The sequence below is a fragment of the Girardinichthys multiradiatus genome, chromosome 9, assembly GCF_021462225.1.
Source record: "Girardinichthys multiradiatus isolate DD_20200921_A chromosome 9, DD_fGirMul_XY1, whole genome shotgun sequence".
NCBI classification, from domain to species: domain Eukaryota; kingdom Metazoa; phylum Chordata; class Actinopteri; order Cyprinodontiformes; family Goodeidae; genus Girardinichthys; species Girardinichthys multiradiatus.
Window position 1 is genome coordinate 34,419,932 of NC_061802.1, and position 144,179 is coordinate 34,564,110.

Genomic DNA, 144,179 nt, shown 5'->3' on the forward strand with positions numbered 1-144,179 from the left:
CGTCGGCATAACAGTGATAAGAAATGCCCTCAAAAGTGCTCAGGATATGCTGTAAAGGAAGCAAATACAATAAAAATAACAAGGGCCATAGGACAGAACCTTGGGGGACACCACAAGAAAGGGAGGTTGGAGAGGACCTGTACCTAGAGGCAGCCACACAGAAGCATTGTTCAGATAGATATGAAGTGAACCACTCTAAAGCAGAACCAGATACACACACCCAATGTTTCAGCCTATCGAGCAAGATATGATGGTCAACAGTATTGAAGGCAGAAGTAAGGTCCAACATCAGCACAACAGAACGCTCTCCTGCATCACTACGCAACAAGATATTGCTAGAAACTCTAACAAGAGCTGTTTCTGTGGAATGAAACCTACAAAAACCAGACTGATATTTGTCAAGGATATTGTGTTTGTCCATGAAGGCTATCAGCTGCATAGATACAACCTTTTCCAGAATCTTAGATAAAAAGGGTAATTTTGAAATTGGTCAACAACTGTTGAAAATAGAAGGGTCAAGCTTGGGTTTCTTTAAAAGTGGGTAAATGACAGCGTTCTTAAAGTAAGTGGGTACTTGACCAGAGGCCAGTGAAGTGTTAATTATCAAAAGCACACAGGGACTGATATGGCGGAAAACATTTTTGAACAGAGAGGCAGGTAGAATATCAAGAGAGCAAGAAGATGCTTTCGTTGAGTCCACTAATTTTTCCAGCTCAATTAAAGAAATAGGAGAAAAACTTTCTATAACAACAGGCCGAGCTGGAGCAGGTACTGTCATTGAAGAACCAGATGGGGAGATGTTAGATCTTATATTACTGATTTTATCTACCAGAAAAGAAAGAAAATTATTACAATCCTCATTTGAAGAAATTGGAACAACAGGTAGAGCAGGAGTAAGGATATCAGTAATTGTGTCAAATAACACCTTTGGATTCCCTCTACTCTTTATGACCAGGTTTGAGAAGTAAGCCGCCCTTGCATCTCTGACTGAATTATTAAAAGAAACTAAAAGATCCTTTAAGTGAAGCAAATGAACGTGTAAACGAGTTTTCTTCCACAGACGCTCAACTTTACGACAGTCACGCTTTAAACAGGGAATGCTGTCATTTACCCAGGGTGAAGGTTTTGAAGCAGGAGCTAATCTGGTTTTAACAGGACAAACTTCATCTAGAATGGAAAAACAATGATCATTAAAATGATTTGTTAAGTGATCAACATCATTACAGGGATATAAGAATAATTTAAACTTGTCTGAGAATTTCTCGGCAGTAGAGGAGTTTAACATGCGAGAAATAACCACCCGGCGGGCAGGGGACCGAGTGACACGATAAGACAAGTTAAACAGAATACAATGGTGATCAGAAGTAAAAATGTCTTTCGAATAAATAGAATCAATATTTAAACCCAAAGTAAAAACAAGGTGTGTTAGGTGCTCTGCGGATTCCCTGAGATAAGAACTGAAATATTTGCTGATGTTTTTCTGCTGTTTATTCATGATTGCAGGGTATACAATTGAACACATTACCTTTTTTAATGATGGCTGGAGATTTTCATATGCAGCTGTAATACCTTCCAGCTTAGATCTCAGCAGGGAAAGCACAGTGCTCCACTGCTCAATAACAAAGGCAGGTTCCTGAATCAGCTTTTGGTAGGAGAGCTCCTCAAGTAGTAGTTCAATGTTATCAGTTGTTGATACTCTTCAACAGTTATGGAGATCCACGATTTCCAGCAGCTCTTTGCTGTCCATACTCTCAAAATCTGAACAAGATTCAAACACCATTTGATCTTATTCTTTAACATATACACCAGGAAGCTGTCAACAAGAGGACTCTTTATACAGCCAATAACCTCTTGTTCCAGTATTACTGGGGCAAGTTTTATAGGCAGGTACTTCTGTTTTTGCCAGCCAAAGGCAATGATTCGGCCAATGCTTTCCCATTGTTGCCGTCCAAATTTGTGATGCAAGTAGGGCACCTTAAAGATATTGCCAAATGGGCACTGTTCATAAAAGTCTTGCCAAAACTCAGAGAGGACAATCTTCAAAACTCCTCTGTCATCAACAGCTTTTTCTTGCCTTCCATCACGAAATAACACCTGAATAGAGATGTCCTCCTGAGTGACACTTCCATCACAAAAATGTGAAATTAGTTCTTTAAGTACCTAATTTGGCCACAGTGAAGTACAAGGATTTAAAAAAAAATATGTTTTTCTCTTTGAACAATGGGAACCTGCAAAGAATCAAGGTGTGAAGAGGAAAGCACTGGACTAGATGTCTGTGGAGAAAGTGGAGAGTGTCATCAAGACTTAGACTATCCATATTAGAAATGTCTCACGTGAAAAAGGTAAAGGTGCCACCATCTTCTAAAATGTCCACATTGCTGCATCTAGCTCTTGGACACTGGACAAATCACTCATGTCAACAGCACAGTAAACTAGGTGAACTTTAGCACTGCTGCTGTTTGTCAGGACACTGCTGATCCCAACATGTATGACATCAACACTGTCTGGGTCTTTGGATTCGATCAGTGGTGTGCTAACCTGAGAGTGAGTGGGGAAATTTAAGGCTTGTTGGGCATTTCCACTGGGGTTGTCTGGTTCTGAGTCACAGCCACTGTCTTTCTTTTTGGTTGTAAGGTAAAAACGCAAAACAAGTAGTTTTGTCTGCTCATTAAGTTCTCCAACAGTAATATGTTCATCAAGTGAATGTTCCTGAAAATCAGTTATGTCAACCTTTAAAATCTGTGATTCTTCCCTGTGCGTTTCTTTGTGCAGGAAAAAACAACCCCACTGCCTTTTCAATTAACTCATTTTTTCTGCAGTCCTTTGACACACCAATTCTTCTAGTTCCACCACCTTTCTTCATCCTATCTTGAAAAAGTTTCCATCTTGAAAATTCTGTAGCCCTCCAGAAACATCAGCTTAAGTGTACAACCTAAGAATACAGGCTGAAGATGTCAAGATGTGGTTCCTTGAGTGGACCCAATTTGTAGACGGATGGGCAGACAGAGCCAGTGCTTGTAAGTTAAAAAAGACATGGCGAAAGCAGGCATGGACGTAACAGACATGGCAAGAGCAAACAGAATTAACCAGAGAGGAACAAATTGAACATAAAAGTATATATAGTGCAGAACAAAGGTGAGACAAGGAGACTAATAGGAATGGATGAGGCTGTAGACGGAATGAGGCTGATTGCAAAGTGGCTGTAGCAGAAAGCGGAAGACAACTAAACATGAATGAGATAAAGTAAAATAAGAGAGACACTAAACCAAAATACATGAATAAGTAAAAGATAAACCCTAACTAAATGAACTGATAAATTAACTCATAATAAAGAGCACAGGAAAATAACAGGATAAAGCAAAGCCTACAGATGGCAAAGGAACATTAAATACACACTGAAAATAACAAAAAACAAACACAGATTGTGACAGAAGACTGAGGCAAATGGCTTAATCATTTTACTCTTGTGTATATAATATATATCAATGATACAGAGGCGCACTAGTTCAGTCCTGCGAAAAAAGTGCATTTAAACTGGAGAAGAAAGAACACTGTGGAAACTATGGCTCCCACAGGCAACAGCACTTTACCACAGTAAATGCAGCCCATGAAAAATGCACATGATGTGAAAAACAGCACATTAATATGATGCCTGTCCAGCACGGTGTGCCGATTCTCAAGCGTGGGAAGAGAGGACACTATGCGGTCATGTGCCGTTCACTGCGAGTCAGCGATGTGTTCACGGACAGTAAGAAATCAGAAAGATTCTTCCAAGGAACTGTAACTGTGCAGGATTCCAACACACACTGGCCAATAACTCTCAGCCTACAAGGCAGTGATGTGGAGTTTATGTTAGATAGTGGCGAACATTTGAGTTGTTAAAAACAAAGCCCGAACTGCAATTCTCACAGGCTATTTTGGATTGTCCTGGAGGCCGGCTTAAAAAGAAAGGCAAGTTTACAATGTCGACATATTACAAAGGTGGCAAAGGGTCTCATTCAAAGAGTGGAGGATGTCTCTAACACACAGAGTGTGGAGCTTTTGAGAATCACCCCAGTAAAGATAAAACTGAAAAGGGGAGCAGTGCCATATTCAGTGAATACAGCCCGCCGTGTCTCTGTTCTTTACTCCCAAAAGCGAAAAAGGAGCTGGAACGAATGGTTAACTGTGGCATTATTGAGGAAATAACTCAACCGACTGGTGTGCCGCAATGGTCCCTGTGCTAAGGAAAAATGGCCAGGTGAGGATATGTGTCAGCCCTGTCTCAATGAAGCTATAGAGCGATAAAAATACATCCTATCCACTCTGGATGTCATTCTCCCCAACTTGGCTGGCTCAAGCATGTTCTCACTGCTCAATGCTGCTACAGGGTTTTAGCAAATTCCATTGGACAAAGACAGTGTCAAGTTCACCACCTTGATAACAGGTATTTGAAACTTTCAAAGAGAGATGAACAACCTCCTCAAACAACATGATGGCACAGCAGAATTTGGGGATGACATATTGTCTATGGGGACACTTCAGAGGTCATGACCAACGCTTGATAAGGTTCTACAAACACAAAAAAAAATGCTGGCCTGAAGCTAAATGAGGAAATGCGCAAACTCAAGACAGACTCAAATTTGGTTTTTAGACCACATTGTCGACAAGCATGGCATCAGACCTGATACCGAAAAGGTGAAGGCCATAAGGAACATGGAACCACCACACAACACGACTGAGCTTAAATGCATCATGGGCATGGTTCATTATTTGGGCCGATTCCTCCCTAACCTGGCAGATACTACACACCCACTTAATGATCTACTCTGTACAGTTAGTGCATGGGTGTGGGGCCCAGCACAAGAAGAGGCCTTCAAAAATGTCAAACTGCTATTAACAGAGGCCCCTGTAGTAGCCTTTTATGATGTCGGCAAGCAAACAACAGTAAGTGCTGATGCCAGCAGCTGTGGATTGGGAGGCGTCCTACTACAAAACCACAATGGAGAGTTAACACCTGTTGCATACTGCTCTCATACCAACAGATGCTGAAACCAGATATGCACAGATTGAAAAGGAGTGTCTGGCTGTAGTCTGGGCGAGTGAAAAGTTCTCAAAATACCTGTACGGCCTGGACAGCTTCATCATTCAGACTGACCATAAGCCATTGGTCCCACTTTTCAATGTAAAGGACATTGATACTGTACCACTCCATTGTCAGCTACTGCTCCTTAGGATGATAAAATTCAATGCGAAAGCAGAATATGTTCTAGGTGAACAGCTTGTGGTGGCGGACACACTTTCAAGACACCCTTTTGCAACTTTGCACCTCAACATGGTGGCTCTTTCAGCAGACATTAAGGTGCTGGAAGAGGACACAGAATCAGCATGGCCAATATCAAGCTCGCATCTGGATCAGGTGAAAGAGTACAAAAAAATTACCCTGAGCTGCAACTGGTGATGTAGTTTGTGACAAAAGGATGACCAAAATATGCATCTAAAGTGCCTGAAAATACCAAGTCATATTACACGGTGAAGGATTTACTCTTTACCCATTCCAATTTGCTCCTCTATGGTAACAAGACCGTCATTACCAACTGCCTGAGGTCAGGGATGGTGAAACAGCTCCATGATGGGCATTGTTAAATGCTGTGAGCATGCCAGGCAGAGCACCTGGTGGCCTGGTCTTGGAAAGGCTCTGCAAAAAGGGATTGAGCATTTTAAATATTGTCAAGCTTCAAAACCTTCCAAACATAGAGAACCGCTCATGACAACACCAATTCCAGTGAGGCCATGGGACAGAAATGCTGCTGATGTATGTGAAGTAGATAAAAGAAGATACCTAGTGGTAGTGGATTACTTTTCTAGATATATTGAGCTAGCATACCTCCTAGACACAACAAGTGCTACGGTACAGTCCCCCCTCAGCAGCTTTTTTGCCAGATGGGGTTGCCTTAGTAACCGATAACGGGCCACAATTCGGTGGGCAACAGTTCCATCAGTTCGCAGAGGCCTACGACTTTACGCATGTCACTACAAACCCACATTTCCCACAGGCCAATGGAACTGCAGAAAGGGCTTTGAGAATAGACAAACACATTTTGAAGCAAACAGAGCTACACCCATGCAAGCAACAGGATGTAGTCCTGCCCAACTGATGTTAAGTCGTCATTTACAAACTCCCATCCCGACACATGAAGAGAAACTCCTTCCATAGTGGCCGGATATTGCTTTAGTGAAAGCGGCTGACTCCAAAGCAAAGACAGCTCATAAGCGGCACTGTGACAAACGCCACTCCAGTCGTCCACTTGCGCCAAGCGACTCTATTTCAAACTTCACAACGAAAAGAGGTGGACTTCAGCAGCCACCGTTCTTCTTGAGCACAGAGCCCCCAGATCCTACTTTATACAGACCAAGGACAGCATCCTGCGTAGAAATAGATGTCACCTTTGTCTGTTGCCCCCACCTATTCCCCAGTTTGATCTTGAGTGGAAGGAGGACATAAATAATGAGTAACAATGTAATCCAGAAGAACATACACCCACCCAGGGACCAGTAACCCGTTCCACAACAACCACCTATGTCACAACATCAAGAGGTTGCGAAGTGAAGAAAGCGCCTCATCTAAAAGACTTTGTCACTTAAAATGAGTTATGCATAAGCTTTTGTAATTATAACTTGTTCTGTACATTATAAGAGAAGTAAAAACTCTGGTTTTCAGTTATGGTATGAAAAGGGAGTCTTATTAGTCTTGATGTCCTAATGTTCACACTTTTCCTAAAACACAAGCAATCTAAGAAGGCAAACTGAGGAAATGGTTGTACTGTTGGGTATGACCCTTAAAGTAATAATACGATAACATCAGGCGTTACTTCTAATTATACTAATTATAAGTAAGTTATATACAGGGGTTGGACAATGAAACTGAAACACCTGGTTTTAGACCATAATAATTTATTAGTATGGTGTAGGGCCTCCTTTTGCGGCTAATGCAGCATCAATTCGTCTTGGGAATGACATATACAAGTCCTGGACAGTGGTCAGAGGGATTTTAAGCCATTCTTCTTGCAGGATAGTGGCCAGGTCACTACGTGATACTGGTGGAGGAAAACGTTTCCTGACTCGCTCCTCCAAAACACCCCAAAGTGGCTCAATAATATTTAGATCTGGTGACTGTGCAGGTCTTGGGAGATGTTCAATTTCACTTTCATGTTCATCAAACCAATCTTTCACCAGTCTTGCTGTGTGTATTGGTGCATTGTCATCCTGATAAACGGCACCGCCTTCAGGATACAATGTTTGAACCATTGGATGCACATGGTCCTCAAGAATGGTTCGGTAGTCATTGGCAGTGATGCGCCCATCTAGCACAAGTATTGGGCCAAGGGAATGCCATGATATGGCAGCCCAAACCATTACTGATTCACCCCCATGCTTCACTCTGGGCATGCAACAGTCTGGGTGGTACGCTTCTTTGGGGCTTCTCCTCAACGTAACTCTCCCGGATGTGGGGAAAACAGTGAAGGTGGACTCATCAGAGAACAATACATGTTTCACATTGTCCACAGCCCAAGATTTTTTGTATTCTGTAATACAAAAACAAAACCATAGAGCAAAGTGTACCGGAGTCAAATTCCTTGTTTGTATGTACGAACTTGGCAATAAAGCTGATTCTGATTTGCGCTCCTTGCACCATTGAAACCAACGTTTGGCATTGGCATGAGTGACCAAAGGTTTGGCTATAGCAGCCCGGCCGTGTATATTGACCCTGTGGACTTCCCGACAGACAGTTCTGCTGGAAACAGGAGAGTTGAGGTGCACATTTAATTCTGCCATGATTTGGGCAGCCGTGGTTTTATGTTTTTTGGATACAATCCGGGTTAGCACCCAAACATCACTTTCAGACAATTTCCTCTTGCGTCCACAGTTAATCCTGGTGGATGTGGTTCGTCCTTCTTGGTGGTATGCTGACATTACCCTGGATACCGTGGCTCTTGATACATCACAAAGACTTGCTGTCTTAGTCACAGATGCGCCAGCAAGACGTGCACCAACAATTTGTCCTCTTTTGAACTCTGGTATGTCACCCATAATGTTGTGTGCATTTCAATATTTTGAGCAAAACTGTGCTCTTACCCTGCTAATTGAACCTTCACACTCTGCTCTTACTGGTGCAATGTGCAATCAATGAAGACTGGCTACCAGGCTGGTCCAATTTAGCCATGAAACCTCCCACACTAAAATGACAGGTGTTTCAGTTTCATTGTCCAACCCTTGTAGTTATACTAATAATGCTTACCAAGGATTCTGAAGCCTCTATTACTGTAAAAGAGTTTGATCACACACACTTTTCCTCTGAGACATGTCTCCAATTCCTCCGGTCTCTCATAATTCTGACTCTGAAAGTTGGAACTATGACTTTTTATCTCATAATTATGACTTTGAATCTCAAAATTATGACATTGCATCTCATTATTATGATTTTGTATCTCATAATTATAACTTAGATTCTCATAATGATAACATACCATGTGGCATTTCTTTACTTTTAGGAGGCAGAAATTGGCTTCCATACACTACCAAACTGGTGATAAACATTTATTCAGTGAGGGCAAGTATCCCAATGATACACGATTACAAGCTAAGTTCAGAGCATTTCTCTAGGATTTCCAGCAACATGAATTGAAGGAGGGGTTTTAATCATGGTAATCCTAAGTGCTTAAACAGAGGGCAACTGGGCCTCTCTTGTTACTCGAAGGTGTTTCACCTCTCATTCAAGACTTTTCTGGTTCTGAACATGGATTGGGAATATTAGGCTTATAAATTGTAGTCAGAACAATCACGCTAATAGAGCTATTAAGTCACATGAATCACTGGGAATACTCTCCAATCAGTTAAATGGTTGGGTTGTTGTCAAGAAATGACGCAAATATATCACCTAACAATGCCAGCATGGGATTTGTTTTGGTCATATGCACAATGATGCAACTTTCCTGTCATTTTTGGATGGTTGGCAAAATTGTGTTTCTTTTGTCCTATTGAGGAATGATACTGCCTTACTTTCTTTCCTGAAGCTGCTCTTTTTCTGCTGTGTGGCCGTTCCTAATGGCTAATTCAGTGGTTGTTATAAGCCCAATAACAGGTATGTCTTGTTGAGAGATAGCAAAATCAAGTCCCTAGGATAGAACTGCTTCTTCAGGTTGTGTCACATTTTCTGAAACAGAAAATGTGTACAATCCTTGTTGCTGTTGCTGTATTACATTGAAAGCTGCAATTATAGAAAGTAAACTAAAAAGTTTTCTGTCTGTCTTTGATTTCTGTTTTTGGATGAATGGTAAGAACAATTATCATAAACATTAGTCATAAACAAAGTTTTGGTCAAAATGCCCTAACTTTCCCAAAGATGTTTTGCACTGTCCAAGCACTTTTTTATGTGTTGATGTGAAAAACTGTACCTAATTCAGCCCAACTGATGGAATCAAGAAGTTGACTTTGAGGCAATTCCTTTTTTTGAGGAAATACAGTGTCTGTGAAAGTGAAGAGGAATGACATAAAGAAATCCCCAGCAGAACCAAGCTCAGTCTGAGCTGCAACCTACTTGGGGGTTGAGAAGAGAGAAAGCAGACACATATCTCCATTAGTGGCTTGGTCAAGGAAATACATGAGGTTAAACAAAGAATCAATGGGCCAAGTGTCTTATATGGAAAGAGAGAGAATTCTCAGGTGACGGTAGTCGGTAGTAATTACTGCAGACAATGCATAATTGGAAAGTAGTACGAGAAGGTAACAATGAGGAAAAGTGGTTATTGTGCGCTTAGCAGCCTAAGCCTATAGCTGTAAGACTTTAGAGGTAGCTCAGGAGGAACTATATCACTATGACAAAGCTTTCGTAAAAGAAAGCATTTACGTCTAGTCTTAGAAGTAGTCAGGGTGTGTGCCTCGTAGACAAAAACTGAACATGTTCCAAAGGAGAGGAGCCTCATAACCAAAAGATCTCCTTCCCATTCCACTTTTAGAAACTTTAGAAACCACCGATATACCTGTGGTCTAAAATTGTAGTGTTCTGTTAGGAATATACAGAACTATTAGATCTCCAATACAACATGGAGCTTGATATAACAAAGGCATTATATATAATAAGATGGATTTTAAATTCTGTTCTGGGGTCAATGAAGCTTCTTACTGATTCTGATTTTGGTAATATCACACTGGTGAAAGTAGGACTTGATCCCTACAATATGTTTTTAGGTTCTTTTAAAGTATGTTGTGATCAACCAGGTTAAATGCAGCACCAAGATTTGACAGGAAAAGTATAGATGTTATAGTCCATTATCTGAGGCCATGAGAATATCTGAAATTTTCACCAGTGCTGCCATGTTGAGCTCTGATACCTAAGAGAAAGTCCTTAAACTAATTTTTACTGTGTACATGCTCAGAATGATTAACAAGAATTTTAGACTGAAAATTTAAACATTCGATATGATTAATCTATTCTAAGTAAACAGATACATACTGCATGTTTTTAAGATAGCTGTAATTAAACATTGACCTAACAAATATTATCTCGATCAAGATTACTTAATAAATTACAGACATATATCTAATCTTGTTAATCAATTTTGTGAGCTTTTACAGAGTAATGATCTGTTTGAAGAGTTTCAGTCAGCTTTCAGGGCTCATCTTCACACTATAACAGAACTGGTGAAAGTCAATAATGAGTCTACGTCTGGAGGCCATGCCCCAGTGGGCCCACCACCTGCAGGGGAAACCATGCGGGACCAATGCCTCAGGAGGGGGAAGCAGTGCATCGCCAATACTGTTTACAGTGGGGGTGGGGAGCTGCTGACCTCGACTGGGGACATTATCGGAGGGTGGAAGGAGTACTTCGAGGATCTCCTCAATCCTACTGTCATGCATTCCCTGGTGGAAGCAGAATCTGGGGACTCAGGGTTGGACTCTTTCATCACCCAGGCTGAAGTTGCTGAGGTGGTTAAAAAGCACCACGGTGGCAGGGCTTTGAGGGTGGATGAGATCCGCCCTGAATAGTCTCTGGATGCTGTCATGGTTGACACGCCTCTTCAACATTGTGTGGCGGTCGGGGACAGTGCCTCTGGACCAGCAGACCATGGTGGTGGTCCCCCTTCATAAGAAGGGTGACCGTAGGGTGTGTTCCAACTATAGGGGTATCACACTCCTCAGCCTCCCTGGTAAGGACTATGCCAGGTTATTGGAGAGGAGAGTCCGGCCGATAGTCGAACCTTGGTTTCAGGAGGAGCAGTGTGGTTTTCGTCCCGGCCATGCAACGCTGGACCAGCTCTATACCCTCTACAGGGTACTCAAAGGTTCATGGGAGTTTGCCCAACCGGTCCATATGTGTTTTGTGGACCTGGAGAAAGCATTCAACTGTGTCCCTCGTGGTGCCCTGTGGGGGGTGCTCCAGGAGTACGGAGTCGGGGGCCCTTTATTAGGAGCCATCCGGTCTTTGTACAAGCGGAGCAGGAGTTTGGTCTGCATTGCTGGCACTAAGTCAGACCTGTTCCCGGTGCATGTTGGACTCCGGCAGGGCTGCCCTTTGTCACTGGTCCTGTCCATAACTTTTATGGACAGGATTTCTAGGCACAGCCAAGGGCTGGAGGGGGTCTGGTTTGGGGACCAGTGGATTTCGTCTCTTCTTTTTGCAGATGATGTGGTCCTGTTGACCCCCTCTAGCTAAGACCTACAGCTTTCACTGGGGTGGTTTGCAGCAGAGTGTGAAGTGGCTGGGATGAAGATCAGCTCCTCCAAATCCGAAGCCATGGTTCTCGACCGGAAAAGGGTGGCTTGTCCTCTTCAGGTTGTAGGGTAGTTCCTGCCTCAAGTGGAAGAGTTCAAGTATCTTGGGGTCTTGTTCATGAGTGAGGGGAGAATAGAGCGGGAGATTGACAGACGGATTGGTGCGGCTGCCACAGTAATGGGGGCGCTATGCCGGTGAGTTGTGTGTCTATACCGCATGCCTCCTGGATGCCTCCCTCGGGAGGTGTTCCAGACACGTTCCACTGGGAGGAGGCCCACGGGACAGCCTGGGACACACTGGAGGTAATATGTCTCTCGGCTGGCCTGGGAACGCCTTGGGCTCCTCCCGGAAGAGCTGGAGGAGGTGTCTGGGGAGAGGGAAGTCTGGGTGTCTCTACTGAGTCAGCCCCCGTGACCTGTGTTGGAATAATTGAATATAGATTTATCTTATATATTTCTCCTATTCTTTAACTTGACTATTTGATTTTATAACCTTTCATGATGTTTGTGTGAGTAAAGGATGTGATGAGTTTGTCTGCAGGCAAAAATCAGAGGTGGAGCTGAGCTTGCTGAGGAGGAAGCAGTCCGCAGTTGAGGAGGTCATAAAAGATGAAGGCTGATTGTGCTGAACGGACAACACACTGATCTTAGGATTGGAGGAGACTGTGGAAGTGTGTTGTTAAAAGATAATGGTGTTTATGACCTGTTTACGATGCAGCTGTTTTTCCCATCCTTAGAGAGTAACGTTCTTTGTAATTAGGGACCCCCGAAAAGATAATAAAAAGAGAGGGTCGGACAGATGGTTTTCAGAGCGGTAGAGAGATTTGTAACTGAAAACACATCTCTGTCTGTTCTCCTCGCAGCGAGTGAAATAACTAATTCTTTGTCTTTCTCTTCTTTTTGTGATGTTATAAGTATTTTAGGTTGTTTAAACCTGACATTAATGTGGTCCTTCGGAGCCTGTTTCCAATTACGCCTGATGATTCCAGCGGGTTGGTAGATCCCAGTAAAGATCGTGCGCACGGCAGTCTTTATCAGACTTACAGACTCTTTCCGGGACTGGATCTCGGCCCGCCCGCTGGGGTCTGACGGCTGATGGAACTCTGAGTGAGAGGAGAAGACAAAGTGGTGAGTTGAATTTGGATTAAAAAGTGTGACGAATGACTGGGGGTTATTGCGTGAATTAAAACCCTGTGAATCCTAGGCCCTAACAGGTAAAAGTAGGACGGCGGAGTCCTGTTTAAGTATTAAGAAGTAAACACTAAAAATTCCGTGTTTCAAGGACGGCGGAGTCCGCGTTTAAGTATTTTAAACAAAAATACTAAGAAAATTCCGCGTTTAAAATGTGTGCATGTGAGAAATGAATGGAGGATTTAAACCACTAGGTTTTGTCTCATACCAAAGCAGTAGGATCGAAAGTGACTAACTTTTGTGGATGCAAAGGCAAGAATTCTCCACTCGAAAGAGTTGAAGTGAGAATTACCACAAAAGGAGATTTTTCTGTCACCCTACTGAGCAGAATAATCCAGCATTTAGAATACCCTAGGTATTTATATACTGGACCAAATTTAAATAATAAAAAAAATGGGAAAAGGGGCGAGTAAAAAATAAACTAAAAATGAATAACAATGCAAAGATTGGAAATTTATAGAAGCACAGGATCAAAATTAAAATATTAAAATTAAAATATTTAGATAAATGGATAACCACATATCATTATGATGATCGTTTAAACTCTAAAAAATGTGTTAATCTATAGCATGCAATAATTTAAAGTACATTAAAAGTACACGTGATTTGAGAAAAATGGACAAAGAAGGTGATGATGCAGATTATTGGTTAAAAGTAATTAAAAAGAGAGAGATGTGATGCAGGAGATAAGAATGGACGATTTTGTGGAAAGCAGAAAAGGTCAGAGGGCTACGAAGTAATTTTTGATGGAGTTGCAAAGTAGAACAGCAGGACAAAAGAAAGTGAGTAAAAGAGTAGGTGGAAAGTTTTTGTTTTGTACCAAAGATCTGATGAGGTTCGACAGGATTGGATGGACTAAAATGAGTCCCTTTGGTGAATAAATCCATCCCCACCATGGCTGTACCTCATGTATGTTTTATTTGTGTTTTTTTTATTTTTTATTATTGTTTTGAGACGCTGAAGGCTGTTGATACAACTTGTCACGGAGGTTCATGGCATGACACGGTTTTTCTGTGTAATCTTAGAAAATATTTTACTCTTTTTAACACCAGAACAAACAGAGTGAGGGGATTAATCGATAGGCTTACAGTCAGGTACAGACGCAGAGCTGACTACGCAGAAATAGCCCGAGTGAAACAAAAAGAGGAAGAACCTTATGAAGAATATAGGATTAGACTGACAAAAGTGTTTAAAATACATAGTGATCTACAAGAAGATGAAAACGAGCAAGGAGCTTATTGACAGCAGTTAAAAAATGCACTACATGTTGGTTCCAGGGATGCAATTAATACCTGGGTAATAAGACATTTTATAGGGTTCCCCACAGCAAATCTAGAAGACTATGTAAATCATGCCCTCCATGCAGAGAAAGTAATGAAGGATAAAAAACAAAAAAAAAAGATAGTCAACAACTTTTTCCAGCAAGAAGAAGAAGAACAGATTTATTATCAAAACAGCAGAGAAAGAGGAGGATTTAGAGGCAGAGGACAAAACCGCAGGGGTCAGAGAGGAGGAGTGAGCAGAGGAAATTACAGACAATACACCTCAGGGTGCTGGTGTTGTGGGACAGAAGGACATCTGGCCAGAGACTGTCCTGAAAGGAGAAATAATAATTCAGCATGACTAGGACAGAAAACAAGTGAAATTGTTCCTAGTACCTCAGACACTGATGAAAACAAAAAACAGAAACACAGGGGCAGGATGTCCTCCTAAATTTCTAGGACCTTCTCTCCCTAGGTAGCATTAAACCTGAAGTTACCTTACTGTTGAATGGAAAATCAATTACTTTTCTTTGTGATACTGGAGCATGCAGGACCACCTGTAGAGAAACAATCCCAAATTCCAGACTTAGTGATCAGCAAATAACAGTAAGGTCAGCTAGTGGGAAATTGACACAAGTCTGTGAGTCTGAACCAGTTTGGATAAGAGATCCCAATGGACAGTCATGTAAGCTATCTATTCTAATGTTCTCTGAGTGTCCGGTGAATCTATTGGAACGAGATGGATTATTACATCTGAGGTTAGCATTAATTCCAACCTCAGAAGGACATATTGTAGTAAAGAGAAAAGCAGAACTCAGCCAAGGAGATTATTTCGTGTTAATTATTACCACTATTCACTGGATGTTCCAAATAAGCCACCCCTAGACATAGGGACAGCTTTATTAACAGAAGGAAGAAATGTCATTACTCGTCTACAAGATCAGATGACACCAGATGATCTACATATTACCAAGTGGTATAAAAATACTCCTGGACCAGATAAAACTTATGAAGAAGCATTAACTAGAGTAACCCCTACCAAAGTCATGGTAACTTATGTTTATGCAGATGGGAACAGTACGTCAGTTGCTGAAGTAGTGTTAGCGGAAGACACTAGGAAGCTCTGCAAAATGTGGACACCTCCACACATATCTTTATTCAAGGATAAAGAACTCAAGTGGCATGACATGGGAAGAATAGTGCAGAGGGGAAAAGATGCCACAGACTGGTTCGCAACAACAATGAATACAGAAATCAGTGCATCCACAGGATTAACTAGGAAGCCATTATTATTCTGGACAGTTACAGTGCAGGAAGGGATACATTTGCATACAAAGCAACAATGAGAAATATTCCTTACTGAACAGGAGGAACAATTCTTGAATGAAGTCCTTGATAGGTTATGGTCAAAAGACCCTACTGACGTGGGTTTAGTAAAAGGAGCATTACCTGTCCAAATTAGAGCAAAAACAGAATACAGGCCCAGTGTAAAACAATACCCTTTGAAACATGATGCACGTGAAGGAATAAAACCAGTAATAAAGGATTTAATAACTGCAGGGGTGATAATAAAATGTGAGGACTCACCATGAAACACCCCCATTTTTCCACTTAAAAAACAAGCTCCATCAACAGGATGGCGCATGGTACAAGACTTACATGCAGTTAATAATGCAGTTTTTCAGAGAGCACTGTGTGTTCCTGATCCTTACACATTATTAAATTCCCTAAGACCAGATGCTAGAATATTTACTGTAGTTGATATTAGCAATGCATTTTTCTCTGTACCTATAGATAAAGATAGTCAGTTCTGGTTTGCATTCACCTTTGAGGGACAAAGATATACTTATACCAGACTACCTCAAGGCTACTGTGAAAGTCCAACTATATACTCTCAGGTAATGAGTGCAAGTATGGCCAAGTTTGACCCTCCAGGAGGTAGTCAGGTTTTACTATATGTTGATGATGTGCTATTAGCGTCTCCTGATGAGGAGACCTGTAAAAATGACACAATAGCATTATTAAAATATTTAGCAGAAGAGGGACACAAAGTCAGTAAAAAGAAACTTCAGTTGTGTAAAAATGAGGTTAAATACCTAGGCCACAATCTTAGCGCAGGGGGACACACAATTGTAGAAGAAAGAAAGACTGCAATATTACAAGTTCTAAAACCAGTAACAAAAAGGCAAATGATGTCCTTCCTTGGACTAACTAATTATTGCAGAAACTGGGTGCCAAATTAGGCAGAAATAGTAGCTCCATTAAACAAACTAATGTATGAGGAAGAGCTGAAAATGACATCTGAACTGAAATGGAGTGTAGAAGCTGAAGATGGAAATTAACATGATTGTCAAGAAATAGCAGAAAAAGAAGCAAAAACTAGAAGTGATTTGCAGGATCACGAAATAGTATGTGAATGATTTCTCAAAAAAAAGATGAGAGAGGGAAGATACAAACAGGATATGCATTGGTGACAAAAGATATAGTGTTAAAAGAAATGCAACAACAAAGCCCACTACAGGAGATAGAAATGTAGAAAAAACATGAAACTGCATTAAAAGATGAAAACTATATATGACCAGATAATAAACCTGTCCTACCAAAGAACCTATATAAATGGAAGCAATATTTGAGCCATCGTGTTTCATAATGTCTCAACAGGGGGGAATAGTAGGACAGATATATTAATATTATATAACATATGGATTTAATTCTTAATTCTTATTAAAACAAATTTAGTAAAACATGTTTAGCATGTGTAAAACATAATCCACAAGGGAATTTAAGACCACAAAGGGGACAATTTTCAAAACTAAGATACCCTTTACAAACAATTCATATGGATTTTATTGAGGTAAATCACAGTGAAGGGAAAAAAGTTGTGTTTAGTCGTTATAGATGCATTTTCTAAATGGATAGAACTATTTCCAACTAAACATTACAAGCACCTCAGGGTTAACACCCTATGAAACGTTATTTGGAAGACCATACAGATTACCACAGTTAAAAAATAAGTGGGAGTTAGATGAAGAAGCTAACCTAGCTGATTATATGAGGAGTATGTTAGAAAAGCAACAGAAATAAATTTAAGCTATGAGGAATGTTCTTTTTCCCAGCAGGAAAACCAACCAGTGGAACCAGGAGACTGGGTGTTAATAAGGAGTGTAGAAAAGAAACATTGGTATTTCACCTAAGTGGGACGACCCATATTAGGTATTATTAACCACTCCTACAGCAGTAAAAATAGCTGAAAGATTAACCTGGATACACCTTACACATTGTAAAAAGATCATTTCGGTTGAAAGCTCCGCCAGGGGAAGTGATTTATAGACTGATAATAGGGTGGACCCAGACATTTAGAGTCTGGAGAGATCCGAAAGTCAGTGAAGACAATTAAGACACTGGAACCATTTAGAGGAGTGAAAATTTCAGCCAAAATGACTCTTAGATGGATGAGCAATGCTTTTCGTTGCTGGGTATTTATATTTTTTTTCATATTGATTTTTTTATTTTTCTGGTACTTCTGGGAACCAGTCAAGATAACCTAACTATGTGCACTAAACAAACATCTTATACTTATGGCATTCAAGTGTGCGTGAAATCTAAAACCATAGCTGTGGTGCTGATCCCACTCATTAGCTTGACCAAACGAGGAAGGAAAGGACAGGATTATAGAAGTTATAAATGGTACTTAACTAATGATAGAAGAGACACCTCATGGTCCATGATGGTAGCTGATGAAAGAAATAATTGGACACCAGAGTGGTGCACCACTGCTTATGCTAGTCATCAAAAGAAGTTGTTTAAGTTCCATAAAGCTGATAATGTAATCCAGGTAACAAAGTGAAGAGAGTAAAAATTATGTTAGGAAAGTTAACCACAGATGACTAAGTTCCAGGTTATTACAGGAGTATCAGGAACAAATAATAACTGGTTATTGATGGTAGAGCAAGTGGCTAACATGACTAAAAGAGATTGTGTTGTGTGTTTGGGTTCAAGGCTTTTATTATAAATAATTCCAGCTGTGATACCACAACCCTATGTGATAGAAGTAATGAATCAAACTAATCCTAATGAAATGTGTTAGCACAAGGATTCTGTTTTTCCTGTAATTAGAGCAGATAAGGATAAATCAGTTTTCCATAAGTGGGTCACCACTGGAAACTATACCTGTATAAATATGACAGAGAGAGGCAATAAATTGGGGAATCTCACTGCAGTATGGTGTACTGCAATTGTAAAAGTAGATAAGTATTTTAAACCAGTTTCTAGAGGAGACATTTGGTGGTGGTGTGGTGACGACAGGTTGTTTGATCGATTACCTTCAAAAAGTAACGGGACTCTGTGCTCTAATTACTTTATTGTTACCAGTTTCAGTATATTCTATGTATATGAAGTAACAGATGGACTATCTGGTGTAAACCCACATGACTGGCGTGATAGGAAGTGCAGAGCAGCAGCTTGGCAGACTGAGGGAGACTCTACATACATAGATGCTATAGATGAAGATAAATTAACTGATCAAGTAGCCGCAGGATTTGAATCAAATATCTGTAAGTGGTGTACGATGAACAAAAACGTAGACAGGATCAACTATATTCATTACAATGTGCAAAAATTAGGAAATTGGACACAAAGCGGGTTTGAAACTGTCCATGACTAATTGGCTTCAACTTCCCTGATGACATTCCAGAATAGAATTGCTTTGGACATGTTGTTATCTGAAAAAGGAGGAGTCTGTGCCATTTTTGGAGAAAAATGTTGCACATTTATACCTAACAACACTACTGCTGATAGCAGCCAAATGAAAGCCATAGAAGGTTTGAGATCTCTAAATGGCAAAATGAAAGAGCATTATGGAGTAGACACCTCGATGTGGGACTCCTGGCTGGATGTGTTTGGGAAGTATAAAATTTTAGTATCATCAGTAATAATTTCTTTTGCAGTGTTTGCTGCAATTTTGACATTGTGTGGATGTTGTCGTATTCCCTGTCTTCGTTCTCTGCTTAACCGTTTCATCACCACAGCTATTTCTCCTATGGAAGACAGAGTTACCCAACTCTATCCGTTATTTAAACATCAGGATGATGAAGATGACGAGGATGTGACTGACCACTTTTCTGACCTATACCCAGATCCATTTCTATATGATTCTGTGATTTGAATGTCAGTAAGTGCCTCTGAGTGTAATTATATTTGTGCTCACGAAAAATTATCTTGCAGTTAAAAATTTAAAAGAAGCGGCTGTTTAAGTGATATGAGAATATGAGCAAATATGAGACAAACAGTGGGGAAATGTTGGAATAATTGAATATAGATTTATCTTATATATTTCTCCTATTCTTTAACTTGACTATTTGATTTTATAACCTTTCATGATGTTTGTGTGAGTAAAGGATGTGATGAGTTTGTCTGCAGGCAAAGATCAGAGGTGGAGCTGAGCTTGCTGAGGAGGAAGCAGTCCGCAGTTGAGGAGGTCATAAAAGATGAAGGCTGATTGTGCTGAACGGACAACACACTGATCTTAGGATTGGAGGAGACTGTGGAAGTGTGTTGTTAAAAGATAATGGTGTTTATGACCTGTTTACGATGCAGCTGTTTTTCCCATCCTTAGAGAGTAACGTTCTTTGTAATTAGGGACCCCCGAAAAGATAATAAAAAGAGAGGGTCGGACAGATGGTTTTCAGAGCGGTAGAGAGATTTGTAACTGAAAACACATCTCTGTCTGTTCTCCTCGCAGCAAGTGAAATAACTAATTCTTTGTCTTTCTCTTCTTTTTGTGATGTTATAAGTATTTTAGGTTGTTTAAACCTGACAACCTGGTCCCGGATGAAGCGGAAGACGACGAGTATGAGTACTAATGTCTCATGGCTTAAGATATTGGACTTGTGTGTGTAGGCCTCTTGTTAGAGCTCAGTGCTGCATTTTATACAGTTGATCAGAATATTAGAAAGGCTTGCACATGCTGTAGGGATCAAGGGAACAGCAGTAGACAGGCTTAACTCTTATTTGTTGGACAGATTCCAGATGGACACATGATGCATTTTCTCCACACTCCCTGGTTACTTGTGGAGTATCACAGGGTTCTGTGCTTGGTGCAATTCCCTTTACTATATATATATATATATATATATATATATATATATCTGTGTGTAAGTATATACAGTGTTTGATTACCAGACATCATGGGATAAATGTCTACTGTTATGCTGTTGACATTATGCTCATCTATATTTATCCGTAAATTCTGATGAATTCTTCAGTTAGGTATACTAAGGACATATCTTTAAGTCAGAAAGACTTGGATATCTTTGGATTTTCTGCTTTTGAATTCAAACAAAAATGAAGAAGTTTTTGGCCCAGAAAGAGAAAAAGAAAATGTTGGTCAGTCACTTAATCTGGATGGCATTAAATAGGCCTCCCTTAATAAAAGAAAGAACCTTTGTGTTCTTTTTGACCAGGACTTGTCATTTTAATTACATATTAAATAGGTTTTCAGGATTTTCTTTCTTTCTCCTTCAGAAAATTGCAAAATTTAGAAATATCCAGAAAAACTAGTCCATGCTTTTGTTACTTCAAGGCTGGACTGTTATAATTCTTTACTATTAGGAAGTCCTCTTAAAATCCTTCAGTTTTATCAGCTGCAGCAAGAGTTCTGAAAAAAATAGAAAGAATAATCATATTTTTCCTATATTAGCTTTTTTCATTGGCTCCATGTGAAACCCAGAAAAGAATTTGAAACTCTTTAGCTCACCTAAAGCCCTTAATTATAAGTCTCTGTCATACATCAGAGATCTGATTGTTTAACTTGGTTCTAGTTGAGCTCCTGGATTGCAGGTATACAGGTGGTTCCTACAGTTTCTAAATGTAGAATGGGAGGCAGATCTTCTAATTATCAGGGTCCTGTCCTGTGGATCCAGCTCCCAGTTTTAGTCCGAGGCAGACACCCTGTCTACTTTTAAGACTAGGTTTAAAATTTTATTTTCGATAAAACTTACAGTTAAAGTGACTTAGGTTATTCTGAGCTATCTATGTAATTATGCCGCTATAGGCATAGGCTGCTGAAGGACATTATGACTACTTTTCCTCACTCCGCTACATTCTCATACTACTCTCCAATTTCTCCTAAATATAAACCCTAAAGGAGCTACTACTGCCATTAACCTTTTACTTTTCTTTTACATTGAACATACTCCGGGATCAGTCCTTCTATCTTTCTTTTTTGTGTATTCTCTGTCTTCTCAAACCCACTTTTGGTCGTGACAGATGGCCACTCACACTGAGCCTGGTTTTAAACTGAACTTGACTGCATTGTTTGATAACTAGGGTCCATCCATGTATGTATTGACTCGGAATATGTCTGTATGATTGCATTCAATTGATTTCTTTTTTGACTTGTTTCTAAAGTGCCTTGAGACTATATTTCTTGGGAATTGACACTATATAAATACATTGATTTGTATTGAATTTTGTATTGAATTGAACTGAATAATATTTTAATTTGATCAATTTTGCATCCACATTGAGGTAGAATGAAAGCATGGCAGTTTACTTACAGCAATTTCAAGAAACTAATGTTTCATGAGATAGACTTTATGAATAGAAGACATCTAAACATGTAAGAGGAAGAAAAAAAGTGTGTAAATCCTAAAATTCATAATAGATGATGATTCTGTTCTGTACGGCGTCCGGGAACTGACATGGGGAAAAAAATATATAGCGTGCGCGTGAAATACTAATTCGTTCCCACAAAATATTAATTTGTGCCCCGAAATATACATAATGTGTGCACGAAATACTAATTCGTTCCCACGACATAGGTATAAAGTGTACGAAAAACTAAAACAGCGCACTTTCTCAAACATACGGAGGAACAAAACAACTGGATGGACAGGGATAGTCTGATCGAGTTTAATTTTAGGCTGGGGAAGAGCTGTAAGAGATTCTGAAAAGCCTGGCATTGCAAGGAATTTTCATTAGTGAGAGGCATTTGAATAGAATATTGAGAGCCAGGTGTTAATCCTTCCTGCTTCCGTTTCTTTACCATGGTCAGGAAACACAGGGGAGATGCTTCCTCCAGAGCCAAAATGGTTGTTCACTTCAGGGTTTATTCCCTGTACTTGCGTGTCACGGGGGGTGAGACTTCTATAATGATGAAGGGACCGGATTGCTGAAGCAGCAGAGTTTTTAATAACTGTACTGCACACTAATTGCAGGTTAAATGTACCGTGGCCAGCTGAACCTCCTCCCCGGTCGCCATTGTGCATACTGCCAAAACACACAACTGCATGCACACTCTTTTTCTCTCTCTGCACTCTTCTTTGGGGTCCCAGTCTGACAGTGCAAAGAACTACCACACGTATGCACACATACACATTTACACACCCTTCGTAGACTGAGCTCCATCACTTTTGAGTTACAAATCTTCCGCAACACAGGCCACTTGATGCCTACTTTGTGGGCACAAATTTGTATTACGTCGGAATAAATTAGTATTTCGTGCGCACGCTATATATTTTTTTCCTCCATCTTAGTTCCCGATCACCGTAGTCCTGGGACTGTGTCCTACTAAAAAAAGTCAAATCTGCCATTTAGAGATAAAACCAATTTCCTCTGATCCAAAAGGCACAATATCTCTTTATTTTAGTTCTGCTTAGTGTGTCCATAGACGTTCCATTAGAAAACAATTGTAATGCATGAAAGTATTTCTGCTCAACTGAAGCTTCGTTTTCAGGGAGGCAGTTCTTTGTGATTTCAAAAAGCAAAGGAGGTAGTTCATGCACATCTCAGCTGAGAGTTCAATTTGGAGAGGAGTTTAGTTTTCAGGATAACTCTAAGCATTCTGAAAGAAGTCACTGCAGTCAATTTTCACTGCGTCCAAAGTAAGCTTCCCTCCAAACCCCACAGGCTCCATGAGGATGCTGAGACTGGGGAAAAACTGCATCTCCGGAAACTCCTCCTCATCCTCTTGATCATAGTTGTCCAGATTCACCTGGCCGTGGGATGAGATGTAGTCAACAGTTGTGTCCAGAGATGTCTGCGTGTGGCTGGAGCTGTCTGAGTCGTGAGACAGGCTTTTGATGTAGGTGGCCAGAGGAGGATACAGGAGAGCAGACAGCTCGGTCTCTTGGCCCATGGCAGTCGCAGGAGAGAACTGTGAGGGGTTGTTCCTGGCTGTGGAAGAGTCACCGATCTGTCTGCAGAGCTCCTCCACATCTACCAAAATGGTCTCGTTTTCCAGGTCAGTAAAACTGGAGTTGTGAGATGGGAGCTGCAGATTCATCTTTCCCTAACCAGAGAGGAGAAACTTGGTCAAATAAACACTGTGCAGGGTTACCAATACTTTAGCCTTTAGTTTATCAACATATTCACATTACCTTCTCTTTTGTGCATTCTTTTGCCCACTTGCTGTTTGCAGGGTCCGGCACAACATCAGGCATCAGGCACTGGAAAATCTCCTTAAACCTGAAATATGGAAAATTGTTGACCAGCATTCCATGGAAATTTTTCATGACTTTCTACTATTAGATTTTAAGTATTCCTTTCATCTGACCACTATGTGTCTCCTGACTAGAAGTAATATTAACACTTCAGAGTGGCCTAGCCAGAGTACTGACTGAAATCTGATAAGGAAGCTTTGGAGAAAGCTAAAGATTAAGGGGATAGCAAGGAGGCCTTCCAACCTCAAAGACCTGGAGCTTATCCCCAAAGATAAATCAAGATTAGAAGAAGGGTTTGATTGCTGCAAATAAATTAGGATTTTTTCCACTAGATAACAAGAAGGATATAAGTAATTTCCAACATGCCATTTTTAAAGTATGTGAAAAAAAACATGATTCTTACAAATAGTTTAGATAGCTGTCTCATTTCTTATAGGATTATAAAAATAATAAAAACTTCCAAGCGGTATGAACAATTTTAGGCCTAACTGTACATGTTTCTGCAGTGCCTTACAAATGTATTCACAACCCTTAAGGTTTTTCACATTTCATTACATTAAAAACAAAGATCTATGTGTATTTAACTTGAATTTTTTGGGACTCACCAACATAAAGCATAATATGATAAATGTGGCATATATCTTAATTCACCCCACTCAAGTCAATACCTTCTAGAACCAATTTTCACAGCAATTACAGCTGTCAGTTTTTTGGAGTAATGTCTCCACCAGTTTAAACATCTAAAGACAAACAGTTCTTTACAAAATAGCTCAAACTCAGACAGACTTGATTGGGAGCTTCTTTGAATAGCAGTTTTCAAGTCATGCTACAGAATGCTTAATTGATTATTCATTAAGTTAATTAAGGTCTTGACTTTAATTAGGCTGTTATAACTCATGAATATGCTTTGATCTAAAGTATTTCATTGTAGCTTTGGTTATATGTTTAGTGTCATTGTCCGGCTGCAAGGTAAACCTCCCCCTCAGGCTCTTTTTCAGCTTCTAACTTGAAACTCTACAAAATCAATCCTGTTCAAACAGGTTTTGTTGCAGGATTGCCCTATATTTAACCGTATCCATCTTTCCATCAACTCTGACCAGCTTTTATGTCTCTGCTGAGGACCAGCACCACCAGGTTTCACTGTGGGGATGGTGTGTTTGAGTTGATGAGCAGTGTTAGTTTTCCTACACACATAGCATTTTGAATATAGTCCTGCTTTAAATTTCTCATCAACTCATCTCTGATCTGTCTGGTTTGATCACTAATGTTCTAACAAATCTCTGTGGCTTTCACAGAGCAACATTTTTTCATAATGAGATTAAATTACAGACAGGTGAACTCTACCTTCTAAGTGTAGTCAGTTGCATTGGATTATATTTTAGTATATAAGAAGAAGGGGGTATGAATATGAATGCTTGTCGCTTCCCAACTATTTGCTACTTTGTGTTGATCTATCCCATAAAATCCTTAAAAATACAATGAAATTTGTCATTCCAAAGTGCTAAAATGTGAGTACCTGCCAGACACTGCGAGTAGAACTGCATTATGTGTTACTGATAAGCCCTACGTTCAAGGTGTAGACATGTTTTATGGCCGATAAACCTGTACGGGATCCTATACATACCTATGCTTTACCGCTGAGCTCTTCCACAGACAGAAAGTAAACAGCACCATCACGGGTATGAATAAACCCATCAGCACAGGGGAGAGCTGGTTATCTTCTGCAACAGCAGCAGTGAAACACAGAATGAAATGTTAAACCATTCACCAGTTAAATCAGCAAGGAGAGTAAAAACTGGCAGCACAGCCATTTCAATGGTCAGGTGCAGCAAATGACAGCTGCAAGTGTTTTACAGTTAAAAATTGTTTTTAAAACCAAAATCTGTTCAGCTTTGCATTAATCAGCAACTAATTTCCATTACTTTAGATTTCTATGTTAGATCCATAGTAAAAAAAATAATGTTGTAAGTCCCTCTGACAAGTCATTCCTGATTTAGAGTGACACCTTCCACCCCACACTGAGAAGAGAAACTCCCTCGTTGCTCATCAGAGCCTCTAGTCTAGCTGTCATGCTTCACTAGCGAGCAAGATTAGGAAGGCAAAAAATATTCAAATATTAAAAGCTCACTATTTGAGAGCAAGGAGTGGCATGATGGGGTTACCCCAAGAGCGGAGTGGGGCAACTTTTTAGAGGTTTAATAGCGAAGACCTGCCCATTTTTTCCCATAAAAAAAATTAGGCAAAAAGTTTGCATGCAATATAATTTTTTTATTTGCAGCATGGTAAATGATTAATGATTAAAAAAATATTTCACTGTATGATTATGTAAACAAAGGCTCAATTGAACATTTGAAAAAGCAAAAACTATAAGAACTTACTCTTAACACCAGAACCTACAGAATCAGTAAGCGCCTAAGAAGTGCACTAGTTTCCGTAACCTTATCTGTTACTTTGTCACAGTCAATAGACATAAGAAGTTATTTCTCTGTGGACATGAGCATAAATGCCACCAAATGCTCCTGATTAAGTGTGCTTTGTAGCCTATTCTTAATGAACTTTAGAGTAGAGACGCTTCTCTCACATGCAACCTGACACAATGAAAGGGTCAACAAAGATTTGTATGCCAGCCCAATAACCGGGTAGGCATCTGTGAAAAGGTTATATTGTGTCAGTATATGGTGAACACAGATAACAATTTCTGCAAGAAGAACAAGTCCTGCCCTCAAGTTCTATCTGTGGTTCACCTGAGCCCTCCCGGCCATCCTGTGCCATCTCAGTACTTGTCCTGTAAAATCCTCCAGAGGGCACGTTTTAGCCAATCCCACTGGGGTACTAGACAGGACAGCTCTGTATGTAAAGTACTCACTGTGGCTCTCTCATCAAACCTAAGCAGACTATTGCTTATTTCTTGAAGTGCTCAGCTGGTGAGTCCATTAAGCCTTATCTTGAAACGTTTTTAGGGTCAAGGCAAGCAAAATCCAAGGCAACCTTGGGACTGGCTGGAAACCTCAAATGTCTGCTACTTGCAACAGTGTCCAGAATGACATTGTGGACATTCACCTCAAAAGCAGCCTCAGGTGAGGCTACTGGCTCATCCACTAAAAGGTCTCCTGGCACCCTTTTCTTTTGTCTCATCCATCTCTGGGAGAACAGCCTGTACCACAAGCTCACCACTTCCCACCTCCTGGAGTTTTTCAATAGCCCAATTTACAAACACGTCAGGTGCTCGTTTCACTGCATCAAAGTCTCTGACACATTGTTTAAGGCTCTGCTCTGTCCCCTCAACAAGCCTCTGAGCTGACAAAATGTCTATACCTTGGGTCTGCAAGTATTTAGAGAGGGGTGAGCTGTGTTGAAAAAACCGTAGAAAGATTTGAGCAGTTAGAGCTGTCTCAAATTTGAGAAGTGTTGCAAAGAAGCCCCTTGCTTTTGCCCTAACTGTTGGCTTCATACTACCATCTGCCATAACTGTGTTTAGGGTCAACAGCAAGTCAACATACAGTGCATCATGTTGTGGATTACCAAAATCCCCACAAACTTTACTGAGAGCCTGATCCTTAGACCACCACCTGGTTTCCCCTATTGGAATCAGTCTCCTGTGACGCCTGTCCTCAGAGGTCTCTTCCCACACTCCCACACTCTCTCAGAAAAACTGCCACATCATTAAGCAATGAAAAGAGTGATGCACTTTCAACAACACTGCCTGTTGTGTCTGCCAGCACTAGATTTAAAATATGTGCGTAACACCAAATGTTAATCTGTGCAGGAGACTGCTGGGAAAGAAAATCTGAAAACCCTTGATAGGGCCCTCGCATGTTAGCTGCGCCATCAGTGGAGTTGCCTACACATGTGTCAATGTTAAGCTTTTGTAGAGTTTGTTTTAACAGCTCGAGTAAATACTTGCGGGTGGATTTTTCACAGTTTATCACACCGACCAAATGCTCATGAATGGCATCTGTGACGTATCTCACAATGACAGCACACTGGTCTGTGGAAGTGATATCTTGGGTGGTATCAATTTGGACAGAAAACATTGCTGCCTTTCTAATCTCAACTGCATCTGAGTTCTTTATCGTCTGGCCAAGAACATCCACAACTTTACCAACAATGTCTTTTGACAAAAGAGTCACAAGTGAACCTCTTCCCTTTGCACCACTCTCATGATGCTTTTTGCTTTGCTCAATCCAAATGTTGATGTGCTGTTGAAGACACTGATCATACCGACTCACAGGTAATAACAACTCTACGAAGTTGCCATGGTTCACAGCACTTTCAAGGGTATAAGCAACTTCTTCATTATGTCCCCTGTAATTAAGTCCACATTTGCCTATGACTTTTATCACATCAATAATTCGTTCCATCACCTGATGCCTCTTTTTCACCTGCTCATGATTTAAAGACATTTGTTTGCCAGCAAGAAGGCTTTTTATATCTCCATCATAAAGTAGGCATCAACACTCTCTATGGAGCTTACTCTTCTCATTCTCTTCTAATCTCTGGTGAACATGTTTCCATGTTTTCATGCCTTGTTTTACAAATGGACCATCACTTAAAAGAAGTGAAAATGCCAAGCACAGAACAAAAAAGTGATTGTGATATGACTGAGTATGTCAGCCATTTCCGGTTCATGCCATGCTTGTTATGAAAAACTTTTGCTAGTAGGGGCTGTTTAATAGGCTGCTGAGGATGGTAATTAAGAAACGTATTTAGGACATGGGCTTGTGGGTGGACAAAAAAATCTAAATGTTCAGTCTCATTTGCACTAGCCTCTTCTTGTGCCTGTGATATATCCTGGGCTACCGTCATCTCACTGGGCGCTGTCTCTCTTTCCCTTCTCTCAGCATCTGGTTCACCTATGAAATGATATGCAGATGGACATACTAATGCCAGGGAACAAACAGCACCTTAGTTATGTTAATGCTTGTATTCAACACAATAAACTATAGGTAGCCTTGAAAAACAACTTTTCTTTACTCTCGTTTCCTTACCACTCCACTCAGCTGTGCCTGTCCTCTCCCTAATTTTGGTTTCATTAATATTTTCTGCCTGGCTTTGCTACTCAAATGCTAAAAAAAGCATGCCACAAAGGGATTATTTTACAGCACACTTATTAGATATATTTAGATTATATATTTTAAATACATACAAATGTATTTGAATAGCCATTGGAAATTATATAATGCATATTTAGCTTTTAAAGGCTATTTTTTAGTTTGGTTACCTATTATGGCAACACGGCACAACGTTTGAAGTGATATTAGCTACATTTATTATGCTAGTCTTTAGGTTCATTATCAATTAGGCCTAACATTATTTTTCCCATTACCAAAAAATGTCAGTGAGCTTTGCACATTTGGCAGCATTCTCCACTAATGACTTCCTTTCCTTTAACGTGTCTTTTTCAGCCCCACCTGGTCTTTTTCTGTCCATATTTACTTGCTAATCAGCAGCTTTGCCCTCTTCTCTGCTGTACCTAAACTTTTGGTAGAGACGCGCTATTGGGCTGGACTCAACCAACAGTGAGCTATTCAGGGGTGTTTTTTGCCAAACTGCAGGTGCTGTCTTTTAAAGGGACAGATTGATTCAGAGCGAATTGCATCAAGATTTTGGACCCCATGGAGTTACCAAATCTCCATATCAACTATCAGGCACTATCTAATAAAAAAGCCTTTTCTGTCCTACAATAAGAAATGTAACTGTGTGAGGTTTGCTGAACTCTACTAAACTTCATACTTTGGTGAGATAAGACAAAGATTGAGAGTTTCAGCAACAAACACGTAAAATAAAAATAACGTAAAATAAAGGATATATATGTGGAAGAGTACCTCACACCCAATGTTAGGTATGGTAGAGGAGCTGTGATGTTGTGGGCCTGGGTACTTTGTTAGAGTGCATGGACTCTTTAGAACAGCTTTTTAATAAAAATCTAGTGGACTCTACCAGAAAACAGGTCTTTCAGCAGGACAATAATCCATATCAACAAAAAAATGGTTCACCAGAGAAAAAAAAAATCAACATTATTCCATGGCCATCTCATTTCACAGACCTAAATATTATACAGAATCTGTAGGGTGAGCTGAAGAGCAGAGAACATTAGAGAAGACAGAGGACATCCCACCCTCTGTATGTTTCAACTTTGTGAAATGTTACAGAAGTTAATTAACTGCTGCACTATTAATAGAAGGAGGAGTACAAAATATTGACAGCAGACAATTTTGTTAAAAACAATTATTTTTTAGCAGCATTTTTTTTTCCTGGCTGAATAAATTACAGTTTGGATTTTCCAAAATTGTACAGGGTAAGACAATGTTAATGTAGTGTAGTGTGTGTTGTACATCTTTACCAAGGGTGCAAATAAATGTGACCAGCGCTGTACATTGCTTTAAAACAAATGTTGAAAAGATGCTTACGAAGAATGTAGAACTTGATCTTCTGACCTGCAGGACCTTCTCCGTTTGAAGTTGAAGCACTCATCCATAGACTGTAGAAATCAGGAGATAGATCTTCGATGGTATACGCCCTCTGTGATGCTTGTGCAGAGTCTGGTTAGGTGTTGACACACAAAGAAGAGGAGTCAGTCACAGCAATACAATTCATGCATCAATCAAAAATCAACATTTTATTTTATTTTTCTCCAGCTAAATGCTCAAATCTCATTTTAGTAGAAAAAATATTAGAGTTTTCTCAACCTAACAACAACTAGAGATTTCCATAATCATGGCTAGGAAACTGTTAATTGCAGTAAGTAAACAAGGCTGGCAGCAGTGTGCCTACAAGCTTTGGAATCAAAGGGTTTTAAACCTTCACCACATCCTCTTCACATTGCAAAACAAGCTGTACATGATTACTATGTAGCTGCCTCGCCTTTTTATGAGCATTAAAATCATCTTAGAAGTAAAGAAGAAATGTAGGATTGAAGAGCCATTATGCAACATGAAGTTAGTATGACTATAATTAAATTGTTCTTACAAAGCATCTTGTTTCCTTTGCTGTTCTGCAGATAGATGGTAAACTTTGTGATGCATCCCCTACGCTGTGGCCTGGGGGGCTCCGTCCAAACAACTGTCACCTTGTTTCCCTCCACCTTTTCTCGGACCGATGGACCCGTCTCTGGTGCTGCAAACAACAAGACAGGACCCCAAAACACTGTTAAATAGTTCAAACCTACAAATAAGTGTGTGTGTGTGTGTGTGTGTGACCATTTTTGATTCTGATTAAATTTGAAATACAGACATAAAGACAGTCATTACACTGTGGCACCCTACCTGCCTCCAAAGTGGCAATCCGTTTAAAGCTGTTTCTGTTGACTGAGCTCTTATAGAAAACATACATTGCTCCTTCATAGCACTCCCATGGTTTAACATCTGCAAGATAAAAAATAAATAAATGCTTAAATATATATGTGATATTAATATTGGCCTTTTGAACCCTTCTTTTTTAAGAGTGGAATGATGATACAACAAATTACTTCAATGATTGTAAAACCTAGACACAGGGACACAAGTTAAAACTTTTCACTGATCCAGCAGCTATAAAATGATTTATACATCTTAAATATATACATCTCAATTAATATTTTTATTGTAATTATTGCTATTATTCCCTTAGTAGGTTTCAGACAAACTACACACTTTTAGTCATCATGGGCAAGATCTTGGCATCTAGCTGGATGTTTGACTACACTGTAGCGTTTATTTTAATTGGCTGGTTTCTGGGACAGAATTGGCTTTTAAATCAACAGGTAGAAAGTTAAAACATGCACACGACTGGGTGTTCTAACAGAACAATTATTCCAAACACATATCAGAACTGGCTTTGGAATGGAGGCTAACATTAACATGTTGGAAGAGACTGACCAGTCCATGCAATCTCAACCGTCCTTGAAATACAGTACAGACCAAAAGTTTGGACACACCTTCTCATTCAAAGAGTTGTCTTTATTTTCATGACTATGAATATTATAGCTTTACACTGAAGGCATCAAAACAGTGAATTAACACATGTGGAATTATATACTGAACAAAAAAGTGTGAAACAACTGAAAATATGTCTTATATTCTAGGTTCTTCAAAGTAGCCACCTTTTGCTTTGATTACTGCTCCGCACACTCTTGGCATTCTGTTGATGAGCTTCAAGAGGTAGTCACCTGAAATGGTTTTCACTTCACAGGTGTGCCCTGTCAGGTTTAATAAGTGGGATTTCAAGCCTTATAAATGGGGTTGGGACCATCAGTTGTGTTGTGCAGGAGGTGGATACAGTACACAGCTGATAGTCCTACTGAATAGACTGTTAGAATTTGTATTATGGCAAGAAAAAAGCAGCTAAGTAAAGAAAAATGAGTGGCCATCATTACTTTAAGAAATGAAGGTCAGTCAGATGAAGGTCAGTCAGTCCGAACAATTGGGAAAACGTTGAAAGTGTCCCAAAGTGCAGTCGCAAAAACCATCAAGCGCTACAAAAAAACTGGCTCACATGAGGACCGCCCCAGGAAAGGAAGACCAAGAGTCACCTCTGCTGCGGACGATAAGTTCATCAGAGTCATCAGCCTCAGAAATCGCAGGTTAACAGCAGCTCAGATTAGAGAACAGGTCAATGCCACACAGAGTTCTAGCAGCAGACACATCTCTAGAACTGTTAAGAGGAGACTGTGTGAATCAGGCCTTCATGGTAAAATAGCTGCTAGGAAACCACTTCTGAGGACAGGCAACAAGCAGAAGAGACTTGTTTGGGCTAAAGAACACAAGGAATGGACATTAGACCAGTGGAAATCTGTGGTTTGGTCTGATGAGTCCAAGTTTGAGATCTTTGGTTCCAACCACCGTGTCTTTGTGCGGCAGAAGAGGTGAATGGATGGACTCTACATGCCTGGTTCCCACCGTGAAGCATGGAGGAGGAGGTGTGATGATGTGGGGGTGCTTTGCTGGTGACACTGTTGGGGATTTATTCAAAATTGAAGGCATACTGAACCAGCATGGCTACCACAGCATCTTGCAGCGGCATGCTATTCCATCCAGTTTGCGTTTAGTTGGACCATCATTTATTTTTCAACAGGACAATGACCCCAAACACACCTCCAGGCTGTGTAAGGGCTATTTGACCAAGAAGGAGAGTGATGGGGTGCTGCGCCAGATGACCTGGCCTCCACAGTCACCGGACCTGAACCCAATCGAGATGGTTTGGGGTGAGCTGGACCGCAGAGTGAAGGCAAAAGGGCCAACAAGTGCAAAGCATCTCTGGGAACTCCTTCAAGACTGTTGGAAAACCATTTCAGGTGACGACCTCTTGAAGCTCGTCAACAGAATGCCAAGAGGAGCAGTAATCAAAGCAAAAGGTGGCTACTTTGAAGAACCTAGAATATAAGACATATTTTCAGTTGTTTCACACTTTTTTGTTCAGTATATAATTCCACATGTGTTAATTCATAGTTTTGATGCCTTCAGTGTGAAGCTACAATATTCATAGTCATGAAAATAAAGACGACTCTTTGAATGAGAAGGTGTGTCCAAACTTTTGGTGTGTACTATATCCAGTCAGAATTATGCATGGACTTTATTGATGGCTACAAAAGCCATGTGGTGTCTCTGCAACTTGCACTAATTGTCTGACCTGCACTGTAAGTAACCAGTTGTTTTCTTTTTTGCAACTTAGCATTAACTTCTTACCTGTGATAATGATAGTGTTTTCATTCCTGTCCAGTCTGACCCATCTGACCTCATCCAACATGTGGCCCTCCGAGTACCATTCCACCACATAATAGGCAGGTGTAGTTTCAGGTTTTCTCCAGGAGATGGTGATGGTGTGGTTGTCAGCTGTTGCTTGAACTTCAAGAAGAGGCTTGGCTAAAACACACACACACACACACACACACACGTATATACTATAAATAGGTGGATTGAGACAAAAGTGGAGCTCTAGTTTCAGAACAATCAGATGATGAGTAGATAAGAAGTGTTCAATTAGACAGAGTTCTTTCGTTTTTTTTACCTTTTGTGTGACGGGTTGTTATGGTTGCAGGAGGAGATGAGCCTTTAGAGTTCACAGCTTGCACTGTCACTTCACAGTCGGTGCAGAATGGGACAGAATGGTTGTTGAAGTCAGCACTGACATTCGTGACAACACTCAGGTTGTTGCCGTTAACTGTGATCATATAGAGATTGATGCTCCGACTGCAGACGGTCATGATGGACTTCTGAAATGTTTGGAAAATCTTAACTTTAGCTCTTAGCTGCATGTGTTTTTTGCTTTTGTGAGTGATTACTGTCACCATGTATTTACAGCCACACCGCAAGATGAGTGTGTAAGACACATCATTTCTGTTCAGCTCCTCTTTTTCTTGTAAACTGAAACCGCGGTGTCTACTGTCAGGTTTCAGTTACCCCTGAGTGTGTGTGACATTAAACCACTCTAGGTGTATATGTGTATCTGCGTAAATGGTAAACGTTGTTAATCTGTGTATTTGAGCTTGAGGATGTCAAAAGAAGTGGTCAAGCATTGACCTTTACAAAGCAGGGAAACATGAACATTAGAAAGTGTTATTATGGTTACAGCACTGTGAGCCTGCAGCAGCGTGAGAAAGCCTGGTGGGAACAATGGGGATATGAAAAGTCTCAGATTCATGAAACTCCTATGAAGTCTTATTTGCATATATTATGTGCTGGAGAGCTTGGGGGATGGTGAATCATGATGGTCGTCCAGAATTTAAACATATTTCTAAACAATTTCATTTTTAGTTACCTATGAATTTTATCACAAATTTATAGTTTTTATGCAAGTTCAAGAAGTAGATATAGAAAACAAATATACCTAAACAAGACAAAAATTGTTATATATTGGTGATGGAAGCATTTATGACTTTCTATGGTTGATGTTAAATTTTAGGGGGATTCCAATGTTTTAGGGGCTTTCAATAAATTATTTTCAGGTATTTGGCAGCATAAAACGTTATAATATTTATATTGTAGTGGTAGACCTATGGCATGGGCTTTGTTTTTTTTCCTATATCTGCTTCCATCCAGACGCAGATATCTGCTGCCATGATTCAGGAATAATAGACTAAAACATTCATACAGTGACTTGATTTTAAAATTATATAGTGTGATTCTGGTGCACATGTTGTTTTGATACATTCCGTCTTTGTGTTTTAACACTGGCTTATTATTATCCCATAGGGGGTAATAAAGTTATAATAAAGATTATTGGATATTGAAGCCTGGTATGGATATTTACAATTATTAGAGAAATATTGAAAAATAATCATTGCTCTTTATTGCCACTAGCAGTCAATGTCACAGAGTAAAGCAACGTTTCTCCTTGATATCAAACACATCACATACAAATTAATTCAATCAGTCTTCCAAAAGAGAGAGATTATGGCACAACTGCAAACCAACCAAGACAGGACCAACAACCAAAACTGACACACTGGTCAGGGAAAGAAATAATCAGAGAAGCAGCCAAGAGGCTCAAAGTAAATCTGGAGGAACTATCTGGTCATCAGATTTGCAAGATAACAGCCATAGTTGAAAGTCCATTTTAAGGTTTGCCACAACACTAAAAATGTGAAAGGTGATCTAGTCTGACGTGAACACGTTTTAATATTTAGGCCGATATGCAAAATGCTACATTTCAATATCAACCTTAACACACAATTGTCTCAGTGAATTATGGTGGTGGCAGCATTATGCTGTGGGGATGACTTTCTTCCTCCAGGGTTGGGCAAGCCAGTCAGAGCTGATGGGAAGATGGATGGAGCTAAATACGAGGTAAAGACGAACTGTTTGAGGCTACAAAAGGCTTGACGGCGTCGGTGGAGATTCACCTTCCATCAGGACAACAACCCTTAACATACAGTCAGAGCTGTAATTAAATGGTTTGGATCAAATCATTTTCATGTCACAGAAGTGGCATGGCCCAGTAAAGTCCACACCTGGATTATTTAGATTTTTATTTGTAAAACATTTTGAAAACATCCTAACCCTTTCTTTATACTTCACGGGGTGGCATGTAAGAATCTTCACTCTTACATGTAAGAGTGAAGATTCTTACATGCCACCACATGAATATATGACATTTGTTTGTGTTTGTGTATCCATTTTGCAGTTGAAAACCAATCATGGTCCTTAAAAAGAATGTATCAATACATGAACTAGTGCTGGCCGATAAGACAATACATATCGTGGGGACAATAGAAAAGTGTGTATTGTGCTACTTCTCTTTTATCATTTCTAACATAATTTTATTAATTATTCAAGCAAATATTTAATAAAGTAGGCTACGACGAATGTATTAGTGTTGTCACTTTGCATACACTCAGTTTATATAAGTGATAAGAATAAAAAATAAGTTTTTCGCAAAGAAGCTCCGTCTTGTGGTTTTGCGACAAGATGCTGCTTTACGTTATGTGACTCACATGCCGGTTTGCAACATGCTTTACATTATTTAACTCATGGGTGCTGAAAGATGGAGACGCCAGAGGATGAAGTCTCATACCCTGGGTTGCAACAAACAGAGACAGCTACGCAGGCAGCCCAAGAAGAAGCTTTTTTACCAAAAAGAGGGGGTACGTCTGTGATTTGGATACATTTAGGGTTCAAAAAGCTGCTACTGCAGCTCTACCTCTGCCTCATCTGTTGTCATTTGATACACATACAGGTCCTTCTCAAAATATTAGCATATTGTGATAAAGTTCATTATTTTCCATAATGTCATGATGAAAATTTAACATTCATATATTTTAGATTCATTGCACACTAACTGAAATATTTCAGGTCTTTTATTGTCTTAATACGGATGATTGTGGCATACAGCTCATGAAAACCTAAAATTCCTATCTCACAAAATTAGCATATTTCATCCGACCAATAAAAGAAATGTGTTTTTAATACAAAAAACGTCAACCTTCAAATAATCATGTACAGTTATGCACTCAATACTTGGTCAGGAATCCTTTTGCAGAAATGACTGCTTCAATGCGGCGTGGCATGGAGGCAATCAGCCTGTGGCACTGCTGAGGTCTTATGGAGGCCCAGGATGCTTCGATAGCGGCCTTTAGCTCATCCAGAGTGTTGGGTCTTGAGTCTCTCAACTTTCTCTTCACAATATCCCACAGATTCTCTATGGGGTTCAGGTCAGGAGAGTTGGCAGGCCAATTGAGCACAGTGATACCATGGTCAGTAAACCATTTACCAGTGGTTTTGGCACTGTGAGCAGGTGCCAGGTCGTGCTGAAAAATGAAATCTTCATCTCCATAAAGCTTTTCAGCAGATGGAAGCATGAAGTGCTCCAAAATCTCCTGATAGCTAGCTGCATTGACCCTGCCCTTGATAAAACACAGTGGACCAACACCAGCAGCTGACACGGCACCCCAGACCATCACTGACTGTGGGTACTTGACACTGGACTTCTGGCATTTTGGCATTTCCTTCTCCCCAGTCTTCCTCCAGACAGGCACCTTGATTTCTGAATGACATGCAGAATTTGCTTTCATCCGAAAAAAGTACTTTGGACCACTGAGCAACAGTCCAGGGCTGCTTCTCTGTAGCCCAGGTCTGGGGAATGCGGCACCTGTAGCCCATTTCCTGCACACGCCTGTGCACGGTGGCTCTGGATGTTTCTACTCCAGACTCAGTCCACTGCTTCCGCAGGTCCCCCAAGGTCTGGAATCGGCCCTTCTCCACAATCTTCCTCAGGGTCCGGTCACCTCTTCTCGTTGTGCAGCGTTTTCTGCCACACTTTTTCCTTCCCACAGACTTCCCACTGAGGTGCCTTGATACAGCACTCTGGGAACAGCCTATTCGTTCAGAAATTTCTTTCTGTGTCTTACCCTCTTGCTTGAGGGTGTCAATAGTGGCCTTCTGGACAGCAGTCAGGTCGGCAGTCTTACCCATGATTGGGGTTTTGAGTGATGAACCAGGCTGGGAGTTTTAAAGGCCTCAGGAATCTTTTGCAGGTGTTTAAAGTTAACTCGTTGATTCAGATGATTAGGTTCATAGCTCGTTTAGAGACCCTTTTAATGATATGCTAATTTTGTGAGATAGGAATTTTGGGTTTTCATGAGCTGTATGCCAAAATCATTCGTATTAAGACAATAAAAGACCTGAAATATTTCAGTTAGTGTGCAATGAATCTAAAATATATGAATGTTAAATTTTCATCATTACATTATGGAAAATAATGAACTTTATCACAATATGCTAATATTTTGAGAAGGACCTGTATATTAGTGCACTAAAATGTATTTCTTTCATTTGTGACAGTTCAGTTAAATGTCACTTTAAAATAAAGTTGGAAAAAAGTAAGCAATTTTGTCAAATGTTTCAGAGAATAACTGAAAATGTGTGGTATATCGTGATATATATCGTTATTGTGATATAAAATAATCTATATCGTGATATATGGTTTTTTCCATATTGCCCAGCACTACCATGAACTGGGTCTGCCACGCCTTCTTTCTAAGGCAGAGTTTTTCACTTTCTTTGCTTGGAGCTGCAATCTGCCTTCACCTCAAGACTCTTATCTACAAGGTTTTAGGTTAAACTCGCAGTTCCCTCATGTTTTAGGTTATCTGTGCATACCACAATACATTTTAGGGAATTGACTACCTCATCCACAGCTTTTAAAGATACTGAGGATAAAAAAACCCCCCCACATATTTAGAAAGCTGTTTGGATTTCAACACTTACGTTCCAGTAGACTCTCATGGATCTAAAGTCAGGGCCAGGGATGAGCCACACATCCAAAGCTTCGGCAGGAGCTTCAAAACCAAACAACAATAGAAAGTTATTTTTAAAGTCATTAATTTGATAGATGCTTTATTTTATAGTTGCATTTTTCTCTTTAAACTGACAAATTTTTATGGTCATGCATTTTGTCATGCATTCCTCAACAAGTTGTACCAGTCAGAGATAAAAGCTCAGAAACCCTTAAAAAGTGAAAAACGTTCTTCCAGCAAGAATGTTATAAAAGTGGCACCTGCACTGGGAAAGCTGATGGCGCAAGAAGTGAAAAAGAATCCAACTATCAACAGCAAGGCCATCCTGAAGGATGTGAGCCATGGTAGTGGCAACATCTCAAGGTGGACAGTCCAACAGACATGGCATACTGCTGGACTCCTTAGAGGGCAGACCAAGGTCAAAGCAACTTCTCAGAGAAAGGTGGACTAAACCTGCTTGACCTTGAATCTCATCTGGGTAAAGAAGTATTCTGCTCAATGGTCCAGCATGGTGTCGGGAACATAATGGTGTAATGGTGTTTTTCAGGCAATTGGACAGGCAGCCTAAGTAAGTAAATGACATGATGAAAAAAAAAATCACTAGATCAAGATTCTCAACAACAGCATCAGGCAGTTAGGCCTTCCATCCTAAAAAACACAGAAAATGAATGGTCAAAGATATCAGTGGAGACATGCAAAACACCGCTCAGTAATTAAGAGCTTGGTTGCTGTAATAGCCAATAAAAGCTTTCCGTTGATCATTGAGAAGGGTGTAAATCATTTTTAATAAAGTATATTTTCCAAAAGATATATAAAAACAGGAGTCTTTTTTTTTTTCCAACAACAAGCTCTGTCTTGTTTCCTACCATGAAATAGTTGATGAAAATAACTGTAGTTATATCTACTAGGGGTGTGATTAGTTTTGGACCTAAATGTGAGGGATTGATGAAAAAATAAAGGCAACCCCATAGGTTAAAAGCCTGGACTTGTCCTTCCAATTCAATAAACAAGAGGCAGGCAGGATAAACTGGTGTAGTGGCTGTTTTCGATAATTGCTGACACAACCTTCAAAGAAAGGCATCTCAACACTGTTTCCTCTAGTCGTCATTGGAAACAAATTATCTGTCACCACTGCATATTCATAGTGCTCAGATTTGTAGAAAGATCTCCATATCTTCACACCATCAGAATTACAAAATACACAGCAACATTTCCAATAAGGTGTAACCATCCTCTTTACTGGCTCTCTTAATTCTGGCTTAATGCTTGACTGATGCAAGAGCAAGAAATCACCATAGGTTTCAAGAAAATCTCAGCCAGCACATGATGCATTAGTTGGTTTTGTCAGCAGAAGCGGTTAAGTTCTCAACACAAAACGCAATGACACATGTCTACCTGGCTTCATGGTGTCTTTCAGACAGCCAGTGGTAATCTGATAGCTGCCTCAAAAACCCAAAACAAAGGAAACACTGCTGTGCTATCTGATGGCCTATGTTGATAAAGTCCCACAGAGGTTAGCTTGTAGACAGTATGAACAGTGTTTTAAATCCACAGCTACTGATGGCTACAGACTCACCCTCTTCTTCAGTGCAGTTAGAGATGGTTGAGCTCCACTGACTCCACAGGCCTGTGCTGAATCTGGACCGGGCTCTGAAATTGTACCCACTGCACGGTTTCAAGGAGGAGATATGCTTGGTCTTGGATGAAGTCATCAGTCCAGCCTACAGGTAAATCGGTCCACCCAATGCATTTTATTAGTTCTTTGAAATCAGTAAAATTGCCTTGCAAAAGTTTTCATCATTTACACATTTTTCTTATATTACAAGCAGAGAGATCATTTCATATTAGTAGTTATTAGTGAACAATGAAATACACCAGACAGGCAGGAGAGGAAGTTGTGGAGATTTTTAATGCAGGGTTAGTTTATAAAACGACTTTCCAAGCTTTCAATATGTCTTAGAGCACTGTTAAAGCCATTATGCAAATATACGTATTCCTTGAAAACACCATCCCTATGCTAACACATGGAAGTGGCAGCATCATGCAGTTGGGAAGCTTTTTGACAGCAGGGACATTGAAGCTTGTAAAAGTTGATAAACAGATGGATGGCACTAAATACAGGTCAATGCAGAACAAAATCCAATTAAAAGCTGGAAAATGCTGAGTATTCTGGGGTGGAGGTTCATACTGCAGGAGGACAATAATCCAGAACAAACATCTAGAGCTACAGTGTAATTGTTTCTTTAAAACACATTCATGTTTTAGAATCACCTAGTTAAAGTCTATACCTAGATGAAGTAGAGAATCTGTGAATAACATCTGAAAATTGCGGTTCAACAATGCTCTCCATCCAATTTATTGAGCTATTTTGCTCAGAAGATTTGGGCAAAAAACTTCATTCTCTGGATGAGAAAAGCTAGAACAAATAGGAACCTACCCAGATTTGCAGCTCTAACTTTCATTAAATATTGATCTAAAGCGTAATTACCCAGCAGGGCTGCTGAAATTGCACAATTTTAGATTTTTATTTGTAAAGAAATTTTGCAACCATGTAATTTTCCTTCCACTTAACAATTGCACTATTCGCACTACTTTGTGATGACCTATCACATATTTTTTATTTCTAATTTTAGTTTTTTTTTACTAAATGTTAAAAAAACTTTAGTTTGAATTCTTTTGACAGGTTTGCATATTATAATGGGCTTGTATTGATGAACAGACAGTACAAGCACACAAAGTAGCCTGAAAGGTCATAATTTCTATTTATTCCTGAGACTGGTGTTTCATTATGAAATCATTTCTTCACACATCGACCATGCGAATTATATCTGCCTCCAGCTATGAATCAACAGAAGCTTAGAGCTAAATGATCATCCAGCGGACATACATCTTCAAAGATCCTAAACAGCCTTTTGCAATTTCTGCATCTCACTCAAAGCCCCCCAAAGGTTTTAGAGTCAAGGGAATTAAAACTTCTTACAGAGCCTGGATACGTTGTCCACTCTTGCTGCTGCTCATCTCGGTACTGGATCTGCAGATGCTGAGTCCTTACAGGCTGCTCCACTTTGATGGTGCAGTTCCTGGAAGAGCACTCGACTTGATCAACAACAGGCGTCGATGGCATCACTGCTCGGATTAGAACAAAGTAATGGGATGCATTACAATCAAAAAGCAAGAACAAGATTTACTTGATTATGTTGCAAAGGTCATTTAACAGGACTGGAATAATGACTGACTGGAAATGAGTAAAGGGGAAAATGAGTATGGAATGAGTAAGGAAGGTTGGTGTTTTGCTCTAAAAAGTCAAATATTTATGGAAATAAAGTGACTTTGGATTCTGTTAAAGACATCATTATTGCAAATGATTATACGTGCAGTGATTCATATGTGTGGAGCAGTAACTTAAAATAAGATTCTGAAGTCTTACCGATATCACTGAGTGTGTAGTTGACAGCTGAGGATTCAGCAGAACCCAGTGAGTTCTGAGCTTGAACCCACACTGACATGAGCTGGACTGATCTGGGCAAAGTGAAATTGGCAGACGGCGACTCAGTTCCTTTATTGGACACATTGCAGATTGGCACCGGTCCTCCTGTGTGGTTTCCACTTGTAGTCCTAACCCTTAAACCCACAGAGCAAAGTTTCAGTTTGAAATATGTACACAGTTCTAACATTTAGGGGCATAACATCATGGGAGAGCATGCTCACCACACCACAAAGGAGTTCATAAGATTAGTCTCCCGTCCTCTGTCCCAGGAGCAATTTATACTTCCGGTATCATTTTTGTGGATCCTATAGATGCACGAAATGTTTTTGGGCTGATCTGGTGGGTCTGGAGAAGAAAGTAGACAAATATTGCTTGTGAAAGTGTATAAGGTCATTTGTCCTTTCACAACCACATTCAGCTGAAAAATAAATCTGTGAATAATAGCATCATTTTTTTCAACATTATAGATTCTGTTTCAATATTCTGTTGAGAAAACTGTCAAGTTGCATGTGTGAAAATAAACAGCAACATGTCTTCAGCCAGAAGAAAATAACTCATAACAGTGAGCTGAGAACAGAGTCACTAAGCAACGGGGAGAAAGCAGAACAAGTAAGGCCTTTTTTTCACAGGTTACTAAAAGTTACAAAAAAAGGTAATAAAAGTTCACCCCACTTTAGCTCAGAAAGCTTTACATGAAATTGTTCTGCATGGGCTCATCTTAATTTTTCCAAAGGAGATCATTTGTAAATCAGAAGCAAATTCAGTTGTTTCATCAACAATTAAGCTGTAAGCTCTGAGACACCCATCCCTCGTCTTATAAGGAAGTTTCGCGTCTGAAATAAACAACAAAATAAAACCTTTCCAACAGAACTGAATCTTCCAACTTACATCCGGCTGAGATGTCCAGTCCACAGGGGTCTAATCTACAGTCAGAATGACACTGGTATGTCCTCTTCTCTGTAATGTTCTCCACCCTCAGGGATATGGTTGTCTCGTTGAACTGTTGGTGTGTCTGCTTTACGGTTTTGCTGGAGCCATCGATGGACATGTGCATTGATCTGGAGATCTTGCAGGTGGGGTTGAAGGTGCAGTACACCACAAAGCTGGAGCCTTGCTGCACCACCGCTCCAGCACTGGCCATGAGCACACAGGATCTCTCGCCTGGATTCAGAGAGGCTCGTTATTCCTGATTACTCTGGAGTATATAAACATTGCTAGATTTTGGACAAGACTCTGTGCCTCTCCACTCTTCCTTCACACTCTGGGATCTTGATTTCCAAAAGAAATACAAAATCTACTTTCTTTTAAAAAGAGTCCTACTTAGTCAAGGTAACAAACGTCTCTTGTTCAGGAGTGACCTAACATATGTGACCGTTGTAGGCCATGCCTTGGATACATCTGCATGCAGTGGCTCCTGTGATGGGTGACTGTTTCTCAGTGGCTAGAGTACCAGTTGTTTTGCAATTGGAAGGTTGTGGGTTCAATGCCAGCTTCCTCCTGTCACACAGCAATGCCTCTGAGGAGTTGTCTAACGTGTGTGTGCTTGAATTGGTGAATGTGGCTGTAGCGTAAAGTGCTTTTAGTGGGCAGTATAATTAGATTAGCATTATTTAACCACATTCCATTTACTATTCCTAAAGCTCTGACTCCAGCCATATAATATCTCCCAAACTACTTGGAAGGTTTCAAATCAGCAGTCTTCCTGTTTAGGAAAGGTGTTGGAAATAATATAGTCTTTCTGTCTTTTTTGTCTTATGTAAAATCTATGTAGCCTACAGACAGAAAGATTGGGTTTTCCATAACTCTGAGCCATAAATGTCAAAATAAACAGTAATAAACGACGAATATTATTTTTCAATAATATTCTAATTAATTGAGATGAACCTGTTTTGTAAGTGTGCCGACGTGAGGAGGAAAAAAACAGAAGTTAGGAATTATGTTTACAAACTGAATATTTGGGTTTACCTGCGCACTGCTGCACGGCCAGCAAGGCAACCGCGAAGACAATAATGGACCATGAGAGGAACATCGTCGACATAAGTCACCAGGAACTGCAAATGAATCTTACATTGCCGCGGAGCCTGTTAGTTCCTCTTAAAAAAGGAGATACCAGAATAAAAACGGTACATAAGCGCAAAGATATTTATGGCACTTACAAATTCTAAACATTTCTGAGAAATTAAAGTCTGGGAACAGTTTAGATCTTAATATGCCTAATTCTTATAATATTCTTTTTCATATTATTGGTATATATCATTATAAATGTATATATCGAAAGGAGAGTTGTGTGAAACGGCAGCAGCATTGCAGCGTTACATGAATGAAAAGTGCCATAAACGGGGGAATCATCCTCTAAAACTCACCAACGAGTCGCGCCACGGCGTCCTGTCCACGTTTAGATCCACTCTGAGATGTTTGAAGCTTTATCCGTCATCGTTTCTGCTTCCACACATCTTCACTCCGAGTGGCACGGCTACACCGGGAGGAGACTGCGTGCTGCCTCTGCTGAAGCGACAAACTTCACCCAACTGCAGTGTGTCACAGTTCATCAGTGACGACACCAACACTTCACAGACACTGAGCACACCCAACCTCATCATTGAAAACCTTCCAGAAAACAATTGTGCAAGCAGGAGTGGGCCATTATTCCTCCACCGTAATGTAAAAGACTACCATTTAGTAGGTGTGGGGTGCAATTACTTTTTCACATGTAGGACCAGATTAGTTTGAATAGCTTCCCTCCTTAAAAAATTCAATCATCGTTTGAAAACTGCATTTTGTAATATTGTGGTAATTATTTTTTAGTTCATATTCTATAGTGTTTACTAAATTAATTACTAAACTAATACCATTTGTTGCCGATCTGATACACTGCTTGTATTTCTGTTGTGAAGCAGTCAGTGCTGTGCTAGCAGTGACTGCTTGAAAACAACAGAAAAACAGTCGACTGAAGTAGTTCAGATTCCTCTTTCCTTAACATTTCTATTTACTTAATGCTCTGGAGTATTTCAAACCTGAACCTCGAATTAACTTGCATCTTCATATTTTCCACCAAGCCCATGTCTGTCGCTTTTACAATAACATGCCCATGTGGTGCAGTATTGGACTTTCCCCCAAAATCTGCACCTCAACTATATGCTACAGCTGTAGTTTAGAGCTTAAGGTAAATAAAAATCAACACCAGGGATCATCACAGATGAACTTCTTAACCGTGGACTAAAATCTGCAACCTTGCTTTGAAAGAGGAAGTGAGACAACTCTCAGGAAGAGATGAAAACTTGTATAGCGCTGTAGGTGGTGCTTGCATGAGTAGGATTTAAGGTTCAGGAACACATCACTGTATTAACCTTGAACCAGCCGCTGTGGCAGGGGAAGCCCCAGCTGACGTCTGCCTGTGTGTTTTGGAATAATTTCCCTCTCTGTACCACACTTCATTGATCACTAAAAACAAGGGCCACCATTGAGAGACATATAGAGGTCACACCCTAGTTGTAACAGTAAGATGAGACAGCGGCATGGCTCAATGCAAATAGAAATAGTGCAATATGGCATATATCTTCAAATCTATTTGTCATAGTTGCTTTTTGTAATATTAAATGATGCTAATCTCTCAAATAAAAAAACACATTTTTATATGTTTTCATTGAGAGTAAAATGGAACCGAAGTCAAGTTCTTTGTTTCTGTGCACAAACTTGACAAGTAAAGCTAAATCTGATTCGCAGAACACATTTCTTTGGATATCGATCTCAAAAGTTTGTCTGAGTGTGTTTTATGCTTGGCCTCTGATGAGCCAATCTTGAAGGCTTTTAAATGGTGTTTATCAGCAGTTCTCCAGGCTTTCTAAAGATTTTTTCAGTTGACCTTTAGACTTTGGCTTGTTTTTGCCAAATGCCTGCCAGGTGCTTGTACCTGACCATGCCAAGATTGTAAGAAGTAAAAAGTATTTTTTGCTATCATTTCATCTCTATCAAAAATATTATAAAATCATAATAGCATTTTGTGTGATTGCCATTTTTGTCTCTGTGTTTCCCTGTGCTACAACCCCAGTTCCAATGAATTTGGGACGTTATTTGGATCATAAATACGAACAGAATACAATGATTTTAAATCCAGTTCAACCTATATCCAACTGAATACAAATACTACAAAGACAAGATATTTAATTTTGCCCTTCTCCCAGCTTTTTTGGAACGTGTTACAAGCATCAAATTCAAAATGAGTGAATATTTGCAAAAAAACAGTCAGGTTTATCAGTTTGAACATTAAATATCTTGTCTTTATAGTGTATTCAATTGCATATAGGTTTAACAGGATTTGCAAATCATTGTTTTCTGTTTTTAATTATGTGTTACACAGTGTCCCATCTTCATTGGAATTGGGGTTGTCGACGGCTGACCTGTACAATGGGTGTACAATGCATGTTGCCCCATGCGATAGATGAGATAGGCACCAGCCCCCCAGCAACTCTGCAAGTATACGTTGTTACAGACAATGGATGGAATGCGTAATTTCTCTTCATATTATTTAGATGAAGCTGTGTCTTCCTTTCCTCAAGCAGAATTTAGAAGAGTAGAAGCAAGTGCCTCATCTTTCCATGCCGAAACAGCAGGAAGAGTTGCTGTGTCTCATTGGTCAGCAATGTCTCTCCACCATCCTGCACCTTACAGCTACCAACTGCTGAAATCTTAGATGTGTGGTGTTAGTCTCCACCTTACTCTTTGCTACTTTAGATTTTAGCTGAGATGTGCCCCGGTATGTTGGGGTATTTCAGAAAACCCACAGCTTTGTTATCTGGATGGAAGGATGTTGGCTGCCAGCCTGCTAGGATGTCCAATTGGTTTTAGAGTCTTTCCTGGTAAAAATCAAAAGCAGAATAGTCTTTTACTAGTGGGTGTACATGATGTAGAGTGTGTTTACTTGAAGCTGTAGCTGCAAGTACATATTGTTGCAGCCCCCTGCTCAGCAGCTTGCCGTACAGCTTTTCTTCAATTGCAGGTTGTCTATTTTTTCCTCTATTAATTGAAGTTAACCCCAATTCCACTGATAATAAAAAAAACATCCAGGAGTTGTCGTGCACATAAAAAAACAAATGCTTTTCCTGGAACGAGAGGCCGCAGCGAACATCTGAGGAGCTATTCTCAAGTGTTTGTGCATTTCTAGGAAAACTGAAGGATCTGTTCTACACCAGATAAACAGCATCTGGAACAGCATCTGAAAACCATGTCTTTAAGAAATATTGGGAAAACCCCATGACAGACCTGACCCATGTTCTTCAATTGCTTTATCCAATGCATGTGTCAGGTTTTTAGCTGATGGTTCTTTGTTAAGTGGTCTGTTAAGTGCAGACACACTTTTGTGTTGTAAGTCCCTTGAGTTTCACCGACTTTTTCGCGCCTGAATGATCCATTGGTCAAAGATGCATAAAAAAAAAAAAACATTTCAAAAAAGCTCAAAGAAAAAGCTAAGAGTCAGACATTTAGGAAAATATCAGAATCAGCTTTATTGGCCAAGACTGTGTGCACAAATAAAGAATTTGACTTCAGTTTCAAGCGCTTACAGAGTATAGACATTTTGAAAAAATATATAAACTTTAGAGGAAATAAAATAAAACATAAAAGGGGTGATATGTACATGTATGTGTATTTACAGCCATTTTTTGTGAAGGCAGATTTCTATAGTGCAAATATGCTTATTTAGTTTCACAGCAGAGTAACTGACTACTCAGGCTGTAAAGTGTTTATTGTGTTCATCAGAGAGACAAGCGGGGGGAGGAAACAGTTTTTGAGGCAGTTGGTACAGCGCTCTATAACGCCAACCAGAATGTAAAAGTCTAAACAGTTGTCCAGGATATGTTGGGTCTATAGAAACGTTAGCTGCCCTTTTCTTGACCCTAGCCCTGTACAGGTCCTGGATGGAGGGAGGCAAGGTCAGCCGCAGCTACCAGCAGCTCCTGTGGAAGGTTGTACTTCTTAAGTTGCTGCAGTAAGTACAGTTTCTGCTGGACCTTCTTCGGAACACTGTCTATGTGTGAGAGCCATCTCAGGTCCCGAGAAAGGGTGGAACCAGGAGTGATTATAAATGGCCTGCACCTTTATAGTGCCTTACCAAGTCCCCAGGGACCCCAGAGGACTTTACACTACAATCAGGCATAAATTCATACAAACACTGACAGTGGTGAGCTAGCAACCGGCAACCCACTGGTTACGGGACAAACCCCTACCACTGTTGTCACCCTCGCCCCTGATCCACATTAATGACAGCGTTTTAGAGGATGGTGAGGAGAGGCATTGGGGGGTTGTTCTCCAGAAGTCCATGGTCATCTCCACTGTCTCAAGTTGGCTAAGCTCCAACTGGTTGTGCCTGCACCAGTGGACCAGCCGAGCCATCTCCTGTTTGTTTGCCAACTCATCACCGTCCTGGATCAGAACAATAACAGTGGTGTCATCTGCCACCTTCAGGAGTTTCACAGATGGGTCCGCTGAGCTAGAGTCTTTTGTTATAGAGAGAAGTTGGGAGAGAGCACTCTTATGGGTGGTGCCGGTCCTGATGGTTCTTGTAATTTTTCAGTCAGTCAGTTCTATACCGCTTCTTCCATAGTGGGTCACGGGGGGAGCTGGTGCCTATCTCCAGCAGTCTATGGGCGAGAGGCGGGGTACACCCTGGACAGGTCGCCAGTCCATCGCAGGGCAACACATAAACAACCATGCACACACTCATTCACACACCTAAGGGCAATTTAGAGAGACCAATTAACCTAACAGGCATGTCTTTGGACTGTGAGAGGAAGCCAGAGTACCCGGTGAGAACCCAGGCAAGAGTGCTACCAACTGTGCCACCGTGAAGCCCGTAATTTTTCATCATATGTAATATATAGATTTTTATTGAGAGGACTGAAATTTTAAATGTAATTAAGAATTTGTTCATTTATTCAGACAGTGAAGCGTAGATTGACAGAACATCTATTCATAAAGTGGACTCCCAGCCAAGAGTAAGAGCAATAAAACCTCTCACACACTGGATGTCACAGTGAAAATGCCAATGAAACAAAGTCACCAACCATATGTGCAGTATATTCAAACTATCAAAAACGTTTCTTCTGAGAACAGTGCTTTCATGATGCTTTCTCAAAATTAATAGTGCATTTCTTGTCCCTCCAACATCTCTGCTACCTCAGTGTGTCAAGTGTCCCATCACTGAGAGAAGCCACCTGGGGGAAGTAACCACTGTTCAAAATTGTGTTAGCTGAAATTGGAAAAGAGCAAGTTTCATCTGAATCAATAGTCTTTTTCTGGTCCTGGTGCAAGTCCAGAGTGGAAGCATTGTTCTCCACATCCTCCTCTTTGCTGCTTATCTCTTGTAAGCAGACTCCTCTCAAGACCAATGTTTTAGCTGTTTTAGGCCGCAAAAGATCCCCAATAGAGCCAAGAGTGACCTGATGAGACATATCAGAGCAACCCACCTCCATGTGGCACAACAAGCCTTCCAGTAATCCTTCAAATCCAACGAAAAGCCTGTCTTCCTCTGATTTTTCTGGAACATCCATTTGGTTCTCCTCTTCCAAGTTCAACCTCTCTTCAAGGGGAAACAAGGCAGCAATCTGAGGTTTGTAGTCAGCGTGTTCAACCAGAATGGTTCTGGTATCTGCCATGGCCTCCATCGTGGCCTGTTCAGATTTAACCTGGGACTCTTCGACATGGATGGCAGGATACACTTCATCTGTCATCTCCCGGGAGATCACGAGGATCGGGGAGAGTGGAGGGTCATCGTAGATGTAGGAGAAAAGTGGCTCACTTCTGTCATCCTAAAGAAGTAGAAATTGTAGAAATTTACGAGCTGGAAAAAGATTGCTTTTTCCAGCTCAACAAAAGAAAACTGAGATCTTTCACAAGAGAGCAAAACAGTAGTTCCACTTCCTTTAGCAATCCTTTAGCAGGATTAACTGTGTGAATTAGAAAATAATTCAAAATAGCATAAATATTCTTATTTGGAAATTTTGGTACAGCTGTTGTAGCTGCTGGCTATATTAGATAATAATACATCCAGAGTTTTTTACCTCCAGCAGTCTGATGGCATTACTGTGTCCTGGTTTTGGCACCTTTGGCCATTCAGGTCCCCATGCTATGCATTTCTGTTTGATCCTATGACAAAAAAAGAATAAACATTTTACTTTTTGGACATAAAATGTTTTACAAAACAGCTTTTTCACTGGTCTTCATTAAAAAAGACAGATGCAGATTCTTGTAAAAGTGTTCATACCACTTTAACCTTATTATATTTTGTCATTTTACAGCTACCAACACAAAGTAGTGGATAATTTTAAAGAGTGAGTAAATTCATACATGGATTTCAACATTTTTTACAAGTAATATCTGAAAAGCATGTTGTGCAGTTGTATTTAAACCCTGAAAACCATTGCAAATAACTCAGTCACATAAGTCACATAATTAGTAAATGTAGTCCACCCGTGTAATTTAATCCATCTTCCTCCAACAGTCCAAAAACATGCGTGTTACATTAATTGACCATTCTAAATTGCCTTTTGTTCTGACTATGTGCGTATGCATGGTTATCTGTCCTGTTTTATGCTTTGACCTGTCATGGACTGGTGATCTGTTCACCCTGCATGGATTAAGCAGGCATAGCAAATTAGCCATGAACTCCAAAATTCTAGCAGTAGTAAAAGACTGGCAAGAAACATTGTTACAAGAAAGCTATAAAAGGACAAAAGTGTGCTGCAAGCCATGTAGTGTGGCAAAATATCAATTTATTGCCCGACATACAAAGTGCTATGTCTGATGGAAAATCAACACCCTTCAAACACTATCCCGAGGGTGAAACATGGTGGTTGCAGTATCATGCTGTGTGGATGCTTTTCCTTAGCAGGGAAAGGAAGCTGGTCCAAGTTGATGGGAAGATGGTTGGAACCGAACCCAATGTGATCCTGTAAGAAAACTTGCTGGAGGCTCCAAAAGACTTCAGGCTACAGCCAGAGCTACAATGGAATAGTTTAGACCAAAATGTATCAATGTGAGGGAATGGCCTAGTTAAGGGCCATGCCTAAATCTAATTGAGAATCTGTGGAAAGAAGTGAAAATTGATGTTCACAAAAGGTTTTGCTATTTCGCAAAAAAGAATAAGCAAAAAGCCACTTTACGGTTATGAAGGCCTATTAATTTGGATTAGTTTAAAATCATAAAATCCTATTAAACCCCTCCATGAAGTTTGTGGTTGTAACGTGACAATATGCGGTTAAAGTACAAGTGGTATGAATGCTTGTTCAAGAAAATGCACAACAATGCTAATGACATGACTAATGATGCAGATAAACAAATAAAATTAAAAAGGGTATAGGTTTCTATTCACAGTAACCAAGTGGGTTTTTTAGTCATGTTGCGGTGTGGTTTTTCACAAAAACAATTAACCACAGGGTCAACCATCCTTTTACTCGTAAAACAAAACTTACAAACGCTCAGAATCAGCTGCTAGACAAACTTATGAACCAAAAAGCGGCTCATAGGTTTGTCTAGTAGAATGACTGAGGTTTTCTGGGGAAAAGGTAGTGTATGAACTTTTTAAGTGAGTAATATTACCGTTTTCTCACACAGCTCCAGCACATCAGGTTGGCTACAATCGCATTGAAGATGGTGATGATGAACACAATTACAACAACCAGGCCCACTGAAAGATTAATGACGAAAAAGTCACTTGGATAAATTATTGACTCTGTACTTCCACACTAAATATTGTCCTTTTTTATAATGAGGGCAGCTGAACTTAAAACAACATATTTAAAAACTGTATATATGGTGATCTCTTAGGACATAATATGGAGAAAATGTATTGACCATCCGGGGCTGCAGTCTGAGATAAGATCTGTCTTCCTCGAGGCCCTTCTCCTGCTGAGTTTGATGCTGTCAGCTGTAGGGACAAAGCTCCTTCTGGACAGTCCAGCCACATCTGTCTTTGGCCAGATCCAGACACTGTCACTGTGCACACGAAAAGGACAGTTAGCTATTTTCCCTACAAAAGCAGCTTAGGTTTTTATGTGGTTCAGTTTAACCATTGCAGTTAAACATGAAAAACATCTCAGCAGACAGTAAGGCCTTTGGATTGAAAGTCAGCTTTGTTTACCATATGACCCACCCAGTGGTGCAGTGGAATCTTGAGAGTTTCTACATGCAGTTGTTGAGGTCTATTCAGCAAAGGCTGGGCATTTTGCTGTATGCCAACTCAAAGCAGTGCAAAACTGTGACACAGAAGGAAGATGATACGTGGTTTTCAAAATTGTTTAAAAAATAAAATCTAAAAACATGTGATGTGCATGTGTATTCAGCCCTTTTTACTACTTTATACCTATACATACTATCTGATGCCACCCATGACCTTATGATGTCACTTCATCAGTAAACAAAGCATAGAAGTTGAACAATTGGCCATTCAAGCAAAATGCTTTGTGAATGTGAAACAACCTGCGCATCAGTGTATGAACGTGTGAGTGCAACTGGGTGAATGTTGCTTGTGTGTAAAGTGCTTTAAGTGGTCGCTATGGCTGGAAAAACAGTTTAGTCCATTTACTTAGAATGGTCCAGTCAAAGTCCAATTAGGAATTTGTGGCAAAACTTAAAAACAGTCTCAAAGATGCTCTCCATCCAAACTAACTGAGCTTGAGCTGTTTTGCAAGGAAGAATGGACAAAAAGGTCTTTCTCCAGATGCTGAAAGCCCCAAACGACTGACAACAATAAATACAGCAGAAAGGGTTCTGCAAAGTAGTGACTCATGGGGGCTGAATACAGATACATACGTTTTAGATTTCCTTTATAGATTCTTTTAAAAACCATGTATCATTTTCCCTCTAATTCATAAATATGACCTACTTTGTGTTGGTCTATCACAAAAATCTGATTTAAATACAAAGAAGTTGTTGGCAACATGACAAAATCTAAAAGGTTTAAGTGATATAAAGACTTTTGCATGGCACTGTAAAATTAGTGCAGTATTTACCCATTGTCACTGAACCTTTGCTGTTTGACGTCAGGGATTCATAATAAAACTCACATGAGGTGCAGGAGATATGAACATTTGAGTCAAAACTGACCCACAGACTGTAGGCTGAGAAAGCTACACAATTCTGCATTTTGACTGGACCAGTTTCTGTTCTTAGAGCCTTCCTAAATTCTAAATTACCTGTAAGAGTTTGACGAAACTTGTTCAGAAAAAGAAAATCTGTTAACTTCTTATCAAAATACTGAAAAATTGTTTTATTGAATTTTGAAGAAAATCTGCAAAAGGTGACCAGAGTAGATATGATAATGCATAAACTTCCCTTGTTGTAACTTATAATGCCCTGTGCCTGGATCCAGAAAACAATCCAATGAGCACCAATTGATGCTAGACATCAAAGGAGGATCAATGTGTGTATTATCTTAATGATGGCATTTTATTTAGTTTATGTGCAAAAATAAAAAGTAAAAAATTTACCAGGTAAAGGCAAAACATGCAAAAAAGATTCAGAAGGAGATGAAACAGGCTTTCATACAGTTTCATTGAAAGGTATGGTGGTGTATAAAAACGTTACAAAAAGAAAACGTTTTAAAGTAATTAGATTAATGTGCAGTTCTAACCAGTGAAGCGCAGAAAAAACTGCAACCTAATTATCACGAGTTGGTGAATAATAAAGAATACATCTGAATCATTTTGTGCATAAAAACGGTCAACCAAACTAACACTGAAAAATAAAATGCTGGTCATTCAGTGAGCACATGACACTTCAGAAAGAGGAAAAGGTAAGCTCTAAGGTGCTGTCACAGCCAAGTGCCACAAATAGCAAATGAGGCAGGCTAGCTAGTAACAGGCTCTTCTAACACATGTGCATGAAGCCACATGGCTTCCTGTTTGTGGTCATACCTAGTTCTAGAAAACTCTACAGATGCAATTTATGTCAACTTGTGTTTTACTCTTTAGATTCTTCCCAACTAAACATATTCATCTTTAAATGTCAAAAACTCCATATTTGATAAAAAAGAAGTTACATTGTGGGACTTTTCAAAAACAGGTTTTCTGACAGGTGGATTTTTTAATCTGCTTGTGTGAGTAGATATTGGTTCTGTTGTTTCTTTTTAGCCATTTGAATGAGTAATTAGCCATAGAAAATAAATTATAATTTAAGCTAGCATCTTAATTTCTTTTTGTTACGGGAATTCAGAGCTAGAAAAAACCCTGTTGATGCACTGAAACTTTGAGGGAGGGGAATATCAATGGAATGCCACTTGCACGCTTTCCATTATGTAAGTGTGGTTTGTAATGAGACGCATTATATGCACACAGGTGTTATATGAAGACATTGTTTGAGACTGAGGTAAAGTACAAGCACACAAAAATGCTGTTAAAGAAAGGCAAGGAAAGGCAGAACTGATGATGAGCAAAAACAGGAAACTCACTGCAAAGTTGCTCCACACTTTCAAATCAACATCAAGCTTTATTGTCAATGAGAGGCTCAGTTTAATTTTAAGATCAGACAGAATCTGGTTGTTGTTGTTTGTTTGGAACAAAAAGTCTTTCCTCATGTTGTGTCATGCTTTTAGATTCTTCTTTTTCACACTTAAATCATTCAGTTGTGGTCTATATTAAGTGGAACTGCAATGCTTTGGTCTGAACTCCTTGTTATTGTAGCTCCACAGGCCTCTCTTTTACCCCTGTTCTGAGGTGCATCTGAGAGCAACTCGTTTTGGTGCTATCTCCTCAAATGCTGTTGAGCACACCCCACCCCCCTCCAGGTCAAAGAGCACTCCACTTTAACCCCTTTGGTCATTTTTGTAGTTTGATAACAATTATCTAGCGCCACGAAAACAATGACAAAAACAATGCAAAACTGTTAATGTAATAATGCTATTCAAAACACGCCGTACGGTTCTGTCCTCAAGGAGCTAAATGCAGCACATAGCGATAACATAAGCAGAAGGCACGCTGCTACTGCTATCAACACAATGGCTAGGACATCATATCAACACACAATAAATTCATGTCTAAAATTAAGTTTGTTGTCATTTTAGCTTTATATGCACCTTACCACTTTGCTGTGTCTGTCGTTTCCATAGAGAGAAGGAACTGATCCCTTAACCACATAAAGTATTTCAGCAAATCCTTCTTGATACTGGCGGAGATTGCTGAAGGCACTTGTCCCTGAAGTGGGGAAATTACCCCACTAATGTGGGAACATTTCCATGAAAAATAAAATTTAACCAGGCACATTGAAGGGGTTCTGATGCTGGGGGACAGTGTAATGAATTGTGTGGGTTAATACACCAAACAACCGACCCGAACTCATCCTCTTTCAGCGTAGGCATACTTGAGCTTGGCCTACAAAATACCACCGAGAGATAAATATGGCGGATACATGAAACTGATCAGCCGGACGTCCGTGATCTTATTTAGCTGTTCCACAGCAAATACTCAGACGTAAAATATGGAAAGATTTTACATATGACAGAGAAAATTGAACGGACTGAAAAATGTGACCCAAACAGAATATAAAGATATCTACGCGACACCTGGAGAGACTAAATTCAATTTTTCTGCACTCCTACAGACTCAGAGTACACAATAAAATATATTTAAAAGCTAGAAAAGTGGATTTTGCGTGACATTTCCCTTTTAAAGTTATAACATTACTCTGTCCAGACTAGAGGATAAACCAAGTTTTTAAATTTGTAGTAGCGGTTTAACATGCTCACAATCCTCAGTAGTTTTTTTATTATATGTTTAAAAATTTAAATTCCATATAACATGTTACCTTTTTTACTAGTTGAGTGTATTATACTTTAGTAATGTATGATATATTTATTAAAATTAATTATTTTTTCTATACTTTAATTGTACTATCTTGGAAAACTTTAGCTTGAACTAGAAGTCTGGTTATGCCGAGTTTGTGGGAGAAATCATTAATTTACACTATATTCTATGTGTTTACTCAGATATGAATTTGATTGACAACCTATTCTTAATCTCTGGGGTTTAATATAAAGTCAGCTCACCCTGTGCTCTAGCTGCCACTTTTCTGAAAAGGCTTTTTTTGACCTTTTCTCCCAGAAACACATTTGTGGGGTCAGACACTGATGTTTGATGAGATGGCCTGGCTTGCAGTTTCCGCTCTAATTCATTCTAAATATATTTTGTCGGGTTAAAGGGGAAATTATCTTGGCAGGTTGAAGAATTAAGAGTTTCTTTCACTGGTATTAAGGGGCTAAGCCAAAATCCTGGAAAACCTGCAATCTCTCTAATCTTATCTTTACCACACTTTACACCTGAGACAACGCAGTAAGACAAGTACCGTTCTCCTGGCGACTGCTAAACCCATGGCAGTCGCATGCTGAACACCACGGCATGCAACACTTTGCATTGCATTACACTTGGTGAACTGGGATATGGATGCAGCTGCTTGTCCATGGAATCCTATGACATGAGGCTCACTACGACCACCACATCAGAGGAAAAGCAGGAAAAGCAAAACAGGAAACGCAGCATATATGCAGCAGCAGCAACATGTGGAGAGTGTACTGGAAAAACAAAGCCACGGTCATGATTTTTGCTCAGTGTTCTGGCTCATAAGCCAACCTTGGCAATATTACGCTTTCAAGTGAAGAAAATTCATGTTGGGGACATTCATGCACGATTTATATATGGAAAATTCGTATTTACTGCTTTTTCATTTAGATGTTCTGTATAAGAAATGCCAACAGTTAGTAATAGTTGTTAACATGCTGAAAGTTTTCTCCATCTGAGCCAGACTGTATGTAGGAAGAAGAGCGACAGACTCATCTGATCAGCAGCTTGGTGATTTGTAATGGCAGTAGCCATAATGCACTCAGTATAGCAACCGAGCTGTTGTTTATTTGACAATACAGCAAATATTAGAAGCATTTGCAGACAGAGCTGAACATAGCAGGAAGTGGGTGCCTGGGCAAGAGGTCTTGATGCCTAACCCACAGATGTTTCTTTGATACCTTCAACTTACAACTGATAGCTACTGTATGTGCATGTCAACCTTAATGTTTTTAGGCCTTGTCTACATGACAACAAAGTTTTCCTGGAATGATCTTAAAATTTGTGGTTTCTAAAAACCCAGCATCTTTTTTAGAAATGTGTTGCATGCAAAAAAAGGATAAAAAATGTTAAAGAAGCTTCGGCAGGCCTGCTTGCAATCCGGGGTCCGTTTTTAGGTAGAGTGTGGGTTACACTTTCATAGTTTTCAAATGAATGTGTAATGCTTGTCTACACAAAAACCCACAAACTAAAACATCTCACAGTGATATGCGCTCGAATTTCTTTGAAAAAATGTTTAAACTACCATACATCAACAAGACCCAAAAAAAACTCAACAAACTACTGCCCCCAACACATGGCTTACTGACCTGGTAAGCACTTACTAAATAAAAGCATCATTATGCATTGAAGCATGTAGCACAAGCTCAAAACTAATTTTCATTTTTATTTCCAAACTGTCCTCAAGCAATGACACGAAATGGCATTTGATTAAAAGAATTGTGTCACTTCCTGGGACTCCTTACAGCAACATGGCGGACTAAGTTTTCAGAAGAGTAAGAATATATCCAAGACACTAATTTATTTTGAAGGATGCTCATCAATGGCTGGACTAGAAATTATGTTTATAAATGTCTACCATAGACAGAAAGACAATGTCACTGGTGCCTGTTGCCGGCACAATTAGACATCTGAAGCTGTGGAAGTTAAAAATACTCGGCCAAACAAACTACTGAAAAAAATCTAGAACTTGATTCTCTGCTTCACTAGGAAGACTTTTCATATACGAAAAAGAGTGTAACCAACATGATTAATTTTAATGTATTGTAAGCTATAAACACTGTACTGTACATTTTTTTCATACACTGTAGTTTTCCCAAACAAGGAGAAAATGTCTGTTACAGGTATTCCAGCAAAAGTATTTAAATTGAAACAGGGTCCATGTGCAATCTTGAAAAAGCACAGAAAAGTATAGAATTTAATTTCAATATTTTCCAGGTCTGGATGAGTTTGGAAAAAGGAAACAGAGTATATGAACTTTTGTATATATACTTTAAACATGAAATAAAGAAGAACTGACAACTCTCGGCAAATTGAGTCTGGATTTTCTACATGAAAACTTTGTAGGACCCTGGCAGAAAAGCTTCTGCACTTGTAATGCTAAAAGATGTCTACCTTGGAAAACAAAGTGGTAACTCTGCAAAAAGAGAAAGGATATCCAAAAGTGAAAGCAGGAAGACATTAATAAAACAGCCAGTAGTAAACTCTGTGACTGAACAAGATGAAAGAGCTGTCGTGTAGACATGTCAGAGGAAGTCACAGGCCTAAACAGTGAGACTGTATCACACTTGATTACACAGAGCATGGAGAACGTTGTCAAATCAACATAACTCACCAGAACACAATCTAGTTTGAGTACCAACACGAACACAACCTGAAAATGATCAAGGAATCTACCGTCTAAAATAAGGTTGCAGTTTGGCTATTACAGCAAATGAACAGCCTGATGATACAAATAAACAAAGGAACAAAGAAAGAAACGAAGACCTGTGGTTGTAGGATTCTTAAAGAGGCATGAATCAACAACAAAGCCTAACCAACATGCCTAAAATGCTGAAAGACCAGGCTTGCGATTCATAGAGGGTTAGAAGTTCCTCACATACATTTGCGACAAACATAGTCCTTTTGAAACAAAAAAAAAAAGTAAGTCCTGCATGGAAAACCCAAACAAATTTGGTCAGTTTTGAGTGGTAAATGTTGATGAAGTGGCTTTTGTATATGAAGCTTCACTGACTCTATGAGTTGATATTTATTGTAATAAGACTACTCAGAGCAATTGAGTAACTACTCTGGTTCAAATTGCTGATACATTTAAACATAAAAATGTATGAAACTGCTTTCACTTCTTTTTAGTGGAGGATTCATGATGCTCAAAATAAAAAGGTGAGATACAGCAGCATCCAAAAGTGTTCAAACTCCTCGATCTTCTCTTCATTTTATTATACAGGTCCTTCTCAAAAAATTAGCATATTGTGATAAAGTTCATTATTTTCCATAATGTCATGATGAAAATGTAACATTCATATATTTTAGATTCATTGCACACTAACTGAAATATTTCAGGTCTTTTATTGTCTTAATATGGATGATTGTGGCATACAGCTCATGAAAACCCAAAATTCCTATCTCACAAAATTAGCATATTTCATCCGACCAATAAAAGAAAAGTATTTTTAATACAAAAAACGTCAACCTTCAAATAATCATGTACAGTTATGCACTCAATACTTGGTCGGGAATCCTTTGGCAGAAATGACTGCTTCAATGCGGCGTGGCATGGAGGCAATCAGCCTGTGGCACTGCTGAGGTCTTATGGAGGCCCAGGATGCTTCGATAGCGGCCTTTAGCTCATCCAGAGTGTTGGGTCTTGAGTCTCTCAACGTTCTCTTCACAATATCCCACAGATTCTCTATGGGGTTCAGGTCAGGAGAGTTGGCAGGCCAATTGAGCACAGTGATACCATGGTCAGTAAACCATTTACCAGTGGTTTTGGCACTGTGAGCAGGTGCCAGGTCGTGCTGAAAAATGAAATCTTCATCTCCATAAAGCTTTTCAGCAGATGGAAGCATGAAGTGCTCCAAAATCTCCTGATAGCTAGCTGCATTGATCCTGCCCTTGATAAAACACAGTGGACCAACACCAGCAGCTGACACGGCACCCCAGACCATCACTGACTGTGGGTACTTGACACTGGACTTCTGGCATTTTGGCATTTCCTTCTCCCCAGTCTTCCTCCAGACTCTGGCACCTTGATTTCCGAATGACATGCAGAATTTGCTTTCATCTGAAAAAAGTACTTTGGACCACTGAGCAACAGTCCAGTGCTGCTTCTCTGTAGCCCAGGTCAGGCGCTTCTGCCGCTGTTTCTGGTTCAAAAGTAGCTTGACCTGGGGAATGCGGCACCTGTAGCCCATTTCCTGCACACGCCTGTGCACGGTGGCTCTGGATGTTTCTACTCCAGACTCAGTCCACTGCTTCCGCAGGTCCCCCAAGGTCTGGAATCGGCCCTTCTCCACAATCTTCCTCAGGGTCCGGTCACCTCTTCTCGTTGTGCAGCGTTTTCTGCCACACTTTTTCCTTCCCACAGACTTCCCACTGAGGTGCCTTGATACAGCACTCTGGGAACAGCCTATTCGTTCAGAAATTTCTTTCTGGGTCTTACCCTCTTGCTTGAGGGTGTCAATAGTGGCCTTCTGGACAGCAGTCAGGTCGGCAGTCTTACCCATGATTGGGGTTTTGAGTGATGAACCAGGCTGGGAGTTTTAAAGGCCTCAGGAATCTTTTGCAGGTGTTTAGAGTTAACTCGTTGATTCAGATGATTAGGTTCATAGCTCGTTTAGAGACCCTTTTAATGATATGCTAATTTTGTGAGATAGGAATTTTGGGTTTTCATGAGCTGTATGCCAAAATCATCCGTATTAAGACAATAAAAGACCTGAAATATTTCAGTTAGTGTGCAATGAATCTATAATATATGAATGTTAAATTTTCATCATGACATTATGGAAAATAATGAACTTTATCACAATATGCTAATATTTTGAGAAGGACCTGTATTACAATCACAACTGTCAATGTATTTATTGATTATTAATGTTAAAGACCACAAAATAGTGCATATCTATGAAGTGAAAGAAATGCCATGATTTTCACATTTTTATATATATAAAAAAGTAAAATCTAACCTGCATTTGTATTCATATTCCTAAATCAATTCCTTATTAGAACACCTTTCACGGCTTTTTCCCATATTTCTTTGTAAAATAGCTCAAACTCAGTCAGATTGGATTTAAAGTTTTCAAGTCTTACAAGAGCGGTTGAATTGGATGTAGGTTTGGACATTGACTGGGCCAATTTAATACGTACAAATGTTGAGATCTATTGCTCCGGCTGTATGTTTAGTGTTGTCCTGTTGGAAGGCGTACTTCAACCCCAGTGTCAAGTCTTTTACATCCTCTAACAGGTTTTCTTCCGAAATTGCCCTGTATTTTGCTCCTTTTATCTTCACATCAACTTTAAAAAGCTTTCCTGTTGAAAAAAAATCATCCCCATAGTATGATGCAGCCACCACTATGTTTAATAGAAGGGATGGTGACACCATCCAGCAGCATCCTGAAATGAGGCTCGGCCACTTGAGGCTAAAACTTACATTCTGGCCTCATTTGACAAAAGCACCTTCTTCCACCTTGTCCCCTACATGGTTTGTAGCAAACTGCAAACATGACTTCTCATGGCTTTCTTTTAATTTTAAGAACAGCTTTTATCTTGTGACTGCCATAAAGGCCAGACTTGAGGAATGCCCAATCAAAGGTTTTCCTGTCTGAGTTGTAGAGCTTTTCCCGAGTTACAATGGCTCTGTTTTGGCTGCTTCTCTAATGCACTTTTCACCCGTCCTGCCAGTTTAGGTTAAAAACTGTGTCTTGCAGATTTACAGTTGTGCCTTACACTTTTTTTTTCAGATGACTGGATGAGCAGTGCTATCACAGATATTCTGTTTATTCACAGATATATTCAGACATTGTCACAGCTTAGGATATTGTTTTAAAACCTAACTCTGCTATAAACCTCAATGCAGATGCATCTCTGACTTGTCTGCAGTGTTCCTTGCTCCCCTGAAGGCATCACCGAAAGGCAAAATTTATGCTGAGATTAAATTACACACAAGCAGACTATGTTTACCAATACAAATTGACACATTTTTCAGATTTATATTTTCAAACATTTTGAAAACCATGGTTGATAATCTTTCCACTTTAAGTTATGCACTACATTGTGTTGGTCTGTTACATAAAATAAAAATAAAATGAGTTGAAGTTTTGGGTTCTAACGTGACAAAATGTGAAATTCAAGGAGTATTGTCACTGTGTGGAAGGAGGAAAGTCTGTTTGGACTAATTAAGATAAAGAAGGCCTTCATGAATGTTTGTATTTAAAGTGCTCACCATTGAGCGTTGTGCTGCTGGAGTCCAATGTCTGCAAATAAACAGTATACTTTGTGATGAAGCCCCTTTGTTGGTGTAGAGGTAGCTCATCCCACCGAACCAGGATCCGTGTGACCTCACGGTTCAGCACATGGAGCATGGGGGCTGAAAGTGGCTCTGAAACAAATACACATGGAGACACAGCAATGATACCATGGTCGGTGCAGGCTGTAAGACATGGAATATTGCAAAACAGAAAGCTGTATGTTTTACTGAGTTCTCTGGAGTAAATCAGTCTAGATGCTGGAGCACTGACACCCCTGGTGGTCACAGCGTACAAAGAGAGGTTGTACTTCACACCCGCCATCAAACCTGAAACACAATATGAAGGTGAACCCCCGACTGTATTCTGTAAACATGTAGCTTTGTTCAAGACTTCTGGGTTAAAGGTGTGAAATATTTTACTTTCTAAACAGCCTGCGGTGTGATTGAGGAAGGAAAAACAAAAACATAGTTATAACAAAGAATGACCACACGAGGGCGATGTTAGATCACTTTCAAATTTTTTTTAATATAATTAGGGGTCAGTAAGGGATTTAAAAATGGTACGCTATGAAGATTAAGAAATGACAGAAGCATAAATTAATACGTTTTTCTAGGTAACAGCAATCCTTCTTTCGTCTTCTAATCACATTTATATTTTAAATCGTCTACTCTTAAAGTTTTATAAAAAAAACAACAACTTACAACCACAGATAACTTAATTCCATTACTCTGAAAATATCCATTTAAAATATTTTCCTTTGCTTATATTTCTGTCTTGTTTCAAATGGGAATATACATAAAATTTTTTGGATTTCAAGTTTTTGTTGAGTCAGAAATGCAACAGTTTTACTTCATGTTTATTTTTAGAGAGTTCCATATAATTAATCCTTAACATTTGGGGTACTCAGTACCTCAGTAAACATTAAAATAATAAAACTACAACTATAGATCTATTGGGAAAGACATTTGACAGTGAAAACAGCCTCCAAAGTTCAGTTGCAGAGTTTATTTTTAATGCTTTATACAAATTTCAACCTGATCCAGATCCAAGAGCAGTTAAATTGAGAAGGAAAATCCTAAATCTCTGCAAGAGCAACTGGTTAAAGACTTTAGGATCTGACATGAACATTTCTTCATTCATTAATTTTCACTTTGTCCGGTTCACGGTAATTGAAAGAGCTGAAGGACATTAATAAAAAGGTTTATACTTTTTGTCTTGTTTTAGCACAAAAGCGTGTGACTGATGAGTGAGTGACTATACCTGTGATTGTGGAGTCTTTTAGATCCTTGACCACCTTTTTCCACTGCAGCCCTCCAGCAGGCAGGCTTTTCCATTCTATTACAAAGTACAGAAGATCTTTCCCAGCTGTTGAAGACCAGGAGACACGTACAGAGCTGCCATCTGCTGTAGAAGCCAACTTTCCCAAAAAAGGTCCAGAAACACCTAAACAATCAAGATATTTTCACTGTTTCCCTGAGAAAGTTAAGTTGTACGGAATATTTTAATCTTTGTGAAATTTTATTTTACTTGCGTGTCTGAGATCTACAAAGGCTGGTGGAGACGTCCCGTAGGAGGTAACTGCACTGATGCTCAGTACTCGAACCTCAACTGGTGCCTGAACTGAACACTGGCTGGAAGCAGCAGCACAGGTCGCCTTGTGGCCATTATCCAGGAGGATGCTGTACAGGAGCAACTCCCCGCTGTAATCCTCAAAAGGTGGAGGCTAAGGAAGAGATTGATAATTTTTTTTGTTTGATCATTACTTAATTATGTCAGGTTTTAAATTTGATCTAGTTTGGCTTATTTGTTTATTAAAGTGATTGAATGCTATTTTCACCCCAACTATAACAGTCTTTAACTATCAACACTGAATTATTATGTAATTTCTTCATGTCATGTAAGCATCATAGTTAGAACAAGTAGGTGAAATAGTCCCGACCAGGGAATGACAACAGACTGAAAACTGAAAAACATCTGGAGCAGTTCTTAAATAATAGGGATCAAACTAAACACATAAAATCCTAGCTTCTAGTCAAATAAAACCAGTGCAACACAATACTCTTCTTCCTTTTAACAACTACCACTGCAGATATTTAAAATGCAACTTACCAAAACTGTTCAGAACAGGATAGCAAAGCCAGAGAAAAGAAAACAAGATTCCAGGAAAGAAGTTATTCCCCATACAAAAATTAAAAGAGCTTATAATCAAGCCATAAGACTTGACTTTCTTACAACAAACCTTAAAAATATCTATTATAAAACCCAATCGCCACCTTCAAAAACCTAATAATTTCATATACAAACAGCGGCATATCTCAAGTGTAGGAATATCATTACGTGAGCTCTTAAAACCCCTCTCTTCTATAAATTCAAAGTGCTTCAAGCATTAGAGATAAGCTTTTGCACACCTATCAGCCTTTAGTTAAAAAGAAAACTTCACATATGGTATCCATTTCGTTTCTTACAGGGTTCTACTGGGGGACTGGTGCTGATCTATAGCAGACAATGGATCAGTCCACATCCCAGGCAACATAGAAACACCCAACCAGTCATGCACACACTAACTCCTGAGGGAAATGTATAGTGTGCATGCATATTTGTGGACTGTGTATGCATGCACAGGGAGAACATGCAAACTTCACGTTAAAAGGTCTCGCCTGGGATTTGAACCCAATAAAGAGCTAACAAGCAGATCCTCCTTTCAACCAGATGGGTCACTCTAGCAAATTGGAGTCTTTATATTTAGTAAATTTAAATATAATCTAAATAAAATGTATGTTATGCAAACTATTTTTACATTTATTTTATTACTCTTTTTTCTATTTATTATATACAGTACAGACCAAAAGTTTGGACACACCTTCTCATTCAAAGAGTTGTCTTTATTTTCATGACTATGAATATTGTAGCTTCACACTGAAGGCATCAAAACAATGAATTAACACATGTGGAATTATATACTGAACAAAAAAGTGTGAAACAACTGAAAATATGTCTTATATTCTAGGTTCTTCAAAGTAGCCACCTTTTGCTTTGATTACTGCTCCACACACTCTTGGTATTCTGTTGATGAGCTTCAAGAGGTAGTCACCTGAAATGGTTTTCACTTCACAGGTGTGCCCTGTCAGGTTTAATATGTGGGACTTCAAGCCTTATAAATGGGGTTGGGACCGTCAGTTGTGTTGTGCAGGAGGTGGGTACAGTACACAGCTGATAGTCCTACTGAATAGACTGTTAGAATTTGTATTATGGCAAGAAAAAAGCAGCTACGTAAAGAAAAACGAGTGGCCATCATTACTGTAAGAAATGAAGGTCAGTCAGTCCGAACAATTGAGAAAACTTTGAAAGTGTCCCAAAGTGCAGTCGCAAAAACCATCAAGCACTACAAAGAAACTGGATCACATGAGGACCGCCCCAGGAAAGGAAGACCAAGAGTCACCTCTGCTGCGGACAATAAGTTCATCCAAGTCACCAGCCTCAGAAATCACAGGTTAACAGCAGCTCAGATTAGAGAACAGGTCAATGCCACACAGAGTTCTAGCAGCAGATACATCTCTAGAACAACTGTTAAGAGGAGACTGTGTGAATCAGGCCTTCATGGTAAAATAGCTGCTAGGAAACCACTGCTGAGGACAGGCAACAAGCAGAAGAGACTTGTTTGGGCTAAAGAACACAAGGAATGGACATTAGACCAGTGGAAATCTGTGGTTTGGTCTGATGAGTCCAAGTTTGAGATCTTTGGTTCCAACCACCGTGTCTTTGTGCGGCGCAGAAGAGGTGAACGGATGGACTCTACATGCCTGGTTCCCACCGTGAAGCATGGAGGAGGAGGTGTGATGGTGTGGGGGTGCTTTGCTGGTGACACTGTTGGGGATTTATTCAAAATTGAAGACATACTGAACCAGCATGGCTACCACAGCATCTTGCAGCGGCATGCTATTCCATCCGGTTTGCGTTTAGTTGGACCATCATTTATTTTTCAACAGGACAATGACACCAAACACACCTCCAGACTGTGTAAGGGCTATTTGACCAAGAAGGAGAGTGATGGGGTGCTGCGCCAGATGACCTGGCCTCCACAGTCACCGGACCTGAACCCAATCGAGATGGTTTGGGGTGAGCTGGACCGCAGAGTGAAGGCAAAAGGGCCAACAAGTGCTAAGCATCTCTGGGAACTCCTTCAAGACTGTTGGAAAACCATTTCAGGTGACGACCTCTTGAAGCTCATCAACAGAATACCAAGAGTGTGTGGAGCAGTAATCAAAGCAAAAGGTGGCTACTTTGAAGAACCTAGAATATAAGACATATTTTCAGTTGTTTCACACTTTTTTGTTCAGTATATAATTCCACATGTGTTAATTCATAGTTTTGATGCCTTCAGTGTGAAGCTACAATATTCATAGTCATGAAAATAAAGACGACTCTTTCAATGAGAAGGTGTGTCCAAACCTTTGGTGTGTACTGCATATTATATTTATGACTGCAGTGTCCTTGATTTGTTAAAATGTATTTATTTAAAAGAGAATGTACCACAACATTACATTCTTTGACATGTCACAATATAAATATAACATATATATGATATATATATGATATTAAAAAATGACAGATTTATTATCTTTGTTCTCCAGTCTCATCTATTCAGTTACATCAGCTATGTCTGATCATGCAAATGAAACTGTAAAGCAATGTTTGAAACCTGGTTCTTTAAAAACATTAGGATACATAAAGCAATGTTTGGAAGATCAGCAGCACCAAATAGCCCCAGTTCAAAGGAACAGGATTCATGGAAATACCTGCCAGAAAACAGTAACATTCCTCAGTCCATGTTTGGTCTCTTCTGTCAAAGTTCTCCACACATGTAGCTGCTGAGATGGACCTGTTGGAAAGACAAACAAGAAGTGTGAAGCTTCTCTGCCGGGTATTTGCTCCATCATAGGTCAGAGTTGTGAGCTTGCCTTTTCCAGGACTCGTCTTCCTCACAGACGAGCTCCATTGGCTGCAGAGACATCTTTGGCTGGTTTTAAAGCTTGGGGTGCTAGTATGTGTCTGCCCTGAAAGCAAGGCACAAGTTTTCATTTGGAACTCATATTCAGTCAGAGGCCTCAGGTTCTCCACTTGTATCAGACCCTTGCTGAGCTCAGCTCTCTCTCTCTGCTCCTGAAAGCATCAAGTTTTTAGGTTATTGCCTGAGAAGATTTATACCAAGAAAAACTATAAAGCCGACATGGCTGTTCTGACATAGTGTTACCCAGGTATTGTTATTTGCGCGGAGCCTGATTTGGGGTCTGAGGTGCATCAAAGACTCAGAGGTTTTCCAGTGCAGCATGGCTGATGTGGAGTTCACAAATTCCACCCTAACTATATGAGGGGTCTCTGGTGTGGCTAGAAATAAAAGCAGAAATAACGTACTCTGAAAAAGCAATGGAAAAGATGCTAAAAACCCATTCAACCTTTCCACATTTTGTCACATTACAACCAAAAATTTCAATGTATTTTTTTATATGATAGACCATCACAAGGTAGGGCATATATGTGAAGTGGTAGAAAAATGACTAATGTTTTTTTAACATTCACAAAATCTGAAAAATGTGATATGTATTTGATTTTTGCCCCTTTGTCCCCTAATTAAAACTCAGGGCAACCATTGTCTTCAGAAGCTCCCTAATTAATGTATAGAGTCCACCTGTGTGTGGCTTAACCTCAGTGTAAATAAATGTGCAATGAAGGCCTTAGGTGTTTGTTACAGGACATTAGGGAATAAACAGCATTGTTAGGAACAAAGAACTCACATGGTCAGGGATAAAGATGTGAAAAAGTTTAAAGCAAGTTTAAGTTATGAATATCCCGAGCTTAGAACATGCAATCCTGGTCGATCCATTATCCGAAAATAAAGACTATGGCACATCTTCAAACCTACCAAGGTATGGTCATCCAACTAAACCAACAGATATTACCTAGAGAAGCAAGAGGTCCATGGTAACTCTGGAGGAGCTTCAAAGATCCACAACTTAGGTGGAAGAATTTGCTTATAGGACAACCATTAATCATGCACTCCACAAACCTGGAATTTCTGGAAGAGTAGCAAGAGGAAAGCCATTGTTGATAGGAAGCACTAAGGGACTCTATTTGCAGTGCTCCTTCTAGCCATGTAGTGGAGACAGCAGATATGTGGAAGAAGGTTTTCTGGTCAGATAAGATCAAAACTTTTTTTTGCCCACATACGAAACTCTATATGTGGTCAATGAACACCACATTGCTTCAGTGAAACATGATTGTGGCACAGTGGCGGCCGGCCCATATATATATATATATATCAGTTTTACTTAACAAAGTGTGCCTCTATGTAATATGAAATATATAAATCTACATTTCCCGCCTACTGATATTCATTCACCAGTACAATTCCACAGACAGACTTGTATGTTTCTATCATGGGGCACTGTTCAGAGTGCCCCGGCGGTCGACCGAATAACCAATCGTGTGTAGCTGCCAGGGTAAATTAATAAATATATATGGCCAATCAGTGTTGCAGAATTTCAAGGCTTTGGGGCACTGAAAATATCACCCTGGCAGGTAAAAAAACGTTTGTGTGGCGCAGTCAATCAGAGGGATGATGGTGAACCTAACGAGCGAGGTGCAGCTTCCACTGAATTCGGTGAAGTCCTTATTTATCTACCCATTCACAAGAAGGACAGTGGAGGAGAAAATCCGGGTTAAGGAGCTGGGACCTGACAAGCTCGACATTATATTCAACCAGAAGACCAATGAGAAAAATCAAGTTTACAACCGGAGTTTTTGCAAGAGTTGGTTCGAGCGCAAGTTGTGGCTGACCAGCAGTGGAATAGCCAATTCACTTTTCTGTTTTCCCTGCATTCTTTTTAAAAGTGCCAAATGTGATTTAACGTGGACACAGTCAGGACAGACCGACTTGAAGCATCTCTCTGAATGTGTTAAGAAGCATGAACAATCAAGAACTCATATGGAAAGCTGTGTCAAGCTACCTGTGCTTGAAAAGATTATCATAGCGGCGTAGCTGGATGACAGAGGTTGATAAGAATAATCATATTTTATCTAAACTCATTGACTGTATTAAGTTTTGTGGTGCTTGTAAACTGGCATTGTGCAGGCATGTTGATAGAGATGCTGTTGATTGATTCCATTTTATATATTGGAGTAGTTACAGAAAATATTTTTCACCAGCCACCAATGTTGTGGCAGCATTATGTTGTGGGATGCTTCTCTTCCAAAAAGACAGGTAATCCTGGGGGAAAACTTGTTAGATGCTGAAAAGGACTAAGAACTTTCAGCAAGTCAATGATCCTAGAATGGCCCAGTTCACACCAAAACCAAACTGAGAGTTAATGTTCAGAAGTTCTCTATTTAATCTAACAAAACTTCAGCTGTTTTGCAAAGGATGGGCAATTATCAGTCTCTATATGTATGCTGGTAGAGACATTGTCTAAAAGGCTTCCAGCAACATTTTAGGGCTGACTAAAACCAAGCATAATTTTCTTTCCACATTTTTGCACTGCTTTGTGTTAGGATATCACATAAAATCCGATTAAAATACATTGACGTATGAAAGGGGTATGTTAATTATTCAAGGCTCTGTTAAACAGCTACTGTGTTACTGAACTTACTGAAGTTCAAACAACACATGCAGTGGGCAGAAAGCAGAAAAAAGGATATTGTCCCCTTCTGACATATTACATATTACACAAAGAGAAACACTTTACTGAAAGTTTAATTAGTCAAACTGAAGAGAAAACAACTCAATGAACAAAACACTCCAGTGATGACTCAACTCTTAACAAACATGGTGATTCTGACAAAGAAATTCAAATTAAAAACTGTGTTTGCGTTGATGCTCTTTCTTTCATAGAATTTATGTTAAAGCCTTACCTATATCCTCCACAGAGAAGTAGAACGGGTCCGACCGAGATGCTCCAAAGTGGTTGTAAGCTGTGGCGGTCAACGTATATTTAGTGTTTTCATTGAAGATTTCTCGCGGTATGCTGATTTCCCCACCATCCTGGATTAGATCTAAAAGACTTTCATTCTCTCTGATAAGAAAAAAGGAACGGAAAATGGGGTCAAAAGTACATGATGACTTAGAAACAAATAAAAACCAAAACTTTGACTCGATACCTGTGGACTGAAATGTTGTAGAAAGTGGGGAGATATGTTTCTCGCCCTCTCTTCAGTGAGCAGTTTACCAAGGCAGAGCTCCTTATTGTTTCACAGCTAATATCTGTAGGCTTATCAGGAGGAACTGTAATAATAAGAAGCAAAGGAGAATATTTTCATCATTTGAAAACAAAGACAATGTTCAAGTTCCAGTTTCAGTTGAAGAACCTCCAGCGTATCGTGGGCATCTGCAGTAACCGACTTTGCAGTTTTTGCATTTTATAAGGAAAAGTTATCTGTCAATGTACAGTACTGTGCAAAATTCTTGAGTAATCCATCATTTCTTTATATTGCTTTCAACAAGCTGGATTTCTTTGTAAAATTTAGTTCTTAATCAATAATTGTTTAGGTTTCATGAAAGTTCTTCTTTCTTTGGCTGTTTTTTTACTCATTTTCAATCCAATTTAAGAAATTTAGTTTTTTCGCTTAGTCAAGTTTTTGACCCATGAATCATGACCCTAAAAAAAGTGATTTCTTGTAGAGATATTAGCTGAAGTCATAACGGGGAAAGATGACAGATCTTTAAGGGCTGGTTTGTATTAGATTTATTTCTTATATCTTAAAGATCTATCTTTCAGATACTGTGCATGTATGAGTTTTAGGTCAAAACCATCTTAGTGTGTCCACAACTCGTCCAGCTTTGTAAAACACAAAGTGTACACCATCGTGTTATGATCAGGAGCAAGTCCTTGTTTTGAGGACAAAATGAGTAAAAAAGCAGGTACAGAAAAAAAGTGACAAGAAAGTCTGGCATTTTGTGGGAAAAATATGAGGCAACTGGGACTGATTTGAAACTTTTGTACAGTACAGTACTATTGGATGTAAATTGCCAGGTAATGCGATCAGTTAACAGTTAATGTCATTTATCAGTGATTATTTCAAACTGGAATATATAGTCATATTCAGTAAATTAGGATATGTGTTCCAGCGAGGGTTGTTTGCCAGATATAAAATACCCTTTTAAAATAACACTTTTCATTAAGCCTACATTTCGGCATTAAAAATGTTTATTTTTTATTATATCATGACTAACAGAAATAATGGTTTGAAAACATTAGTCTGTGTAAATAATAATTTTGAACATTAAAATACTACCCAATACATCCATTGTTGAAGTAAAGTGTACACACATCCAGCACGTAGATCCAGGCCGCTGACGACTTTTGGAGCATACTGCTGATTGCTCTTCATCTTGCAAACCACCTCAGACTGCGGCATCCATACTTGGGGCAGATAGAATATTGTTGTGGTGCAGTTGACTCTTTTTGACAGATTTACTTGCTGTCTATTCAGCTCAAGGTACAATTTGGACCTGAAAGTCAATAACATTATGTTCAAATGTTAAACTTTTAAAAGCACTAGTGGGAAAACCCATCTAATCATATCTTTTATATCTGCATATATCATTTAGACAAACAGTCTTCAAATAGCACTTAAACTGCCAGTCCATCTCAGGGCAACACAGAAACACACAGGACAAACAACCATACACACACCCATTCATACCTTAGGGCAACTGCAGACAGACCAATTAACCTAACAGTCATGTTTTTAGAATGTGGGAGGAAATTGGAGTACCCAGAGAGAACCCACGCATGCACGGGGAGAACATGCACACTCCATGCAGAAAGACCCCAGGCCGGTAGTCGAAACCAGGACCAGTTTTGATGGCGTTTGTCAAGGTTTGGGTTTGAATCTTGTTATGTGCGTGAATAGCCAATGATGGGCGATACAGGATACAGAAGGAGGCGCTTGCCCAGGGTGCAGAGGTGGGTAATCCAGGTCCAGAAAGTAAAAGGCCTGTTCAGAGATTAGTTCCAATTTGTATTTCCAGCTTCACAACATAGACAGGGACTAATCACCTGGTTAATTATACAGAATGAAGGAAAACCAGGCAGGGTTTTTACTTTCTGGACCTGGATTACCCACCTCTGCCAGGGTGGCATTCTTGTGAGAACTCCCAGTGCCGACAGAAAATGTTTTGTTATCATCAAAGTGTAAACTCTTAATATTCTTACCACTCTTCACATTCAAAGATGTGGCAGTACACGGTCAGGTTTGAACCCATAAGGAAGACCGTGGCTGGCTCTGCGGTCAGATGGCCGAGAGGGATGATGTCCACACAGTCAGCAGGGAGCAGAGGGCAGCCTGTGCAAGAGAGACAATAACCATTTTTAAAAATTCAGAAAATGACAGAGTTCGTTGAATGATTATTATATATGAAGGATTAGCAATAGAAGATAACACATGGGTGACTCACCTTTAATGGAAAAACAAAGGAGCACAATAATGCATCTGCAACTGGCTAACAAGAGATTCATTTCAGCTCATGTCTCTGAAATTGGAGGACCCATTCAGCAGCTGCGAGAAAAACATCAAAAATCACAGGTTAGAGCTTTTTTATTTTAGCTCCTTTTTCTGGAGACAAATCTTTGGCATGCTGCATTCCTCAGATGAGATTTTTTTCCTTTCTTTTTTTTTTATTATTTTAGATCTTTGAGAATAATGAAGGCTCCAGGAAATCAAGAAAACGATTGTACCTCATCCATCCGCTTCCAGGAATGAGACAGCCATCTGCTCAACATGAAGAGGAAGAGCACTTTATCCTGTCACCTTTCTCTGAAACAGTTTTTCCTGTTGATAACATTTTCAGAAGTGCATCATCGCAGCTCCAACACATACACCCTATCAGATTAAACAGCAAAAGTATCATTCTGCTGTAATATGTAACTTTGACTCATAATTAAATCATGTATGAAAATTCTGAGCAACTGATTTCAAAAGTCATCCTGAAAACATAATTATTTCTAACTATGGTTATTTTTTAGGCATTTCTTACCAAAGCCCACAGAGCAAAGAAGATAAAACTCACCAGAATGACATCCTCTATGCCTTTTCTTAATCAGACACCATCCAATAACGTTTTTAGCAAGCTTCTGCCATTCTCGCACCATCTACTTTGTTCCACGTGCTTCCCTAAAGTGATTTTTGTTACAACAGTGTCACATCTTAAAGAGGCCACTGACCTAGTTTGGTGGTATTCTGGCAGAGCAGAAACTTTGAACATTTGTCTCTGTACTTGTGCGCCCTACTTCAGTTGCCTGATTTTCATCACCACAAAGGCTGAGTTGACGTAAAGCATCACTGTCCTTGAGCAGCTGCTGTTATGAATATGCTGCTGTTTGCGCATTATTGAGTGATGAATCCAGATTACAGACTGGAGGTTTTTTTGTATGTTCAAATAATATGCTGACCATTGCTGCACTGCAACCTGGTTTCTCTGGTTTCTGCTAGCACTGACTGTTTTGAGGCTTTTTTACAGTAAATTCTGTATGTGCTGATTGAGTGAGCAGAAATCTGGTTTATCATCCTGCTTAAAGTTAGTAGTCATAATAAACTTATAACCACATACAAACGATAACAAATATTCTGTCTTTTCTAAAGAGATTTAATTAAGTCATGCTTACATGTGAGATCTGGTTGTCTTCACTTGAGACATCTTATTTCTTTTCTTGTTGAGCTCTTTGCCATTGCTTGTTGCTCGTTGCTGAAGCGACGTGTGTGTCAGTTGTCTGAGAAAAAGTGAGTGTATTACACAAATGTTTGCTAAAATCACTTTTTTTTTTTCCATCGCCAACCTCAACTGCTTTGCAGGGAAATCCCAAGATTTCAGCAGAACGCCTCCTCATAAAGCTAAAGCAGACCTCAAGATCGTGGGCTGTTATTAGTCCTTTGCTTAAAAGAGCTACATTCTAAACCCGGCTGAATGATATGCGAATTTGCTACCATGTGTCGCAATAGAATTTGCTGCTTGATGGGTTCTGTTTCTCACGTTTCTTTCCCAACTTTACTGACTGTCTCTACTGTACAATCTAATTTTGAATTTTCAGGCTGACACAACATGAAGTATGCCAAACCCTAACACCATTTATTTAAACAAGTACAGAGCCATGCAAAGTAGTCAGGACAGTAAGACTTTTTCAATTTTAGTCATGTTACAATCATTTAAACTTCATTGTTGTCATGCTCCATGGGCATTTGTGTTTTGGTTCTCTTTTTGTGTTTTTTTCTGATCATTTGTTTTTTGATTATTGTTTGTAAGGTCTAGGCGTATTCAACTCATTCATCTGTGTTGAACTAACTTCTTATTTCTTGTGTTATGTTTTTTGTGCATTTTGCTGTATGCTTTTACATTTCAAGATTTTTCTCTTTGCATTTCTAGGCTCTCTCTGGTTTAATTAGTCTCCCTTCCTCAGTTTCCCAACTCAGTATCATCCCCTAGCTGCTCTGCATTCCTCACCTGGTTTTATTGTCACTCTCCACTCCTCAGTATTTAAGCTCCTTGGTTTCCACTGTTGTCTGGTGTCTTCTGTTGTGCTCATTTGGTTTTATGTCCTGTTCTTCTTGTGCCAACCCTTTTAAGTCCTTTGTTTTGTTATGAAATCTTTCAATATCACCAAGCTGCTCCCAAGTTCCTGTCTGTATGTTAGTCCTGGCGAAAACCCACAATCCGTGACGTTTGTATTTTAATGAGACTTTGCGTTAGATCAAAACAAAGTAGTTTATAGTTGTGACCTGGAAGGAAAAAAAGCTGCAAATGTCTCTACCAGCTTTGCATATATAGAGACTGAAATCTTTGCTCTCTCTATGAAGCTGTATGTTTTGGGCCATTGTTCTCTAGGAGGGTAAAGCTCTGCTCCAGTCAAAGTTTTTAAAGCCTTTTTGCATTTCAGCCTACTTATATGCCTCCATCAATCGCTCTTGGAAAGGTTTTGTGGGGCCCCTGTCTGTAATTCAGGCATGATACAAAGTTGGCCCACCAGCACCAGATGAAGGTGCACACTGCAAATTCTTAAGGTGAGTTTTTATTAAAAAAAAAATACAAAAAAAAACACCTTAAAATGGTAAATGGGTATAGCACAAAGTATCAATCTTTCAATTAAACAGTTTGTCATTATGTTCGAAATAGCTCGGACCCACATACAGAGAACACTCAAGAGGTGGAAGTAAAATAAAGATTGTTTATTGAAGATAGTCAGGAACGAATGGACGAAATATCTCACTGTAAGGAGAGAAGTGAAGAGAATGGATGAGTACAGGTAACGGACGGAAAAACGAAACTAAGAGCAAAAAGTTATTTTGATACTGAGATGGGCTTACTAAGTTATGATGGTCAGGTCGCCAGGGGGAATGAGATTCAGGATCCAGATCTTAAGCAGGTATATCCGTAGAGAGTTCACTTGGTGCTGTTCTGTGGTACTCAGGTTACAGTAAACAAGTTTGATGTGCGGTGGCTTACTTTGGAGGGTGGACAGGGTACGCTTGGGGCTTGGCTCAGGAGACGAAGAGGACAGGAAGCTGCCAGCTTGATGCGAATCAAAACAAAGGTAGATCACAGGATAGGTATCCTCAGAACAAATCACTTGAGACCACTGGCTTTATCTGGGAAACATGGAATGTGGGATGGATACGAAGACTTGCAGGAAGGCAAAGACGAACAGCAGATGGACTAATTACCGTCTCAATCTTATAGGGTCCAATGAAACGAGGCGAAAGCTTCCTAGACATGGATTTAAGGGGCACATCACGTGCCGACAACCAAACCTTTTGTCCAGGTCGATACTCCGGTGCAGGTCTGCATTTGCGGTCAGCAAAACGCTTGTTTTGATCTGCAGTGCGATTGAGGCTCTGGACAGTAGAGTTCCAAGTGGTCTTACAGCAGCGGACATGTTGGTGGACGGATGACAGGGATTTCTCTTTCATCAGCAGCAAACAAGGGTGGCTGATAGCCCAGTGAGGCCTCAAAAGGCAAACGTCCAGTGGGAGAGGAGATGTGAGAATTTAAAGCATACTCTACCCAAGGTAGATATGTGCACCAGTCAGAAGGGTTAGTGGACGTGAGACATTGTAGGGTTGATTCTAGCCGCTGGTTTAATCTTTCGGTCTGACCATTAGATTGTGGGTGGTAGCCTGAAGTTAATGAAATCTTGGCTCCGAGAGCTAAACAAAACTGTTTCCAAACCTGCGAAATGAACTGTGGACCTCAGTCAGACAAAACATCCTGTGGAATTCTATGGAGACGAAAGACGTGTTTAGTGAGGAGTTTGGCGGTTTGAAGGGCTGAAGGAAGTTTTGAGGGGGATGAGATGGCAGGCTTTAGAAAAACGGTCTACAATAGTGAGAATAGTTGTCATACCAGAAGAGAGGGGAAGACCAGTAACAAAATCCAAAGCTGTGTGAGACCAGGGACGAGTTGGGATGCTTAGAGGTTGGAGAAGCTCTGCAGGGGGCTGGTTACAAGACTTATTCCCAGCACAAGTAGCACAAGACTGAACAAATTCCTCCGCATCTTTATGTAATGTTGGCCACCAAAACCTCCTTTGAACCAATGCGATAGTTCTATCAACACCTGGATGAGCCGAAAACCTTGCTGTGTGCAGCCAGTTAATTAATCGAACTCGTACTGTAGATGGGACGTAGATACGGTTAGGTGGCCCATTGCCAGGATCGGGCTCCTGTTGTTGAGCCTTTAACACCGTGTCCTCAATCTCCCATCTAAGTGCCCCGACTCTCCAACTGGGCGGTATGATGGGTGCAGGTTCCCTCACCGAATCGTCTGTGGTAATTGTCTGGAGAGGGCATCGGGCTTAGTATTCTTAGGTCCAGGCCTGAAAGAAATACATAGGTCGAAACGAGAGAAAAATAAGGACCAGCGAGACTGACGTGGGTTTAGCCTTTTGGCTGACTGTAGGTAGGCCAAATTCTTGTGATCAGTCCAGTCTTGGATGGGATGTTTGGCCCGCTCAAGCCAGTGGCACCACTCCTCAAGGGCCAATTTTATTCCCTGAAAGTTCTGTCACCCACGTCGTAGTTCCTCTCTGTATTGCTGAACCTGCGAGAAAAGAAAGCACAAGGATGAAGTCTTCCGTCTTCCATCTTTAGAATTTTGCGACAGCACTGCTCCAACCCCGATGTCTGTTGCGTCGACTTCCAGGATCAACTGACTTGCAGAATTCGGATGGAGGGGGGCACGAGAAAACTTCTCCTTGAGGGTACAAAAAGCTGCTTCGGATGATCAGGAAAAGGTGATCTTAGAAGAAGTTAGAGCTGTTAGAGGTACAGCAATGAGACAATAGTCCTTGATGAAACGTCTGTAAAAATTGGCGAATCCCAAAAAATGCTGCAAAGATTTGTGCGAGTCTGGCACTGGGCATTCTAGTACAGCTCTTATTTTCTCTGGATCAGAACGTACCTGTCCACCCTCAAGGATGTATCCCAGGAAATGACTGATGAAACTCACACCTTGGCTTTTACGAACAGGCGGTTCTCCGGGAGACGTTTAAGAACTTGGCGAATGTGTTTGCGATGGTTCTGCATATTCTTAGAGTAAATCAGAATATCATATAAAAATACGAAGATGAAAATTTTCAAAAAAATCCCTGAAAACGTCGTTGACCAAAGCTTGAAAAACCGCAAGAGCATTATACAGTCCAAAAGGCATGACCAAATACTCGAAATGACCTAACGGCGTTTTAAAAGCCGTCTTCCACTCATCTCATCCCCCTGGCAGATCCTGACCAAGTGGTAAGCATTACGAAGATCTAATTTAGAAAAAAATGTGGCACCATAAACGGGTTCAAAAGCAGAAGTGATGAGGGGAAGTGGGTACTTATTCTTAATGGTGATCTGATTTAAACCCCTATAGTCTATACAGGGACGCAATGAACCATCCTTCTTCCCTACAAAAAAGAAACCCACCCCAAGTGGTGATAAGGAAGGACGAATAATACCTGCTGATAAGGAATCATTGATATAGTCTTCCATAGATTTCTGCTCAGGACGTGAAATGTTGTATTGTCTGCTAGAGGGCAAAGGTGCACCGGGGAGAAGGTTAATTGCACAATCATAGGGTCTGTGAGGTGGTAATGATAGAGCCTTATTCTTGCTAAACACTCCCTTCAGGTCATGGTATTCTTGAGGTACATGAGTCAAATCAATTCCTTCGTCCTCACTCCTAGCCTGTGGGGGTAGATTTGGTGTGAACGCTGATCTTAGACAAGATGAATGGCAGTTAGCGGACCAGGACTCTATACGACACCTTGACCAGTCTAGATGTGGATGATGTTGTTGTAACCAGGGGAATTCTAAAACCAGAGAACCTCGAGATACTGGAAATACAAAAAATGATGTTTTTTGGCTTGGTTCATTGTGTTATCTGTTGTAGTCTCTTTCCGTCTAAAGCTAAAACTAAATGTGGTGATTCAAGGGACTCCACTTCTATTCCTGCCTGGTTTACCAAATCCAGATCTATGAGATTCTGTCCGCAGCCAGAGTCTATAAGTGCAGATACAGCCAATGTACGCTGACTCACTAAAAAAGAGTTGCAGGCAAGCTAAATCTGGGGGCTTTACTATTCTGAGCTTGGTCCAAAACCCCCCCCTTCAAAGCCGGTGGACCCTGTCTTAACAGCCCAGGGCAGGCAGGACAGGTTGCTACGAAATGATTTTCGGAACCACAGTAAAATCACTGCCTAGAAACTCTTAATCTTTCTTCAAATGATAAGCAGGTTCCTCCTAACAGCATGGGCTCAGTAGCTGATTGTTGTGTTGAGGCCTTGACAATGGATGGAGAATTACTCCTTAACCAGGGGTGAAAATATGACCTTTGTGCTCGGGCTCTTCTTCTTTCTCTTATTCTGTTATCTATCCTGGTTGCTAATGAAATAACCTAATCTAAAGTAGGAGGTTCCTCTACCATGGTTGATTCATCCTTTAGAGGATCGTTTAAGGGTTGCAAAAAGGTAGTTTTTAGAGCCTCATTATTCCAGCCAGATGTAGATGCCAATGTATGGAATTCAATAGAAAACTCAGTAATGGGTCTGGGATGTTGTTTTAAGGCCCTTAAACGTCGGCCAGCACTGGATTTGTCTAATACAGGTGAAAAAGTTTTTCTAAATTCTTTAACAAAGTCATCAAAAGTACAACCAAAGTCCCTGCAATCAGGGAAACGGGCATCAGCCCACTGCAAAGCTTTGCCGGTCAGTAATCCAATTATATATATGATATCTTTACATTATCATGAGGAAAAGAGTGGGGGGACCGGTTAAACACCAAAGAACACTGAAGCAAAAAAACCCCACAATTTCCTAACTCAGAGAATTTCTCCAGACTAGGGGATATATATATATATATATATATATATCCGTAGAGAGTTCACTTGGTGCTGTTCTGTGATGCTCAGGTTACAGTAAACAAGTTCGATGTGCGGTGGCTTACGTTGGAGGGTGGACAGTGTACGCTTGTGGCTTAGCTCAGGAGACGGAGAGGAAAGGATGCTGCCAGCTTGATGCGAATCCAAACGAAGGTAGATCACAGGATAGGAATCCTCAGAACGAAGACAGGCTTGATCATCCAGAGTAACTATCAGAAATGTAGTCCAGAAAACTCAGTGACATAGATCCAAAGCTTAGGTTTTCAAAATCTGCAGAGGAGCAAAAACAATGTTAAACGAGGTCAAAGTACGACGCATAACTTGGAGTATGGCTAGAGTTTGTACCACTGTGGCAAAACACTCTCGCATTGAAGTGCTGGCAGCCTCCTGCTTAAGTACTCCTCCTGGCAATCAGTGGAATAAGTCGCACCTGTCACCCAGCACACCTGAGAGTTCCAGCACCACCTGAGAATGAGCACATGTTGCAAGCACAAAAAACACAAACACAAACCCAGATCCTGACAGTGTTTTAGTTTAATTTTATTGTTGATGGGAACACTTTCACTCAAAAGCAGATACCCATCCATTAAACATGGTTAAATACAGCAACCATTTTTGAGAAAAGAGTGACCAATATCCCATATGTTTTGGTAAGCAAAGACAAAGTTTATTTTTCTTGACCAGGAAAATAGAAAACAATCGACTAAAAACAATCTGAATACTGTAGTCTTCCCTTATAAGGCATATTTGCAAAACCATTATTCCCAAATCTGCAGTGATTTACAGTTCCCTTTTCTACAAAAATCAGACTGTTTTGTTCATTTCATTAAAATATTATAGGTTTATAGTTGAGCCACTAAAAATAAAAAATTTACAGTAAAATAATTTTATTGTTTTTAATATAGAAGAAAAATTATTTCATCTTTTAAAACAAATCTGAACAGAGAATCTCTACGAAAAAAATTAAAACGCTTTTCATTCTGAGAATGGTCTGTTCCCCATACTGTTTTTTTCCCCTTTTGTTACAATTCCTAATGTAAATGTGTATGAGTGCAATCAAATTAAAATCTGCTTTTCAATTAAAAATGTCTGCTCTTGATTTCTGGCAAGTAATTTACCCCATAATGTGCTTCAGAAGATCAGGAGATCCAAAGATGATCAACAGACTTACTTCCTGCCTCCCTTGGTCTGACCTTCTTCTCTGACCTCAGCTCTGTTGTCTGTGGTATTTCCCCTAAAACAAACTCAGTTTATTGGTTCTGAACAATGTTTTGATCATGCAGATTTTTTCAATTTGACCTCAATAAAAAACAACAATGTATAGTTATGTTTATTAAATTAAACAACAACAGAATGTAATTGCTTGCAAATCTCATGAACCCATATTTCTATTCCATTCAAGACACATAGAATGCATGACAAATGGGTAAACCAGGCGGTCTCATACTCCAGTTCTTAAGGGGTCTTTAGTTGTGCAAATTTTAGATTTGTCTCTGTTTCAACACACCTGAATTAAACGGTCATTAGCAGGTCTATGGAGAAATTGATTGAATGCTGGGGAGGCAATGCAGCCATTTTATTCAGGTTTGCTTGACCAGGGATACATTTAAAACTTGCCGTACACCAGCAATTGAAGAATGAATTTGCGACCTCTGGTGTTAACAGCTTTTTTTAGTAGTAATAGTGTTGTGATTATGAATATATTATTTAATATTAATATTTTATCAAATAATATTTTGGTCTGTTAAGGGTTGTCCTGTGAATACCAGCCTAATAAGGCGGTGGCATTAGGACAAAATTGAAAGGGATGAGCCAAGCTATGACATTATTGAACAGCAAAACTCTGCACACACATGGAATGAATTCACACAATTTCTTAAAATACAAGAATTTATTAACAAAAGTAAGTCAAGTCAAAGATATTTCAATCCACAAACTCTTCACCATGCTAAAACAATATTTTACTGGATTAAAAACTAGCAACCTTTTTGGGTAAATGATCTTAGTAGGCAAGCACGTGTTCTTAGCTGTTAGCAGTTAAAGCTAACAAAAGAAGCTTATAGTTTATCATCAGAATCAAACACACACCTTTAAAATACAGTTAATAAAAGGGTTAAAATGCATAAGCGTGGACGCGCGTTATGATCCATCTTCTGTGTTTAAAATCACCCTTCAAGTAAAGTTTGTCTACTACTTTAAAAAAACACACAAACACAGAACACAAAACTGAGCACGTGCTGAGCAGATAGCCTGCTATCACTAAGATAGCTGAGTTCAACACAAACAAAACCAAACTTAATAAAATGAAAATGTTTAGATTATTTCATTCTAAACTACTTCTCTCTCTCTCTGCCCAAAACCTAACCTCTCATGTGAACCGTGCTGAGGGAAAGTTGTCCGGCGACGAAGTTTGAAGAAAGCATCCACAGAGAACAAAGGATTAGTTTCAGCTAACCTCCGTAGCTGTTGGGTGAGGCGGCTCGCTCAGTCCGCCGACCGAACTGCACGTTACCACGGTGATGCGTCCCGTAGTCCTTCCTTTGGGAAACTGCTCCCCTCGTCGTCGTAGAGACAAGGTCTCTGCTGGGAACTCTCTCTAAAACAGTTTGATCTGTAGACCTCAGAGAGAAAAGTCAAGCCACGCTTGTACCTTTATTACCCCCGTTCATGAATGAATACACAAACAGCAATTCATTCCTACTGAACTTAGTGCATAAGATCGCGTGATCGTATGACACTCTTGGATCCAGTTTGAAGAGTTATGTCTGTTTGCCAGCAAAGAGACAGTAGCGTGCTGTGTCTCTCTGTCCAGGCCCCTGGGTGACCCGTGTAGAAGAGACAGAAGCTTTGCAAAATCGGGGTTTTATTCAAAACAGTGACGTCACGGGAAGTCCACTATTACCCCCTTTCCTGGCTGTGCTGGAAGTAGGTTAATGTGATTTATTTTGAAAGTTTCAGAAAGGTTTGTACCTGACTTTCATGTTGGCTGTGGGTCTCAACAGTAGTAAAAGCAGTACATTTAAAGAACAGCTGGAGAAGTATTTTGCCAGTAATTTACTTGGAAAAAGGTCTGTGCTCCACAGTGGTGCAGTAGGTAGCACTGTTGCCTTGGTTCAACTCCTGGCCGGGGGTCTTTCTGCATGGAGTTTGCATGTTCTCCCTGTGCATTCGTGGGTTCTCTCCTGGTATTCCGGCTTCCTCCCACAGTCCAAAAACATGACTGTTAAGTTAATGGGTCTCTCTAAATTGCCCTTAGGTGTGAATGAGTGTGTGCATGGTTGTTTGTCTCTGTGTTGCCCTGGATGGATTGGCGACCAGTCCAGGGTGTACCCTGACTCTCGCCAGTAGACTGCTGGAAAGAGACACCATTTCCCCCACAACCCAGCATGGAAGAAGTGGGTATAGGAAATGAATGGAGGCAGGAGAACGCTGTCAAAAATAACATTACTGTTGGACAATGTCTCCCACCTCATGTATGAAGTTGTTGCAGAGCTGGAGAGCTGAACTGCTGTATCCTAGCTGCACAGATCCTTCCTTTATAACCATCACTGAACCCAACAAGCTTAAACTCAGTGAGTTGTTTGTCCATTTGCTGTAAACGTATTCAAAATTGAACATAAAAAGTCCAAACTTTGACAGGCAACTCCCTAACTCCAGATTTGGAAGTGGAATGACTGGTGTGCTTTCAGTCATTTTCCTGCTGTATCTCACAAGTGTGCTTGAGCTTAAACACGGGTGTGGCTGAATATAACCTTCAGTATTTTCTACTAGAGAGCAGAATTTATGATTCCATTAATCATGGCAAAGCATATTGGGAGTAATTTTGGCCTGCCACTCTTGGGAGATTTCACCACTGTTCCATATTTTTGCCTTTTATAAATAATGGCTCTCACTGTTAAAAACAACTAAATGTAAGACTTTTCCAGACAAATAGATGACAAAGACTTTTTTCCTCATGTGTTCTTAAATTTCTTTAGATTGGGGAATGATGTGACGTTTTTCACATCTTTTAGCCTCCTTCATGTTATCAGATGGGTTCTATGTATTGAAGGGGTTTCTTGATTCTACAGGTCAGGCATAAATCAGGCCTTGCTATGGCTCATGAAAGCCGATGATAAAAAAGACAATAAATTACTGATTCATGAATTCACAAATTTTGGTCTGAATAGCATTTCCCCCCCAGAATGAGATCATTTGTAAACACTGTTTAGGCTACTTCTCTCTGATATAAAAAAAATCAAACATGCAAGTGTGCCACAAACCTGAAATGTAAGAAATGTATAAGTGGTTTTTCACAGCACTTTATGCTCCTGTCCAGATGTTGTATTTTCAGGTAAAAACCTTGCATATGCAAAACGTAACCGAACTTTATACCAGCTTGGCTTGAAAATATGGCCCCACTCTAGCTGTTTTGAGATGTGTTGTTGCTATTTTTGTTATAAACTAATTACTTAGTTTACACATTTAATAGGTTTATCATGTTCCATTGTGAATTAAATCTGAGTCTGAGATCTGTAACAAAATGTAATCTGTTTTTTTTATGTACATTTCGCATGTCTTTAGTTTTTGGAAGTTAGGTTCTACATTTCTACTTTTTGGTAGAGTTACCAACACTAAAACAGGGAAGGTCACAAAAATAGTAATAAGGTTTTTATAAAATATTACAGCAAGATTGAGATATTGCAGCTGCCACTATGAGCAGCTTTTAGAATAAAATACTTTTTTTTTTTACTTTCGCAAGGCTTCTAATTCTGATTTCAGTGCCCTCCAAAAAATCTAGCTGGGGTCATTGACATATAGAAATATATCTCTCTTTTATACATTTTGATTGTAATAATCAATTTTAGCACAAACTTCTTTTTTATATTTAGGCCCTATTATGTAATTTGAGCAAACATTTATATTCAGCCTTTTTTTATTTGACTATTGCTTTTGATATTCTTCATCGGTTCATATTTTTGGAACCACTTTCAGTTTTAAGTCGTGTTTAGTGGTTTATAACTGTATAATGAGACACTATTGGTAGACAGTACCATTTAAATCAGGAAACAACGTTTGTTCTCTTTAACACAGCATGTTTTGTGCTGCAGAGACTTGACGGGTGAAGATTAAAATCTTGAAGTGAAAATTCGGTTTCAGTTTATGAACAAAACCTTCATTTGAAACAGATGGTTTTAAGTGACAGAAATGAAATCGTCAACTGTTCTCACAGTGTGTGGTAGCTTTGGTGGAAGAAAGACTTTGCCACTTCCTTTTCTGTAGATCTAATCAGGGTCAGGTCAACGTGCTTTTTCCTGTTATGTCCTGAGAATGCAGCAGGTGAAGCAACTTCATGCAGAAAAATATCTTACTATATTGACAGATTGCATTTTATTTTCCTGCAACACTTAAAAAACTGTGTAAAAAATGTAAGGTATTTCCATGCAATACACAACAATTTTTATTACATTGTCCACAATGAGGCGGACTGTGTTTGAAAATGAAACCCAGACTAGTGCTTTCATTTTCCCTGTTAACGGCATGAAAAGCAGTTGAGATTGCATTGCAAAACGTTTAACTACCAAGATTTAATTTCTAGTTTTAATATGGCAAACTTCTGTTTGGTTATGGGAAATAAATTATTGAATTAGCCATTAAATTCCATAAATTAATAACACAGGTATATTCAACAGTTTGTTAGAACTACAGAGTTGCATTTTGATATCATTCTATTAAATATTCAAAGGAAATTGCAAGTTCGTTGTGTGTAAATGGCATTCATAACTCACGTGATATCAAGGAGAACGTTGTCTGGTTTCAGGCACCTGTACAGCTTTCCTACTTTTGTGAGTGAAAATTCAAAGCTTCTAATATTTTACAAAACATGAGCACGTCGGATCAATCTAAACAAAATACCACACAGCATCCGGAAGAACTTAAATCTCAGCATAATTTATTCAAACTCATGATGAAAGTCAGAATATCTTAAAACTTTATTGTGCAAGTGAAAGGGGTAAAAGAATGTGGTAAACAGCGAATCTCTTTCAACACATTTGACAAACGATTATAAACCTTCCAACACTGTGCCATGTGCAATATGGCCAAGCTCTCCTTTGTCTCGTCTGTTGGAAGGAATTTGATCCAGAAGTATATGGTTCATTTAAATAAAACTTTCATTATGTTTAGAGAAAAGAAACTCTCTCCTAGAAACCCTTTCAGACAAACCATAGTTGTTCACCTTTTTTGAAAACCTCAATTCAATTCAGGTCACTTCAGTTTATTTATAAAGCACATTTCACAACACGTTGTCTAAAGGCACTTTACAAAGTCAATTTCATCGAATAATACAGATTTCAAGACAGGTACATGCATTCCAATTGATTCTAGTTATCAAAAAGTGCAGTCGAATTAAATTTATTGGTTTAAATGTTTTCTGTCTAAGGAAACCCAGCAGATTGCATCCAGTCAGTGACTTGCAGCATTCACTCCTCCTGGATGAGCTTGTAGAGACAGTGGACAGTCGCTTGCATTGACTTTGTAGCAATCCCTCATACTGAGCATGCATGTAGTGACAGTGGAGAGGAAAGCCTCATTTTAACAGGAAGAAACCTCCAGCCGAACCAGGCTCAGTGTGAGCGGCCATCTGCCACAACCGACTGGGGGTTTGAGAGAACAGAGCAGAGACACAAAAAGAAGGGAATACTTTCTATGGAAAAGACAAGTAAAACATTAATGGTTGTAGATCCTGTTGTGGCTTTATTAAGGAGAGAAACACAGCCATGTAGATAATCTCTGAGCCAGATTTCAAATCTAGAGTATAAAAGAGAACATATACAGTTAGTCAAAGTAAAATGTTAGTCACTTCAAAATGTATCATGCTAACTGAGGCTAGTACATAGTGCCTGTACAAATACCCAGTGCTAGAATTTAACCTACAAAACAGATCTCCATAATGATGGAGGCTTACATCAAATGCACATAATTGCAACCCAGCAGACTAGTAAATAATCAGGCCTCTGTAATTTTTTGTGACAGAAGACATTTGTTAGAGTTTACTCACCTTTTATTTATTTACACATTTGGACGTCCTCTGCTGTCTGGGACCAACACAAGTTAAAACTCTCCCAATAACAGATGATGGTAATACCAAGCTGACAAACGAAAACAATATTTTTAATTCCAGAAAATTCTGCAAGATGCTTTTGATTGAGAGTGGATCACAATGTAGAGCATATGCGGTGTGATTTAAATCTGGTGGTAGACTGAACAGGTAGCAACTGTCTGTGTTAAATGTCAACTGTCTCCTCAGATGGGGAAAAAATATATTCAGAAGTATTTAAATACAAGATTTAAACTTTGGTTATATTAAAGGTCTTGGTTAGGAGCCACGTACAACTGTGTATCTGCAGTATGTTAACTAAGCTTAAGTGTAAAATAACTATTTACATTTTAAATGCTGGAGTGATTTGTTACACATATTGTGAGTTTGTGAATATAGTGTATTTTGTTATCCTCCATTATGCAATAGCTGTCATGCCGTCATGTGTCTGTGTTTGTGTTTTTGTTTATTTCCTGGTCTGGTCTCTGTTTTCCCTCCATTTTTCACACCTGTTCCAAGTCTTCCCTGATCCTCTGGTCTCGTCTCTCATTGGTTCCCCTGCTGCTCTGTTGTGTATATATGCCTTTTTGTTTTCATTGTTCCCTGCTGGATCCTTGTCATAGATATCCTCGTCTTACCCCCGCAACTGTCCTCTTTCCTGTCTACGTCTGGTGGCTCTCTGTTCGGGTCTGGGTTAGTCTTGCAAGTTCCTGGTTTCCCAGCCTGGTTCAGTGAGTAAGGAAATATTAAAATCTGCATCTCCTGACATCCTTCTCTGCACTTAGGTCCTTCCACAACCCTTGAACATGACAATAGCACATAGAGATATGCTCACATATTAAAATAGGTTACTTAATGACAGATAATTAATAACTAAGTGATCCTCTCCAGCTAAGACATGGAAGTAAATATTCCCATCATGGTGCAGATGGGCAGCAGGAGTGTTTTGTATTTTCCTGCTGCTTGTTGTTGTTTTGAAGACCTCAGAAACATTTTCCTCTTAAAACATCACCCTCCTTTCATCGACAAATTTAGGATTGATTGTTTTCTGTTTTAACTTACATTTTACACAACATCCCAACTTCATTGGAATTGGGGTTGTAGGAATGGAAAATAAAGTGTGTGGGATGCATCTTCTGTCAGTCATGTACACACCACGCACACTTTTGTCACATTGGTGCAGAACGAGTCCATACCGGGATAGATGCTGTTATCTGTCTGTCCAGGTGACCTTCTCTGTGTCATACTTTCACTCATCCATGATATACAAAGCATGTAGACCCCTCTTCATGCTGCACATGGTAAACTGTGTTTTTGGAGTTTTACCAGATTTGAGCAAAGAAGAAATTTAAGAATTGTTTTGATCAAAAATTTTTATTGATCAAAAAAGATTTGTTTAACTATGTAACTGTCTTTCAGAAGGAATGACAACCTAACTCATTGTAATATACTGTTGACTAAACTGTAAGGTTTATTTGAAAGGTCTTATGGAGTAGGAAGTATTTTAGATGCAGACATACCTCTTGAAACCTAACTTTATGCAAACGTTAAACTGACCAAATAAATTCTGGGGAGACCTTTGGTGACGATTTATCATTTGAACCACATACCCTTTTATATCCACTACTGAATGAAGATGGTTATTTGATTTTATTTCCTCTTGCATAGATTATCGCAATTCTATTTTTACTTTACTCTGTAAAAGCTCTTTAGATTGCCTATAGCTTATCTAAAATGCAGCTTGTTGGCTTTTTGACCCAATCCTTCAAGCGCTCCTATGTTACACCCTTACTGATCTCTCTGTTCTGGCTCCCTTTCAGGTCCTGAACAAAATGTATTTACTGATTTTGAGTATATTTTTTTTTATGTTGCTACTTCCTCTACAGAACAAATGACTGAATATTTTTTTTATTGCCTGAAGTTGCTAATTATAGGAGCCAATGATTTCCCACTAAGGATAAACTTGTTAGGAAAAACAAACTGTGTTGGGGAAGGAAAATAGCTGTGCCTACTCTTTTGCGTAATTGTGTAATTATTGTGTGAACCAGAGTGTTTTGTTATCTGATCAGAGTCACTTAATGCCAACTACAACTGCAGAGTTAATAAGTCAATAGGTTTAGTGTATTCACCATAAAATGCGGTCAATAATTTACAAATTAAAAGATGCTTAGTGGCTTTGTTACATCTTACATTGCTCCATCGTAACTTTAATATCACGTGATCCATGTAGACCCCTCTTTTGTACATGGCCCCCTCTCGGGATGTGAATGAAGGTCGTTGGGTACTGGTTTCGGTGGGGGGGGGGGGTCCGGGCCGGGGTTGCTCAGGTTTGGGGCACCAGCCCAGCATAGCCCAGCCCAGGTTCAGGTGCCGGGGAGGTTTGCCTATCTCCACCCCTGGAGGAAAGGGGACCACCTCCTTGGTCCGGGCGCTGGTTGCCCTATTGGGTATCGCCACCTGGACCTGGGAGTATAGAGTATGTAAGGGGAGTGTGAGTGTACGACGTCCATTGTTATTTATGTAGCGCTTTCTTGTATCTAAGGCTAGATTTAGCGCTCTGGGTTCTACTTATTTAAGGTCACACCCCAAGAACTGGTTTTACTACACCTCCCATAAACCACCAGGTACTGAGTTGTCATAAATAATTAAACTTAGTAAACTGCCTATGTCTGACCCGTAAATAATGAGGCTTTATAAGTTTAAAGTATTTATTTCCCAAACTTCGAAATGAAAATTAAAGTAGACCACATGTGAACTAGTGGAATATACCATCACACTGAATAGCGTAACCGACCTTATGTTGGACTGAATGCTTATAATTCAAAACAGGTACCATCTGTTTGCAGTTTTCTTTAACCTTTCCAATACCCCAACAGAAAACGCAAATAAATATACAACAAACTTTGTCAACCACCTGAGTTATAGATAGGGACTTCCCCGTTCGTTTAAATGCTTATTGAGCTCTAAATGAACTTACTTTGAACAGTCCCGAACACATAAGAGTCCTTTAGTTTTAATTCAATACACAGAAATTAAAGGATAATTTTAATTAGTGGGTCCACAAAAAAAAAAAAACATATAAAACAAATAGATGCCGGTGTTACGTAACAGGTGTTACGTCGATTCGCGTTTCCCCATCAGATACGGTTTCCCCAGCGTCTCCTTGCCGCTCACGCGGCAAAAAAGGCGCGTGCTTGTTGCAGGCTCGGAACCGTCGCGCTGAGCTGCGTGAAGCTGACACCCCACCCACTTGAAAAATTCCAGCAAATAGATAGAATGGTTAGTGCTTCGTTTGTGCAGGTTTGTGCCGTTGAAATTTTTGTTTGTGCTGATATTAAAGATTATTTTTTAGGTCATCCAGAGGTCACCATCCCCCCATTTTACTCCGAATTGAACCGGAGTGCGCTCATTTTTTAGTGCTTCGTTTGTGCAGGTTTGTGCCCTTAAAATTTTCGTTTGTGCTGTTTTAATTTCTGAGATATTATAAGGTTTAATTTCGGCCGATGACGTCACCATCCCCCCATTTTACTCCGAATTGAACCGGAGTGCGCTCATTTTTTAGTGCTTCCGGCCGGATCAGCCTCTCTGGCTGCAGTGCGCGCTCCCGACACAGGGGGAACAGAATATTTCAGGGGGACAGAATTTCGCATAACACTGGCAAACTCCACACAGACACCTCGTCTCTCTTTTTTATTTCTTCCCTCTCGTTAGTCCCGCCCCAGACAATCAGACTTCAGCAAAGTGTAATCCCTCAATAGCATCTCACTTTAGGCAGAACAACCAAAAAACATACGCAGCACTCTAGTCTTTCGCACCTCGTGTTGAGCTGTACTTTTCATACAAACTACACTATAATCGTTCGTTCTTAAAGTGACGGAACACAATATTTTAATAGACTTCTTACTTCAACTATTTATTGTCTTTTTAATGGACTCTTGCCCATTTCAAACTCCTACCAAAAGACTTGGAAATTCTTATATCTTGTTCTAAGATATTAAGCTGCATACATTAAATATGTTATTTTTCAAAACAACAATAATATAATTATATTCCGGGGAACCCAGGGGGTTACATTTGTCTTTACTTTGGGTGCATGGGTGTGAGTGTTTTTGTGTGTACGTATGAGGGTGGGAATGTGTGACTGTGTGTGCCTGTTTTTTGTGTCAGGTTGGGTCTCGGACTGTTCCCTACCTGGATCAGTTTAGGCTCAGTTTATTTCCTCCCCACCACCCTACCTGGCAGTGGTCAATGTCTCTGCCCGCTGGTGTACTTGTGGTTCTCGGTGTCCAGGGCTGGGTGCTTTGGTGTGTGCTGGCTCACTCCCGGTGGCTGCTTGCCGGGGCCTGGTGGGCCTGTGGGCTCGTTGCTGCAGCTGCCTGGGGCTTCTGCGCTGTGGCTGCTGGGTGGTTCCCCTGGGACTCTCCCCTGCTCTTCTCCGGGGGGGTTGCAGTTGTCCTGGCGGTGGTTCTCCTGGGGTTCCTGGTGCTCTGGGGGGCCTTTGGAGGTGTGTGGCTTAGATCTCCTCCGTATCTGTCCTAGGTCCAGGGGGGCAAGTCTGTGGCTCCTCAAACTCGCTATTGCATATTTTTATGGAGAAACGTTGTATACACAAGCACTCTCGCATTCAGACCCTCAGGTGTTTAGATTCAGGTGTTAACAGATACAGAAATCTTCTATATTGAGCTGCATTTCCCACTAAATACATGTTGCATTCATAAGTACCGTGCACCTTTTGGTAAAATAGCTGTTAACATGAACGTTTCTGCAAGTGTAGAAGCAAGCAGGGTGTTATCTTGTATTCTCTTCATCCTTCTTTCTTTCCTCCATTCTATTCTCCTTATCCCCCCTTTTCCTTTTTGCCCCACCTCTCTCTATTTCATGCTTCTATTTTTTTTCCTTTTCATTTTTGTCTCTGTCTCTGTAACAATTGAAATAATTCCAAAGCAGTTTCTAATAAAGTTTTTTTTATAAATATCAAGCAGCGCTTTAAGGAAGCGTTACCTGTAATGCTCCACTTGTGAAAGTAAATCTGTTGGGCTTCTTCTTGGAACTCAGACAATCCTGAGTGCTACTCTGCCCGATCAGGATCTTTCATACACTAAAGGGAAATCAATATGATTTTCATTATACATGAATATGAATCAGACCTGATAAACCTTAAGCTCTTAAGTTTGTTCAAAACAAATCTTTATCTGTACATAAAAATTATTAATCTTAATGCTTATGTCAGCTTTCCGTAATTTAGTCAGCAATCTTGTGGTTGTAGTGAGTAATGCAGAACCAACTGTGGTTCTGAAAACGAACATTTAAGGGGTGGAGCAATCTATCGGCCAGAGATTAGATGGGCCGATTTCCCTTTGATCGGCTCTGGTAAGAGCTAGGGCATATCATAATGCTTAGAAAAATTAGAATCAGTCAAAACCAAAATCAGCATTAAACTACTTTACTTTAAAAAAAGAGAGCTCCAAAAATATTCAGTTTATATAAATCTGAGACTGCTCCCCTATTCAAACGTCATGACACATTTATACAGATCAATAATCCGATAAATTATACCTTGTAAGACATCTCCCAAGAAGACAGAGTCCTGGGTCACTTTGAAAGATTTTAGGATTATAGTTTTGAACACATCAAGTTGAAGTATGAATATAAAATAAAAAAATGGTAATTCCATAGAAATTTAAACAAAATGCGCCCTGTATATTTTTGTTAAGTTTCTCTTTCAACCCAGACCAGAGCTGAAAACAGCTTCTATATATTATTAAAATGGAACTTAACAAACAAAAGAGGCAACACTTCTGAAAACGAAACACAAGGGATTTTTATGCATGTTTAAACATGCATGAACATGCAGGCCTTAAGGCCCCACCCAACTAGTAAATGGGGGTCCATGCTGGGTGCTCACTAAGTAGGCCTGAGCTCACAATAGGCTTCTCGTAAAGGCCCCTGTTGGGTTGGCTGAAACACAACCAGCTACACAATATCAGGAAATGGTGTAATTGTCACACTTTAGCTGCAGTGTCAATACTGTAGTGATCAGAGTTGAATAAGGTGTTTTCTTTCAATTCCATCACCATAATGTTTCCACCACTCTCTGTAAACTTTAGTATCTCAGACAATTAAAGGTTAAATCAGCTGTGAATATTGTGTTCAGTAAGAGTTACTCAACCTGTTCAAATATATTAAGTGCATGTGGAGCATGAATGCATGACACAAAAAATATATCATTCCATGAAATATTGCATCTAAACAGTCAAATGTGGGTGTGTCAGCAATAAAGCAAAAGGAAATGACAGCTTCATTTTATACACGTTTATACATAACTAAAACCATGGAAAAGGTTACCAGACTAAAAGCTATAAAAGCAATCACGAAAAACGACCAGGCTGTATAGTAAACGATAATACATTTAAATGGATAAATTAAATTTATTTTTGAACACACTGTGTGGCCATCAAAAGGCATACTCAGATTAATTTATTTAGAGGTGGAGCATAGTCAAGTGACATTGGTGACAACATCAATGTGAACACGTGTTGAGCAGATGAAAAACTTTAATATATTACAAAACATAAAACAAACAAAAAAAACATAATATCCTTTATTTATTGAAGGAGCGGTGAATGTAACTTTCATGTTTGTATCCAGTGATGCCTGGAAACCCAGAATTATATGCATAGATTATGGTTGATTATCAAAATGTGATACCCATTAAATGATTGCTTTCAATGATACATGCAGTTCTGTGGGATTTTTCTTTTGTTAGTCTTGTGGGTCTAGGGAACACGACGGAACTGTACAGTAGGGATGCCCACAGTTTTCAGATTGCAACCTACAGGTGGTTGGACAATGAAACTGAAACACCTATCATTTTAGTGTGGGAGGTTTCATGGCTAAATTGGACCAGCCTGGTAGCCAGTCTTCATTGATTGCACATTGCACCACTAAGAGCAGAGTGTGAAGGTTCAATTAGCAGGGTAAGAGCACAGTTTTGCTCAAAATATTTAAATGCAACACAACATTATGGGTCATATGGGACATACCAGAGTTCAAAAGAGGACAAATTGTTGGTGCACGTCTTGCTGGCGCATCTGTGACCAAGACAGCAAGTCTTTGTGATGTATCAAGAGCCACGGTATCCAGGGTAATGTCAGCATACCACCAAGAAGGACGAACCACATCCAACAGGATTAACTGTGGACGCAAGAGGAAGCTGTCTGAAAGGGATGTTTTGGTGCTAACCCAGATTGTATCCAAAAAACATAAAATCACGGCAGAATTAAATGTGCACCTCAACTCTGCTGTTTCCACCAGAACTGTCCGTCAGGAGCTCCACAGGGTCGATATACACAGCCGGGCTGCTATAGACCATGTGCATTCAATGGTTCAAACATTGTATCCTGAAGGTGGTGCCGTGTATCAGGATGACAATGCACCAATACACACAGCAAGACTGGTGAAAGATTGGTTTGATGAACATGAAAGTGAAGTTGAACATCTCCCATGGCCTGCACAGTCACCAGATCTAAATATTATTCAGCCACTTTGGGGTGTTTTGGAGGAGCGAGTTAGGAAACGTTTTCCTCCACCAGTATCACGTAGTGACCTGGCCACTATCCTGCAAGAAGAATGGCTTAAAATCCCTCTGACCACTGTGCAGGACTTGTATATGTCATTCCCAAGACGAATTGACGCGGTATTGGCCGCAAAAGGAGGCCCTACACCATACTAATAAATGATTGTGGTCTAAAACCAGGTGTTTCAGTTTCATTGTCCAACCCCTGTACATACAAACAGACATACATACATACATACATACATACATACAAACAGACATACATACATACATACATACAAACAGACAGCGAGACTGGTTCAGAGATGCTGTCCTTAAGGGACAGCCCCAACAGGTGAAGGCCAGTATGGATGACAATCCTGACATGGCTGGAGCGGAGGCTGGAACTTGGGATCGCCATCTGATTCACCACCTGTCCAAAATAAGAGAGGAACATAAGAAAGATGAGGAGGAACTTAAGACCCTGCAGACCCAATTGTTAAAAATGCAGTTAGCTGAAGACAAGCAAAAAGCAGGAGAAAAGAAGAAAGACAATAAAACCCCCAAAATAATGTATGAAGGTGCGGTTTCTCAGGGCCCCCAGCCTCCTCCCTTTCCTGGCCATCAGGACACGATTGCACCGAGGTCTGCAACCTCGGGTCCCTATCATGCCCAACCAGGCCGGTTCAGGGGCAGGGGTGGGCCAAGGGGCCGTGGATTCCATGGCGGACCACCAAGGCGATGGCGGGGTGCTGACGTTTGCTACTACTGTGAGGAGCAGGGTCACTGGAGCCGAGAATGTCCATACAACCTTGAGGCATATGGTCGTGGGTATGGACCCTGAGGAGGCCCAGGGCGACGCCCGTATCGAGGACGGGGTGGTCCAATGCGTGAAGGTCAACAGCAGCAACCTTCACTTCAGCTGCCAGCCTGGGGTGAACCCAGCCTTGGCCCGGACCACTACTGAGGGCCTCCACAGAACCCCCCGGACACTGGGGCCTCATGCTCAACTATTCAACGAGCCCTTCCTGCCACCCTCTCCACAAGGACTACTACTGTCATGGGGTTTTCTGGGGCTAAACAAGTTCTCAAAACAGGTGGCCGCCCAACCATCCGAGGTTCGAGGCACCACCTCAGACGCAGAGTGGATCCTTCTGAAAGTCATCAAACGGAAGTGGTCAGAGCCCAGGTGGACGGGTCCATTCCAGGTCACAGAGAGAACCTCACATGCAGTGAGGGTCAAGGGCAAAGAAGACACGTGGTATCATTGGCGCCAGTGTGCAGCAGCAGAGGCACCACTGAGATTGTTGCCAGAGGTCCAGCAGAACCTGAGGGACAACACCACCACACCAGAAGACCTTTCTCACCCAATTCAAGGGGCAGAATAATCCCCTAGGGTGCGAAAGCGTTCATTTACACCTAAAGGTTAGTCTACACCTTAGGTGCACCGTCAGATCAGTGGTCCCACCAATAGGGGCAGAATAATCCCCTGGTGAGACCACTTAGCTCCAGGTCAGTCTACACCTGTGAGTGAAGACCAGGACATCACACAGAAGAGGCGGGTGTGATTGAGCTTTCCTCTCTTTCACTGGTGGTCGTAGCTGCTCTCCCACCGAGAACTGAACTGAACGCTCTGAACTTTTCAAAAAAAAAAAAAATTTAATAATAATAATAATAAAAAGGTCTTTTGTGTTTCACCATGTTGTTAATCCTCATCTTCCTTTGCAGGTACCTTCGAAATGGATGGGAGGTGAAAATCTAGGACCCAGGCCCCTTAAGGGTTGGGTCATGGTAGGTATAGGTGTTTTAGCATTCTTCATTGTTACATTGATTTTCGGATTGTTCTGTGAACTTCCTCTCCAGACATGCTCCAGTCATCCCAGGATCAATAAAAGACAATCCGAACCCCAGAGTCCAGATAAATGCCTCCAGGCGTTTGGGGGAATAGAATTAAATTACATTCTCGGCACGACCACGACTTTCCAATTTGATCTCTGCGACGTCATCAATTGTAGCTCTTACCAAATCCCACGCAGCACATGGTTGACGAGGCTCCACTATTACCCATGCGCTAATGTTGAACTCTCCACACACTGCGCGTCCATAAGTATCAACACACCCACCCCTTTGTGCGGTAGGGGGTGGAAAAATACTATATATTACAGCGGACAATGGAATACCGATATTTTTAACCCTGACTCGACACCTAAACTTGAAGCGCTAAACATTTCTCTGATACGCGGTAGTTTACCGAATACCGCCTCAAACGGCCCACAGCCATTTCTTTTAACATTTAAAGCCTTGACACACAACCCCCTAGGAACACACAACGCCTATTTCATGTTTGGTCTTTGTCTAGGATGGAACACACAGAATCCGGAAGGCATCATCAAGATAAATTTTGTAAATCACTCCAATCAGGCAGTCAGACAAGGGGAGGCTAAAAATAGACTACAACATCTTAAAACCCATAGAAATTATCCAGATGGCCACGGGATATACTGAAGATAACCTCTGGCTCCAATGGATAACTCAGACTGCCAAAGAACAAAGTAAATCAGATTGTGTAGCATGCGCAGCTGCAAGGCCACATTTAACTACTGAACCTGCACCTCTGTATCCAGAGGACACGTGGAGTTACAATTGCATGATACAACTAACTAATGAGGCCACACCAGCTAACTGCGCCACACTAGCCAGCATTTTTCCTCCCATCCCAAATAACACTAAAACAGGATCATTTGCCCCTCTACGGAGAAATGGCACATACACTTGTTTTGACTTCACTTCCACAAAACCACAGGCAAATGTAGGATAAATTCCTCGCGATTGGTGTAACATCACGGTGCCAGGCTCAGTGATAGGTGCCTGGGCAAGAGCAGGACTCTACTATTATTGCGGCGACCACAGACTGCTTACTTATATACCACAAGACACTGTAGGATTGTGTGCCATGGTTAGGCTACATTCACCACTGATCCTGATAGGACCTAATATAACATCTGCCCCGACCACACATGATAAGACCAGGGCGTTAACACGTAGAAGAAGGAGACACGTCATGAAAAGGAGCGCAGGAACCTTTGACCTGAGTCAAAGCTCCCCCACTTACATTGATGCTATAGGGGTACCACGGGGAGTGCCAAATGAATATAAAATCACGGACCAAATCTCAGCAGGTTTTGAAAATATCCCAATAATTGCAGCCTTTTTTCCGGTGACCCCAAATAAAAACGTAAACCGCATCAACTACATCCATTACAATGTCTTACGTCTAGCTAACCTAACCAGGGATGCAGTAGAAGGCCTGTCCGAACAATTGGCACCAACCTCCCTCATGGCTGTGCAAAACCCAATGGCATTAAGATATGTTGTTAGCAGAAAAAGGGGGCGTCTGCGCGATGTTTGGGGATATGTGTTGCACTTTTATTCCCAACAACACTGCACCGGATGGTTCAGTCTCAAAAGCCTTAGAAGGGTTAAAAACACTTTCAGCCACAATGCATGAGCACTCAGGTATAGACAATCTGTTAGAAGACTGGATGACGGGAATGTTTGGACACTGGAAAGCGTTGATTATATCATTGTTCATATCCATTGCTGTTTTCGTAGCTATTATGGTTACCTGTGGATGTTGCTGTGTACCATATATAAGATCTTTGATTGTTCGCTTTATTACTACAACCATTGAAGGGAAAACCGCACCTCCTCCTCCTTCCCATATGATACCTTTGCTTGCGGTTGATGCTAACGAGGAGGAGGACGAAGATTAACCCGTAAGAATAAGTCACAGGGCTAATACTTTATTGAGGGCTAATACTTTTTTGAGTGCTAATACTATTTGAGTGCTAAAACTTGTTTGGATGCTAAAACTTGTCTGACATGTATTACTGTCTAGGGTGCAAATACTTTTTGTAGGGTGTGAAAACTTTTTAGGTAACTAATTCTTTACTGTCTAGGGAACAGAAGGACGGTAGAATATATTGGCAAAATTTGACAGACTATGGAATAAAGCACGGATGGACACCCTCCAGTTAGAGGGGTCACGACTCCCTGTCAAGATTTAGAAGGTTGTAAGCATCCTTGGAACTACAAAGGCCCGACAGGCAATAGTCCCTGGGCACAGGGCGTGGCATTGGAGGCAGGGTCAAAAAGCATGATGACAAACATTTCCTTCTGCTCCACAGGTTGTAATGACTGCTAAACTCTTTTATTTAGCATCTCCAAGTAGTGGTGAAGTCACATAGGTGACTTCAAAAGGGGGAAATTGTGGAGATATATTATGCGTGTGCATTATTATTATTATGTTCATAACCAGTGTGGGGAATAAAATGTATAACCTGTGTTAGTGGCCTGCAGAATTGTATTGCACAAACTTGGCCTTGAGTGTGGTGAAGCAGAATAATACTGAAGAACTGTAGGGGTGGGAGAAGGATGTGAAAAGATTAACGGACCAAGTACTCCCTTCTCATATCAGCAGAAAAGCAGAGTGCAGGTGCAAGATATGCAGAATAATAACTTTCTTAATATGGTAAGCCGGAAAAGTTTGTACGTAACTATATGTGTGAAAAAACTGTAAACAGGGGCGCTGCCCATTTTCATGTGTGTTTTAATAAAAGCAATGAGCCCAAGTGAGAAGCTCCGAAGTCGTCTCGGTGTGTGGTCAGATCACATGAGAGCTTCCCCTGGGCCAGGTACTTTGAATTCAATATAACTGTGTCTGAGTGTGTTATTTCAATGGGTGTGAATTCTTTCAGCTTACGGTGAATAAACGAACACGCCGAAGACCTCTCGGAGGGGGTGCTTCAACACATTCCCTTGGCCCAATACTTGTGCTAGATGGGCAAGGACTACCGAATCATTCTTGAGGACCATGTGCATCCAATGGTTCGAACATTGTATCCTGAAGGCGGTGCCGTGTCTCAGGATGACAATGCACCAAGACTGGTGAAAGATTGGTTTGATGAACATGAAAGTGAAGTTGAACATCTCCCATGGCCTGCACAGTCACCAGATCTAAATATTATTCAGCCACTTTGGGGTGTTTTGGAGGAGCGAGTCAGGAAACGTTTTCCTCCACCAGTATCACGTAGTGACCTGGCCACTATCCTGCAAGAAGAATGGCTTAAAATCCCTCTGACCACTTTGCAGGACTTGTCATTCCCAAGATGAATTGACGCTGTATTGGTCGCAAAAGGAGGCCCTACACCATACTAATAAATTATTGTGGTCTAAAACCAGGTGTTTCAGTTTCATTGTCCAACCCCTGTACTTATAAACGACAAAGTCACAAAGATCTACTGTCCGACGGTGTGAGGGGGCAGCTCCTGTTTAAAAGATTTGTTTTAAAATACATTTTAACTACATCTAAACTATTGGTAACTGATGCTAATATCAAAAAAGGACTAAACCACAGTTTCTGTTTGATATCAAACACCGAAATAACATGACAGTAATGCAGTTGCTGCAGATCCATTGGACGCACTTTCAAGATGTGATTCTCCTGCTTCTCGACATCCCCTCTGGAAGCAGTCATTGGAAGATAGTTACACTGTGGTTATTGTTGGATGGGTGTGAGGACTTGTTATCACTCATGTAAAAACCTTGGGTTGCAAGGCACCTGCACTATGCCTTCCTCCCTGTGTGTGTGAGATCATTGTTATCTCTGTGTGAACCAGCCTCCTTTCCGTCTCACACACATACACCCTGTCTGAACTGTCTGTTGAACTGTGTATATAAATAAAGAGATAGGGTGTCAAAACTTTGTAGTTTCACTGCAAAGTGGGCTACCCTTGTCACAAGTAACTATGACTGTATCGTTCTTACCTCTGAGTTGACTAAATAATACCTAACATTTATTGGTCCTTCGAAGCCGGATTAATTCAATAACCTTATTTCTCTTTGCTTTAACAGTGACTCTGGGATCCGTGGGGGAAGCCTGACGTCGAGCGAAGCACCGCTGCACAGCCTCCTTTAGCCGGAGTGGCTGAAAGTCCCGGTGTGTGTGAATTCACACCTGGCCAGTGGGTTATTGCCTTTCTCTGCGCGGGGTGACTCTCACAGGGTCCAAAGAGTCACCAAGAAGTCAACTCCGAGGTGAGACAGTTTTAAAATACAGTTCATAGGAAAAGTACTTAACAGTCGTTGGTAGTGCGTCGCCGGTAAGGACGCTGCATTAGGATGGTTTTATTCCACCGTGAAAGGAATAGTGACAAATTTGGTACAATTCCGCCGTGAAGGGGATTAAAGAAAACGACTGAGGATTATTCACCTGCGAGGGAATAGAGTAAAGCGCTATATAAATAAAAGAAGAAAAGTACTTAAAAGTCGTTGGTAGTGCGTCGCCGGTAAGGACGCTGCATTGGGATGGTTTTATTCCACCGTGAAAGGAATAGTGACAAATTAAGGTAGGGCCCCGCCAAGAAGGGGGCCAAATAAAACGACTAAGGGTTATTCCCCTGCGAGGGAATAGAATAAGCGCTATAAAAGTAAAAAGAACGGAGTAAATTGAGCTCATAAAATAACACCAAGTTAACTTAGAAAAATTACAAGGTACCTGAAACTAACTGTGTGACTGTGTTGTGTGTGTATGGAGGACTAAGCATTTTATTAGAATCATAGCAGGATTCTGCTAGTCCTGTGTTTTCTTTTGCCCAGATTAAAACTACGTACTGGTGACTTTGGAGATTCAGGTCGGATTTCATTCCAGAAAATTAACACCGCTGCGAATTAGTCGCAGTAGAAGGCCGTGTTAATGTCCTCTCCTTAAAGTCTCATGCCAGTGACCTTTTATCTGGGACATTTATACTATAATTAAACTAACATAAAACATAATGGGGAAGAAACAAAGTAAACTAATTGACTTAGAAGGGGAGGTAAAGTTTATGGAGAACTATGTAAAAGGAGCAGGTATGATCTGTCATAGATGGAATAAAAAATAAAAAACATGGGTTTTTGGGCAAATTAGATACAAAGGATGTCTTAAAATTACAAGGGGATCTAAAATTAGCAATAATGAAAACTAAAAAGAGAAAAATAACAAAGAACAATGGGGGAAGAACAGAGAAAAAGCTCTGATTTAACAGAAATATGTGCACGATGGCATAAAAATACGGATTTTCAGGTAACTTAATTATCACTGAAATCCTAAAACTACACGGGGATCTTAAACTGGAGATTATGCATTCAAAAGATTCAAGAGACAATAAAAAACCTTGCCAGGTTATAATTTCAAAGGGGACTTTTCAGTCCCTGAGTGCTCACAGTTGATAAACAGATTAAAACAAAAAGATGAATTTAAAAAAACAACAATAAGGGCAGCTTTTAACTGACATAGCCATAATACTGAGGCCTTAAGAAAAAAAGAAAAAAAAAACTTTCAGCTTAACTGAAAACAAATAAAGGGGAGGGCGGACTGCCACCCATCCCAGGTTAGAATACCAAGGTAGCCCCAAATTATAAAGACTAAGAGATGGTTTTAGAGGACGTGGTAAAAGAAGTTAAAAGAGGAGGTGACAATGTGGACAACATGGAAACTGTCCAACTGGACAACCCAGTGAACAATGACTAGAGAAGGGAGAACAGAATGTTGTTAAAGAAGTAATCTGAGAGTAAAAGATTTTGTAGGCAAGCATTAGTGAGAAACAGGTGCTTTAAAAATCATTCTATGGTGTTATACTACTAACAATATCATGATAAAATGCAAAAGATTCATTTTACAGGGAAATAATTTCATATTTGGCTCAGATTGTGTGCATTCTTGATTTTTCCTCTTTGAGAGAAGTTAAATTTCAGCTCTGTGAAACGACCTTGACAAAGAGATGCAGCTGCCTGAAAACAAAGATAAAACTAAGCCTGTCTCTGCTGAAAGGTCTGAAAAAAAAAAAATTGTAACTCTACCCTGCATGTGTCAAACTCAAGGTCCGCGGGCCAAAACCGGACCCCAGAAGTTTAGTGATTCTCTAGAAGTAGAGCCTTTTAATATGGTGATTGTGTGCTTGAATGTTATTTTGTCAATCAATAAGCAGTTTTGTCTACATTCTGCCACAATCTGCCTTTTGAAAATGTTTTGAATCTTGCTCTTTATGTATAAAAAAAAAAAAAGAAAGAAAAGAAAAATTGGCTAAAGTCTGCAGACACAAAATGAACTTGGATTGAAGCTCTAACTATGTTTATTTAATCTGAGATCCTCTCCAAATGCAACAGTATATGTCAGTCTACATGAGATACTAACAACTTCACCTACTGGTATAATATAAAGATCTGAGTGAATATGTGAAACAAACAATGATGAAAGTTTTTCAACAGGTGATGCTCATCCAGGAGGGAGACAGTGTTCCTAGGAAATGCAGCTCATTCATTAACAATCATTTTTTCTCCTATAGGTGGAAGTTTTGCTGACTAATCATAGGCTGGATCTATGAAACATTATGTGCACAGACCAAATGACCAAGGTTCTGACTGACTTATGAACCTCACTGACCTGACAATGATAACATGACACCCAACAGACAACACCTTTAAGGTGGACCCACTAAGACCACCTTATTGATTCTTGGTGAATAAAAAAAAAAAAAAGAATTGAAGCGTTCAAAACAGACCTAGTGGAAACAAAAGGGGTTATGAGGAAACAATGTGCATTTTAAGAATAATAGAAGTCAAATTATGTTCAAATTTTTGCAAATAAAAATTACTCTGACAGAAAAATAAGTAAGTAGTGTGTGAATGTGTGTGAATGGGAATGACTGATTTCATTGTAATGCATCTTTGAGGGACCTTAAAAGCACTAATAAAGATCTGATGTTCTGATGATCTTTGCCAAATTTATATCTTAATAAGGTTTCCAGAATCTTTTCCGAAAAATCATATAAAGATAGCAAAGGTTCTACCTGTATTAAAAATACTGATAACCATAGGAAAGTTCATAGATCTGTCTTCAATTTTTCCTAATTCTTTTACAAACAGGTTATTTAAACTTTCATGTGGCCAAATGTCTGTGTTTGACTTTCTGTTTTTGTGAAATAAATGTCTGTTTCATGTTATATAAAAATTAGAGTCCTCAACATACCATAATAATATTAGGTCAGTTCTCTATGGTAAAACAAAAAGATTTTAACAGATGTTTAGACTTTTTCCAGTCAGGTTCAAAATGATTGAATTAGACTCAAACTTAACATAAGATGAAATGAACCTTAACAGAATTACTGGACTGGACTGAAATAGAGAAAACGTGAGTTAATTGAAACAAACTTTAGTTACTTGAACTAAATACAAAGCTGACTGAAACTGTATGTTGTATCTATAAAACTGGGTAAGATAAACTAAGATTATAAGATATAATATGCCCTTCATTTTTTTGTGTTCATCAGTGAGTGAGTTTTTATTTTTTATTTTTAATAAGAACTAAACCAAGCATTATTTATAATAATAGCAACTACCAAAAATACTGATCTCATTTTTAAATGTAATAAGGACTTACTTTATAAAATATAATAAAAAAGAATAATAAGAATTTGGAAAAACAGAGGCTTTAAACCTCTGCAGGAACAGCACTGACACTGTCGAAGGTAGATCCTAATACAGGAATCTGGAAGCTCATTCTGGCGTGGACAGTCAAAGTCCATCCAAGGATACATTTAGATGAGGCAGAGGGACAAATACAGGGCTTAGCTGAGAGCAACATGCATCCTGTCCTAGCTGCTGTCCCACCTGAACTATGGTCCCAATCATCAACTGATGTAGGGCTTATAAAGGGGTTCCCACCATACAAGGTTAAACTAATATCTGAAAAAAGGCCATTAGTCCGTCAATACCCCTTAAAGCCAGAAGCTGAAGAAGGTATTAAGTCAATAATACAAGACATGTTGAAGTCAGGAATATTAAGAGAAGCACCTGACGCTACATGCAAGACATATCACACTGACATCACTATTATTATCACAGCCAAACATAACTCTAAAAAGATGTGCCCTTTAAATCCAAGTACTCTAATACCTACTGCAGAAGATGGAAAACCACATTCTTATAAAGCAAAAGTTGAAGAAGACACCAAACCCAGACAAGACATTTCTCAAACCTTTATACCAGATTCATGTGTTGTGTTTGTAGATGGCTCAGCATCTAAAGATGAATATGGAAAGAATAGAGTTGGTTATGCAATAACAACCATCGACAGAATAATATAAGCTAAATCTCTACCCAATACATGCTCAGCCCAAACAGCAGAATTATATGCTGTAGTAAGAGCATGTGAATTACATGAGGAACAAATACTTACTATATACACAGACAGCCAATACGTTTTCGGATCAGTACATCACCATGCTAAGATTTGGCAAAATAGAGGTTTTAAAACATCATCAGGGACAGAACTAACTCATTTCAACCTATTAAAGAGAAAATGTCAGATCTGCTATTTATAGACACGGACGTGCTGAAAGACGCCCAACAGTCAGCAACCAAGACAGAAATAAAGGCCTGGCTAAAGAGAGGAGCACAGAAAAAAGATGACATCTATCAGATAGAAGATAAACCAATCCTCCCAAAAAAGTTATACAACACAGCGGCTACAGTGACACATTGGGAAGACCCACGTGTCAAGGGGGGAATATGTCACATCTGGTAAAGCATTAATGCTACACTATAAATTTTTCTGACTATGCAAAGAAGTTTTGCAGATCATGCATAAGTTGTTGCAAACACGGGGGAAGAAATATTGCCTAGTTGTAATAGATGAACCTAGTGACACATTTCTTCCCCACATATGGTATCCCACAGATTATAAGGTCAGATAATGGAACTCATTTTGTAAATAAATTAATAGAACTAAGTTCTAATGCATTAGGGTTTCAGTTAAAGATTAAGGAAAACAATGGAAGAAACAGGGAGGCCATGGCCCGAATGCCTATCCCTGGTTAATTATGGATGAGAATAACTCCAAATCAAACCGGTCTTACTCCATTTGCCACCTACTGTACATCATTGTATAACTCCACCCACTGTGTTCTGAGCCTGAGATCACGTGACACCAAGTTGCTGATGTGAATTTGTATTCTCAAAGAAATGGTACATGGCAGACCGTTTTCTCTGCCCTCTGACATGAATGAAATAGAGAAAGCACAACAGGAACCTTCATTAGCTGAGTGGATGAATAAAATGTTGCAGACAAAAGAAGAACAAATGTCCAGTGGTCTGCCGATAATCTCTGCTCCTATCCCACAGAATGAGGCCTGGAGACCTGGTCCTGATTAAGACACTCCACCGGAAGGATTGGAGCACTCCTTGGTGGAAAGGGCCGTTTCAAATACTCCTGACAACGCCCACAGCTCTGAAAATAGCAGAGAGGCCTTCCTGGATCCATAAAAGCCACTGTAAGCCAGTTTTGCCGTTACAGGAGCCAAACCAACCGACGGGGTAGCAGAGGAAGTCCGGGTTCAAAGATGGCCCAGCGTCTCAAACCGGTGAAGAAAACAGCTGATCTGCGCCCAATTATAAAATGGCTCTCTGTAACTTGTGGACAGGACTGATAAGCCTGAGCTTAATTCTGGTAGCAGGACTCTTTCTCTATCTAAAGCAGGATCCACAGGAGGTGATACCGAACCAGAAGAGATGGACATCAGACGGGACCCATCTCAGAACACTGACGGAAGAACATGACGCACATCCATTCCTACAGAATTTCTGGTATTGTTCATGGTGGCATATGCAACACTGAACCAGGTAGAAATGCACGAAAATGAAGGGGACGATTATGATGACATGTTGTAAATAAATCACATCAAAAGCCTGAGTGTACTCATACATTGTATTTCATAAAATAACCTTACAGCAGAAAATCGGAAGAAGTTGTTGCTTAAGTGAAATGAGAAAAAGTACAATGATGACATAAACAGGGCAGATTTTTTAATTCTTTTATTTTTATGATTTCAAGTATTATTCTTTTATTTTTATGATTTCAAGTATTATTATTTTATTTTTATGATTTCAAGTATTATTCTTTTATTTTTATGATTTCAAGTATTATTCTTTTATTTTTATGATTTCAAGTCAACATTTAACTTTTAATGGTCGCCGAGGGCGGCGGGGCCGTATGAGTATTTCCCACAAAATATAATCTGTTTACCGTCCGTGGGTTTTCGCTCATACAAAGTATTTTTCTTACTCGTTTTTATATTAAATGTTTTTACTTGTGATAAAAGGAGGGACTGTTGGATGGGTGTGAGGACTTGTTATCACTCATGTAAAAACCTTGGGTTGCAAGGCACCTGCACTATGCCTTCCTCCCTGTGTGTGTGAGATCATTGTTATCTCTGTGTGAACCAGCCTCCTTTCCGTCTCACACACATACACCCTGTCTGAACTGTCTGTTGAACTGTGTATATAAATAAAGAGATAGGGTGTCAAAACTTTGTAGTTTCACTGCAAAGTGGGCTACCCTTGTCACAAGTAACTATGACTGTATCGTTCTTACCTCTGAGTTGACTAAATAATACCTAACAGTTATGAAGGGATGGACATGGTCATCAGCAACAATATTTAGGTAGGCTGTGGTTTTTAAACAATGCTAAATTGGTACTAAGGGACTTTAAGAGTGCCAAGAAAATATCCTCCACACCATTACACCACTAGCAGTGGCCTGAACCATTGATACTTGCAGCATGGATCCATGCTATTAATGCTAAATTATAAACCTACCATCAGAACGCCACACCTGCAATCAAGGCTTATCAGACCAAGCAATGTTTTCCTAACCCTTCATTTTCTAATTTTGGTTAGCCTGTGTTAATTGGTGCTCAGTTTCCTGTTCTTTTGTGACAGGAGAGGCACCCTTTGGGATGTGAACTACTGTTGCCTTTTTATCATCTTGAACCAGTCTGTCCATTTTCCTTTGATCTCTGACATCAACAAGGCACCAACAATCATGCCACTTCAAAATATATCAAATCCCCATTCTTCTCTATTCTGTATTTTCCTCTTTGTCAGCCCCGAACATAGAGAACCACCAACACACCTGCGGGCAGAGGCACCTGCCACAGCCAACCCCAGCAGCCCCAGCTTGCTCATCCATGAGAGACAAACAAAATACAAAATAAATAAAAACAAATAAATAAAATAAAAAAAATTAAAATTAAACAAATATACATATATACAAAAAGATACAGAAAATAATTAATGTACAAATAAAATAAACGTGCCCGCGACAGCCGGGTTTCCACATTCGGCACGACCCACCTCCTCCGGCTGATAACAACCCGCCGGCTGCCTCAGCACAAGTACAAGATGCACTCCACCACCCCACCCACCCAACTGCAACCGCAGCCCGGCGGTCAGAGACGAAGAATGAAGCAGTGAAGGAAGGCCACCCACCAACCCTACATCACAAACCTGGAGGAGCCCCGGCATGCTTGCCATGCATTCACCTGCGTGGCATAACCCCTGCCGCTCCTAGCAGGCCGGCCAGCCCCTCCACCAAAGTGAAGACATACCCCCAATCCCCACCGCACACTGCCCAGCATTTAATGACAATATATCGGTCTCAATGTTTTTACTGTAGTCTAAACATACTGTGGAGAAGATCAAGGGGTATGTATACTTTTGAATATTTATAATGATCTCTTTTCTTTTTCTCATACTGATTATAGTACTATCATTGAATTCTGTCATGACATACTTTTGCCCCACTGGTGCACAGGTATCAGTGACATTTCTCTCAGTGGTTGCCTCTGAAGCTTTGTTTTTATATTTTTACATTTGTGTGAATCTACATGCGTTCATTTTGCCTGTCACTTTGCTGCTGCTTGCTGGGACACCAACAGCTACCATATTATGCAACACACAGTGATGTGTCAACCACAGATTTAATCCTAAAAACAGAATGATGAACTACATCTAGAGATTTAAGGGAGGAATAAAGATGAATGCAATAATGAGCATCATTATGTTCCAATGTAGCTATAAATATTGATCAAAAACATGCATTCTTTGTGTGATCTGCTAATTTCAGTTTCAGGTAATTAGTTAGCTTATCTGTATGTTTTGTAAAGCTTGTTATCCAGAAATGTTGTTTCATTTTTTAAAAGGAATAAAATTTGATTTGTTTCCCATCAACAAGAGCATAATCTATGCCAGCAGGTGTTTCATTTAGTCATTTGCAGAGTTCAACAAAAATTTAAGCAAAGTTAATGTTCCTTGGCAGGGGGAAAAGCATTTTAGTTTAAAATAGGACCGTTGAAATTGCACTGTTTATTTCAAACATATTTACGCAACTATATTTCTACACAATTTTTTCGAAAAGACTTCACAACCATTTAATTTTGTGCATTTATACTCTAGACTTTCACAAAAGTACGAGGAACTGAATAACAGACTGCATGGTTTTACTTTTGCCCCACTGATGCCCAGGCATCAATGACATTTCTCCCAGTGGTTGATAAGGTTTATCTTTTTTAAAATGTTTTCATTTCCCTCTAAAGCTGAAAACATCCACCGGACTATAGCAGCTGGAATTTCACAAAAGCCTTCCTCTTAATTTTTTTATATTTTTACCTTTGTTTGAATCTAGAATCGTTCATTTTTCATGTCACTTTGATGCTCGTACACCTGAAGTTCCTCACTCAGGGACAATACAGGATATTTCTGTTTCTAAGGTTTCTCAGAGCAGTAATTCTGAAGACACAAGTACAACTGTAGCTTTTTATTTAAAGTCATCATAAACATGCATGAATAATAATGAAACAAAAATTATGATTTTATCACATTTAAACATTTCAAATGCCATGGTTTTATTCCCGGATTTGACCCACATGCAGATAGACACTTAGGAGGCTAAAGAAAAGTTTAATTTATTTATTTTTTGCATCTTGGATTATGGAACAGGACCCGGGACTGGAAACACCAAACTGTACAGAGAAGAAGATCAGGTAAGTTAATTGGTGGTAGGTTATGGATAGTGAATAGTTTGTGATAGTTCTTTGTTTACAGGAGTTGGAGTGGAGGTCTGTCCAGGGAGGCTTGATGTGTGGAGCCTGAGAGGTTGGATCGAGAGCTGCCGCATGGTCGAGAATCTGGTCCAAGGTAAGTAGTTACCGCATTGGTGAGGGTTCGACTGACGACAGTCCATACAGTGGAAGAGCACCCGGTGTATTTGAGGTTGGGTGGAGGGTGAGCAGGTTCGCTTGCCTGAGGTCTAGGAGTATGAAGCTTGGGGTGCCAGCTGGAGCGTGATTCTTCAGAGGTTCTTGGAAGCTTGAGTTCAGGGTTTTCGACAGGATCCTAACAGGAGCCAGGACATGGAATTCACCTGGAAGGAGCACAACGAAGGAGTGAGTACAACCACACCTTTAATGGAGTGAAAATTCAGTTGTCGTCCAGAAGAAGTTACCACAATGGCAAACACTCAGGCACTGGAGTGCTGACAGCCAACCCTTTTTAAACCCCTCCAGATGATTGGAATTGGCAGCACCTGTTAACCCTCGGTACCGGGGCTCTGGCGGCATCTAGTGGTGAAGCATGGTTAGTGGCACACAACAGACAATACAGAACTCTCAGACTCCGACATCAAAGCTGTTCCTTTGCTTATTTAGTCAAGAGTAATCCATTATAACTTCTCATGTAAATACATCACCTGCTTCTTTTTAATTAATTCAACATTGCGTTAAAAACAGTACATTATTAAATGGACATGAATCACAGACAACATAAATTAATTTAAACAGGTAGAATGCACGTGATCATATAATTTGGGGAATCTCTGACAGGGAAATTAAATATCTTGGACGTTTGCAGAAATTAACCTTTTTCATGAAATTAAATGATATTCTCAGTCAACAGCTACCATATTATGAATGATAAACTATATTTAGAAGTTTATGGGAGGAATAAAGATGAATGCAAAAACGCACATCAACATGGTCCATATAGGTATAAACAGGCGCGTAGTTAGACCTGGGCTTCCGGGGCTGAAGCCCCGGCTGTTTTCTGAGTAGTCCCGGACTTCTCGATAGAAGAAATTTAGAAGTATTAAGATGCAGCCACAAATTGGAATTGGACTTAACAATTTTATTCAAAAACAATCAGATTTTTTCACTTGTGTTCCATATTATCACGTTCCGCTCCACCTAACCTGACAATGAGTTAAAAGGAGAAGACAAAAAATACTTATCTGTCCTCACGGCACTGCGAATGCGCAACTACACGCACAGGCAGAGACGGACTCCGTTCTGGAGAAGTCCAGAACAGCAGTTCACTCCAGGGCCGACGACCTGCCTCGTTTCATTACCCGAAAAATACACTGAGCGCCTCGAACGGGGCTTATTTCAGAGAAACGTGGAGCCAACCAGAGAGTGGGAGCCTGGAGCGTGTGTGTTCAGGAACAGGTGGAAGCAGAGCGGTATAACCCAGGCAAAGATAGCGGTAAAACCTGAATGCTGACTCAGAATGGGTTAATTGTAAGTTACAGCTAATCACTGATTCACCCAGCAAGACATGAGATGGAGGTTCACTCTAATGAGCATCATCAGGGTCATGATGAGGAACAGAGAGCAGAGGAACTTTCACCAGGGGTGTTTTTAGGGTCTCAAAACATTGGGGTCTTTAGCCCAAATCCAAAATATTTCGATTTCAATAAGACAATTTATAGGTAATTTAAAATTAAAATAATTTAGGACATATTGTACCAGTTCTCTGTCTCGGCTGGTTTTAGACTGAATGTAAATGATTGTGAATCAAATTAAAAAGGTTTGCAATAATTTAACTTTTTATCAGTGTTAGAAGCTTAATGAAGGACAAGGAGAAACAGAGTTTAGGCCTGATGAAAAATTATTTTGCTGAAGCAAATAATGACACATTGTGAGGTATTTAGAAAAGAATTTGATCTGAATTTTTGCTGACAAAAGTTTTTCTTAAACTCAGAGATGTTTACTTTGGGCCAGATAAATGTGCTTCTCTCTTCATCTACATAAATTACCTTTTTAAACGTTACATTCTCATCAAAGTGTTCAGCTCCTGAGGCTCCATTGCCTTTATTCTTATATTTCAAAAAAGGAAAGTGGTATAAAGTTGATTTTCATAAATCTTAGTCAAACACATTTATTTTATTATGCCAAGAGCTTTCGAAACAGGGCTGCACGGTGGCACAGTTGGTAGTACTGTTGCCTTGCTGCAAGAAGGTCCTGGGTCTTTCTGCATGGAGTTTGCATGTTCTCCCCGTGCATGCGTGGGTTCTCACCGGGTACTCTGGCTTCCTCCCACAGTCCAAAGACATGCCTGTTAGGTTAATTGGTCTCTCTAAATTGCCCTTAGGTGTGTGAATGAGTGTGTGCATGGTTGTTTGTGTGTTGCCCTGCGATGGACTGGCGACCTGTCCAGGGTGGACCCCACCTCTCGCCCATAGACTGCTGGAGATAGGCACCAGCTTCCCCGTGACCCACTATAGAATAAGCGGTAGAAAATGGCTGACTGACTGTTCCTTCTTTTATGAACCTGTTCTCTTTTACCACCATCTTTTCAGCCCTTCATTCCACTTCTGAAGAAATTTGTCCTGCCAAAAATAATAAAAGAAACATTTTTCAACACAGTCTTTTGTTCTGCACTGATCATGTTAGACATTAATGCAGTTCTTACTATTAAACACTTTGAGAGGAAAGGGTGTTATGTTGTGGTGTTTAAAATAGAGCATAGAGCCTCATCCTAGACCTTATCAGTACTAATATTACAGTTATTAATAACTTTATAAATATGGTATGTATGTCTCACCTTCAGTAAAACTGTATCCTTGTTTAATTAGATTAGTTTTTATAATATTACATGTGTGATTCAGAAAAATAAAATAGTTAACTGATTAAAGGTCCACCTGTGATTAATTGCTATGATTTATTTCTTAATTATACTGCATCTTTAAAGCCAGAGCTGTATGTTTAAAATCAGCACAGAAGATATGAAAGAGAAGAGGAAGGCACTTGCTACTATGTCTTAATGGCAGGAAGAGATATTTCCCTGGTTTTTTCCTTCTTAAAAAGAAGAAAGAAAGGGAGAGAGGTGGGAGAAAAGCTGGCTATGTAGGAGGAGATCCAGCCATGGACCAAGACCCGAGACCCAAAAGAACACCACTCACCAGCAGAGGCCCATCAAAGCCAGGGGGCCAAAGCCCAGCTAAGCTGCCACCAGGAATGAGCTGGCACACACCTGAGCAGCGCAAGACCTAACCTGACAGAAAAACAGGCACACACAGTCATAATCACACATTACCACCCTTATGCATACACATACAAACACCCACATGCACCTGACATAATGACACACAAAAATAAACACTCTATGCTACCAGGTCCAGGAACTGATACCTCAGAGGGACAACCAGCCCCCAGACACAGGAGGTGGTTCCCTTCATACCGTGGTGGAAACAGGCAGACCGCCCAAGCCACGAGTCCAAACTAGGACCAGACACTGGCCTAACCTAAAAGACCCCACCTCAGACCCCGATCCCTCCGCCCTGACTTCAGCCCCCAATGACCCCGGCCCAGATGCAATCCACCTGACTGTGAGCACAGCTGGTGTCAGGTCGGGTGCTAGAGCTGCAGGAAAACAAAAAACGGAGAAAGGCCGCCACAGTGCGACAAAGACCGGGGACCCCACCAAACCCACACCACGTACCCGGGGGCACCCAGGCAATAAGAAAAAAAATAAGTGTAAAGCTGTTGTGAAATTCCAGCTGCTGTAGTCCGGTGGGTGTTTTCAGCTGCAGAGGCAAATAAAAACGTTTGAGATAAGATAAACCTTATCCACCACTGGGAGAAATGTCATTTATACCTGCAGGTCTGTGGGGCAAAAGTTAAATGATGCAGAGTTCAATGATAGTACTCTAATCAGTATAAGAATAAGAAAATAGAATTTTCAAAAGTATTCATACCCATTGATCTTCTCCACGTTTTCAGATCAAAACTGTAAACTTTAGTGGAGATTTGTCATGATCCACTGGTCTTTGTATTTTTTTTTTATAAAAGGTAGCCATTCATCCACAGATTCAAGCAGATTACTTAATTTAATAGACTATTCCTACAGTAAAAACATTGAGACTAATATATTGTCTTTAGATGCAGAAAAAGCATTTGATAGAGTTTATTGGAAATTCTTATTTGCAACCTTGCGTTAATTTGGTTTTGGAAACTTTCATGAACTGATTAACATTGTTATACAGTTTGCCAACAGCATGTATGAGGACAAATAACTAAACATCTTCCAGCTTTTGTCTTCAGTGGGGCACCAGGCATGGATGCCCAGTTTCAACCTTATTGTTTGCTACTGAATGACTAGGACTGAAATTAGATATTAAAGGGATGAAATGCATAAAAATTTAACATAAAATAAGTCTTTATGCAGATGATGTATTACTTTCTCAACAGCATTTGCAAACCTGTCTCGCTCTGGTAATTGGAGTAATCAATTCTTTCTTAAGAGTTTCAGATTATTCTATAAATTGGTTAAAATCTACTGTTCTTCCAATTAATTGTTCTTTCCACAATTCCCTTAATACTCAACTGCACTCAGGGAATATTACACATTTTGGTATTATATGTTTCTCCTTGATTTGCAGATTTGACAAAACTAAACCACCTTTTAAAAAAGTGGAAGATGATCTTGCTAGTGTCAGGATCTGCCATTTTTTTCTTTGTTTTTGTTTCCTTTGCCGCTAAAGGATTTCCCTGTTCCTTTGATTAGTACTTGACTTGGTTAAATTAATATTAGTTTAGATTCTTGTGCTTGTTTACATGTCCTTAGATTTAGTTCTTTCTAGAGTTACTATTTATTTATTAGCTTATGTTTAATGTTTCTATTGGTTTAATAGCTGTGTTTATTGATTCCTTCTGTTTACTTTGTTCTGCCTTTCCTCTTTACTGTTCCCTAAGTGGCTCCTCCTCTAGTCCTTAGATCCCCTTCAGTTATTATTTACTCAGGGTTTATTTCCCTTTTATATTAGTAATTCTTCCCAGCCTTATTTCTAGTATAGTTCTCTGTATTAGTCTCTACTGTTTACGTTCCTTCCAAACAAGTTAGAATTTATAGTTATTTGTTTCCTCACAAGGCTTAGTTCCACTTACTGTTTACGTTTTACTTTATAGTAATTCTAGGTCTTCGCTTCCCTGCTCTTCCTTATCAGATAATGTTATCCTTAGATTCTAGTTTCCCTTTGGTTTTCTTATAGTTTAGTTCCCTCGTGTCCCTGTGTTTCCTAGTTCTTGTCACAATAGTAACCATTAAATCCCTCAGTCTCCACAGCCAGATCCCGCACCTGCTTCCACTTCTCTTCTGATTAACCTAGCTTCTCCCTCATTGGTCCACTCTCCTTCTCTCCCTGCTTTTATACCTGGTTCCTCTAACTATTCTTTGCTGGTTCCTCATTTCATGCTTGTCATGTTGTCACGTCTGTCCTTTTGATTATGCTGCCTGAGATATCCTGCCTGTGATGCAAGTGCATATCATTGAGCCTGAATTAAAGAGATCTGTTTTCAATATGTTGAGTCCAAGCAACTGTTTGCATCTTGGTCCAAAACAAACTCAGACTGTGACAGCTAGATGGACATCTCTACCCGTATCACTAATGGGAGGGGTTGCTTCAATAAAAATGATGTTCTCAATCACCTATTGCTTATGATCCCAAACAAACCATCATTTGACTGTTTTAGACCTCTGGACTTCATCACTACATTTCTTTGGAAAGATAAACCCATTCATATCAGCTTAAAAATGCTACAGAAGGAGGACTAGATGTGTTAAACCTTCAGATTTACTTCTTAGCCAATTTGCTACAATACATCTCAAAATGGTTTAAACACAGTCCCTTAGATGAAACCTGGCTAGATGCAGAACAGAGACTATGCATTATTATTAAGATTTTGGGCCTACCATTTATTAGCTCAACTATAAAATTACATGTTTGCTTTAAAAGCATCAATATCAGCTCATCTCTGACAGCATGGTGGGAGTTTCTAAAAATGACAGGGTCTTCACTAATCCCATGCAGACATACACCCATCTCAACAACCCTGACATCCTAAAGACAATATAATTCTTTCAAGAGCTTTCCAGATGGAAGTGTAAAGGAACTGAATACCTGGAACATATATTTGGAGGAATTCACTTAATCCCATTTATCAGATCAATTATACAATATGGAATTGACAAAAATACAACAGTATCAACAAATTAGATTTATAAAACAAAATAAATTTAGGCTCAAAACCCCCGCTCCCCAAATTACTGTCTAAAGCACACAGGGTACTGTCTAAAATAGATTAATCAACATCCCTTCCTATTATGAAATGGGAGGCAGATTTATCAGTCAACTTTGAACAAAGCTTCTGACTTCAGATATGTTTAAGAACTTTGAAATATACTAGAAATTGTTTGCAATCAATACCATACAAAATCCTTTATAATTCAATTCAATTCAGTTTATTTATATAGCGCCAAAACCCCAACACATGTTGTCTCAAGGCACTTCACAACAGTCAGGTACATACATTCCAATTAATCCTAACCATTGAACAGTGCAGTCAGATTCAGTTATTTATTCAAATTGGATAAAAGGTTTTTCTATCTAAGGAAACCCAGCAGGTTGCATCGAGTCAGTGACTTGCATCATTAACTCCTCCTGGATGAGCATGTAGAGACAGTGGACAGTCACTGGTGTTGACTTTGCAGCAATCCCTCATACTGAGCATGCATGTAGCGACAGTGGAGAGGAAAAACTCCCTTTTAACAGGAAGAAACCTCCAGCAGAACCAGGCTCAGTGTGAGCGGCCATCTGCCACGACCGACTGGGGGTTTGAGAGAACAGAGCAGAGACACAAAAAGAACACAGAAGCACTGATCCAGGAGTACTTTCTATGGGAAGGAAAAGTAAATGTTAGTGGATGTAGCTCCTTTAGTCGTTTCACCTAGAAAGAATGAACAGATAAACTCAGAGCCAGTTTTCAAGGTTATAGTCTGAAAGAGAGCACATAGAGTTAGTCACAGTAAAAACTCAGTCAATTGTCATGTCTAGGAGAGAGAAAGGGTTAAACACTAAAAGACAGGGCCATGTGGATCATCGGTAGAGGGTGAGCGTTTTAAGTTGTTGCCAGCTGAAGCTTGGACGATGCCCCGCTCCAGAAAGGTGTCACATGTAGACACAGAGTCAGGCCAGGTGTAGCTTCTAGGAAGAGAAAAGAGGGAGAACATAAAGTTAAAAACTGAAATAACAGCAAATAATGCAGAATTAGAGAGTATTGTGAGAATGTAGCGAAGAGGGTGAAAGTGGTCATTATGTCCTCCAGCAGCTTAAGCCTATAGCAGCATAACTACAGAGATAGCTCAGGATAACCTAAGCCACTCTAACTATAAGCTTTATCAAAAAGGAAAGTTTTAAGCCTAGCCTTAAATTGTCTAAAACAGGGAGCTGGTTCCACAGGAGAGGAGCTCGATAACTAAAAGACCTGCCTCCCATTCTACTTCTAGAGACTCTAGGAACCACCAGTAAACCTGCAGTCTGAGAATGAAGTGTCCTGTTAGGAACATATGGAACAATCAGATCTCTGATGTATGATGGAGCTAAATCATTAAGGGCTTTATATGTGAGGAACAGAATATTAAATTCTATTCTGGATTTAACAGAGAGCCAATGAAGGGAAGCTAAAGTAGGAGAAATATGATCTCTCTTTTTAATTTTCATCAGAACACTTGCTGCAGCATTTTGAATCAGCTGAAGGCTTTTAACTGCATTTTGTGGGCATCCTGATAGTAACAAGTTACAGTAGTCTAGCCTTGAAGTAACAAATGCATGGACTAGTTTTTCAGCGTCACTCCTGGATAGGATATTTCTAATTTTGGCAATGTTCCAGAGATGAAAGAAGGAAACCCTAGAAACCTGTTTAATGTAGGATTTAAATGACATGTCCTGGTCAAAAATAACACCAAGATTTTTTACTTTATTATCGGAGGTCAATTTAATGCCATCCAGGTTAAGTGATTGACTAAGCAGTTTCTTTTTTAAAGACTCCGGTCCAAAGACGACAACTTTTGTCTTGTCTGAATTTAGAAGCAGAAAATTTAAAGTCATCCAAGTTTTTATGTCTTCAAAACATGCTTGTAGTCTATCTAACTGGTTGGGCTCATCAGGATTCATGGATAAGTAGAGCTGAGTGTCATCAGCGTAACAGTGAAAATTTATCCTATGCTGCCTGCTAATTTGACCTATTGGAAGCATATATATAGTAAAGAGAATTGGCTCAAGTACTGAACCCTGTGGTACTCCACAATTAACCCTGGAGTTTAAAGATAATTTATCATTTACATGAACAAACTGGAATCTGTCAGACAGATAAGATTTAAACCAGCCTAGCGCTGTTCCCCTGATCCCTACAGCATATTCCAGCCTTTCTAAGAGAATATTATGATCGACTGTATCAAATGCAGCACTGAGATCTAACAGAACCAGAATAGACACAAGTCCATTATCTGAGGCCATAAGAATATCATTAGTGACTTTCAGCAGAGCTGTTTCAGTGCTATGATGAGCTCTGAAACCTGACTGAAACTCTTCAAACAGGTCATTGCTGTGTAAATGCTCACACATTTGATTAGCAACTTTTTTCTCAAGAATTTTAGATAAGAATGGAAGATTGGATATAGGTCTGTAATTTTTCAAGTCCTCTCGATCAAGTGAATGTTTCTTAAGTAAATGTTTAATTACAACTAACTTAAAAACCTGTGGTACATATCCATTTACTAAGGATAGGTTGATCATACCTAAAATGGGGCTGGTAATCAGAGGGAACACTTCCTTAAATAATTTGGTTGGGATTGGGTCTAACATACAAGTTGAAGGTTTAGATGAAGCTAATATTTCTGATAACTCAGGAAGCTCCACAGGATCAAAACAGTCCAAACACAAATCAGGTTCTACAGTTACTTCCAATGTTGTCTCACTTGCTGAGGATGAAGTAATCATGTTCGGGAGTATGTCAAAGATTTTATTTTTAATAGAATCAATTTTATTTAAGAAGAATCCCATAAAGTCATGGCTGCTGAGAGCTAAGGGAATGGATGGCTCAACAGAGCTATGACTCTGTGTAAGTTTAGCAACTGTACTAAAGAGAAACCTAGGATTATTCTTGTTCTCTTCTATTAATGATGAGAAATAAGCTGTTCTAGCTTGGTGAAGTGTCTTTTTATACAACAGTAAGCTATTTTTCCAGATTAAGTAGGAATCCTCTAGGTGTGTAGAGCACCATTTTCTCTCCAATTTTCTAACATTGTGCTTTAAAGTACGCAGCTCTGAATTAAACCAGGGAGCTAGCCTCCTATGAATAATTACCTTCTTTTTCAAGGGGGCTGCATTGTCTAATGCACCACACAATGATGAAGTAACACTATGAACAAGAGAATCAATTTGTGAAGGGGAAGAAACAAAATTATTGCCCTCCACTGTGCTTTTCTGTAATAATGAGGAAATAAAACGTGGAACAGATTCTTTAAAGGTTGTTACAGCATTGTCTGATAATGATCTACTATAATGACATTTTCTTTCAGGTGTGGAGTACTTGGTTAAATTAAACTCAAAGGTTATTAAAAAATGGTCAGACAGGACGGGGTTATGAGAGAATATTGTTATGTCTTTACACTCAATGCCATATGTCAGCACAAGTTCCAGAGAATGAAGACAAAGGTGGGTAGGTTTGTTAATGTTTTGAGCAAAGCCAATTGAGTCTAAGATAGCATTAAAGGCTATATTTAAGCTATCACTTTCAGTGTCAACATGAAAGTTAAAATCCCTCACTATAATAACCTTATCTGTATTTAACACTAACTCAGATAAAAGGTCTGAAAACTGATCTAAAAATTGAGAGTAAGGGACTGGTGGACGGTACAAAACAACAAACAAAAGTGGTTTTAGTGCTTTGCAATTTGGATGAGGAAAACTAAGGATTAAATATTCAAAAGAGTTGTAGCTATTGATTGGTCTGGGACTAGTCAATAAATTAGACTGAAAGATGGTTGCTATTCCTCCTCCTCGCCCAGTATTTCGAGGAATGTGAAAATTTTAATAATTAGTAGGAGTTGACTCATTTATAGTAACATAATCCTCTTGCTGCAGCCAGGTTTCTGTGAGGCAAAATAAATCAATCTGATTGTCACAAATCAGGTCATAAACTAAAAGGCATCATGAACGGAATGCAAAAAATATTAAGGAACTAAACCTGATGAATGAACTAAAGCGCCACCTGGAAAACAATCATAATCGGAGGAACAAACCAAAACAAAACTCAGACTCCTGCAAACCGTCGCACTCATTTTGTTGTCTGTGGATAGAGAAGAAGGTGGAACATATTTTGTTTAGTTAGAAAATAAATCTGACATTCTTTGGTCATGCCAGTACTGTGCCAGATGTTTACTGACGTTTGACACACCACTCTCCCAAGTAAATGAACTACCTTTATCTTTAGTGCTCTTTCCAGAGCAAACAGTAGGCTATTTAACAAATATTTTTTCTTATTCAAGTCTAATCCGACGTTTTCTGCAGATTTTTTGCCTGATCATAGAACTTTCAATTAATGATTGAAAAACATTAGCATATCAGATTAAAAAAAAGAACTCTGAGCAGAAATCAATTTCTAGCAGCTTTTATTGCAGCAAACTAGTATGCTAGGTTTATGACATGTTTTGAACTGTCACGCCCTACATTTACAGTTTTAAAGTGGCTTTGTCTCATAAGAAATAAATGCCACAGAAGATTAAGACACCCACACATAAAGTGGAAGAGAAGAATTTCTTTGGAAAACTAGGGGCACTTAGCAGCTCAGTATTTCATAATCATCAGACTGACCTGAAGCTGTGTTAGTGGAGCACAGTCCTGGGAAATGGAGACTTTATACAGTCTTTTTGGCTTTGAATGGTTAGACACCAGGGGTGTTTTAATATTTTTCTTTGTGTTTTTGTTGCTAAGCGATATTTTGAAGAACAGAAAACCAAAAAACTTTCCTCCTGGACCGCAGGCTCTTCCTTTTATTGGACATCTTCATTACATCAGCCCTGCTAGAATTCACCTGCAGCTCACAGAGGTATGAGTTTATATATAGATAGAAATATAGTAACATTATGTCAGAGTTGAGTGCAACATGTTTTCTTCTTATTGTTTTTCATTTCTATATTGAAAACAGGATGGCTCTACCCACTTTTACATCTCAATTGTACTTACATTTTTCTACATTTTAATAAAAAAAGTAGATGCATTAAAAGCAAGTAAACTATTTCATTAAAGCAAAAACAAATCCCTTTGCCTTAAGAAGAGTCAGTAAAACATTGTGATTTATTATTGGACTTTATGTTGACCTTTCTCATGTACCTTACTCAATTAACTCATGATTACACAATGTCTACGTGGACATTTAAACACATACATTTATAGTTCATTCAATATTTTTATCATTGTGCCTCATTGATTTTAGGCTTGTAAAGTTGTTAAATGATAAATTGTTTTTCTGAGAATTTAGTTTAACAACAGTTCTCTTCCTTATATTGCTTGGTGTTTGTAGGTCCATTGTAGCTTACACTTGTCGTTTAGATAAGAACTTTCTTACTTTCTGCACTGCAGTGTCTTTGAAGAAAGTCAAAATGCTCATGCCATCTTATTTTGTGTTGCCAATAAATGTCCATTTGCAAAGTGTAAACGTCTCTTGTCAAGAAAATCCAGTTTCTGTTTACAACAATAGGTGTCCATGCATTTCTGTTTCAGACTTTTGCATTATCAGTTCATAGTAGGTCAATTCTGTTTTATAAGGTCCTGCCTCCAGTGGTTCTCTGTGTTAAAATTTTGAGATGGTGGAAGGGCCTATTGGGAATTCCTAAATGTAAATCTGTTGTCTGTGCTCAGTTTGCAGAGAAATATGGAAATGTTTTCAGTCTTCATCTCTTTGGGGAAAAAGCTGTGATCATTAATGGCTACAAACATGTGAAAGAGGCACTTGTTGATAAAGGAGAAGACTACATGGATCGCCCCACCATTCCTTTGTTTTCTGAGATTTTCAAAAATAAAGGTGTTATTTGTTTACATTGTAGATAGTTTTTTTGAAAACAAAATCTAAATATTTAGTTGGTGTGGATATGGCTGCACTAATCTGAGTGTATGCATGTTACTTTTTTAAAAAGGTATTGTGATGTCTACTGGTTACCCATGGAAAGTACAGAGAAGGTTTGCTATTCATACATTGAGGAACTTTGGTCTGGGAAAGAAGACTATGGAGCGATACATCCAGCAGGAGTGCCAGTATCTTACTGAAGCTTTTGCTGATCAGCAAGGTATAAAATAAACAACCAAATTGGATTGTTTTAAATGTTACCAAAGAACATGGTGTCCTTGATTCTTGCTACAGTCTTTGTTTTTCTTGTTATTTAATTGCTATTGTTATATCATTACTGCAGACTATACACTTTTTTTCTTGTGTTTCATGGTGCTTTATTTATTTTGACAAATTGACTGTATTCTGTCTGCATTCTGTTCTTATTTAAAAGGCGATCCTTTTTCTGGTCAGGCACTGATTAACAACGCTGTGTCCAACATCATCTGCTGTTTGGTGTTTGGGAATCGGTTTGAGTACACTGACAAGCAGTACCAGAGTATTCTACAGAACCTCAATGAGATTGTGCGCTTACAGGGAGGTTTGTGGGTGCAGGTAAGTCATCTTTCTAACAACATATTGCACAGTATGGATGCAGTCAACTGCAATAGTTATAGTTTCTACTGTCCATCGTTGTATCACTGTAGATCCAAAAGCAGCTTCAGATGTATTTTACTGTTTATACAGCAATTTTTTATTTGTCTGAAGTTGGTAAAGGTGTCAATAGAAGACTTCTACAGTTTGTCAGATCATGTGAATAGTCTTTGTTTACGACCAGTTCATATACATAATATTAGTATCACACTTACTTCTTGCCTTTTAGATGACATTTTATCTTTTCTGATCTTCAGATATACAACATGATTCCCTCTGTGATGAAGTGGCTGCCTGGACCTCATAAGAAAATATTCATCCTCCTAAAAAACACAACTGACTTTATAGAAATCCGGATCAAAGAACACAAAGAGAACCTTGACCCCTCATCTCCAAGAGACTACATCGACTCCTTCCTGATAGAAATGGGAGATGTAAGCATTTGGTTCTATTAAAAATTACATGATATATGCAATGTCTTGATTATATTTTGCTTCAATAAATGAGTCTTTCTAGTAATGTTAAAAGGATATATACCATTATTTTGAACAGTTTTCATTTTTGAGCTTTTTTTAAAGTTCATGATTGTGTGATAGCATTCCCATGTCTCATAAAAACTATGTCATCAAAACAGTATACTTTACATTGGTTAGAAATGTAATGGTTGTGTAAAACAGTGCAATAGTGAATGGTCATTGGTCATTCTTATTTAAACATATGTAACATTCAACATGAGGTTTGAATATACAGTAAGTGTCATATTGCGGGTTTTAGTGGTAGGACCAACGTGCAAGGAGATGCCAGGAGTCAGACGAATGAAGGTAAGTTGAGGTTTAATGGTGCTTTCTCACAGAATCCAGACAGGAAGACCAGGAGTATGACATACCAGACCAGGACACAGAGAGTCAGATATCAGGGGTACACGACCAGGATACCTGACTAACGCCTTAGGTAACATGACCAGGAACCAGCTGGGGAAACAAGGCAACTAAGGAACGTATATACAACCAGGAAATGCAGGGTGAACCAATAAGCAATGAGACCAGTTAATCAGGAAAACTAGTAACAGGTGTGGGACAGGCTGAGGGAAACAGAGGGAAAACAAGGATCAGACTACGTTTAATGAACCCAAAAACACACACACAGACAGATCCTGACAATAAGGCCCATTTAAATACTCTCAAACTCAATCTCCAGTTAGTGTTTTTACAACGTGTTGTATAGTGGACAAAAAAGTGACTCCAGAAAATGTTTGCACTGCAATAAGCGAAGAGTAAATATGTGAAACCTTTGTCTTTGACAGAAAGAAGACACCGATTCTGGTTTTGATCTCTTCAACTTGTCATGTTGCACTCTGGATCTTTTTGCTGCTGGAAGTGAAACCACCACCACTACTTTGCACTGGGGGCTGTTGTACATGATTTACTATCCTGACATACAAGGTGCTTGAGGAAAACTATTTTACCATATCCGTTTTGTGTTGGAGAACAATAGAATAAGGTGTTAACTATTCCCACTGCACAGACTCACGGTGAGTTTTCATTGTGTTCAGAGCGTGTCCAGGCTGAGATAGATGTTGTGATTGGTCCATCCAGACAACCTGCTGTGGCTGACAGAGAAAACATGCCCTACACTGATGCTGTTATCCACGAGATACAAAGAATGGGAAACATCCTTCCTCTAAATCTGGCTCATATGACGACCAAAGACACTACCCTGGATAAATACTCAATTCCAAAGGTACATAACTTGCAACCAAGGTTTATCTTGAGGAAGTTTAAAATGGGAACAAATCAGATTTAGAACTTAGTTCTAAAACTACTTGGTTCTAAAACTAGTTTGTTTTAAAATTTGTATTAGAACTAATTGAGTGCAGTAATTCATATGTCTCCAAACAACCAATCATAATGCAAAATTAGAAGAATAAATAAACATTATTTATTTAATCATTAATTTAATAAAATTATATTTTAAAGATTGATTTGTTGAATAAAAAAAATACCCTTCTGGATAATACCTATCAGTGTTGTTTAATTAGTTGCCCTTATTCAGTAAAATAATATTTAAAGAAGTATCTGGATTGGGAATCAATGGTTATGTGGCGAAGTTGGTCCATGTGGCAGGCACGAACAAAGAAACATGGGGGCTACTCTCAGTAGCAGCTGTGGGGGAAAGCTTATGCTGGGTCGGACTGCATCAGCATGCAGAACTGCGGTTGTAATTCAATTCAATTCAATTCAAAAATACTTTATTATTTTCCAAAGGGAAATTAAATGTTGTTGTAGCTCATTATGAGGGTTTCCTCAAAGAGCCGTTGTAGATGCTGATGGCTGTGGGCAGGAAGGATCTCCTGTAGCGCTCCGTCTTACAGCAGATCTGAAGAAGCCTCTGACTGAAGACACTCTGTTGTTGTAGGACAGTCTCACGAAGAGGATGCTCAGGGTCCTCCATAATGTTCTTCATTTATGAAGAATCCATCTTTCCACAATGGTCTCCAGAGGATCCACAGGAGTCCCCAGAACAGAGCCAGCCTTTTTTATCAGCTTGTTGAGCTTTTTTAAGTCCCTGGCTCTGATGCTGCTTCCCCAGCAGATGATGGCAGAAGAGATCACACTCACCACAACAGACTTATAGAAGATATGCAGCATCTTGCTGCAAACACCAAAGGACCTAATCTTCCTCAAGAAGTACAGTCTGCTCTGTCCGTTCTTGTAGATGGCTTCACAGTTGCATCTCCACCCCAGTCTGTTGTCCAGGTGAACACCGAGGTATTTATACTCCTCCACCACCTCCACTTCTTCTCCCATGATATAAATAGTTTTTGACTTATTCCTGTTTCTCTTAAAATCTACAATCATCTCCTTTGTTTTAGTCACGTTCAAAATGAGATGATTGTTTCCACACCATGCCACAAAGCGGTCCACCACCTTCCTGTACTCAGCTTCTTGTCCATCTCTGATCCACTCCACAACTGCAGAATCATCCGAGTATTTCTGCAGATGACAGGAGTCTGTCTTGTACTGGAAGTCTGAGGTGTACAGAGTGAAAAGGAATGGTGAGAATACAGTCCCCTGTGGTGCTCCTGTGCTGCTGACTACCTGGTTAGTCTCACAACCCTTCAGTCTCACAAACTGTGGTTTGTTTGTCAGGTAGTCTTTGATCCAGGAGATTGCTGAAGCCCCTTCTTCTCCAGTCCGTGGGGAAAACCGGTTCACTCGACGTGAATCTTCTCTGAGTCAGGTTACTGTTCTGCTAAAACTCAGAAAGAAAAGTTGAAAACAAGCTTGTCTTAATTGCCCATTTCACATGAACACTATTATTCGGGCAGCAGATCATACATAATTTTGTGGTAGGGTATTGGACCATCAGATTTTAGTCACTCTGAATCCAAGTTTAAAGAATTAGTCTATATTGTCAGCAAGTCGGACATTTGCGCACGGTGCCTCTCCTATCTGGCACTCTGGGAGTCGTGGAAGAGAATGAGATTTGGCCAGCAAAGTGTTTTTGATTCAGTGGCAACATGACATGATGGGGATTCAAGCTGTGACTCCTTCTTCCTGGGCTGGGTTAGAAGTACGTTAGTGTTGTATTAAAAAAGGGGCATTTTTTCTTACCCACACCTGTTTGTGCACAGTTCAGAGTCCATTTTTTGTCCAAGATTTTATCCACGGCTGGGGAACAACATATGGTTGGACATTACTTTATTTCAATAATCAAATTATTCCACAGTTTAACTCCACACACCGATATACAGAAGTGTTTTCTAGCGATTCTGAATTTACATGTTTTGAAGTAATATTCACCCCATAGCAAAAATAAATAACATGACACCCTAATAAACACAAAGAAATAAACTAGTATGGCAAGATTATGGTAAATGGACTGAACTTAAATAGCGCTTATTCAATCATACAGACCACTCAAAGTGCTTTACACTAGAACCACTTTCACCCAATCGCACTCACTAACACTCACACATTCATACACTGATACGCAGATCGGTAGGCAACTTGAGGTTAAGTGCCTTGCCCAGGGACACATCGACATATGGCAGGAGGAAGCTGGAATTGAAACCACAACCTTCTGATTGCATGATGACTACTCTTCCTACTGAGCCACAGTCGTTATATAGAACATAAACAAGCAAATGTTCAAAACACAAACATAAACAAAAACCAAAACACCTGTGGATCATGACAAGAAGTACCTGGTAAGTACCCACATGGTACCCTTTAACTACCCTATAGGTGTTCTGTAGGTTTATTATAAATAGGTTCCGAATACTCCAATGGATATTTATTTACTATCAAGTTCTTATTTTCATATACTGTACTGATTAAAGGTTACAAACAAATTGAAAAGGAATATTTGTTTTACTGAACCTCTTGTCTTTTGTCGATCTTCAGGGGACCCTGATCATTGCCACACTTCACTCTGTCCTCCATGATGAGTTGATGTGGGAGACTCCTCACTCCTTCAACCCCCAGCACTTTCTGGACCAGGATGGTAAATTTAGAAAGAGAGATGCCTTCATGCCTTTTTCTGCAGGTTAGTCAGTTGTTTCAGTGTTTCACTCCTATTCAATTTGAGACAAAACAAAATGATAATTAGCTTAATTGCTTTATAATTATTTGTCCTTATTCTTGAGAAAATAAGTAAAAACACACAACAACACATTCAATGACATTCTCTAAGACGTGGACTTGGATTTTTCTGAAAAGCTATTGAACGGTTGTAGAATACCCAGATTTGTCTTTGTTTAACTTAAATAAAAAATGCCATTTTAAAAAAATATATAAAAGGTGATATTTTATTAAAAACTGTATAAGCACAAGTGCAGAAGCTCCAGGGAGCTGCAGTGACCACAGGCCCCGCCGGCAGCTGGCTATGTAGGAGGAGATCCAGTCATGGACCAAGAGACCCAAGACCCAAAAGCACACCACTCTCCAGCAGAGGCCCAACTCAGCCAGGGAGCCAAAGCCCTGCCAAGCAGCCACCAGGACCTGAGCAGCTCAAGACCTAACCTGACAGAAAAACAGGCACACACAGTCATAATCACACATTCCCACACTTATGCGCATACATACAAACACTCACACGCACCCGACATAATGACACACAAAAATGAACACTCTATACTACCAGGTCCACGTACTGATACCTCAGAGGGACAACCAGCCCCCAGACACAGGAGGTGGTTCCCTTCATACCGTGGTGGAAACAGGCAGACCGCCCAAGCCACTAGTCCAAACTAGGATCAAACACCGGCCGAACCCGAAAGACCCCACCTCAGACCCCAACCCTCCGCCCTGACCCATGCCCCCAATGATCCATCCAGAGACAGGGCTACAAAAAAGTCATCCTAGAGAGCACCCCCATCCAGCTTAGCTCTGATATTACCGCTAGGCAATTGTAAAAGCCAGAATATCCACATCTGAAAAAAGATACAATCCCCCACAGGACATCACAGAGCCCACCCACTGCCTGGCCAACATCAGCAGCCCCAGCCAGTCCACAAGAGAAAGAAGGGAAAAAAGGAAGAAAAAAAAATGCCCCCAGTCCAAGTTAATATTGGCATGCCCGCATGCCAGTAAGGTACCCACACCCAGGCCGCCCAGCCGCCTCAGCGCAGGCAAAAGCAATCTATTGCCTTACCCACCTGACTGCAACAGGAACCGGTGCCAGGTCTGGTGCTAGAGCTGCAGGAAGAAACAACTGAGAAAGGCCGCCACAGTGCGCCAAAGACCGGGGACCTCACCAAACCCACACCATGAACCCGAGGGCGCCCAGGCACACCGGCCTCACACAACCCCCTGCACAGGGACACCCCTGCCGCCAACACCGCATAGAGCTGGCCGCACCCCCAATCGTCGCCACACACTGCCCACCCAACCCTTTCATAAGTGGTAGTGTGATCGAGTAGGCGGAGGGAGGTGTCCGGGGATGGGGAGCGAAGGACTGGGGGGCAAAATGCTCTCCCAGGGAGCCAGCTGACCCCAATAGCCTCGGAGGCTATAAGGCTAGGGACGTGCATAGAGCACCTGAAAACCGACCGGAACCAGGACCAACACACCAACCTCCCTAGAATAGTTCAAACCTTCAAATCCCGATCCCGAGCCCCAACACCCAGCTGCTGACATAGCCCCAATGAAGATCAGCCCCACCTCAACATAAAGAGCCAACCAGCTGACCCAGCACAACACCTTACAAAAAGAATACACAGTGCAAAGAAGGGTGCACGACTAACGCACCCAAACAGCCCCAGCACAGAAACAAGAGGACCCAGACCCCAAGATTATCCTATTCAAATTGTGTATTATATGTTGATCTGCATAAATAAAAAGTTAGCTACAAGAGAATAGCTCATCTCTCTAAGTTGGCCAATTTTACAAAAAAGTAAATGAAAAGTTTAAAAACTTGGAACTGTTACAGACAGGATTATTGAGGAGCCATATTTATCTCCCATTATGTAAAATAGGGAGGTGGGTAGGGAAGGTAACACAAAAATCCCCAAAGCTCAATTATGTAGGATAATATCAAAGAACAGCAGCTTGGGGTCCTCCACTATCCATAACAACCATTAGACCCCATTTACATGCCAGCTGGTTGGGAGTGATAACTTAAAAAATCATTTTCTATCCAATCATTACAAATGTAAATGTAAAGAGTCTGCTAATAACAGTAGTATACCTGGACCTGTGTCCTTTGGTCAGACAAGAATACCTTTTTGTATTCTGTGTGAGAAAAAGGATTATTAGGTGAACAATGCATGGCAGCATTAACTTTTTGAAATACCAAGACATTTCAGATAAAATCTGTTGGTATCTGATGACTTTTTAATATTGATGGTATCGCCGCAGTCTCTGGTGAAAGTAAACGGTGTTCAGTGCATAATTTTTGTATTGTGTAATATTAAGGAGTTGTGTATTTTCAGGTAAACGTGTGTGTCTTGGAGAGCAGCTGGCAAGGATGGAGTTATTCCTTTTCTTCACGTCCCTACTTCAGAGGTTTAAGTTCTCACCTCCTCCAGGAGAGCAGCCCAGTCTGGGGTACAAACTGGGAGCCACTCATTGTCCTAAACCTTACCGCCTTTGTGCCGTACCACGATAAACCAAAAGACTGTCGACAGCGCCCCACAGCCACTGTATCTAAAATTGAAGATCCCTGTGGCAGCTGTGTGTGATATCTTACAGCAGTTAAGATATCAAAACTTTAATCTGATACTTTGGTTTAAGTCAGAGTATAAATGCACAAAATCAAATGGTGGCAAAGACTTTTCAAATAAATTGTGTAGAAATATAGATGTGTAAATCTATGATGCTTGAAATAAACAGTGTAAATTATATGGAAGCAAATGTGTCCCAATATTCAAATTAAAATGTACTAATAAAATGCTTTTTCATTTTCAAAATGAAGCTGCATTTTTTGACTCATAAATACAATTAAAAATAAATCATTCAAACTGCATTTTCATTTTCTTCTCCAAGACTGCTCAATTTGGGAAATAATGAAAGCGATAAATAACGTTTAACATTTCATTTTCAAAAGATGTCTCAGCAAAAAGTGACCAAAATTAATTTTGGTTCAAATGTCAAATTTGAAAATTAAAATGTATTAATTTTAAAGCCATAGCTGCATTTTTGGTCTCATAAATAAAATTACTAATAGATCTTTCAAACTGCATTTTCATTTTCTTCTTCAAGACTGCTCATTGTGTAACACAAGAGCCCACAAGAGCCCACAAGAGCAAACTAAGAGGAAAATGCTTTTTCGTTGTCATGCCCACTCCCGCAAGAAGTCTTCCATAAATCAATTTGACTTCGCAATTCCTAGCGGCACAGGAGAGTGACGTCTTCTCCTGCCCCTGACCGCAACATTATGCATCTTGTAAATTAGGTGGCGGAGACTGCATGCAACATGGCACTCCCTCATACCATCGCACAAGACTTGTGTTTGGGGCTCATTTTGTGAGAGGCATGTGTCAGCAGACACGAAGGACTGCAGTTTCAGACTTGTAGTTCTACATTTCTTCTCTTCCGCGACAGCGCCATCTATTTCCTTGTCCAAGTCAACGCGGATGGCAAACGGAAAGTATTAACCGTGAATCAAATTGCTTATTTAATACTGTCAAACTATTGTTGTGTGTATATATATACATATATATATATATATATATATATATATATATATATATATATATACACTGCTCAAAAAAATAAAGGGAACACTCAAATAACACATCCTAGATCTGAATGAATGAAATCTTCTCATTGAATACTTTGTTCTGTACAAAGTTTAATGTGCTGACAACAAAATCACACAAAAATCATCAATGGAAATCAAATTTACTAACCAATGGAGGCCTGGATTTGGAGTCACAGAAAATTAAAGTGGAAAAACACACTACAAGCTGATCCAACTTTGATGTAATGTCCTTAAAACAAGTCAAAATGAGGCTCAGTATTGTGTGTGACCTCCATGTGTCTGTATGACCTCCCTACAATGCCTGGACATGCTCCTGATGAGACGAAGGATGGTCTCCTGAGGGATCTACTCCCACACCTGGAATAAAGCATCTGCCAACTCCTGGACAGTCTGTGGTGAATGGAACGAGACTTGATGTCCCAGATGTGCTCAATCGGATTCAGGTCTGGGGAACGGGCGGGCCGGTCCATAGCTTGCAGGAACTGCTGACACACTCCAGCCACATGAGGTCTAGCATTGTCCTGCATTAGGAGGAACTCAGGGCCAACCGCACCAGCATATGGTCTCACAAGGGGTCTGAGGATCTCATCTCGGTACCTAATGGCAGTCAGGCTACCTCTGGCGAGCACATGGAGGGCTGTGCGGTCCTCCAAAGAAATGCCACCCCACACCATTACTGACCCACTACCAAACCGGTCATACTGAAGGATGTTGCAGGCAGCAGATCGCTCTCCAAAGTGTCTCCAGACTCTGTCACGTCTGTCACATGTGCTCAGTGTGAACCTGCTTTTATCTGTGAAGAGCACAGGGCGCCAGAGGCGAATTTGCCAATCCTGGTGTTCTCTGGCAAATGCCAAGCGTCCGGCATGGTGTTGAGTTGTGAGCACAATTTAATTCAATTCAAAGATACTTTATTGATCCCCGAGGGGAAATTAGAATTCCAGTACAACCCATCAAACATACATCATGACACAAGACAAGGGGACGGGTCACCAAGGCTTTGCTGCCCACTCACAGGTGCTGCCCTTGCTAGATGAGAAAAGAGGCCACATTAGGTACGTAGAGGGAAAAAATCATATTTCACACTTTATCTTTAGCAGGATACAGTTTGAGATTGCAAAAAACCTCAGCACAAAGAAGCAACAAGTTTACAAAACAACATCATGCCGGGATTGGTGAAGGTGGTGTGAGGGGGTGCATATGTTTATCTTGAGCATGTGTGTGTGTGCAAGTGAGTGTGTGCAAGTAAGTCCATGAAGCACTGTCACAGAGGCCATTGTCCTTGATGGTACGTTGGAATGTTCATCAATTGGCCACAAAGTTCTGAGCAGCTCTACAGATGTCCTCAGGGAAGGAAGGGGGCAGAGGGAGCAGAGCGTCATGTTTACATAACTTCCAAGAGAAGTTGAAGATAGCCAGCCATCAAGGCCGTGCAGGGGAGCCAGATTCAGAAAAACAATAATTATTTGGGTTAGGCTGACTCTCAATTTTCCATCAGCCTTGAGAGTCTTGCTGGTGCTTCTCAAAGGCGAATCCAAATAGCCAAATTCCTGGTCTTTCGCCAGATCTGAGCGAACAACTTTCTCCAAGATTTATCCCATTTCACCCCTGAGTCCAGGAACCTGCCTGCAATCCTGTGTAAGGATCACATCCAGTCTGCAATTCAGCTCATGTAACATCTCAGTCTGAGTGCTGATCGCCCTGAAGATCCCATCACATATGCCAGGCAGCCTTACAATGGCCAGAACAGCTGCTGACATTCTCCGAATTTCTCAATATGCCAGGTAACCGCAGACTCCAAAAAGCAGAAATCCTAATATCAAACATCCAATTATATACATATCTTCCACATCCTCGACTGACATTATCGACAAACACACAATCCTCCACTTCTGCCAGGAGTCCATTGTGTATCCAGAGAAAAACGTTCCATCAGGACAAGAGGGTTCTCCTCCACCCTGTCTTCTCGTCAATAAAATTTGATCAATTGCATTGAGAGACCAGCTGACCCAATCCATAACTCAAATTTGGAAGATATGCAAAAAGAGGCTCTAAAAAAGAAGACAAGACACAGAGCTGAAGCAGGGCAGATATGGGAGGGGTGCGGGAGACAGAGGAAAAGAGAAACAAAAAAGGGAAAAAAACCCCAGAAAACAAACCAGAAAAAAAAGACGTCCACAACCATCATTTGTGGACGTCGGGCCCTCATACCATCCTCATGGAGTCGGTTTCTAACCGTTTGTGCAGACACATGCACATCTGTTGCCGGCTGGAGGTTATTTTGCAGGGCTCTGGCAGTGCTCCTCCTCTTCCTCCTTGCACAAAGGCAGAGGTAGTGGTCCTGCTGCTGGTTTGTTGCCCTCCTACGGCCTCCTCCATGTCTCCTGGTGTCCTGGCCTGTCTCCTGGTAGCGCCTCTAGGCTCTGGACACTAGGCTGAGAGACACAGCAAACCTTCTTGCCACAGCTCGCATTGATGTCTGTTGGGACCCACAGCCATGGATTGCAACATTAAAATCCGGTACAATCTTTTCTGGAACTTTCAAAATAAAGTGTATTTAACCTACTTCCGGCACAGCCAAGCAAACTGTAACAGCAGACTTCCCATGATGCCACTGCCCTTAAAAACCCCCCACTTCTCCCACAGGTTGCTCTTCCACAACGGTGACGACCGGGATAGGGAAGGCACAGCGCGCTAATGTCTCTTTGCTGGCAAACAGACTTAACTCTTCAACTGGATCAAAGAGTGTCATACGATCATCGATCATATGCACTAAGTTAAGTACAGTAATAATGAATTACTGTCTGTGTATCCCGTATTCATTCATGAAAGGGGGTAATAATTAAGGTACAAGCCTGGCTTGACTTTCTCTCTCTGAGGCCTGCAGAAGCAAACTGTGTCCCAGAGAAGTCCCCAGTAGAGACGCTGTCTCTACGAAGCCGAGTGGAGCAGTTTTCCCAGTTTGAAGGAAAGACAACGGACATCACCGTGGTTAAAGTAACTGTGCAGTTTTGGTCGGCCGCTGGACAGCTAGCCTCCCCCACACCCCAACAGCTGCGGAGGTTAGCCAAAGCTAACCGTTTGTTCACAGTGGATGTTTCTTCAAACCTCGTCGCCCCGGACGTTTCCTCAGCACGGTTCATGAGGTTAGGTTTTGGGCAGAGAGATAGAAGTGATTTAGAATGAAATAATATAAACGTTTTTCATTTTATGAAGTTTGGTTTTGTTTGTGTTGAACTCAGCTATCTTGGTGCTAGCAGGCTATCTGCAGCACACGTGCTCAGTTTTGTGTTCTTTGTTTGTGTGTTTTTAAAGTTAAGACAAACTTTATTTAAAGGGGTGATTTTAACACAGAAGATTGATCATAACGCGCCGTCCGCGCTTATGCATTTTAACACTTTTATTGACGGTATTTTTAAAGGTGTGTGTTTGATTCTGGTGCTAAGCTATCAGCTTCTTTGTTAGCTTTAACTGCTAACAGGTAAGGACACGTGCTTGCCTGCTAAAGAATATTTACCCAGAAAGGTTGTTACACCATTAAGCCCCATTTCTCCAGATAGATTTGGCTCTTTTCCAAAATATTTCCTTAAATGTTTTACCATTTCCTTGATAACATTTCTTGAAATATTATTTTAATAAACAAAGGCAGCTAATGAGACACCGTTGAGAATTAGCCATCCAGAAGGTTGGTTTTATTCAGCAAATCATTCTTTAAAATATTATTTTATTCAAATAATATTTTATCTGATCTTGTATTGTGAATGGTTGTCTAAACGTTTGCTGATTATTGCCTAAATTGGTTCCAAGACTAACTTAACTTCATTTCCAGATTTTTCAAGATAATCCTTGGTTCTCAAACATAAACATTGCATGGTAATGTTGCATCACTCTTTTGGTCATGATTTTCAATCATCTTTAATCAACTTGTTTATATTGTTTATATTGTACATAGCCATAGTCTTTGTTATTCTTTAATTCTGCTTGGTAGTTTAGTTGGATTGTTTTAGCATAGTGAAGAGTTTGTTGATCGAAATATGTTTGGCTTTGAGTTGACTTATTTTTGTTAATAAATTCTTGTATTTTGAGAAATTGTGTGAATTCATTCCATGTGTGTGCAGAGTTTTGCTGTTCAATAATGTCAGAGCTTGGCTCACCGTTTTGATTTTGTCCTATTACTGGGCTGGTATTCACAGGACAACCCTTAACAGACCGAAATATTATTTGATAAAACAGTAAAATATTATTAAATATTAAATAATTTCAGATTCATAGTCACAACATGTGCCATCCTGGATGAGCTGCACTACCTGAGCCACTTGTGTGGGTTGTAGAATCCGTTTCATGCTACCACGAGTGTGAAAGCACCACCAACATTCAAAAATGACCAAAACATCAGCCAGAAAGCATAGGTACTGAGAAGTGGTCTGTGGTCCCCACCTGCAGAACCACTCCTTTATTGAGTGTGTCTTGCTAATCGCCAAAGATTTCCCCCTGTTGTCTATTCCATTTGCACAACAGCATGTGAAATTGTTTGTCAATCAGTGTTGCTTCCTAAGTGGACAGTTTGATTTCAGAGAAGTTTGATTTACTTGGAGTTATATTGTGTTGTTTAAGTGTTCCCTTTTTTTGAGCAGTATATATACATATATATATACACACACACACACACACTAACAGTCAAACGTTTTAGATACACTTTCTCACTTAATGGGTTTCTTTATTTTCATGACTATTTACATTGTAGATTCTCACCACAGGCAAGAAAACTGTGAATGAACACACATGGAATTATATAGTAAACAAAAAGTGTGAAGTATATTTTACATTCTTCAAAATAGCCACCCTTTGCTTTGATTAATAATAATTTTGACTTTATTGACTTCACAATGGAGAAATTGACATCTGTATTTTAACTCATCACTTTAGGGGGCAGTGGGCTGCCACTGTGCAGCACCCAGGAGCTTTCTGGGGCTAATGGTCTTGCTCAGGGGCCCAACGGCTGAGACGGATGGAACAGGGGTTTGAACGGGCAACCCACTGGTTACATGATGAACTCTTACAACCTGAGCCAGAGTTGCCTCTACTGATTTGCTCTCTTGGTATTCTCTCCATTAGCTTCATGAGGTGGTCACCTACAATGGTTTTCCAAAGAGTCTTGAAAGAACTTCCCAGAGGTTCATTGAGAGAAAACCAAATGTTATTATTTCAGTCAATATTTATGTTGCTATGTATTTTAAAACCATTTAAATTGATATCACTCTGTTGCTTATATTTTGAGAATGTGTTTAGAAAAATATTAACTTGTACTAACCAGGCTCTCTCTTTTTCAGTTGCATATAACTGTCCAGAACAGAAAAACCTCGCCCATATTGGACAGATGCAGGACCTGCAGCTGGGCATAAACAAGTAAGCAGACCAGAAATTGTTGAAGTTCAGTTTTAACCTAGTGTATTCAAAGTTTTGAGGCACCAAGCAAACTTTATTTGCATTTCACATTTTGCTTTTAAAAAGGAAGCCTGATGGCTGCAGGAATGAAGGATCTTCAAAATCTCTCCGTCCACCACTATGTTCCGATCCATCAAGGTGCCATGAAGCAGATGACCTGAGATTGCTCAATCTCTCCATCACCTCCCTCTGAATCCAATCAGGGACACATAATTGAAGACATGTTTGCATTTCATGAAGTCATGATGTTGTAAGGATTATGATTATTGATTAATTAATATTCATCCAGAATTATAATTTAAAATCATAATTTAAAAAAAATTAATGTCTTAACCAAAAATCATTTCTTACGAATAGAAATCAGAGATGTCCTCTGGTGTTGCGATTATGGGCTCAAAGCTTTTTAATAATTACAAATTATTAACCAAACCACAAACTGTCACTGTTTATTCAACCACTTCACCGAAGGTGGGAGAACTTCGAACTTGTTTTGACAGATAAATCACTCTTGCAAGAAATAAACACAAACGCTTCTCTTGATTATATATATGAAGATTTATTGAAGCCGAATAATCCTGATATACCATTATTCTGGTCCAAAACCATCACCTAACTAACAAGCACTATTCTACACAAAGGGAATAAAAATGACTACCTAACAATAATAATAAAAGAAAAACATATATGCGCATTTAGTGTCTATGAAGAACAAACCAGTAGTTTTTTTATGGACAAAATGTGTAATTTGGGTTAAATGTAAAGAGAAGTCCTCCTGTCGTGCTGATGTCTCGATTGCAGCAATCAGCTGATAAAACATTGGGGCCACGCCCCTTTAGCCACAACCAGATGATTGCCCCAAATCTTAACAAAGTGTCATAAACTCTGAGGCGGGAAGTCAGTGGAAAATCTCCAGCAATAAAACTGGAACAAAGAGTGGTCGGGCAAGGCCCAGACTGCAGTTGGTTTGAGTGAAAAACTTTTAAAAGTCCAACTTCTAACTCCTGGCTGATTTGGGATCAGCCGGACAAACATTAACCACGCAAAATTCAGCAGCGCTTACGCACCAAATCAAAACACAGCTCAGCATAACATAATTCAATTGGTATAGCATGCAACAAGTTAATACCTTAGATTAACTACTGGTGATTCTAAATCACCTTAACTATGCCTTATCCTGGCCAGACCTATAAAATGCACCAATCCGGTTTAATATGAAAAGAACGAAATTACTTTGACGTTGATTTCTGCTCTCCACCGGTTGAGGATGGATCAGGTCTGAAGAAAAAGGAGGGGAGGGGGACCACACGTCTATGATCAAATTAAAGAAAAAAAACGGTAATTTCTCATCTGTCCAGGAGGGGAAAAGATGAACCGTTAGTCAACTGTATTACACAAGGAGGAAAACTCATCTCCTTGGACATAGAACCTCTGTGGGTTTCCACCTGCGCCGGGTGTCGGCGTGGTCTTCGATTGGCAAATAAATCTCCCGATCTTCTCCTATCAGACAGATTTCCAGCTTTCAAGCTCTTCCGGGAATGGCCTTAAGGAGCAAATGTTCACATGCAAGCTTTTGTCTCTCCAGATATGCACCTCCGTTGCGCTGTCCTGTGAGACAGGCGGGAAATGGAGTTTTGACAAAAATTCAGAATGAAAGACTCACCTTCACTGCCTCCACTTTCCAGTGACTCTTCGGTGCGTCTCCCGGCCTTCCAATCAGCATCATGTCCATCTGATTCTCCATCCAATCACCTTCCGACGCCTTGCTTTTAAAGGAGCTTCTACCGTGTTCATCTTCGCTTGTCAGCTGAGCTCATCCCTCCTCCACCCCACCTCCACCATCTTCCTTCACATCTACTCTTGGCTTCCTCGCTCCCTGGCCGCCAATCCACCACCAGTGTCGGATCAGGGGGAAGACATATTTAAATCTAAGCCTTACAAATGATCATCTTAGCTCATGTCATTCTCAGCATACATGTCTTCCTCCCAAGTCCGAGCGCCAAAGAAATAACCATGTAATTTCTCATCATTAAAACTTTTCTAATTGCCATCCCTCTCTTTGTGAGTCTTTTCAGATTGAAATGGCAACGAAACTCTGCATCTCAGCCGGTTTATGATCCCAGTGACGTCAGAGCTGCGACGTCTGTTGAGCTGCGCATGTCAAAATGTGCAACCAAAATGGATGGCCCCAACATCCCCCCTAGGTTCGAAGGGTGTGATTAATCGCAGTCTTTGAAGCTACCATGTCCATCCATCATAGGAGCTGAGATTCAATGATCCATGATCCATGAAGAAGCAAAAGAAATAAAGAAAAAAAAAATACTGTCCCTGTGTTCCTCTTGGCAGGAATGGGAGTTCAATTTGTTTCTCAATGGCCTATGACTGGGCAGGACAAGGTTAGCCTGGGCAAGACTAAACTCTGACTAACTCATACCTGTCTATGTCATTCAATGAGAAAAATACAAAAACAATACATTCACATCATCATCCCATTCCTTTGGTCATCAGCTCTGGTAACCCTGAGACAAAGTGAAACAACAATAAAAAGAAAGAAGGAAAGCAAGATAACCAAATAATGGGGTCATAGCTTAGTCGTCCAATTCCAGTCAGGCACGGGAATCAGCCTGTGGCATTGGCAAAGGTAGCGCTATGAACCATGGGTCAATAAATGTGAAGGAGTCAATCCTGGTTTGTAACCAACTATGCAGTGTGTTATCTTAACAGAATCCAATTAACAAATTAGCTTTTTCAAATGATGATGGGATTTAACATAACTCCTGTTTCTGAGACATTTTATATCAGAAAAAGGAGAGGAAAGAAAAGTAATATAATAATAATGGAACTGCACTACTTAGGCTATCAGCCAGGTGTGTTTGTGAAGGTTGCAAGGTGTCTGCTGTGGTGGACTTTCGGATTTTCTCTACTAAATCCAGCAGAACTCGGCAAGTAGGTATCCGTGCCTTGGTGAGACTGCCTACAGATGAACCAACCTCTCTTAATAAGACTTTGCATGAAATCTCTGGCAGCATGTGTGTCCATTAAATCATTCTTAATCATTTCTGTGAGGGTCTGTAGAGGGTTAATGAAACCATAGTGTGCAACTTGCAGTTTAACACTGTGTATACCTGACAGGTAGTTATATTTTTAACAGGTCCTGTTGGAGAAAGTTGTTAGTGGTTAGTGCATGTTAGTGGGAGTTTTGAAACATGCACCTATTTAAACTGGTCCTACTCACTGGTCTCTCCTTTCCCGGACATGGAGACAAGCTCTGTTCTTGGGGAGGAGAGTTTGATGTAGAACTTCATCTGGTTCAGCAAAAGAGCAGCAGCTGGGATGACGGTATCATTTGGTGCTGACTTAATGAAGCTGCATGTCACAGTTAGGAGGAATTTGTTACCTCCTGCCAATTTTGGAGCTGGTTTGACCCAGTTGGTCTGAAGGTGGAACCAAAGTAATGTAACCCCCCTTCGCTGAAGTGGAGGTTGACTGGTTGGCTGGGATGGCTGAAACTGGAAGCCAATTAAGCATCCTTGGATGTAGACCTGAGTGTGTTGAGACGTTGGAGGCCAGTACGCCATCTGTTGGAGGGTGTGGAGTGTGGCTTTGTAGCTCCTATGGCCCCCTGTAGGAGAGTAGTGGGCATAGGCTAATGTGACCCCCCTTTGGTCTGTTGGAACAATGCTGAAAGCTTGGGAGAGCTGTTTTATGCCAATCTGCACACTGGAGGTGCACACTCTGGGCTGTCTTAAGCAGAGGGCGGAGCCTGTCTTCTAAGAGGAGTGTGTGGCTGTGTTGTGCCTCAGTTAAAAGGGGATCTTCTTGGCACACGCGGTCATACAGCTCTCTACCAGTTGATGATTTCTCTAGCCAAAAAGCTAGAAGCACTTCTGGTATAAACATGGTTTCCAGGTGTACATTTTCCACCACTTTGGGGTTGTGAGGTTTCACATCTGGGTTCTTTAAAGAGTGAAGAAATGATGCACGACTGCATCTGGGAGGAGTTTTCTGGGTGGCTGGGTGCAGCTGTGTCCCAGAGGTGCCCATGTCTGGCACCGACGAGGGCCTGAGAGGTTATTTGGGCTCCTCTAAGCTGGCAACTTGGTTTGTCACCAAGGATGGTTTGCTGCTTACACCAAGTGGGTTTTACACCTCTGCCTGGACTCAGAATTGGTCCTGGTGGCAGTCAATGAGTGGGGCCAGCCAGTCCAGCAGGTCCTGGCCACCAAGAAAAAGCTCTGTGTTCAATGTGCACATATAGATGGGGTGCACCAGAGTCATGTCTTTGAGTGTGATGTCCATCTCCACCCAGCTGGTGAGGCTTGCATCACAAGCTTCAGCCTGAAATAGTTTAATGAGGGAAAGCATGGCTCTACTCACCTCCTCGAACAAGACTGAGCCCATCAGGTTGATATCTAATCCTGTTTTAAAATTGAAACTCAGTTTGACATGTCCTCCTATACTGGTGAGATAGTATAGATAACCTATATGTACATTTTGGTTCAGTTTACTTAAGAACAGTGGAAAAGTGGTTTGTTGTGTTTCTCCTGAAGAGGTCCCAAGGGGTTCTTGGAGTTTCCCAGGATTGTCTCCCCATCTGTGCAGGTCGACTCCAATGGCTGTGGAGACTGGGTCCACGCCTAGTTGTGCTGGCGGGGGTTTTGGATCCGGTTTCACCGTATGTTCAGCTGCCTCTAATGATGGTGGAGGTTGGGCGCATGCCTGGTGCACTGCTTCTGTCAGAATCTTGCAGAAGGCATCCTTCATCTCTCTCCTCAGGTTCCATCCTGCATGTTGACTCCAACCTTTACCATCAGGCTTACCTTTGGGCCTCACGTGATGGTCAGGTCATCTGTTTGACCGGAAGTGGTCCGGCAACTTTGACTGTGGTTGGTACTCAGTACCACCCCTCAGGTCCAGCTGACCAAACATACATTGTTCCCTTAACCTGTTCTTAACATGGGTTCTGTTTGAAGGCATTTCTCGGCCTTCTAACGCAAGACTGTCTTCTTCTGTGTGCACCTGTAAAACTCTAACCTCACTTTCTGATCCATTAGTAGGACGTGCACGTGTTTCCCACGCCATCTGAACATATTTATGGATCTGTTGCATGGTGAGGGTTTATGTTTTACAGTACACAGTACATAGTAACATTGTAACGTACGGTTTCATGAAGGTTGTGGAAGAATAATGATTTAAAAGCATGTTCCTCCTCTATGCTGGGAGCACTACCACCTTGGAAGTAAGCGGCTCTCAGGTGCTGGTAATACTCCATGGGTGCTTCGATTTTCTTTTGCTGGATAGCCAAAGCACCAAGTGTGGTGGAGGCCCGGTCCGTGTATACAGAATATTCTTCCCTTAAAGCTTCACAGAGGGTTGAATAATGGTCTCGGACTGCAGGGGGCAGGCTCTCCATGAAAATGTGGACGCTCCTGGATGTTGTCTTCCAGATGAGCTTCAGCTTTTCCTGTGCTGATGGGCAGCACAGGTCTAAAAGGCAGCGTTCGACTTCCCTAAGATAATCATCAATGTTTGATTCCTCATTATTGGGGTCAAAACGCTCCATGCCTTGGGCAAGAGACTCAAGTTGGCATGTGTACGATCCACTCTTAGGGATTGGTGCTGACCCATCTGAGTCATCATCTGAAGGTTCACTCCTGCTGCATCCCTTGTGTGTCAGGGCATCACGCTTCACCCTAGGGGGAGGCACTGGAGGCTGCTCATGGTACAATGGTGGGCCCTGTGCTCCCTGGACTCGGGTCCTGGGCAGCGGTTGAGGGCGGTATGAACCACCTGAGTCCCCGAGACGTCTCTCCTGTCACCTTGGCGGAGATCAGGAATTGTAGAACAAAGTCCTGCAAGTCAAGTGTGAAGGCTGCTCGCCCCTAAAACTTGAAGAATTTACTTCTAGTGAGTCCACCGCCAGGTATTGTTCATGGCTGTATACTACAGTGGGGTGGGACACCGCACCACTGAATCTAATCTGCCTACTCATACCTATTCTAGACTCTGTGGATGTGTGGGCAAAACCACAAGCTTGGGAAGGTTGTCTCTGGAGAGCAGCTTCTACGTTTTCCAGCTCTGAGTGGAAGTTTCTCTCAGGGTGCTGCACGTGTGGCTCATCTTCAGAGGTTTCAACCTGTGAGACAGGATTTATCCCCACCCCCCAGTCCTCTGGGGATGGGGTGTGTCCTGGCTACGCTCAGCTACCTCCAACCTTCTGGCTGCTTCCAACTTCTCTTCCACTTCTAACAGTTCACACCTAGTTGCATCTATTGTCTGCAAAGTATTATTCAGCATAGACTGCAGATTAAAACACTGGTCTCTTTCCAAATGTACCCTTCGCTGATATAAAAGAGTGAGCTATCCTAACACATCGGCCACCTGTGTGTCTTTTGGTGGGTTCTTAATGACCAGGAGCAATTCCTGAATCCTTGCTTCGCAATCCTCAATGCTATAATCATTAAGAGCTTTATGCTCCTCTGATGACAATAAAATCAAAGCTCCAATTTCTTCCTGTGCCTGCATTTCTGTGGGGCCCTCCTGATTCACATCTCCAGCTGCAGTCTGGGATGTTTTCTCCATCTTTGGCCAAAATGCACAACAACAAACAAAGCTGTTCAGCTATGAATGACCACTAAAATCACCAATAGTAACAATTAGCAGCAACACAAACAGACTAAGCTGTTTAGTTTTGAATGATTGCTAAAATCAATTAGCAGCAACACAAACAGAACTACGCACTCAGCTAGCTGTATGATTCATATATATATACAGGGGTTGGACAATGAAACTGAAACACCTGTCATTTTAATGTGGGAGGTTTCATGGCTAAATTGGACCAGCCTGGTAGCCAGTCTTCATTGATTGCACATTGCACCAGTAAGAGCAGAGTGTAAAGGTTCAATTAGCAGGGTAAGAGCACAGTTTTGCTCAACATATTGAAATGCACACAACATTATGGGTGACATACCAGAGTTCAAAAGAGGACAAATTGTTGGTGCACGTCTTGCTGGCGCATCTGTGACCAAGACAGCAAGTCTTTGTGATGTATTAAGAGCCACAGTATCCAGGGTAATGTCAGCATACCACCAAGAAGGACGAACCACATCCAACAGGATTAACTGTGGACGCAAGAGGAAGCTGTCTGAAAGGGATGTTTGGGTGCTAACCCGGATTGTATCCAAAAAACATAAAATCACGACTGCCCAAATCACGGCAGAATTAAATGTGCACCTCAACTCTCCTGTTTCCACCAGAACTGTCCGTCGGGATCTCCACAGGGTCAATATACACGGCCGGGCTGCTATAGCCAAACCTTTGGTCACTCATGCCAATGCCAAACGTCAGTTTCAAAGGTGCAAGGAGCGCAAATCTTGGGCTGTGGACAATGTGAAACATGTATTGTTCTCTGATGAGTCCACCTTTACTGTTTTCCCCACATCCGGGAGAGTTACGGTGTGAAGAAGCCCCAAAGAAGCGTACCACCCAGACTGTTGCATGCCCAGAGTGAAGCATGGGGGTGGATCAGTGATGGTTTGGGCTGCCATATCATGGCATTCCCTTGGCCCAATACTTGTGCTAGATGGGCGCGTCACTGCCAAGGACTACCGAACCATTCTTGAGGACCATGTGCATCCAATGCTTCAAACATTGTATCCTGAAGGCGGTGCCGTGTATCAGGATGACAATGCACCAATACACACAGCAAGACTGATGAAAGATTGGTTTGTTGAACATGAAAGTGAAGTTGAACATCTCCCATGGCCTGCACAGTCACCAGATCTAAATATTATTGAGCCACTTTGGGGTGTTTTGGAGGAGCGAGTCAGGAAACGTTTTCCTCCACCAGTATCACGTAGTGACCTGGCCACTATCCTGCAAGAAGAATGGCTTAAAATCCCTCTGACCACTGTGCAGGACTTGTATATGTTATTCCCAAGATGAATTGATGCTGTATTGGCCGCAAAAGGAGGACCTACACCAGCGACAAAGGCTGTCCCAATTCATGAATCCTACCGAGACTCCTTCAAATGCGGCCGACAAATGTGTCCTTCATTTGCCCGATTCAAAGGATGGGTCATAAGTATCCTTCGCGGTCCATCATTTACCATGATTCATTGTGGGTCGAAGCAGATTGGTCATGCAGGGGCAGCCATGGCGGACCACAGAGGCAAAAGCTGTGATTAAATTGTGAAAAATTACAATTTCTGTGACAAAAATGAACTTCTATGATGTTTTTAGTGCGGGAATATAACTGTGTAGATGTGAAATATCCGCTTAATTTATCAAGACATTGCTTAATTACAAACGTGCTCCGACGTTTTCGGAGTTTTCCGCTCCCGCCTTAGTAACTGCCGACTTGCCTCGCCAGCCTTCCCGGTGGTCAGGCTGGACCGACCCAATTTGCTGCTGCTCACTTCTGGCCTCCATGGTTTTAGCAGTCAACAAAGGACCCAGCCCACGTAGACCGGGTCCTTTGAAGGATGCAGCCCCTGAATTGGAACATAATACTGTTAGATTTTGTTGCCGTTCCAGTGCAGCTGCGGCTTCCCTTATCAGCTCTGGTCCAAATTTGGACATGATGATTTCCCACTGTCTCTGAACACAATCTTCGCGCTCTCATTTTGTCTCAGGAGCAATGCACACCGCTCCCTAAAGTACAAGATGCATAATGGTGCGGTCAGGGGCAGGAGAAGAAGAGTTGCCACTGACATCACTCTCCTGCGCAGCTTGGAATTGCGAAGTCAAATTGATTTATGGAAAACTTTTTGCTGGGACATGTTTTGAAAATAAATTGTTAAACGTTATTTTAATTAAGTAACAGAATAAGCAGTCTTGAAGAAGAAAATG

General features: G+C 40.3%; 3 protein-coding genes and 1 long non-coding RNA gene across 10 annotated transcripts; 1 reads left to right on the top strand and 3 right to left on the bottom strand.

Moving 5' to 3' along the window:
• Positions 1–21,683: 21,683 nt before the first annotated feature.
• On the bottom strand, positions 21,684–44,350 carry il12rb2 (interleukin 12 receptor, beta 2a). Of its 4 annotated transcripts, none has more exons than XM_047374165.1 (16): positions 44,205–44,350; positions 43,807–43,904; positions 42,730–43,002; positions 42,063–42,186; positions 41,782–41,975; positions 41,335–41,480; positions 39,931–40,075; positions 38,326–38,396; positions 33,629–33,833; positions 33,307–33,483; positions 30,910–31,008; positions 30,614–30,760; positions 30,055–30,186; positions 25,269–25,365; positions 23,582–23,669; positions 21,684–23,493 (listed from the first exon to the last, which is right to left on the bottom strand). In XM_047374165.1, the coding sequence occupies exons 2-16, from the start codon at positions 43,877–43,879 to the stop codon at positions 23,038–23,040; spliced, it is 2,427 nt and encodes an 808-aa protein (XP_047230121.1). In that variant the 5' UTR covers positions 43,880–43,904; positions 44,205–44,350; the 3' UTR covers positions 21,684–23,037. The 4 variants fall into 4 exon arrangements, with proteins under 4 accessions (XP_047230121.1, XP_047230122.1, XP_047230119.1 ...); XM_047374166.1 differs by having other exon boundaries at positions 30,082–30,186; positions 43,807–43,934; XM_047374163.1 differs by having other exon boundaries at positions 43,807–43,934.
• A 4,395-nt stretch (positions 44,351–48,745) lies between these two features.
• il23r (interleukin 23 receptor) lies at positions 48,746–74,080 on the bottom strand. Of its 4 annotated transcripts, none has more exons than XM_047375441.1 (18): positions 73,564–74,080; positions 72,637–72,730; positions 72,357–72,457; positions 72,115–72,244; positions 71,227–71,408; positions 70,058–70,181; positions 69,812–69,972; positions 67,158–67,291; positions 66,865–67,066; positions 66,703–66,785; positions 63,434–63,629; positions 63,167–63,349; positions 62,134–62,232; positions 61,882–62,037; positions 51,688–51,828; positions 51,433–51,520; positions 49,896–49,980; positions 48,746–49,643 (listed from the first exon to the last, which is right to left on the bottom strand). In XM_047375441.1, exons 3-18 carry the CDS (start codon positions 72,415–72,417, stop codon positions 49,008–49,010), a joined length of 2,661 nt encoding a protein of 886 aa, XP_047231397.1. In that variant the 5' UTR covers positions 72,418–72,457; positions 72,637–72,730; positions 73,564–74,080; the 3' UTR covers positions 48,746–49,007. The 4 variants fall into 4 exon arrangements, with proteins under 4 accessions (XP_047231397.1, XP_047231396.1, XP_047231395.1 ...); XM_047375440.1 differs by lacking the exon at positions 73,564–74,080 and adding an exon at positions 72,969–73,478; XM_047375439.1 differs by lacking the exon at positions 73,564–74,080 and adding an exon at positions 72,969–73,478 and having other exon boundaries at positions 72,637–72,781.
• Positions 74,081–108,768: 34,688 nt separating this feature from the next.
• On the bottom strand, positions 108,769–110,260 carry LOC124874414. The gene is made up of 2 exons (XR_007039800.1): positions 108,917–110,260; positions 108,769–108,836 (listed from the first exon to the last, which is right to left on the bottom strand). It is a non-coding gene; the product is annotated as an uncharacterized LOC124874414 (long non-coding RNA).
• A 9,439-nt stretch (positions 110,261–119,699) lies between these two features.
• On the top strand, positions 119,700–129,360 carry LOC124873252 (cytochrome P450 2J2-like). Its single transcript, XM_047373772.1, has 9 exons — positions 119,700–120,032; positions 120,845–121,007; positions 121,120–121,269; positions 121,483–121,643; positions 121,940–122,116; positions 122,986–123,124; positions 123,235–123,422; positions 126,089–126,230; positions 128,617–129,360. The coding sequence occupies exons 1-9, from the start codon at positions 119,832–119,834 to the stop codon at positions 128,790–128,792; spliced, it is 1,497 nt and encodes a 498-aa protein (XP_047229728.1). The 5' UTR covers positions 119,700–119,831; the 3' UTR covers positions 128,793–129,360.
• Positions 129,361–144,179: the final 14,819 nt, after the last annotated feature.

Coding starts and splice junctions, on each gene's coding strand:
- il12rb2 (XM_047374165.1), bottom strand. CDS start 43,879: ATGTCGACGATGTTCCTCTCATGGTCCATTATTGTCTTCGCGGTTGCC. Junction 43,003..43,806: donor GGCCGTGCAGCAGTGCGCAG/GTAAACCCAAAT, acceptor CTCTGAATCCAG/GCGAGAGATCCTGTGTGCTC. Junction 31,009..33,306: donor AAACACTATCATTATCACAG/GTAAGAAGTTAA, acceptor TTTATCTTGCAG/ATGTTAAACCATGGGAGTGC.
- il23r (XM_047375441.1), bottom strand. CDS start 72,417: ATGAATCTCTTGTTAGCCAGTTGCAGATGCATTATTGTGCTCCTTTGT. Junction 72,245..72,356: donor CCTTTGTTTTTCCATTAAAG/GTGAGTCACCCA, acceptor TCTCTTGCACAG/GCTGCCCTCTGCTCCCTGCT. Junction 51,521..51,687: donor TCAGACTGCAGCCCCGGATG/GTCAATACATTT, acceptor TTAATCTTTCAG/TGGGCCTGGTTGTTGTAATT.
- LOC124873252 (XM_047373772.1), top strand. CDS start 119,832: ATGGAGACTTTATACAGTCTTTTTGGCTTTGAATGGTTAGACACCAGG. Junction 121,270..121,482: donor AGCTTTTGCTGATCAGCAAG/GTATAAAATAAA, acceptor CTTATTTAAAAG/GCGATCCTTTTTCTGGTCAG. Junction 123,423..126,088: donor ATAAATACTCAATTCCAAAG/GTACATAACTTG, acceptor GTCGATCTTCAG/GGGACCCTGATCATTGCCAC.